The sequence below is a fragment of the Pelophylax lessonae genome, assembly GCF_965119305.1.
Source record: "Pelophylax lessonae genome assembly, chromosome: 9".
In the NCBI taxonomy this organism is placed as follows: Eukaryota; Metazoa; Chordata; class Amphibia; order Anura; family Ranidae; genus Pelophylax; species Pelophylax lessonae.
In genome coordinates this window covers 140,793,264-140,937,442 of record NC_138776.1, presented here as the reverse complement: position 1 = coordinate 140,937,442, position 144,179 = coordinate 140,793,264, and the positions used below count along the sequence as shown (strand labels likewise).

At 42.9% G+C, this 144,179-nt stretch overlaps 2 protein-coding genes and 1 pseudogene across 3 annotated transcripts in view; all 3 read right to left on the bottom strand.

The window, feature by feature from the left end:
• Nucleotides 1-1,268, bottom strand: part of LOC309563697 (beta-microseminoprotein-like) — a 40,702-nt pseudogene extending 39,434 nt beyond the window's left edge. Inside the window, exon 1 of the transcript XR_014226216.1 lies at nucleotides 1,212-1,268. The product of XR_014226216.1 is annotated as a beta-microseminoprotein-like (transcript). The remainder of the gene's footprint in view (nucleotides 1-1,211) is intronic.
• A 67,271-nt stretch (nucleotides 1,269-68,539) lies between these two features.
• LOC309564280 (uncharacterized protein) lies at nucleotides 68,540-101,215 on the bottom strand (the record flags this gene model as incomplete). The annotated part of the gene is made up of 4 exons (XM_082268901.1): nucleotides 68,540-69,170; nucleotides 74,224-74,329; nucleotides 76,223-76,331; nucleotides 100,919-101,215. The coding sequence occupies 4 exons, from the start codon at nucleotides 101,213-101,215 to the stop codon at nucleotides 68,540-68,542; spliced, it is 1,143 nt and encodes a 380-aa protein (XP_082125027.1).
• A 996-nt stretch (nucleotides 101,216-102,211) lies between these two features.
• LOC309564514 (beta-microseminoprotein-like) lies at nucleotides 102,212-117,335 on the bottom strand. The gene is made up of 4 exons (XM_082269146.1): nucleotides 117,226-117,335; nucleotides 111,460-111,565; nucleotides 109,701-109,800; nucleotides 102,212-102,634 (listed from the first exon to the last, which is right to left on the bottom strand). Exons 1-4 carry the CDS (start codon nucleotides 117,256-117,258, stop codon nucleotides 102,505-102,507), a joined length of 369 nt encoding a protein of 122 aa, XP_082125272.1. The 5' UTR covers nucleotides 117,259-117,335; the 3' UTR covers nucleotides 102,212-102,504.
• Nucleotides 117,336-144,179: the final 26,844 nt, after the last annotated feature.

The window sequence follows — 144,179 nt, the reverse complement described above, 5'->3', positions numbered from 1 at the left end:
CACTGTTTTTCGCTTCTTCCATGGATAATTAAATGTTAGGGGCAGAAAGCTCCATGGGTCACCTTTCCCTCCTTTGCGAGGCAAACCAATTATTCCTTTAGGTTGGTCACTTAGGGCAGAGTTTTTTTTCTTACTAAGGAGGAAGAAACTTTGTGTTCCAAAATTGTGCCTATCTTTTAAATCTTTTTGGACCAAATCAAAATGTACTCTATGTAATTTAAAAGTATAATCATTCCATCCCTACTCATGAACCTAAATTACCATTAATAAAGAGTTCTACTAATGCTGTGATATTTCCTCAAATAGGTTAGGGAATGGTCAAGACACCACTGTGTTTTTTTTCTGCCCCATCAAGGTGATTTCCCATCACCTCCAGTCTTGCATATTCAGGCATAGGAAGTAAGAAGAGATCCCCCTAAACCAAGGGGATATCCCCTTTTAGAAAGTTGTCACCAGAACAGGTATCCCAATTTTCAATTTCCCCTCGCCATGTGTTCCGGCGACAGCTCAAAAAATCTGATCTTCCGTCACTTTCTGTATCAGAGACAGTGGTCATCAAGGCCATTAATTAGGGTGAACCTCTGCAGCAGAGATATATAGTAGTAAAAATTACACAGAGTTTCTAACCTGTCCACATTATATCCAAAATGAAAAAAAAAAATTTGGGCTTTGCATGCATTTTAATTAGCTCCATAAAATACATCTTGTGTTGAAATGTAAAGATTAGGGGCCCAATTCCAATTTTGAACTTTACCCAAATGCTTGTGGTTTTTATGCATTTCTAACGCTTTAAATATTTGTTGTTTTGTATTGTTTAGGCTTTTGAGCAAACATGCTGCCAAAGTACAAATGGGTCCTTAATCAGGTTTAAAAGGTTTTGAAAGTCCAGGAGAGTCTTCTTTGTCCTAAGTCCGCATATATTTTAATGTATCTATCTATCTATCTATCTATCTATCTATCTATCTATCTATCTATCTATCTATCTATCTATCTATCTATCTATCTATCTATCTATCTATCTATCTATCTATCTATCTATCTATCTCTCTATCTCTCTATCTCTATATATATATATATTATATACCGCTATATATTAATGCTGGTCATTTCAAAACGTGTACCTTTTTTATAAAATGGCCAAACACTTCAAAACCCTCAATTATAACATGTGATACTGCCTTTTATAATATCAGATACTAAATTAGACTTACCATTGTTGGTGTTGTCTCTATTGGTCAATGGCTAGTGCAGAAAAGATGTGCTTTCATTATTTATATACTGGCCAAGGGCCATGTGACTCTAAAGGCTATAATAATAATACATTACTAATGCCTCCGTACTATTCATTGGATGATTGTCTCTGCCAGAATTGTGAATTATATATGGATAGTCCTAACAAAACACTGAAATGGGCTGTAGCACAGTTAGTTGTTGTTATCTCTCAGGAATTGGCACGCAAATAATGTGCAAATATTCAGAAACCTGGGACATGAGTAGTTTGCATAGTATGATTGTATTAGGAATAGTATTATCCTTGTATCCTTGTCTCAAACACATTATCCTTGAAATAATATTAGCACCATGGTTGCAAGGAAGTGACCTTTGAATTTTTTGGCAATGGAGGAGAATCATAGCTACCCAGAGATTAAACTGGAATAGTAATAGTAACTGTGACAAACAGCCCCAGAAGTCGAGGGTTTGTTTGTCATATATCTGCTGCCAAAGCTATGGTGGCTTGGTGAGTAAGGGGCAAGTGAGTCGGTTGTCATCATATTGGATCCATAGTGTTTGTGTCCTGAAGTCTGTTCAGGAAGAGTGTTTGTGGGTTCCCTGGCCACCTCTGTAGCCTGAGATTTCACCAGAAAGTAATATTTTCATTTTAATGCCTATTATTCAGTTTAACCACTTGCCGACCGGTCACGATCACTCCCGCTCTTCCCCGATCATCGGGGATCGAGTGTGGAGATCCGCCCGCTTGTGTAAACAAAGCGGGCGGATCTCCTAAGTGACAAACAGTGACAGATTGCAGGATTCAGCATAGCTGAACCTGCAATCTGTGCCTGTGTCACACAGTCCCCTCCCCCCACACACGTTAGTAAGCACCAGGCATACATTAACCCCTTCCTCTCAAATAAAGTTAACCCCTTTCCTGCCAGTGTCATTTTTACAGTAACAGTGCATATTTATGGCACTGATTACTGTAGTAATGTTGCTGGTACCCCCAAAAGTGTCAAAAATGTCAGTCAAGGGTCCGATCTGTCCTCTGCAATGTTTCAGTCCCACAAAAAAAATCGCAGATCGCCGCCATTACTAGTTAAAAAAAAAAAACTATAAAAATGACATAAATTTCCCGTAGTTAGTAGCTGCGATAACTTTTGTGCAAACCAATCAAAACACGCTTATTGTGATTTTTTTAGAACTGTGTGATGATCCCTAAGAGCCTATTGTATTAGGTATAGCCAACGTCCCTAAATAGATACTGTGAACAAAGGTTTGGTGCCTCAGGCCAAGGGGGTGGGACTTTATGGGCTCAATCAAACAATATAATGAAAATAAAATGAATATTTGTAATTTATTGGAGCAAAATCCATAAATAATACAATACAATACTTGATTGTGTGTGTGGGTTATAGACCCATTGGTGATCGTGAGATAGGATAGAAAAAAAAAAGTGACAAGGTGATTGGTGACAAAAGATATAGCTCTCTGTCTGTTCTTGCTTGTGTGTACAGCATGGGAGCTGTTGAGAGAGAATATCTGAAGTTTCCTACGCGTTTCGGAATTTACAATACGTTGCCTTTGTCAAGGAAAAATTGTCCACCATATCTGGAAAATATAGTAGATAATTGTCAAAAGATACAGTATGCAAGAAATGGACATTTCTCCATTGTTGCATAGGAGAGTAAATAAACACATACTTGTGACATATATGTCTGCTCCGGGAATCTTGCGCCAGATCTCCCAAGTATATCACACAGGATTTGAGAAAGATGCTGCCTCTGTGGTATATAGGGTGAGATTTGGTAAGTTTTGTTGGGATGGAATATGTGTATCAAAAGAGATGGCTTCCAAGAGACTTACATGAAGGTGAGGGTAAAGGTTTGACTGATGGGGAACAAATCCCTTGTTGGTTCTGGTCTCCCTGAAAGATTGGTGAATGAGGTAGGTGAGTTTTATATCAAGGACACACCTGATGAAGTTGGAAAAGTCTCTTTAATAAGGCATAATAGATATGTATATATAGTGCTGGTATTTCTTACAGTGGTTGTAATGTTATTTATACACCAGTAGGGGGTGGTTCCGGTCTCTGTTCCAGTTTTGCACTGATGGTGATGAGAATTAACAAGTGAGCCCAAGGTAAAAGGCATTTTTATCACTTGAAGAAAATGTAAAGACCAACAATGCATAAAAGCAGCATTGTTGACTTAATAAACTCACTGTTGGTGGTAAGGTAGTTGGAAATGTGTCCAGATGTAGCGGGTCCCGGGCGTCCGTCACGTTCCCTCTGCTGGAGGGAAGTGGCGCTCTGTTTCAAATCCCCGGCTATTTATACCCACTCGCGCATGCGCAATAGCGCATCGGAGTATCACGTAGCGAACCCGACTTCCGGGTAAGCGTGTCAGCGTCGCGTGCGTCAGACTGAGCTGCGCGCGCACCCTGCATGTGAGGATTGAAGGGAGAAGGATGTTCCGTAGCCGCCGACACAGATTTAGAAAGAGATGTATGTCCCCTGCATTGGGGTCATACCGGGGGATGCGATCCTCCGGTTCTCTGTCAACCCCCGGAGATGTGTAACTCCGGGGTCACCTGTGTTGGGCGTGCTTGGGAGAGCAGACATGGGGGTTCCAGAGCATTATTGACATAGTTTGTTACAATCACAATACAATAATGGAAAATAAAAAATTATGGGATAACCATCTCTTTTGATACACATATTCCATCCCAACAAAACTTACCAAATCTCCCCTATATACCACAGAGGCAGCATCTTTCTCAAATCCTGTGTGATATACTTGGGAGATCTGACGCAAGGTTCCCGGAGCAGACATATATGTCACAAGTATGTGTATATTTACTCTCCTATGCAACAATGGAGAAATGTCCATTTCTTGCATACTGTATCTTTTGACAATTATCTACTATATTTTCCAGATATGGTGGACAATTTTTCCTTGACAAAGGCAACGTATTGTAAATGCCGAAACGCGTAGGAAACTTCAGATATTCTCTCTCAACAGTTCCCATGCTGTACACACAAACAGACAGAGAGCTATATCTTTTGTCACCAATCACCTTGTCACTTTTTTTTTTCTATCCTATCTCACGATCACCTATGGGTCTATAACCCACACACACAATCAAGTATTGTATTGTATTATTTATGGATTTTGCTCCAATAAATTACAAATATTCATTTTATTTTCATTATATTGTTTGATTGAGCCCATAAAGTCCCACCCCCTTGGCCTGAGGCACCAAACCTTTGTTCATTGTGATTTTTTTTACCAAAAATATGCAGCAGAAAACAAATTGGCCTAAAATGTTAAAAAATTTTGATTTTTAAATTTTTTTTGGGGAAATTTCATATAAAAAAATGTGAAAAATATTGTTGTTTTTTCAAAATTGTCGATCTTTTTTTGTTTATAGCGCAAAAAGTAAAAATCCCACAGGGGATCAAATACCACCAAAAGAAAGCTCTATTTGTGGGAAAAAAAGGACATAAATTTAATTTGTGTACAGCATCGCATGACCGCGCAATTGTCCGTTAAAGTAACGCAGTGCCGAATCGCAAAATATGGCCTGGTCAGGAATGGGGTAAAATCTTCCGGTCTTAAAGCGGTTACAAATACGCTCATTGACAATTTTTTTGTCAAAGACATGTAGCTAAATACATTTTGGCCTAAATATATGACAAAAATTGAATATATTGGATATTTTTTAACTGTCAAAGTAGAAAAATATTGTTATTTTTTCAAAATTGTCACATTTTTTATTTATATCGCAAAAAATGAAAATCGCACAGGTGATCAAATACCACCAAAAGAAAGCTCTGTTTGTGGGGAAAAAAAGGACGTAAATTTAGTTTGTGTACGGCATTGCATAACCGTGCAATTGTCAGTTAAAGTCGCACAGTGCCGAATCGCAAAAAGTGGCCTGGACGTAGGACAGCACAATCCTCCGGTGGTAAAGTGGTTAAAAAGCCAGTCCACTCAAAACAGGTTTTCGTAATTTTGGTAGAAGTCACAAAAGAAACCAGCATTTGCAGTGAAATAATCTATGAACAGCCTGCTCTATAATAAAATAGGACCCAGCGAGTAAACTGTTCTGTAAATTAAAAAGGGAAGATAGGCTATATACAGTAAAGGGTACAGATCCATAGTTAACATAGCGAAAAAAAGAAACAGAACCTTTTGGAGCTACTGGTACCAGAGAGGGACGGCAAGACAATTTTATATAAAAGAGTAAATATTTATTACAAAATATAGTTAAAAAACAATCCGGAAACCATGAAAAAAGTGCTGAAAATTAGTTTAAATGCAAAGGATTTATGTATTATTGGGATGAACTTTTCTATATAAAATCACTTACATTTGCCAATATAAATTCTTTAATTAAATATTTAAAAAAAAAAAAATGGCTTACAATGAACTTGTGCTGTAGAGGCTTTATTATATGGAGCCAATGAATAATATTAGCAGGAAAAGTGAGTGTGTAACAGAATAAAAAGTTTTTACAGGCTCCTCGAGGAATATAGAAAGCTTGTATTGATTAAGCTATCAACATCCACCCATAGCAAAAATGTTGCTTTTGGATGGTATCGTCATTTAATGTGAAAGGCTGTGTCTATATTTAGTGAAGTATGCTGTGCCAAGTTGCTTAACCATACACACATAACCTCACGGGAGAGAAAACATAGAATGTATTCCTCAGGCAAAAACATGCCAACAGCGACTCCAACAGTCTCTGGATAATTTTTTTTCAATAGAAAGGTTGTTACAAACCTTTGTTACAAATCATGTAAGTATGTACGGTAATTACAAAATATTCAAAACACATCATAAAAGACCGCTCCCACTGGCTGTACACTCCAAATCCATGGCTCTCAGCAGCTCTCAGCATGGTGTCAATCATATATGAAGCATGAGGAAAGAACCATGGTGCAATCGCTAATAAAACGTATTTATTTCCATTTAACTCACATTTTAGAAGTAAAAAACAGGCATTTCACAATACAATCCTCAGCATACACAGCTCCACCCAGTTCCTGCATGATTACGCCACTGAACACCTCACAAAAAAAAAAAAACACGGGTCCTCCCCAATCCATAACAGGCCCTTTGGGTTTGGTGTGGATTTGAAGGTGAAAGCCGAAATGTAAAAAAAAAAAGGTGGGGTTTCCCCCCAAATCAATACCAGACCCTCATCCGAGCATGCAGCCTGGCAGTCCAGGAAAGGGGGGACGAACTAGTGACCCCCCCTGAGCCATACCAGGCCACATGCCTTCAACATGGGGGGGGGTGCACTGGGGCAGGGTGTGGCCCAGTTGATGACATTATAATGGGGCAAATGAGTAATAAAGGTGTGAATCCGCGCTAAAAAAATGTATAAAAAGCAGCTAGCAAAAACAGTGTAAAATATACATACACAAAAGTGACAACAATAAAAAGAAAAATGCAGTGCTAAGATAAACAAACAAAAAGAAACAATTTCCAAAATAAACAAATTGAAGCAATGCCTCTTGTGATATAGTTCATAAATTAATATGACGGCATTAGATTAGTGTAATCCAGTAAAAGAGTAGATGTCACGATAAAAAAGATGATCTCTCCACCACCATAAATAAGTGAAATTCAAACTCCCCAGAGCCAAATGCTGTCTAGATTATAGGACAGCAAGCGAGTGTTATGCGACCAGTTTCGAGATCTTATGGGACATCATTGTAGTCAGCAAATTCCAGCCACATAGAAAACCTCCAATGCGTAGAATGACTCAGCACATCATGGAAGGGTTAAATTATATAAAAAAAATAGGAGAGGCTCATGGTGCAGTATGAAGTAAAAATCTATTTAATAAAAATATACAATAAAATATTCAGTAACACTGATACAAAAACAGTGTATATAGAATATAATATCAAAAACAATGATAAAAAAGAACTCACATTTAAAATGAATACTATATAAATACTATATAAATGATCAAATACCACCAAAAGAAAGCTCTGTTTGTGGGAAAAAAAAGGACGTCAAATCCATTTGGGTGAAGCATCGCACCACCGCGCAATTGTCCGTTAAAGTCACGCAGTGCCAAATCGCAAAATACCCCCTGGTCAGGAAGGGGGTAAAATCTTCCGGGGCTTAAGTGGTTAAATAGTGTATGCAGTATATTAGTAGCATTTTTTAGTGAATTGTAAAGATACTTTTGAAAAATGCTTAGCAGTATTTTACCACATTTTTTTAAATGGTAAATACTGCTTAGTGAATGGAGCCTGGTAATACAAGAACCTAAAGAGCAAGAAAGGGAAATGGAAAGGGAAAATGGAAATACGAAGGTATGGGACAGGGACCAGCCTGGAAAGGGAAAGAAAAGTACAGAGAATCAATGAAAAGGGAAGGATAAGAAGTCAGGAGTGCTGGTTTTGTTGGAATGAGGCCTCCTTGGGTGTTTAAGAACACGTGGACATCACCTCCTGGAAAGGATATCTCTGTATCTTGGGAACATGTAAACTTTATCTAGTAAAACCACATTTGTCTAAATATTACCTCACAGTGTTTTAAGAAGGCCATCAGGTTTTCCAGGTATTTGATTTAATTTAATTTAGAAAATCATAAACTGGGAGGCAGGGGAAATTACATTTTTTTTTAACTTGCATTAACAGTTTTAGCGAGGGAGCCCATTCAAAAAGCAGACTTTGCATATAGTAGCCATGCGAAAATCTAAAATGCATGACTTTGTTTAATAATCTTACATTGCTGATGTTTGTATCTAAACCTACATACACACTATATTGTCAAAAGTATTGGGACACCTGCCTTTACACGCACATGATATTTAATGGCATTCCAGTCTTAGTCTACAGGGAGTGCAGAATTATTAGGCAAATGAGTATTTTTGAGGATTAATTTTATTATTGAACAACAACCATGTTCTCAATGAACCCAAAAAACTCATTAATATCAAAGCTGACTATTTTTGGAAGTAGTTTTTAGTTTGTTTTTAGTTTTAGCAATTTTAGGGGGATATCTGTGTGTGCAGGTGACTATTACTGTGCATAATTATTAGGCAACTTAACAAAAATCAAATATACAGTATACCCATTTCAATTATTTATTTTTACCAGTGAAACCAATATAACATCTCAACATTCACAAATATACATTTCTGACATTCAAAAACAAAACAAAAACAAATCAGTGACCAATATAGCCACCTTTCTTTGCAAGGACACTCAAAAGCCTGCCATCCATGGATTCTGTCAGTGTTTTGATCTGTTCACCATCAACATTGCGTGCAGCAGCAACCACAGCCTCCCAGACACTGTTCAGAGAGGTGTACTGTTTTCCCTCCTTGTAAATCTAACATTTGATGATGGACCACAGGTTCTCAATGGGGTTCAGATCAGGTGAACAAGGAGGCCATGTCATTAGCTTTTCTTCTTTTATACCCTTTCTTGCCAGCCACGCTGTGGAGTACTTGGACGCGTGTGATGGAGCATTGTCCTGCATGAAAATCATGTTTTTCTTTGAATGATGCAGACTTTTTCCTGTACCACTGCTTGAAGAAGGTGTCTTCCAGAAACTGGCAGTAGGACTGGGAGTTGAGCTTGACTCCATCCTCAACCCGAAAAGGCCCCACAAGCTCATCCTTGATGATACCAGCCCAAACCAGTACTCGACCTCCACCTTGCTGGCGTCTGAGTCGGACTGGAGCTCTCTGCCCTTTACCTATCCAGTCACGGGCCCATCCATCTGGCCCATCAAGACTCACTCTCATTTCATCAGTCCATAAAACCTTTGAAAAATAAGTCTTGAGATATTTCTTGGCCCAGTCTTGACATTTCAGCTTGTGTGTCTTGTTCAGTGGTGGTCGTCTTTCAGCCTTTCTTACCTTGGCCATGTCTCTGAGTATTGCACACCTTGTGCTTTTGGGCACTCCAGTGATGTTGCAGCTCTGAAATATGGCCAAACTGGTGGCAAGTGGCATCTTGGCAGCTGCACGCTTGACTTTTCTCAGTTCATGGGCTGTTATTTTGCGCCTTGGTTTTTCCACACGCTTCTTGCGACCCTGTTGACTATTTTGAATGAAATGCTTGATTGTTCGATGATCACGCTTCAGAAGCTTTGCAATTTTAAGAGTGCTGCATCCCTCTGCAAGATATCTCACTATTTTTGACTTTTCTGAGCCTGTCAAGTTCTTCTTTTGACCCATTTTTCCCAAGGAAAGGAAGTTGCCTAATAATTATGCACACATGATATAGGGTGTTGATGTCATTAGACCACACCCCTTCTCATTACAGAGATGCACATCACCTAATATGCTTAATTGGTAGTAGGCTTTCGAGCCTATACAGCTTGGAGTAAGACAACATGCATAAAGAGGATGATGTGGTCAAAATACTAATTTGCCTAATAATTCTGCACTCCCTGTATAGGGTTCAATATTGAGTTGGCCCACCCTTTGCAGCTATAACAGCTTTAACTGTTCTGGGAAGGCTGTCCACAAGGTTTAGGAGTGTGTCTATGGGAATGTTTGACCATTCTTCCAGAAGCGCATTTGTGAGGTCAGGCACTGATGGGATGCAGTCTCCGCTCTAATTCATCTCAAAGGTGTTCTGTTGGGTTTAGGTCAGGACTCTGTGCAGGCAAGTCAAGTTCCTCCACCCCAAACTCGCTCATCCATGCTTTTATGGACCTTTCTTTGTGCACTGGTGCGCAATCATGTTTGAACAAGAAGGAGCCATCCCCAAACTGTTCCCACAAAGTTGGGAGCATGAAATTGTCTAAAATGTCTTGGTATGCTGCTGCCTTAAGAGTTCCCTTCACTGGAACTAAGGGGCAAAGCCCAACCCCTGAAAAACAACCCCACACCATACACCCCCCCCCCACACCAAATGATTTGGACCAGTGCATAAAGCAAAGTCCACAAATGAGCTTCTGGAAGAGTGGTCAAACATTCCCATAGACACATTTCTAAACCTTGTGGACAACCTTCCCAGAAGCGTTGAAGCTGTTATAGCTGCAAAGGGTGGGCTAACTCAATGTTGAACCCTACGGACTAAGACTGGGATGCCATTAAATTTCATGAGTGTTTAAAGGCAGGCGTCCCAAAACTTTTGACAATATTGTGTATTTTAAAGTCCTTGAACACTGGATCAAAAGGAGAAATACATTTTTTGAAAATACTTGGAAGAGTAATATTTATACAAAATAGGTTACTCATTAAACTAACTGCACATTTTGCAATTTTGTCCATGTCTGCTTTCTATTAAAAAATGTATTCAAGTTATTTTAAAAAACAAGCTACCAAATAAATGCCCTATATACAGGTGCATCTCAGAAAATTAGAATATCATACAAATGGTAATTTATTTCTGTATTTCAATTAAAAATTGAAACTCATATATTTTATATAGATGGGTTACACACAAAGTGATAGATTTCAAGCATTCTTTTGGTTTTGATGATTATGGCTGAAAACCCAAACTTCAGTATCTCAGAAAATTAGAATAATACATAAGACCAATAGCAAAAAAAATATTTTTTAAAACAGAAATGTTGGCTTACTGAAAAGTACAGTATCTCACAAAAGTGAGTACACTCCTCACATTTTTGTACATATTTTATTATATCTTTTCATGTGACAACACTGAAGAAATGACACTTTGCTACAATGTAAAGTAGTGAGTGTACAGCTTGTATAACAGTGTGAATTTTCTGTCTCCTCAAAATAACTCAACACACAGCCAACCCTGTATCTTGGCTAGGCCAACAAGACCCAGGCCTAGGGCGGCACTTTGCAGGGGGGCGACAAAAAGCCGCCCCCACATGGAAAAAACAGCCTCCTCCCGGCTCCTGCATGAAAAGAGAGCCTACCGCTTGCGCTATACTTTTAGTACACTTTTACACTTTTTACACTTTTAGTGTAGCGTCGGTCTTATGAGCTGGGTAGCAGGGCCTAGGAGGCAAATCAGTCTGGCCTGACGTTTGGACAGACCGGTGACCGCACTTAATATAAGTGGCGGCCGCCAATACTAGTAAGTGTGACACTGGCAGCAGGTCTTAGCAGCCTAATGCTGCGCCTACCTTCCACTGCGGCATGCCAGGCTTTTTTAGTCTTCTGGATGAGAAGTAAAGCTGGAACATATACTTTTTTTGATCATGGTTTTTGCAACCTGCTGATTTGTCATAGTTTTTTTTTTTCTATAGGACCATCTTAATGACAGTTAATCCTGTTTTATTTAGCAAAATGTATTGTAATTAAACATACACAGGTAAAAGATCTTTCAGTCTGTGTGTTGACATATTTTGGGGTCATTTTTGGCCTGACTGAGTTCTAATGCTTTGACTATTAAACTGGTTTGTGTCACATGTCACATGACCACCTTCAAATGGAACTGTAGTTGGGCAGGTCCCCATCGCCAGTGTTCCTCCTGCGATAAGTGGTGCTTACAGCCAAGAGTGGTATCTGTGTTGTCAGATCAGCATATGTCCAATAATCCACAAATATGGATTTAGCCCAACCCTATCTGCTGGCCCAATGTGATGTCATTTAGGGTTTTTTTAGCAGGTGAATATGAGCACTTCCACCACTGGAAGCGCTTTTGTTATCACTCAGCACTGACATTTGTTCTGACATCAGTTTGAGATGTTTCAGTGATCATTCAGAATTCATTGACAGGTGCACTTGACCTCCTTCTGACCTGTATTTACCTGTGCTTAATGCAGATTTTGCATTCCAATAGACTTGCATAGGTATGGAAAAAATACTTGAAGCAAGCAAAAGACTCTCAATACAGCTTAGGGTCCATTCACACCAGCCACTGCGTTGGTGAAGCCTAAAGAGAAAGGGGTGTGGTTTGCAGATGACAGGGGGGTCTTAAACAGGAAGGGGTGTGGCCTTGGTAGGGAGGGATGGGTCATATTTAAATTAGAGGGTGCACGCATTTAGTCAGGCCTAGGGCAGCACAAAACCTAAATACACCACTAGACACAGCCATTAATGTCTAAACCGCTGGCAACAAAAGTGAGTACATCCCTCTCTCATACTGGTCACTGGAAGTACAACATGGCACCTCATGGCAAAGAACTCCCTGAGGATCTGAAAAAAATAATTATTGCTCTACATAAAGATGGCCTAGGCTATAAGAAGATTGCAAAGACCCTGAAACTGAGCTGCAGCATGAAGGCCAAAACCATACAGCGGTTTACCAGGACAGGTTCCACTCAGAACAGGCCTCGCCATGGTCAACCAAAGAAGTTGAGTGTACATGCTCAGAGTCATATCCAGAGGTCGTCTTTGGGAAATAGAGTATGAGTGCTGCAAGCAATGCTGCAGAGGTTGAAGGGGTGGGGGGGGGTCAGCCTGTCAGTGCTCAGACCATACGCCGCACACTTCATCAAATTAGTCTGCATAGCTGTGGTTCCAGAAGGAAGCCTCTTCTAAAGATGATGCACAAGAAAGCCCGCAAACAGTTTACTGAAGACAAGCAGTCTAAGGACAGGGGTTACTGGAACTATGTCCTGTGGTCTGATGAGATCAAGATAAACTTATTTGGTTCAGATGATGTCAAGCATGTGTGTCGGCAACCAGGTGAGGAGTACAAAGACAAGTGTGTCCTGCCTACAGTCAAGCATGGTGGTGGGAGTGTCATGGTCTGGGGCTGCATGAGTGCTGCCGGCAATGGGCAGCTACAGTTCATTGAGGGAATCCTTAATTCCAACATGTACTGTGACATACTGAAGCAGAGCATGATCCCCTCAGTTCGAAGACTGGGCTGCAGGGCAGTATTCCAACATGACACCTCCAAGACGACCACTACCTTGCTAAAGAAGTTGAGGGTAAAGGTGATGGACTGGCCAAGCATGTCTCCAGACCCAAACCCTATTGAGCATCTGTGGGGCATCCTCAAATGGAGGGTGGAGGAGTGTAAGGTCTCTAACATCCACCAGCTCCATGATGTCCTCATGGAGGAGCTGAAGAGGACTCCAGTGGCAACCTGTGAAGCTTTGGTGAACTTCATGCCCAGGAGGGTTAAGACAGTGCTGGAAAATATCGGTGGCCACACAAAATATTGACACATTGGGCCCAATTTAGACATTTTCACTTAGGGGTGTACTCACTTTTGTTGCCAGTGGTTTAGACATGAATGGCTGTGTGTTGAGTTATTTTGAGGGGACAGCAAATTTACACTGTTATACAAACTGTACACTCACTACATTGTAGCAAAGTGTAATTTCTTCAGTGTTGTCACATGAAAAGATATAATACAATATTTACAAAAATGTGAGGGGTGTACTCACTTTTCTGAGATACTGTATGTCCATGTACAGTATAGTATGCACTGAATACTTGGTTGGGGCTCCTTTTGCACGAATTACTGCATCAATGCGGCGTGGCATTGAGGTGATCAGCCTGTGGCACTGCTGAGGTGTTATGGAAGCCCACGTGGCTTTGATTATGGCCTTCAGCTGGTCTGCATTATTTGGTTTGGATTCTCTCATTTTTCTCTTGACAATACCCCACAGATTCTCGATGAGGTTTAGGTGAGTTTGCTGGCCAATCAAGCACAGTGATACCATGATCAATAAACAAGGTATTGGCACTTTTGGCAGTGTGGGCAAGTGCCAAGTCCTTCTGGAAAATGAAATCACCATCTCCGTAAAGCTGGTCAGCAGAGGGAAGCATGATGTGTTCTGGAATTTCCTGGTGGAGGGCTGTGCTGACTTTCGACTTGATAAAACACAGTGGACCAAACACCAGCAGATGACATGGCTCCCCAAATCATCACTGACTGTGGAAAATTTTGCATTTCATTTAGAAATCAAGGTCCCAGAGTTTGGAGGAAAAATGGAAGGCACTGAATCCAAGTTGCATGAGGTCCAGTGTGAAGTTTTCTCAGTCAGTTTAGTTTCATGAGATGCACCTGTATGATGGAAAAAGGTGTGAAAATCATTTTGATATACAGTACAAGGCAGAATAAGAGTTGTTGAGTAAACCGCTGCATAGCAATACTTCAAAATTTGGTCTGGAAGGTTTTTAAAGTTTTTCTAAACTCAGGACCCTGCATTAACTCTATCTGGTCTCCCACAATACACAGAACATAGAAATGCAATAGTTTTAGTAAATATAAAGTGAAAAATACCTTTTGTAAACAGCAGTTAGAGCAGTCTTGTGACTTCCATCAGTGTCTGGTTAAAGCAAGTAGGAGGAGTTTTCATTCTCCTCTGACTGTCCTATGAGGCCTCTGTCTGGACAGTGCTGATTGGCCCTGTGCTGATCACATGCACTCTCCCAAAAAAAAAAAATAACTCTCTAGCATTACATACCAAACTGAGCATGTGCAGCTTGCTACCCAAGGCTCTGTTCTATCATGAGATGTATGAGGACTGTGGATGAAGGGGAGGATCAGAGAAGTCAGGATAAAACAGCCTTTTTACACAATGTAGAGGATTAACCCCTTAGGTTCCACGGTGAATATAACAAGCATTCTTTACTGCATATACAGACTAATTTTAATGTGGTGGGTTTAGTAACACTTTAATTACCCCTTGACCTCAAAGGGTTAGCATTGCAACTGTGAGTCAAATATGTTTTTAATCCGGTAGTTTATAACTCCTCATCCTCAGAGTATGCCTCTTCTGTATTTGCTTTGTTTTAATAAATATAAAACTAGACCAAATTGTTGGTTCAGTATGTATTACAGTGGGGATCGAATGTTTGGGCACCCCATGTAAACATTTGTATTAATGTGCATAAAGAAGCCAAGGAAAGATGGAAAAATCTCCAAAAGGCATCAAATTACAGATTAGACATTCTTATAATATGTCAACAAATGTTAGATTTTATTTCCATCATTTACACTTTCAGAATAACAGAAAACAAGAAAATGGCATCTGAAAAAGTTTGGGCATCCTGCAGAGTTAATATCTTGTACTGCCCCCTTTGGCAAGTATCACAGCTTGTAAACGCTTTTTGTAGCCAGCCAAGAGTCTTTCAATTCTTGTTTGAGGTATCTTTGCTCATTCTTCCTTACAAAAGTCTTCCAGTTTTTTGAGATTTCTGGGCTGTCTGTTACGCACTGGTCTATCCATAGATTTTCAATTTTGTTGAGGTCAGGAGATTGTCAAGGCCATGGCAAAACCTTCAGTTTATGCCTCTTGATGTAATCACCCGTGGATTTTGAGGTGTGTTTAGGATCATTATCCATTTGTAGAAGCCATCCTCTCTTTAACTTCAGCTTTTTCACAGATGGCATCAAGTTACCATCCAAAATTTGCTGAAATTTTATTGAATCCATTTTTCCTTCTACTCGTGAGATGTTCCCTGTGCCACTGGCTGCAATACAACCCCAAAGCATGATTGATTCACCCCCATGCTTAACAGTGGGACAGAGGTTCTTTTCATTAAATTCTGTGCCCCTTCTTCTCCAAATGTACCTTTGCTCATTCCGGCCAAAAAGTTCAATTTTAACCTCATCGGTCCACAGAACTTGTTTCCAAAATGCATCAGGCTTGTCTATATGTTCATTTGCAAAGTTCAAACGCTGATTTTTGTGGTGAGGACGTAGAAGAGGTTTTCTTCTGATGACTCTCCCATGAAGACCATACTGTATTTGTACAAGTATCTCTTTATAGTGGAATAGTGTACCACAACTCCAGTGTCTGCCAGATCGTTCTGGAGGGAGCGTGCAGTGAAACGTGGGTTTTGAATTGTTTTTTCACAATCCTGCGAGCTGTTCTGTCTGATATTTTTCTTGGTCTTCCAGATCTTGCTTTAACTTCCACTGTTCCTGATTATTGCCATTTCTTAATTACATTCCGAACAGAGGATATTGACATCTGAAAACGCTTTTCTATCTTCTTATAGCCTTCTCCAGCTTTGTGAGCGTCAACTATTTTCAGTTTCAGTTTTCTAGACAACTGCTTAGAAGATCCCATGGTGCTGATTGTTGGGGCAAGGTCAGATGAGTCTGGACATTTAAAACCTTTGAGATTGACATCACCTGGTCTTCCCAGATGATGATTGAGAACAATCCATGACACTGGCAGGTCTCAGCCTTGCAAAGGGGGCAGTGCATGCTATAAATTCTGCAGGGTGCCCATTTTTTTGTTTTCTGTAATTTTGAAAGTGTCAATGATAGAAATAAAATCTAACTTTTGTTGACATATTATAAGAATGTCTAATCTATAATTTGATGCCTTTTGGAGATTTTTCCATCTTTCCTTGACTTCTTTATGCACATTAATACAAATTTTTACCTGGGGTGCCCAAACTTTCAATCCCCACTGTATATCTGTCTGAAATGTATCTTCAAGGGCAAAAATTTCAAAATGACCTACGTATATGTCTACCACGCCAGTCTGGTTTGGGCTTGGCAAACATTCTCATTAATTTGGCTTAGTCCTTAATTATTTTACGTCTAGTGCAAACTGAAGATTTCCCAAGTGCCAAATATATTCCTTGCATTACATGTTTCTCAATAGCAAATTCCAGCTTTAAGCTAATGTTTTTGTTAACTTTGACTGATTTGAGAACATTTTAAATGATTGAAACAATTGTCTCTGTTTTATTTGTAACTGGTATATAAAAAAGAGGGCATTCATGCATGGTAAAACCCAAGTAAATCATGTTTATATTTGGTATTTAGTACTAAGTCTGTCATCAAGCTTTATGATAGTTGAGCTAAATCAGAATGACTGTTGCAGTTCAATTACTTTTTTTAAATACTTTGTCATTGGTGACATTTGTATTAGAATGAGAAAACATCACAAAGCGGTGTAGAAAATCTCTGGGATTATGTGTTACAGACAAGTGTTTTCAGCCATGTCGTTTACAGAACATCCATACAGAATACTTTTTTTCCGCTGAGTATGTGTACAGGGATTCTACTACACGTAAGACGCGACCCACTGATTTTAACTGTAACTTATTAACTCCTTCCTCACCACTGCTACACTGTGTACACTGTGCTCTACACATAGAGCACACACAGTATCTTACAAAAGTGAGTACACCCCCTCACATTTTTGTAAATATTTTATTATATCTTTTCATGTGACAACACTGAAGAAATTACACTTTTCTACAGTGTAAAGTAGTGAGTGTACAGCTTGTATAACAATGTAAATTTGCTGTCCCCTCGAAATAACTCAACACACAGCCATTATTGTCTAAACCACTGGCAAAAAAAGTGAGTACAGCCCTAAGTGAAAACGTCCAAATTGGGCCCAAGTTTCAACATTTTGTGTGGCCACCATTATTTTCCAGCACTGCCTTAACCCTTTTGGGCATGGAATTCACCAGAGCTTCACAGGTTACCTCTTCCACTCCTCCATGATGACATCATGGAGCTGATGGATGTTAGAGACCTTGCGCTCCTCCACCTTCCTTTTGAAGATGCCCCACAGATGCTCAATAAGGTTTAGGTCTGGAGACATGCTTGGCCAGTCCATCACCTTTACCCTCAGCTTCTTTAGCAAGGCAGTGGTCATCTTGGAGGTGTGTTTGGGGTCGTTATTATGTTGGAATACTCCCCTGATGCCCAGTCTCCAAAGGGAGGGGCTCATGCTCTGCTTCAGTATGTCACAGTATATTTTGGCATTCATGGATCCCTCAATGAACTGTAGCTCCCCAATGCCGGCAGCACTCATGCAGCCCCAGACCATGACACTCCAACCACCATGCTTGACTGTAGGCAAGACACACTTGTCTTTGCACTCCTCACCTGGTTGCCGCCCCACACGCTTGACACCATCTGAACCAAATACGTTTATCTTGGTCTCATCAGACCAGAGGATATGGTTCCAGTAATCCATGTCCTTAGTCTGCTTGTCTTCAGCAAACCGTTTGCGGGCTTTCTTGTGCATCATCTTTAGAAGAGGCTTCCTTCTGGGACGACAGCCATGCAGACCAATTTGATGCAGTGTGCAGCATATGGTCTGAGCACTGACAGGCTGGCCCCACCCCTTTAACCTCTGCAGCAATGCTGGCAGCACTCATGCATCTATTTCCCAAAGACAAGCTCTGGATATGATGCTGAGCACGTGTATTTAACTTCTTTTGTCAACCATGGAGAGGCCTGTTCTGAGTGGAACCTGTCCTGTTAAACCGCTGTATGGTCTTGGCCACCATGCTGCAGCTCAGTTTCAGGGTCTTGGCAATCTTCCTATAGCCTAGGCCATCTTTATGTAGAGTAACAATTCTTTTTTTAGTTGTCAAAGATTTTTATTAGTTTCAAACATAAATGAACAGGAAAGCATCAAAACAACAATTCTTTTTTTCAGATCCTCAGAGAGTTCTTTGCCATGAGGTGCCATGTTCAAGTTTCAGTGACCAGTATGAGAGAGTGAGAGTGATAACACCAAATTTAACACACCTGCTCCCCATTCACATCTGAGACCTTGTAACACTAACGTGTCACATGACACCGGGGAGGGAAAATTACTAATTGGGCCCAATTTGGACATTTTCGCTTAGGGGTGTACTCACTTTTGTTGCCAGCAGTTTAGACATTATTGGCTGTGTGTTGAGTTATTTTGAGGGGGCAGCAAATTTACACTGTTATACAAGCTGTACACTCACTACTTTACATTGTAGCAAAGTGTCATTTCTTCAGTGTTGTCACATGAAAAGTTAGAATAAAGTATTTACAAAAATGTGAGGGGTGTACTCACTTTTGTGAGATACCGTGTGTGTATGTATGTATATATATATATATATATATATATATATATATATATTCATATATATATATATATACTGTATATAAACTAAAAAATAAGTAAATGCAAAGAATATCTCATAATACTTCTCACAAATAGATGCAGTAACTGCTAATATCAATACTAATAAGTAAAATGTAGAATGTACTGTGTAATCAGGGAATTCAGTATCGATTATGACGCAATTTTAAATGCCAAGTTAACATTTTTGTAGCACTGTAGAACAAATAGACACTGTACTGCTTTGACAGTTCTAAGCTATAGGAATCTTAGAATGTTTACTTTGAACTTTACCTGCATTAAAGTAGAGCTTGAAAATCCTTCCTCTGACATTAATGATTATCATATTCATATCCAAAAATAAACTAACTTGCCTAATGCCGTCCTCCCTGTTTACATCCTAATAAGCTTTGCCTTAATCTAGATAAAAACAGAAAAAGGAAACATTTATCATTTAGGCCCTTTTTCCCCAGAGTTAGTGTCCCCGAATCGGCCCTTTAATTCATTCATTTTGATTCAGTGTTTTCAATCATGAAGGCTTAGCATCACAAGTATGCATTACCAAAGATGGTCTGCATGCAAAAAAAGCCTGCTTATGGGCAGATTGTGGTGTGATGCAGTGGACGTCATGTCCTTCATGTTCCCTTCCTTGTTGGGAACCAATCAAGGGTCACATGACAGGCCTGCCCCAGGGTAGGTTCTTCTGGGCTATGGTAGGCACTTTAGATAGGGTCACTTGCCTTAGACAAGGGGGTACCTTTACTGGAACAGACAAGTGATCTCTAATAAACTCTCTCAAAGTTACCGTACACTACCATGACCATGATCAGTTTGCCCTTACTCTCTCCACCTGTCCAGGGTATCACCACTACCTCACTCCTAGTAACTATATGGGGTCCCGCTGTGCACTTAGCACGGACTCCCGATGCTATGTGAGACGGATCACTGCAGAAGGAGTTCCGACAAGAGGCTATCTCACCTGTCACATGTACACACTTATGACAGACTGCTGAAGAAACCTTCGTTACCCTTAGTAACCACTGTATCTCCACACTGTATAGACTCTTGTATCATTATCTTCATACCTCAATGTGTTTTTAGTGACCTAAACTGTAGCTATGTGTGCTGTTACTTCCATTACACCCCTTTAGTAAATACACCCCAGGCAAAGGCAAATTTTCAAATGCATTACTTGAATAAAAACATTGACATACACAGACAACTGTCCAATATAAAGTGCAGTCTTTTCCATAACATCCCTCACATCGGTCAGCGGAAACTCAATAGTCACCAGTTACTCCTCGCAGTATATCCCACAAATAGATCAGATGCCTTCAGAGGGGTTATTGAATATACCCAAAACGCTCATTTGAGTGTTAATGAAGGTGAGTGGCCATTACACCTAGTTGTGGATTTGTAGCTCACTAAATAATCGCACTGGTCGGTCACCGGAAGGGTCCTGTGTTACCCCACCACCATTGGACTGTTTTTCATTGCCATCTTTGGCGTCTTTGTTGCACTTGCCGCACTAGTTTTTTTGGGACTTTATTATCTTCTCTGCATTTTTATATTCTATATGAATTTTTAATATTTATGCTTGGCATCATACCTATTAGATTTTGAGCACTTCCATGCACTGTCACTTTGCTACATTTAGTAGTTTATTTTTCATTTAATCATTGTTTCTTGGTGCTGTTCAGCACACATCTATATATATATTTTTTTTTTCACTGGTCTATTATTCAATATATTTCACCGTCACCATATTTTTGAGTTATTACTCATCACTTCACCAGCTAATTAATTAACTTCCGTGGATCATCACTGTCACTGTCTCTGTGGATCACAATTTTTATATTGAATCTCTTCACCACAGTGATCACTTCAATTTCATTGTGAATATTATATGGTTATTTCTCTAGCACTTGAGCACTTCACATATTTTGTCTGCACTTTATATTTATCAGCTATTAGAAGATCTATTTTAATTATTTTATTGATTTTATTGATTTACATCGCTCACTGTGATTTTATAGTGGTTTTCACATTGTTTTATTTGTCACCACTGCCATTTATTTATTTTTTAGAGATTGTCTGGTTCACCGATTTTAGAATAATTTGCGCTGATTCCTTTTACCTAAGATTATTTATAGTATGTGGGGACACTACTGAATTGGCCGCAGATTTCTGGTGCTCCATTCTTCTCTCTATATTTCCGTTCTTCATCTTCTCATTTACCTACTGGTAGCGCATAGGTTCTCATTTTCTTACATTAACCACTACCTGCCTTTCATGCTTAGGAACACTCACCCCTCCCGACTGACCTCTGCCTATTAAGGCCTTGTATAATTTGTATACCTCCTGCCAGGAGCCAGTCCACTGCTTGTATCAGGGCTGAGGGCTCTTGAGAGCAGGGGTCGGCAAGGTGTCCGCTCACGGACACCGTTGTTCGTGACTGGGCCTTGCCGGGTCCGCCACGCTGTCCCGCTATCTGCAGCCATCCATCGCTCGTCATTATCATCAATCTCTCATCAGCGAGTGCTGCTTACTCGCAGTCGCCGGCGCCGCCCGCCCGCCGCTCCCTGACAGTCTCGCCTCCCGCCCAGCACCGCCCAGAATGCAAAGAAGGCCCGCCTGCCTGTCCTGCGTGGGCTGCGGGCTGCCAGTAACTATCGTGCTGCTGGCTGGGGGAGGGAGCGTTGAATTGGCGCGGCGGTGGGGACTTGTCCAGAGAGCTGTCCCTCTCACTCTGGAGGAGGGACTAGGGAGTGGTACTGTGACTGGCTGGCATGTGACCTGGAGACCGTCACCTCACCGCATGCTCACAGCAGAAGAGGAGCCGAGGAGAGAGTGCTGCACACACAGCGAGCACAGCAGTCGACTCGGGGAGCAGTGCCAGAGAGAGCTTGAGAGACTGAGGGGAGACAGTGACACTGACAGTGAGTGAACAAGGCACAAGTCTTTAAAGATTATACAGAAGTCTATGGGGACAGGGGGAGGGGGGCCAGCCCAGTAGGCCACCTCACCTCAGGAAGGGATGGGACCTGCCCTGGCCTCCTTTAAGGTTTTTTTGGGTGGGGGGGGCCTGGTCCCTGGAGGGGACTGACTGTCACTGGGGGGGGGGGGGGTTGATGGGGATCCATCCTGGCCCACCGCCCACCCTGTGGGGACTGACTGTCACTGGGGGGGATCCACCCTGGTTCCTGGCCCACCCTGGGGGGGGGGGGGTCTATGGGTTGGGACCAGTTACCAGGCCAGGGGTCCCCCCATATAGATCCCCCCTAGAGCAGGCCAGAACCACCAGGGTCCCCATATAGATCCCCTTAGAGCAGGCCAGGCCTGCTCTAAGGGGCATCTATAGGGAGGGGGACTATGGCCTGCTCCAAGGGGGATCTATTGGTAGGGGACCCTGGCCTGCTCTAAGGGGGAATGGGATCTATGGGGGGACCTGCCTGTGCTAAAGGGGGATATATGGGGTACCTGCCCTTGCCTGCACTAAAGGGGGATCTACGGGAGATCTGCCCTGGCCTGCACTAAAGGGGGATCTATGGGGGGACCTCCCCTGTCCTTCACTAAAGGGGATATACGGGAGACCTGCCCTTTCCTGCTCTAAAGGGGGCTCTATGGCAGGAGACCTGCACTAAAGGGGGCTCTATGGCAGGAGACCTGCACTAAAGGGGGGGGGGATCTATGGGGGACCTGGCCTGCACTAAAGGGGGATCTATGGGGGGGACCTGCCCTGACCTGCTCTAAAGGGGGATCTAGGGAGACCTGCCCTGGCCTGCACTGAAGGGGAATCTATGGGGGACCTGGCATGCTCTAAAGGGGGAATCTATGGGGGACCTGCCCTGGCCTGTTCTAAAGGGGGTTATTTCGGCTAAATATATGTATATATTCTTTGCAGGGAGGACTTGGAGTACCTGGTGGTGCAGGAAAACCTGGTAGCGGCTGCACGGGGAATATTGGTGAACAAAAGGTAAGACTAAAGGGACACCTATATGGTAGGGGGACCCTGGCCTGATCTAAGGGGGTTATTTTGGCTAAATATATGTATATATTCTTTGCAGGGAGGACTTGGAGTACCTGGTGGTGCAGGAAAACCTGGTAGCGGCTGCACGGGGAATATTGGTAAACAGGTAAGACTAAAGGGGGATCTATGTATGGGATCCTAGCCTGTTCTAAAGCGGGTTAGTTTGGCTAAATATATGTATATATTCTTTGCAGGGAGGATTTGGAGTACCTGGTGGTGCAGGAAAACCTGGTAGCGGCTGCACGGGGAATATTGGTGAACAGGTAAGACTAAAGGGGGATCTATGTATGGGATCCTAGCCTGTTATAAAGGGGGTTATTTTGGCTAAATATATGTATATATTCTTTGCAGGGAGGACTTGGAGTACCTGGTGGTGCAGGAAAACCTGGTAGCGGCTGCACGGGGAATATTGGTGAACAGGTAAGACTAAAGGGGGATCTATGTATGGGATCCTAGCCTGTTATAAAGGGGTTTAGTTTGGCTAAATATATGTATATATTCTTTGCAGGGAGAGCTTGGAGTACCTGGTGGTACAGGAAAACCTGGTAGCAGCTGCACGGGGAATATTGGTGAACAAAAGGTAAGACTAAAGGGGGATCTATATGGTAGGGGGACCCTGGCCTGCTCTAAGGGGGAATGGGATCTATGGGGGACCTGCCTGCGCTAAAGGGGGGGATCTATGGGGGACCTGGCCTGGCCTGCTCTAAGGGGATCTATGGGGGACCTGGCCTGGCCTGCACTAAAGGGGGATCTATGGGGGACCTGCCCTGGCCTGCACTAAAGGGGGAATCTATGGGGGACCTGCCCTGGCCTGCACTGAAGGGGGATCTATGGGGGACCTGGCCTGCTCTAAAGGGGGTCATGTTGGCTAAATATATATTGTTTGCAGGGAGAGCCTGGAGTACCTGGTGGTGCAGGAAAACGGAAGAGAATCTTCCTCTATGACAGCCTGGTGCTGGTGTCTGTGTGAAGAAGACTGCTGCCTAGACCTAGAGCCTACTTTTACCTGCAACAAACCTTACCTAACCAAGTAAGTAACTAACCATCCATGATGATCAGAAGTTTCATTTAATTTAGATGACAGTCTTTATAATTTGTAAAACTAAAGCAAACATTTTTATAATTTGTAGGACTGCGTCTTGCTCTCGCACATCTAGTTTGACCGCCTTAACAATTTTGTTAATTGATAATGGCATCGAAAAATGTCAAAAAGAGAACATTCAACCCTGCTTGGGAAGTTGAATATTTAGTGTTTGAAAGATCAACAGATTGTCTCATGGAATGTGCGAGATGTGGACAAGTAATGAAACAACTAAAGTCAACAGTAGCTCGTGATCATGCTGAAAAATGGTGCCGAAACATGTCTAAAACGTCAAATATGACCACTTTACAAAAACAAAAATTTGTTCAGGAATCAAAAACAAAGCGAGTCACAGAGGTAAAAAATCTGTCAAATTTTTTTAAAAGAGATGCCAAAGAGGAGCAGAATGACATCAATCTGGCCTTTTGTTTGGCTAAAGCCAAATTACCATTTACTGCTGGTGTTATTTTTAAAGAAATTGCAGTAAAAATTGATCCAAAATCCATACCATTTCAACACCTACACTGTAGTGCCAGAACTGTAGCAAGAAACACTGAACACATAGGCGACTATATGTTCAGTGAGACAATTAAAGTAGTAAAAAAGGCCCCTTTCATTAATTTGATGTGTGATGAAAGCACTGACCATAGCGATAAAAGTCAACTGATTATTTACCACCGCTATGTAGACACTGATAAATCTGAAATTTGTTCTGATTTTTTAAGCTTAATTGAGATATCAGAACGTTGTAATGCTGAAAACCTAGCTACGGCCATCATAGATTGCTTGGAAAAAGAGCAATATCCTACCCAAAAAATTGTTGGCTTTACATCAGATGGTGCATCTGTAATGCTAGCAAAACGTGAAAGTGTGTCAAAGAAGCTGAAGGATCACTTTGGAGATTTATTTGTGCAACATTGTATGACTCATCGACAAGCATTAATGGCTAGAGATGCTGAAAGCGTTATTCCTGACTTTGTTGAGGATACCATAAAAGCAACCTTAAAACACTTCTCAGGTGCTGCAAGAAAAAAGGAGTTCAGACAAATCTGCGAGTTAAATGAAGAAGACTACACAAATTTAATAACCTACAAAAAAATTCGTTGGTTAAGCTTAGCAGCATGTGTTGAAAGATTTGTGAGTTTACGTGACTCTCTAGTTCAGTATTTTGAGAGAGAATCATTTGAGAATGGGCCAGCAAGTTACAAAAGTAGCTGTCAAAATATTTGTGAAATGTTACAGTCACCAAAATTTATCCTTTACTTACATTTTTTAAATTGGGTATTACCTCTTCTGGCATCCATGAATATATCATTACAGAAAGAGAACTCTGACCTTTACAGTGCATACTGCTGTTTGGAAAAATATTGCAAAGTTATTCTAAAACCTTTTAAAAAAAGATCTTCTCTTGAGTCTGCAGAGGAATATTTCATCTCTCCTTGAGACCTGTGTATTCCTAGTGACGAAATCAATAAAATGTTTTTAGAGTGTGAAGAACAGCAATATCTGTCCAAAAATGAAATTCTTCAAGTTAAAAATACATTTATTGAATATGCCAAAACACTTGAAAAGGCTTTTAAATCAAGGTTTCCAGAAAGTGATTTGGTCAAATGTATGCTGTTCTTAAACCCCTGCAACGTTAAACCACCTCTTTGTGACATGAAAAGAATTTTTGACAAATTTTCAAACCACATTAATTCTAAAGAGATCGAAAAGGAGTACACTATATACTGTGAAGATGATGCTGTCAAAACCCTGTTCACCTCTGACCATTGTTCCAGTAACATTGTTAAATTATGGAGTACTTTATTCAAATCAAGTGATGGTGAATACACTGAACTGTCCAAACTGTCTATTCTGTTGTTAACACTGAGCCCTGACACATGCTGCTGTGAGAGAGGCTTCAGCCATATGAATGCTATCAAAACCTCTACAAGAAATCGCCTTGAGAACTGTCGTGTTGACGCATGTTTGCGTATTGCTACATCATCCACGTCTACAAAGGACTTTGATGCTGCTGCTGCGACTCAATACAACCGAAAAATATAAGGTAAGAATTTTGAAAATATTTTAAACCGTTTATAACAATATATCACAAGCAGTAAATGTTATTTTAAACGTATTTGTAATTGTAGAACTAGGCCAGAGAGTAAACAGAATGTTTGTTTGTTTTTTGATGGTTTTAATTTGAGATGTACCTTGGTGTCCTTCACTAAGGTCTGTACTTTGGAAAATGTCCGCCACGGCCTTGGTCCGTGCCTATCCCTGCTTGAGAGTACCGAGGCAGGAGGCTGTTATGTTTTCAGAACACTATGTACAGTTGCCTGCTGGCCTCTCCCACTGGCCATGATCTGCCTGCTTTGCATAGAGAAACACCAAGATAAATAAGTTAGATAATTAAACTTTTATATTTTAGAATCTAAATAATAACAGAAATATGGCAACTTACAGCAATGGTACCACATACCTTTTCAGACAGAAGAGAGCATTGGAAAGCAAATTGTGTTTATTCACAATTTGCTTTCCAATAGTAATATAATATGCACCTACAGACCACAGATTGCCACTTCCTTTGGAGGGTCTATGGTATTACTTTGTCACACTGGGCTTACAAATGTCCCTGCAGGTATCAATGGGAGACTAGTCCAGGAAGCTGACAGCAAAGATACCCTGTATGTGGAAACCTTCTCTTTTCCTTTGTCAGAAACCTTTTGTTGCAAGTGCTCATTTTTGTGTGCATGTGCAGGGACGTGTACGCACAACAGTGCACATGTGCATGCACAGATATGCCCACAGATCCTTAAATCCGAGGTCTGCCTAGTCTCATTGCTAGATTATCTTCAGCTTGGATCCTTGTGTTCTGTACTCCTAAAAACCTACTGCTCTTGGTACTGACCTGGCTAAGTCTGACACTTCATTTTCCCCTCGTCTACTATTGATTCTTGTTACTAGCCCTGGCCTGGAAGTTTGACTAAGATTCTGCCTGCTGCCTTTGTACCTACCTTGCAGCTAGCACTTTGCCGACCCTTGCCTGTCTCTGACCTGGATCCTGATTGTGATTCTGTAACTACCTGCCTGGCTGTTACCGAAATTGGCATGTGTCCTGCTCCAAGTTTAAGTTCTTTGCAACCTCACTCCCAGTGACAATAAGACGAACCTGTCATTTTCACAGCATGGGCCTCTGTAGCAAACAGCTTGAGCACTTTAACCTAGAACCATTTTCTCTTTCTTTTTTATGTACCTCCAGTCTAGGTGCATAGGTTCCCTATACCTTGATATCTGTTCTGTGGTATGGGTACTAGGGAATAGGTAGTATCACCAACTCCCTTACTACCAGGGTTACCATCTCCAATGCCAGGCACTAACTTCCCAATACTACAAGCAAAAAGAACAAAGAAAGGGCGCACCGACCTAGCGCATTATCCTCAATAAAAGGCTTTATTTATGTAACATTAAAAAATGGCTACTCACAGACGTAGATAAACATAAGGCGTGTCAAGCTGATTTGCTCAATTGTCCGTGTTTAGTCCATATAATCGTCCATGACCGATGAGATGACTCATTATATGGACGATTATATGGACTAAACACGGACAATTGAGCAAATCAGCTTGACACGCCTTATGTTTATCTACGTCTGTGAGTAGCCATTTTTTAATGTTACATAAATAAAGCCTTTTATTGAGGATAATGCGCTAGGTCGGTGCGCCCTTTCTTTGTTCTTTTTGCTTGTAGTACCGGTGGACGACCCCAGTCCGTTAAGGGCAGCAAGACAGTAGCCATCTGAGAAGCCATTTGTCAGTCCCGTGAGGAGTGTGGTTGAGGGGCTTGGATACCAAGCGCAGGAGAAGGGTGGTTTCACCTTATTGTTTTTTGGAGCTACTAACTTCCCAATGGCTGGCTCCTATAGCACTCCCCTCATTTCACTCTCCTTGGTTACTCCTGGCATTGACCATCACATCTTCTGATTGTGGCCTTCACCATGCATTAACCTTTAGCTCTGTCCATCCCCCAGTATACGTCCTATTCTGTCCTATTCTTTTGTATACACCTTGCATGCACCCCTTTGTAAAAACTTCAGACCAGGTCTTTTGTAGCTCTGAGAACATTTACTTGGATTTATTGCAGATACAGAATTATTATGACCCTGATTGACTCTGATTAGTTCACCCTAACTCAGGCTGCCCAGTTCATACCTCTAAACCAGAAGTGCTGCCTCTATAAGGTCCATCTTCCATGTCCAGCACCCTGACTGGGTACCCCAATAGGGAAGTCACATGCTCCTGGCAGAGTTACATCTTGCAGCATCCCTTCCTGACTGTTCCCATGAGGAGGGCTCTGAGCCCCCATAGGCTGTCTCCCCTTGTATTTATAGCTCCCCACAAGGGGGCAGTGCCATAAACACCTGGGAGCCAGGAAAAATAAACCCCCTCCTAGCTCTTGGGCAGCCTGCTAACTCACTTGCACAAAACACAGTGGAATAGACACTCATATAAGAGCAGCAGGTTTACCAATACATATTTCACATTCCCTTAAACAGAACAGTAAAAATAAAGTCCTTTTTTTTTTTTACACCACACACCTGTAAACACCTACTTACAGGGTGCTTAGACAGGAATTGTGCAAGAGGCCACCCTCAACATCTCGGGCTCCACAGTCAGGTACTTGACACCCTCTTTGATAGGTACCTCTTCTTATTACTACTCCCTATCCAGCTGTGGCTCTGTCCCTATCTTACTCCAACTCTGCAGGCACACTGAATGATGCAAAATTTATGGAAATTTATTTATGAAATTCTGAGTAAAGATGGCTGCCCAAATCCTGTGGTTTTTTTTGGTATCTAACAGGATTGCTGTCCTTCCAAAGATGAATTCCTGGAGCTCACAGCAGGGGACATTTACTCCTCGTTGGTCTCCTGCCAGTCTGAAGAAATGGCACAGTGCCACCTTCAGGTTGGTGGATATACTGCAGCCCACACTTGCCTACTGGCCTTCCCACTGGACCAAGACTGGCTTACGTGTAGGGGGAACTATAAAACTAACTAGTACCTTGATTCATCAAGCTTGAAAGCTGTCTGCTTATACTGAAGTTTTGAAAGAGAGACAGAACTATAATACATTTGAATTGTGTTTAATATGTGTGTGGTAACGCATTAACGCATTACCACATAGCATCAATAGCAGGCACCTTGAAATCCTTACCAGATTCCTGCTTGCTACCTCTAACCCAGCCTGCCCCAGGTAGTTGTGTCCCCTCACTTGTGCTTTTTGGGTACAGTAACAGAGGTTGTGGCAAATTTACACAAGAGTTTACCCCTTTGAAGAGCAATCTGCAGTGCATCAATTTTCAGAGACCATTTGAAAGGAGTAGTTCTGAGGAAGGATGCTGTGATGATTTTATAAAGCTATGTACAGCACCCTGCCAGCCCTTTCCCTCACCCATGATCTGCCTGCATTGTACAGAGAAGCATAGATTTCCGGTGATAAAATTATTGGATTCAAAATAAAATATATAAAAATAAATAAAAAGGTTTTGGTAAAAATGTTATAAGCGTGTGATGAGGTGCAAAAGGAATAATCACAAAAATACAAAATATGAGCAGATTAACCCCTTAGCGACTAAGGTTAAAACAAATGTTAATGCCTGAACACAATTTTTACATGTGTTAGTAAAACTGTACATATCATCAAAATTACTTTGTCTAATCAGGTGGATTATACCTTTTGTCCTATTTCGGGACAAATTGGGCTTTCTTTTGTTGGTAAATGTTAGCAGATATCTCCTGATTTTATTTTTTTCATTATCAAAGGAAAGCTGGCCAAGAATAGTAAAGAAAAATAATAATAATAAAAAAAATGTTTTTACCCATAGTATGGCCCAGAAACAATGGTGTGCATTTTTCTTTTTTTTATCCTATCTACAACACAATGACACTGACACAAATGTAAAAAAAATGCTTTTGAAAAAATTTTAATCTTTGATCCAAACGCTAACCTTGGCATTGACCAAGATCAAACCTTGATCTAGCATTTTTTTTTCTTTCTTTTTTTTTCTTTTTACACACTTTTGTTTATTTACATCTTCACATCCAACTGATTACCGTGACAGCCAATCAGAGGATCACAGTGATTAGGTGACCTGGAAGCGGGAGTCCCAGGCTCCGATTGTTAGTTTGAGACCTGGGACTCCCGGTGACAGCCCGATCCTTGTGCTGGAAGCACGCTGTGCAGAGCGCTCCCAGCACAAAGACAGGTACACTAGCCGCATATTCTGTGAGGCTGCATATTTAAGTACGGTCAACAGGAAGGGTTAAACTTTATCTTTAATATGCATGGATTATAAATAGTTCTGTTGGTAAAATAAAGTGTATGTCCAAGTGTATCTCCCTCCTAGGTAGGTGCTAGGGAAAAGCATCAAGTGGTTCCTTCTGCTTATCAGGGGAACCAGATTTGTTAATTTTGCCTGTCACATGGTTCCAGGTGTGATTTACTGGGTGTGGGGGAGTGTCCCCCACTGTGTCCAATGAGGGTGCTTGTTGGACAGTGGAGGAAACCCAACCAGTAGCACATCAGGGTTTATAGCTGTCTCAGTGGGTGGGCATTGCTGCAATGCATCCTGGGATTGGCAATAAATCCGGAGGGAGCATGTGACAGGGCGTCTTTTGGTGGGAGCAAAGTACCAGGAGGAGGTGGACGGCTGTCTCTCCTCCAGCAGGTGTAAGGAGGGTGGTTCAGGCGGTCGGCCTAGTGAACCAGGTGTGGAGCTGAGCTGCAGAAGGATCCAGAGTACTGACAAGTGGAGCTGCTGGCAGAGTCTTGTGGGAAAACAGTATCATGAGTACCAGGGGATTTGCCTAGGGGTCTGCCACAGAGAGGGGACCACTCCAGAGAAATCAGGGGATCAAGGAGCTAGCTCACACATGAAGTTTATCAGTAAAGGAGGTGCCGTGTAGTTGACCAGACGATTAGGAACAAAGTGGGTGCCAGGAAGGGCCCTGAAGTTGTTCAGCAGTACAGAACAAATTACCTCAGAAAGCTCACTAACTTATACTTCACAGCAAAGGGCAAAGTGAAGCATCTGCCTAGCCGTTACTAGCGTTACTCAGCATTTTCAAGTCGTCCAAGCCAATTGTGCATAGTTGTATAAAGTTGGAGTACCCCACTCATTCCCTTCTCCTATCCAAGTTCCAAATAAAAACACAAAAACCAAAGCTACTGGACTGTTTCCTGACTGAGCTAAAACACTTGGGAAAATGTCAAGGGTCTGCCAGAGAGAGGGGACCACTCCAGAGAAATAAGGGGATCAAGGAGCTAGCTCACACATGAAGTTTATCAGTAAAGGAGGTGCCGTGTAGTTGACCCTGAAGATTAGGAACAAAGGGGGTGCCAGGAAGGGCCCTGAAGTTGTTTAGCAGTACAGTACAAATTACCTCAGAAAGCTCACTCAATTATACTTCACAGCAAAGGGCAAAATGAAGCAGCGGCCTAGCCGTGACTAGCGTTACTCATCGTTACTCAGCATTTTCAAGTCATCCCAGCCAATTGTGCATAGTTGTATAAAGTTGGAGTATCCCACTCATTCCCTTCTCCTATCCAAGTTCCAAATAAAAACACAAAAACCAAAGCTACTGGACTGTTTCCTGACTGAGCTAAAACACTTGGGAAAATGTCAAACTGTCATGTTGTTGCTAATGGTAACCCAGGGGAACCCGTAATCAACAGCTCCCAAGGGAGTAGTACTACACAAGTATTACTCAAATGTAAGCAAAAAAATCCTACTTTACCAATAGAGGATGTTAACATTTGTTTTTTAGGGATCATTGTTCATGCCATGAGAAACAGCTTGTATTACTCACTGAGATGTCTTTATCAAGCATGTAAAATTCTTGCAGTTGCAGCAGCAGCTGCTGGTAGGTCAGTTCCTATTGTAGTAGGCACACCCTCATAATTGCGTGGTCATGTGACGCTGTATCCAATAAAATTGATGTCCTTTTTTTCCCACAAATATAGCTTTCTTTTGGTGGTATTTGATCACCTCTGCGATTTTTATTTTTTGTGCTATAAACAAAAAAAAAGCGACAATTCTGAACAAAAACAATCTTTTTTTACTTTCTGCTATATAACATCCCCAATAAAAAACACTGTTACTGTACTAATGACACTGGCAGGGAAGGGGTTAACACCAGGGGCAATCAAAGAGTTAAATGTGTCCCTAGAGGGTGCTTTCTAACTGTGGGGGGATGTATTTACTGAATGAACACTGGGGCCTGTGTTCCTAAATAGGAGGAACACAGGAACCTTGTGTTCATAACTGACATAACAGCGGTCTGCCGTATTTACAACAGCAAACTGCCGTTGTTTCTCCACGGTGAGGGATCGCAGGTGCCCGGCGGTAATCGCGGCTACCGGGCCCACAAATTGGCTTCCCCTATGGCGAATGGATGCGCACCCCCCCCCCCGCTAGCGGTCCCGCAAAGTGATGTACAGGTATGTCGTTTCACAGGACAGAGCCGATCTGCTGCAGTATATGTATGGCGGCTGGTCGACAAGTGGTTAAAGGATAATTAGGAAAAATTACAGTGAGATCACTTTCGTGGGTAGGATGGATAAAAAGGATCAAAATTATAATCATACCAAAAGTTCTATATAAATTCCAAATGCTCCGGATCCAGGTGCCATAGAGCTATTTTAATGCACTAAAAAAGATGATATCAGGGTTTATATGGCAATATAAAAAAACAAGAATACGATCTGCAATTTTAGGTAAGGGGAAAAAATGGGGAGGACTGGCAACTCCTGACTTTAAAAGATTACACCGCATTTTTAACACGAGTCACAGATTGGATATATGATTTGCAAGAAAAAAAGATGGGTAAAAATAGAAAACACGTTAAGTAATACAAAGTTGAATAAGATACTATGGATACCACACTAATACTGGCACCTATCGAAGGATACTAGCTCACTGACAAAGCATGTTTTAAAGGTTTGGGATTTAATGCACAGAAATAGGAAATGGGAGTTTAATTCACCATTAATACTGTTATCAGGAACAAATTATTTTCCACCAGGGAATGAGTTATTATTTGATGTATGCATAAAGGATAAACATGCACAATTAAGAGATGTAATGGAAAAGGGAGAATATGCACATTTCAGGAATTGAAACACAAAGGGGATTTACTGGCGATAGATGAAATAAGATATCATCAATTAAGACACTTTATGAAGACATTACCTCAGCCAATAAGGTCAGGAGAAAAACGTATTGCCATTTGAAAAATACTTTACAGGTATTGCCGAGACACTTTTCAGGTCGGTTCTTCTCGACTAATCACACCAAGCCCGTCCTAAACAGTGCTATCTTGGGACTGGATGGGTGGGGACCTCCACGTGTTCTATTTGCTGTCTGTATGATCTTGACACCCAAGGGGTCTACAGAGTCAATCAGTTCACCTGATGAGTTTCCACACTTGTTTTATTGATTGCAAAATTGTTTTGTCCATGTGTGTACATCTTCACCAATAAAGTTATTTTGTTTGCACCGTAATCCCAGTGAGCCCCTTATTGCAACCATTCCCGGGGGGATCTCCCCATCCCTCCACCTCCAACCCATTTTTGTCTATGTCTTTCAGGTTGCGCAGGGTTCCCGGTCCTACTTGACCGTGTGGTACGTGTTCAATTTGATTCTCGCCGACCAATTTAGTCTGGCTTGAGAACACCTCCTCGGCCACTCAGTCTTTTATGTCTTTTTTGCATTGCCGAGACACTGCCTATCCCAGATTTATAAGATTCCTACTAGGATGGCGGAACCAGTAACTCCGTCTTCCCTGGGAAAATGGGAGGCAGAGATCGGCACAAACTGGAGCGAGCAAGAGAAGGAGAAAATACTGAAATTAGCAGATGGGACAGCAATAGATTTAAGACGATCAAAATGAATTATAAATGGTTGGCTAGATGGTATATAACCCCTGACAAAGCTCATAAATACCAAATAGGGAAGTCTCCGCTTTGTTGGAGAGGATGTGGGAAATTGAAAGAATCCTAAGAATCTGGGATGGATGGATGGATAGACTTTAAACACTCATGGAAATATACTAAGTAAAGAGGTATCTAAGCCTGAGTAGGAAGAGTTTCCATGGGGCAGGGGGATGGTGGGAGGGTAAATGGGGTTTTGTATACTTTATAAGCAGGAATCTGACGGAATACATTGTAATTTGCACATTGAAAAATGTAATAAAATGTAAATAAAAAAAATAAATAAATAAACACTTCTTCTCCAAGGAGAATAAGTTTAATGTCTGTACTTGTTACTCATAACAGAGAAAGAATCAATAGCCATGTAAAGTACAACAGTCAAATTAACCCCTATCCTAGGGTGTATCATGAAATCAGTGGGCACGTGTGCAAGATCAAAAGTGGGCCCTAGACATCGAAAATCAAAATGCAGCACGGGGATTGCTCTAAATATTGGGTGTGGCTTAAAAGGGGTATGGTTAAATAGAGTCTGATGTGACTTACATAGTGCAGAATGTGGTAATGTTAAATAGGGAATGTATACTGCGGAGTGTATGGCGGGGGTGGTATGTGCAGGAGAGGGTTGGGGAGTGTATGACAGTGGGTAGTATGTGCAGGAGAGGGGTGCAGAGTGTATGGCGGTGGGTGGTATGTGCAAAAGAGGAGTGCTGAGTGTATGCGGTGGGTAGTATGTGTAGGAGAGGTGTGCAGGGTGTATGGTAGTGGGTTGTATGTGCAGGAGAGGAGTGTGGAGTGTACGACAGTAGGTAGTAAGTGCAGGGAGAGGAGTGCAGTGGGTAGTATGTGCAGGGAGAGGAGTTCAGAGTGTATGGCGGCAGGTAGTATATGCAGGAGAGGAGTGTGGAGGAGTGTGGAGTGTATGTCAGTGGGTGCCATGTGCAGGGAGAGAAGTGCGGAGTGTATGGCGGTGGGTAGTGTGTGCAGGAGAGGAGTGTCTTAATCCTGGCGCTCTAAGCCAGCTGCCTAAGCAGCCTTATGCTGCCATTGGCCCTGTACATATGTGCACATATGTGCACATATGTATGAGTATGTGTATGTATTTATGGGCATGTGTGTGCATGTATATATATGTATGTATGTGTGTATATATGCATGTGTATATGTTTGTGTGAATGTGTGTATCAGTGTGTGTGTATGTATGCGTGACCCCCGATAAAGGTGTGATGTGTCCAGGTATATCGGGCTTTAGGAGCCAGTCCTGGCACATGGAAAATTAGTTGTGTGCGGTTGAGTGATGGACAGAGCGGTTATGTGACCCTGTGCAGATTGTAATGTGTGCAGACAGACAGATCCTCTCCATCATCAGACTAACCTGATCCCCAGACTTCTCGTGCAGACAGATCCTCCCGCATCCCTGGACTCCTCATACATATGTCACCTCCAGCACCCTGAGCAGCCTCTGCACTGCTGGGGTAAAAACACGGGACACGTGGGGGCTGCCCATGCCAGTCAACTCGGCAGCCTGTGGCTCATTGATCCCTGGGTCAACCTGGGGGCAGAAAAACAGGTGGGGGGCAGCATCACAGGAGGTGGGCAGAGGGACAGGAGGGGGCAGTGCTACAGGATGGGGGCAGCAATAAAATAGGGGGGCAACGTTACAGGAGGGGTGGCAGCATCACAGGAGGGGGCAGTGTCACAGGAGGGGGGAAGGGAGAGGTGGGGGGCAGCCACACAAGAGATGGGCAGGAGGGAGGTAGTGCTACAGGAGGGGGGTAGCAGGACAGAAGTGGGGCAACATTACAGGAGGGGGCAGTGTCATAGGAGGAGGACAGTGTCACAAGACGGGGGCAGTAGGACAGGAGGGGGGCAGCATTACAGGAAGTGGGCAGAGGCACAGGAGGGGGACAGCGTCACAGGACGGTGCAGTGGGAGGGGAGGGGGAAATCATTACAGGAAGGGGGCAGCGGGACAGGAGGGGGTCAGCATGACAGGAGGGGGGCAGCGTGACAGGAGGAAAGAAGCAAGACAGGAGGGGGGCAGTGTTACAGGAAGGGAGCAGCATGACAGGAGGGGGGCAGGGGGACAGGAGAGCGGCAGCAGGACAGGAGGGGTCAGTGTTACAGGAGGTGGTTAGAGGGACAAGAGGGGGGCAGTGTTACAGGAGGCACAGATAATGTAGATGTTCGCCAGCACACCAAAGATCATGAATTTCATCCAAATAGTTTTATTAAAGAAAGATCACATAACAAAACAGTGTAGTGCAACATTTTGGAGCCACGCAGGACCCCAGCACATGTCTGACAAAGGGGTCCTGCGTGGCTCCGAAACATTGCACTACACTATTTTGTTATGTGATCTTTCTTTAATAAAAACTTGGATGAAATTGATGATCCTTGGTGTTATCATGTTATCACGTTATCATGTTGGAATACTGCCCTGAGGCCCAGTCTCCAAATGGAGGGGATCATACTCTACTTCAGTATGTTACAGTACATGTTGGCATTCATGGTTTCCTCAATGAACTGTAGCTCCCCAGTGCCAGTGCCACTCATGCAGCCCCAGATCAGACCAATTTGATGCAGTGTGCGGCGTATGGTCTGAGCACTGACAGGCTGACCCCCCACCCCTTCAACCTCTGCAGCAATGCTGGCAGCACTCATACCTCTATTTCCCAAAGACAACCTCTGGATATGACGCTAAGCACATGCACTCAATTTCTTTGGTCGACCATGGCAAAGCCTGTTCTGAGTGGAACCTGTCCTGTTAAACCGCTGTATGGTCTCGGCCACCGTGCTGCAGCTCAATTTCAGGGTCTTGGCAATCTTCTTATAGCCTAGGCCATCTTTATGTAGAGCAACAATTCTTTTTTTCAGATCCTCAGAGAGTTCTTTGCCATGAGGTGCCATGTTGAACTTCCAGTGACCAGTATAAGAAAATGAGAGCAATAACACCAAATTTAACACACCTGCTCCCCATTTACACCAGGGGCGAATCCAACGGGGCAATTGCTCCCCCTGAGAAAATATTACTGACTCCCCTGCTCTTGGATGACGGGTAAGCAAGCCCAGATTGCGGGATCCTGACCCGCCATCCCCGAACATCAGTGTGAAGAATGGAGCCGCATTAGAGGAAGCGGAGCCGATGCTTCCTGTATAACGCCTACTCCTGTCACAGGCAGAGTGATCTCAAATGTACCCCGCCTCCGCTTGTGACAGGAGCCATACAGGAAGCATCGGCTCTGCTCTCTACCGCAGCCAAATGCTTCCTCCAGCATGGCTCCTGTCAAACTGATGCTCAGGAACCAGCCAGCAATACCCACCAACGGTACCTGCCAGCAGTACCCGCCAGGAGTACCCACCAACAGTACCCACCAGCAGTACCATCCAGCAGTACCAGCCAGCAGTACCCTCCAACAGTACCCACCAACAATACCCGTCAGCAGTACCCGCCAGCAGTACCCACCAGCAGTACCAGCCATCAGTACCCACCAGCAGTACCAGCCAGCAGTACTCACCAACAGTACCAGCCAGCAGTACCCACCAAAAGTACCTGCCAGCAGTACCCACCAGCAGTATCCACCAGCCAGCAGTACCCACTAACCCGCCAGCAGTACCTGCCAGCAGTACCCACTAACCCGCCAGCAGTACCTGCCAGCAGTACCCACCAGCACCAGCCAGCAGTACCCACCAGCAGTACCCACCAGCAGTGCCAGCCAGCAGTACCCACCAGCACCTGCCAGCAGTACCCACCAGCACCAGCCAGCAGTACCCGCTAGCAGTACCGACCACCAGTACCAGCCAGCAGTATCCACCAGCACCAGCCAGCAGTACCAGCCAGAAGAACCCACCAGCAGTACCAGGCAGCAGAACCCACCAGCAGTACCAGCCAGCAGTACCCGCCAGCACCAGCCAGCAGTACCCACCAGCAGTACCCACAGCAGTACCTGCCAACAGTACCAGCCAGCAGTAACCACCAGCAGTACCCACCAGCACCAGCCAGCAGTACCCACCAACAGTACCCATCAGCAGTACCTGCCAGCAGTTCCCACCAGCAGTACCAGCCAGCAGTACCCACCAGCAGTACCAGCCAGCAGTACCAGCCAGCAGTACTCACCAACAGTACCAGCCAGCAGTACTCACCAGCAGTAGCCTCCAAAATTACCTGCCAGCAGTACCCACCAGGAGTGCCCACCAGCCAGAAGTACCCACCAGCAGTACCAGTCAGCAGTACCCACCAAACCGCCAGCAGTACCTACCAGCACCAGCCAGCAGTACCCACCAGCAGTACCAGCCAGCAGTACCCACCAGCACCAGCCAGCAGTACCCACCAGCAGTACCCACCAGCAGTACTAGCCAGCAGTACCCACCAGCACCAGCCAGCAGTACCCACCAGCAGTACCCGCCAGCAGTACCCACCAGCACCAGCCAGCAGTACTTACAGTAGTACCAGCCAGCAGAATCCACCAGCAGTACCCGTTAGCAGTACCGGCCACCAGTACCAGCCAGCAGTACCCACCAGCACCAGCCAGTACCAGTCAGCAGTACCCACCAACCCGCGAGCAGTACCTACCAGCATCAGCCAGCAGTACCCACCAGCAGTACCAGCCAGTAGTACCCACCAGCACCAGCCAGCAGTACCCACCAGCAGTACCCACCAGCAGTACCCGCCAGCAGTACCAGCCAGCAGTACCCACCAGCACCAGCCAGCAGTACCCACCAGCAGTACCCGCCAGCAGTACCAGCCAGCAGTACCCACCAGCCCCAGCCAGCAGTACCCACCAGCAGTACCAGCCAGCAGTACCCACCAGCATCAGCCAGCAGTACCAGCCAGCAGAATCCAACAGCAGTACCCGCTAGCAGTACCGGCTACCAGTACCAGCCAGCAGTACCAACCAGCACCAGCCAGCAGTACTCACCAGCAGTACCAGCCAGAAGAACCCACCAGCAGTACCAGCCAGCAGTACCCACCAGCAGTTCCAGCCAGAAGAACCCACCAGCAGTACCAGCCAGCAGTACCAGCCAGCAGTACCCACCAGCACCAGCCAGCAGTACCCGCCAGCAGAACCCACCAGCAGTACCAGCCAGCAGAACTCACCAGCAGTACCAGCCAGCAGTACCCACTAACACCACCCAGCAGTACCAGCCAGCAGGACCCAACAGCAGTACCCACCAACAGTACCCGCCAGCAGTTCCCACCAGCAGTACCAGCCAGCAGTACCCACCAGCAGTACTCACCAACAGTACCAGCCAGCAGTACTCGCCAGCAGTAACCTCCAAAAGTACCTGCCAGCAGTACCCACCAGCAGTACCAGCCAGCAGTACCCACCAACCCACCAGCAGTACCTACCAGCACCAGCCAGTAGTACCCACCAGCAGTACCAGCCAGCAGTACCCATCAACAGTACCAGCCAGCAGTACCCACCAGCACCAGGCAACAGTACACACCAGCAGTACCAGCCAGCAGTACCCACCAGCACCAGCCAGCAGTACTCACAGCAGTACCAGCCAGCAGAATACACCAGCAGTACCCGCTAGCAGTACCGGCCACCAGTACCAGCCAGCAGTACCCACCAGCACCTGCCAGCAGTACCCACCAGCAGTATCAGCCAGCGGTACCAGCCAGCAGTACCCACCAGCAGTACCAGCCAGAAGAACCCACCAGCAGTACCAGCCAGCAGAACCCACCAGCAGTACCAGCCAGCAGTACCCACCAGCAGTACCAGGCAGCAGAACCCACCACTAGTACCAGCCAGCAGTACCTGCCAGCACCAGCCAGCAGTACCCACCAGCAGTACCCACAGCAGTACCTGCCAACAGTACCAGCCAGCAGTAACCACCAGCAGTACCCACCAGCACCAGCCAGCAGTACCCACCAGCAGTACCAGCCAGCAGTACCCACCAACAGTACCCATTAGCAGTACCTGCCAGCAGTTCCCACCAGCAGTACCAGCCAGCAGCACCCACCAGCAGTACCCACCAGCAGCACCAGCCAGCAGTACTCAACAACAGTACCAGCCAGCAGTACTCGCCAGCAGTAACCTCCAAAAGTACCTGCTAGCAGTACCCACCAGGAGTGCTCACCAGCCAGAAGTACCCACCAGCAGTACCAGCCAGAAGTACCCACCAGCAGTACCAGTCAGCAGTACCTACCAGCACCAGCCAGCAGTACCCACCAGCAGTACCAGCCAGCAGTACCCACCAGCACCATCCAGCAGTACTCACAGCAGTACCAGCCAGCAGAATCCACCAGCAGTACCCGCTAGCAGTACCGGCCACCAGTACCAGCCAGCCGTACACACCAGCACCAGCCAGCAGTACTCACCAGCAGTACCAGCCAGAAGAACCCACCAGCAGTACCAGCCAGCAGTACCCACCAGCAGTTCAAGCCAGAAGAACCCACCAGCAGTACCGGCCAGCAGTACCCACCAGCACCAGCCAGCAGTACCCGCCAGCAGAACCCACCAGCAGTACTAGCCAGCAGAACTCACCAGCAGTACCAGCCAGCAGTACCCACCAGCACCAGCCAGCAGTACCAGCCCGCAGGACCCACCAGCAGTACCAGCCAGCAGTACCCACCAGCAGTACTCACCAACAGTGCCAGCCAGCAGTACCAGCCAGCAGTACCCACCAGCAGTACCAGCCAGCAGTACCCACCAGCAGGACCCACCAGCAGTACCAGCCAGCAGTACCAGCCAGCAGTACCCACCAACCCACCAGCAGTACCTACCAGCACCAGCCAGCAGTACCCACCAGCAGTACCAGCCAGCAGTACCCACCAGCAGTACCTGCCTGCAATACCAACCAGCAGTACCCACCAGCACCAGGCAACAGTACCCACCAGCAGTACCAGCCAGCAGTACCCACCAGCCAGCAGTACTCACAGCAGTACCAGCCAGCAGAATCATCCAGCAGTACCTGCTAGCAGTACCGGCCACCAGTACCAGCCAGCAGTACCCACCAGCACCTGCCAGCAGTAACCACCAGCAGTATCAGCCAGCAGTACCCACCAGCACCAGCCAGCAGTACCAGCCAGAAGAACCCATCAGCAGTACAAGCCAGCAGAACCCACCAGCAGTACCAGCCAGCAGAACCCACCAGCAGTACCAGTCAGCAGTACCCATCAGCAGTACCAACCAACAGTACCCATCAGCAGTACCAGCCAGCAGTACCCACCAGCCCTGTAGGACAGCAAGCAGCAGCCAGCGATACCTGCAGGAATCCTGAGGAAGAAGTGAAGATTGAGGTCATTTGAGGTGCAGGTAAACGACAGTGCATCTGTGTGAAAGCAGCCTTAGGCCCCATTCACACAATCGGTCTAATTGGGTCTGCCTGTCTGTTTTTCAGGTGGACCCAATTGGGCCCTCCATTCTATAGAGCAGCAGATGTACACAGACTTGTGTCCGTTTACACCCGCCTATCTCCAATCCAATCCACTTAAAAAAACAGAAGGGGATCTGTCCCCTTCTGTCTAGGCGGATCAGATCAGGGGCCCATAGAGTAGATAGTGCTTAGTTCGTGTCTGCTCTGCATATGCTGAGTGGACACGCACATGTCATCCGCCCACTCCGCTCAATGTGGCCCACGACCGGTTACCAAGGCGCTAAAGGGGCCCTCTTTCCTCAAAAGTTTGGGCACCCCTGCTGTAGGGGCATGAGTCCTGGATTGAGAGAGGCGCTGTAGCAGCCTTACCCCTTAGCTTTGCTGTTATACAAGCTGTACACTCACTACTTTACATTGTAGCAAAGTGTAATTTCTTCAGCGTTGTCACATGAAAAGATACTGTACAATAAAATATTTTCAAAAATGTGAGGGGTGTACTCACTTTTGCGAGATACTGTAAGTATTTCATAATGTCATAATGAGCTAGTATGCAATGCATGCTAGTTCATTATGCCTTTGTCTTTCCGTTTTTGTTTTCCATTTTTTTTTAATGAGGTTTACAACCTCTTTAAGATGCTACTTCTGGATGAACTGTTGAACTGTTGTTGCTCACACCCCACTTGGGGGGACCTTTCTATCCATTAGACTACCTTACTCTCCATCTTGATGTTGAGATTTCTTGTAAAATCCCCCCGATTCTAACAATGTTTATTATGAGGTTTTCACTACTCTGAAGGGACAGAATTATGCTAAATGCTTGCAATGTAGATTTATATTGCTCTGCTGAGCTCTCTACATGACAGCTGTCCCATCATGAATAGAAGACAAGCTATATATCACTTGTTTTGTGTGCTATCAATAGACCCTATTGTGTGCTGATTTTATTATAACAACGTTGAACAGGTTGAACTGGATGGACCTTCAACCTAAACTACTATGTATCTATTTAACTATGGGCCTGATTTAATATACCTCCGGCATTGATTTTGTTCTATTTTAACTCCATGGCGACTAGGCGAAGGCGCCAATGCAATTCACTATACCTCCATCAGAAACTTTATGATCAATGTGAAATTCAAGATCAAGATCAAATAACGTCAGGGCGAGAGTTAAAAACAGTCCAGCTAAAAGCAGGACTGTTTTGTTCAAAATCCCAATATAGGGCAGGAAAAAAATAAAAAATTATTGGGAAAGATGTGTTATATGATCTTGAGATAAACTGCTTTTAAACTGTGTGAAAAAGTTAAGTATAAAAAAAGATTTCAAGAAAAGTGTAAAACTCAAAAATAGCTTCCGGAGTCTATGTGCCAGATAGCCCATGTGCGCATGCTCCATACCAAAAAGTAGGCAAAAAATAACGTTTTAGAAAACGTTAGCGGGAGGTATAGTGGATTGCGCTAGCGCGAATGGCTAATACTGCGGTAAAACGGCGTTAATCAGGTGCTAATGAGAGAAATGCACATATCTATATATGTCTATATATATATATATATATATATAAAAATAGCAAAATATATATATATATATATATATATATATATATATATATATATATATATATATATCTATATATATATATCTATATATATATAAAGATGCAAAATATTATATGTATATACAGTGGGTACGGAAAGTATTCAGACCCCCTTAAATTTTTCACTCTTTGTTATATTGCAGCCATTTGCTAAAATCATTTAAGTTCATTCTTCTTCCTCATGAATGTACACATAGCACCCCATACTGACAGAAAAACACAGAATTGTTGACATTGTTGCAGATTTATTAAAAAAGAAAAACTGAAATATCACATGGTCCTAAGTATTCAGACCCTTTGCTCAGTATTTAGTAGAAGCCCCCTTTTGATCTAATACAGCCAGGAGTATTTTTGGGAAAGATGCAACAAGTCTTTCACACCTGGATTTGGGGATCCTCTGCCATTCCTCCTTGCAGATCCTCTCCAGTTCTGTCAGGTTGGATGGTAAACGTTGGTGGACAGCCATTTTTAGGTCTCTCCAGAGATGCTCAATTGGGTTTAAGTCAGGGCTCTGGCTGGGCCATTCAAGAACAGTCACGGAGTTGTTGTGAAGCCACTGTGTTGTTTTGCTTAGGATCATTGTCTTTTTGGAAGGTAAACCTTCGGCCCAGTCTGAGGTCCAGAGCACTCTGGAGAAGGTTTTTGTCCAGGATATCCCTGTACTTGGCCGCATTCATCTTTCCCTCGATTGCAACCAGTCGTCCTGTCCCTGCAGCTGAAAAACACCCCCACAGCATGATGCTGCCACCGCCATGCTTCACTGTTGGGACTGTATTGGACAGGTGATGAGCAGTGCCTGGTTTTCTCCACACATACCGCTTAGAATTAACGCCAAAAAGTTATATTTTGGTCTCATCAGACCAGAGAATCTTATTTCTCACCATCTTGGAGTCCTTCAGGTGTTTTTTAGCAAACTCCATGCGGGCTTTCATGTGTCTTACACTGAAGAGAGGCTTCCGTCGGGCCACTCTGCCATAAAGCCCCGACTGGTGGAGGGCTGCAGTGATGGTTGACTTTCTACAACTTTCTCCCATCTCCTGACTGCATCTCTGGAGCTCAGCCACAGTGATCTTTGGGTTCTTCTTTACCTCTCTCACCAAGGCTCTTCTCCCCCGATAGCTCAGTTTGGCCGGACGGCCAGCTCTAGGAAGGGTTCTGGTCGTCCCAAAAGTCTTCCATTTGAGGATTATGGAGGCCACTGTGCTCTTAGGAACCTTAAGTGCAGCAGAAATCTTTTTGTAACCTTGGCCAGATCTGTGCCTTGCCACAATTCTGTCTCTGAGCTCTTCAGGCAGTTCCTTTGACCTCATGATTCTCATTTGCTCTGACATGCATTGTGATCTGGAAGGTCTTATATAGACAGGTGTGTGGCTTTCCTAATCAAGTCCAATCAGTATAATCAAACACAGCTGGACTCAAATGAAGGTGTAGAATCATCTCAAGGATGATCAGAAGAAATGGAAAGCACCTGAGTTAAATATATGAGTGTCACAGCAAAGGGTCTGAATACTTAGGACCATGTGATATTTCAGTTTTTCTTTTTTAATAAATCTGCAACAATGTCAACAATTCTGTGTTTTTCTGTCAGTATGGGGTGCTGTGTGTACATTCATGAGGAAGAAGAATGAACTTAAATGATTTTAGCAAATGGCTGCAATATAACAAAGAGTGAGAAATTTAAGGGGGTCTGAATACTTTCCGTACCCACTGTATATATATATATATATATATATTTTTTTAATTGTTTTGCCTATGTTACGTAGTTACATAGTTAGTGAGGTTGAAAAAAGACATCCGTCCATCCAGTTCAACCTATGATGTGTGTGTGTTTGCTGTTAACCGTACATTATATACCCCTCTATGTTGTGGTCTTTAAGGTGCCCATCTAACAGTTTTTTAAAACTATCGATGCTCCCTGCTGATACGACTGCTTGTGGAAAAGAATTCCACATCCTTACTGCTCTTACAGTGAAGAACCCCCTACGTATTTTAAGGTTAAACCGCCTTTCCTCTAGTTTTAGTGAGTGGCCACGTGTCTTATAGTATTCCCTTTTTCTGAATAGTTTGTTCCTTATGCTAGGGTCGCCAGTACAGTATTTGTACATTGATATCATATCCCCCCTCAATCGTCTCTTCTCGAGAGAGAATAAGTCCAGTGCTTGTAGTCTTTCCTCATAGCCGATGCCCTCCATTCCCCTAATTATTTTTGTTGCCCTTCTCTGGACTCTCTCCAGTTCCAGCACATCCTTCCTGAGGACTGGTGCCCAAAACTGGACAGCATACTCCAGATTAGGGATGATCGAACGGTTCGGGTCGACCATCGGTTCGACCCGAACATTGGATGTTCGATATTCGGCCGAATACCGAACTTTTTGCGGCAAAAGTTCGGTATTCGGCCACCAGAACCGCCCAAAATGCACTGGGACAGGAACTGGGCTTTAAAAGCCCGTGATTGGCCCAGAAACGTCTGCAAAAGCCAATGAGGGGGCAGGAGTCTCCTAGGAACGTGATTGGAGTGACTACGGGGACCAGAGGCCAATCAGGAGTGAATACGCCCCACACTATATAAGATGGCCCCGCCTAACCCCTAGCACAGTTATCCAGAGCCTGTTGAAGAGAGTTGAAGCAGTTCTGTCTGACTCCTGCTTGCTACACTACATTTCCTACATATCGAGTGGTTCTAAAGCTCCATATAGCAGAATTGTATTTAGCTTACAGCCAGTGTAGTTAGATACAGCGATTGTGCTGGTTCTTAGAGTTAAAAAAAAAAAAAAAAAAACTTAAGGGACAGTGTCAGTCTTCTGCTGTATGGAGCTTTCTATTTAGTGGAAAGGGATATCTAGTGTAGTTAGGGAACTTTGTACTACATTAGTTAGATTTGAAAATTTAGTTTCTGTAGGGAAAGTGTGAGGGTTCTGTTTAGTGAGCACGTGGCACAGTGCTGCTGTATCACAGCAGGTATACGTGCTTGCTAGGCAGCAAAATACAGTGACAACTTAACGCCTGTTGTTCAAAGCGTTAGGTGCACTGTACAAAAGCCTTTGCAACTGTGCGTGACACGCAACTGCTGTGCTGTATCCAGCGACAACTGTGGGTCGCATAGCAGTGTGCGTTTTTCACCGCACACAGTTGCCAACGCATCAGTGACAACCTAACGCCTGTTGTTCAAAGCGTTAGGTCCACTGTGCAAAAGGCTTTGCTACTGTGCGTGAACCGCAACTGCTGTGCTGTATCCAGCGACAACTGTGGGTCGCATAGCAGTGTGCGTTTTTCACCGCACACAGTTGCCAACGCATCAGTGACAACTTAACGCCTGTTGTTCAAAGCGTTAGGTGCACTGTACAAAAGCCTTTGCAACTGTGCGTGACACGCAACTGCTGTGCTGTATCCAGCGACAACTGTGGGTCGCATAGCAGTGTGCGTTTTTCACCGCACACAGTTGCCAACGCATCAGTGACAACCTAACGCCTGTTGTTCAAAGCGTTAGGTCCACTGTGCAAAAGGCTTTGCTACTGTGCGTGAACCGCAACTGCTGTGCTGTATCCAGCGACAACTGTGGGTCGCATAGCAGTGTGCGTTTTTCACCGCACACAGTTGCCAACGCATCAGTGACAACTTAACGCCTGTTGTTCAAAGCGTTAGGTGCACTGTACAAAAGCCTTTGCAACTGTGCGTGACACGCAACTGCTGTGCTGTATCCAGCGACAACTGTGGGTCGCATAGCAGTGTGCGTTTTTCACCGCACACAGTTGCCAACGCATCAGTGACAACCTAACGCCTGTTGTTCAAAGCGTTAGGTCCACTGTGCAAAAGGCTTTGCTACTGTGCGTGAACCGCAACTGCTGTGCTGTATCCAGCGACAACTGTGGGTCGCATAGCAGTGTGCGTTTTTCACCGCACACAGTTGCCAACGCATCAGTGACAACTTAACGCCTGTTGTTCAAAGCGTTAGGTGCACTGTACAAAAGCCTTTGCAACTGTGCGTGACACGCAACTGCTGTGCTGTATCCAGCGACAACTGTGGGTCGCATAGCAGTGTGCGTTTTTCACCGCACACAGTTGCCAACGCATCAGTGACAACCTAACGCCTGTTGTTCAAAGCGTTAGGTCCACTGTGCAAAAGGCTTTGCTACTGTGCGTGAACCGCAACTGCTGTGCTGTATCCAGCGACAACTGTGGGTCGCATAGCAGTGTGCGTTTTTCACCGCACACAGTTGCCAACGCATCATTGAGAAATATGCCTGGTAGACCAAGAAAAGGCATACGTGGCCCTGTTGCGGAAAGGGGCACAGCTTCTAGGGTGTCTAGAGGCAGGGGTGGACGTGGTGGTCAGTCCTCAGCCAGGCCACCATTTGGATTGTTCTCCGGCAGTGGCCAAGCTATACGTCCACAGTATGTACAGGAGGTGGTGGACTATATGAACAAACCCTCATCATCGGCATCATCTGCAACTACAGTGACCCAGGCAGAGAAAAGTGGTCAGTCTTCTGCAGTTGTCAGAACAAATACAGATGAGTCCATGTCCACCTCATGTCCTCCCTTAGACCCAATTTCAGACATGGCAGAGGAGTCAGCTGAGCTGTTTGACCACAGTGTCGGCCATCTACTCCAGCCTGATGCTCAGTCCTTTATGGAGTCTGATGTTGGGTCTGAGTTTGAGGAGGAGGCAGAGCAAACAAGAGGGGAGAGCAGACGGCCCGCTCCATCTAAGGCCGCACCTGTTGTCTCCCAGGCCAGGCCTGATGCTCAGTCTTTGATAGAATCAGATGTTGGGTCTGAGGTTGAGGAGGAGGCAGAGCAAACAAGAGGGGAGAGCAGACGGCCCGCTCCATCTAAGGCCGCACCTGTTGTCTCCCAGGCCAGGCCTGATGCTCAGTCTTTGATGGAGTCAGATGTTGGGTCTGAGGTTGAGGAGGAGGCAGAGCAAGCAAGAGGGGAGAGCAGACGGCCTACTCCATCTAAGGCCGCACCTGTTGTCTCCCGGGCCACTATACACACCTCATCTTGCTGGGCCTTTTTTGAGACATCCCATGCAGATAAAACAGTTGCGATCTGCAAGATTTGTAAGAAGGGTATAAAACGTGGCAAAAATGTCAACCACCTGGGTACAAGCTGCCTAAACAGGCATTTGACAACCCACCACTCGGCCCGTTGGCAGGAGCATTTAAAGAACCCACAAAAGGGCCAAAGATTGGTCGGTCGGCCTCCTAGTTCTCCTCGCGCTCCTCCTCATGCTCCATCTGCTCCACCTGCTCCACCTGCACATCAGTCTGTTCCTGGCCCTGCTATAGTCACTCGTCACCTGTTGGCAGCCTCCACTGGCAGGGATGATGATATAGCAGGCAGTGTCGCATCTACCTCCAGCACACCACCAGCTGTATCATCTAGACGCCAAATTTCGATTCCACACATGCTGGAACGAAAAAAAATGTATACTCCCCGCCACCCACATGCCCAGCGTCTAAACAGTAGTTTGGCTAAACTACTGGCTCTGCAACTATTACCATTTAACCTGGTAGAGTCTGCTCCCTTCCGTGACTTCGCAAAATGTGCAGTTCCACAGTGGCAGGTGCCAAGTCGGCATTACTTTTCCCGTAAGGCCCTGCCATCCCTATACCAACATGTGGAAGGCAATGTAGTGTCATCCCTGGCCAAGTCAGTCAGCCGTAAGATACACTTGACGGCTGACACTTGGTCAAGCAAACATGGGCAGGGACGGTACATTTCTATCACTGCTCACTGGGTGACACTGCTTGCCAGTGGAAGGGATTGTAGCCAGGGCTCGGTGCTGCAGCCAGTGTTGCCCCCACGTCTGCAAACAGCTGGTGGTGTCGCTGATCCGGGTAGATCGATCACTTCTACCCCCTCCTGCTCCTCCTCCTCTACCTCCTCCATGCCCTCCTCTGCAGAATGGTCCTTTGAATATGATGAGATACCACGTAAACGTTCAAAGGGCTATTCTATGTCTCAGGCCAAAAGGTGTCACGCAGTGCTGCAGCTTGTGTGTCTAGGGGACAGGCAGCACACTGCCCCTCAGATTCTTGGGGCTCTGCAGGCACAGGCCCAGAGGTGGTTGACACCACGCCAGCTGCAGCCAGGGATGGTGGTTACTGATAATGGGTCAAACCTCCTGGCCGCCCTTCGTCAGGGAAAGTTAACCCATGTGCCATGCCTGGCGCATGTCCTGAATCTCGTGGTACAGCGGTTTTTGAACTCGTACCCGGGAATGCAGGATGTGCTAAGGATGGCAAGAAGGGTGTGCAGTCACTTCAGGCGGTCGTACAGTGCCACTGCACGTTTGGCCGAAGTGCAGCGCGAGTTTCACCTGCCGGTACACCGCCTCATCTGTGACATGCCCACCCGCTGGAACTCCACCTTGGCTATGCTGCAGCGCCTGTACACGCAGCAGAGGGCCCTCAATGAATACCTATGCGAGTACGGCACCAGCACTGGCTCTGCGCGCCTGGGCTTCTTTTCACCACGGCAGTGGCTTTTGATTAAGGATGCATGCGCTGTCCTCTCGCCATTTGAGGAGGCCACAAGGATGGTCAGCCGGGACAGCGCATGCATCAGTGACACCCTACCGGTACTGTTTTTGTTGGAGCACACTCTGCGTGGCAATATGGACAGGGCACTGGAGGCAGAGCAGCAGGAGGAAGAGGAGGACTTCCTTGCCTCTCAAGGCCCCCTTTATCCTGAGAATCCTGACCCCATTATGCCTAGCTCCCAGAGGCCCGAGCAGGATCCAGGGGTGGAAGAGGAGGAGGAGGACGATTCTGCGGGAACTTTTGCAGGGTTTGAGGAGGAGGAGGAGGAAGACATGCGGCAATCTGCAAGGCCTAGTTTGACTCCCTCGGGACACTTTGGAGTAGTACGTGGCTGGGAGGAGGAGGAGCCCGTTGAAGATAATGTCGTTATGAGTGACCCCGAGGAGTCAGCTTCTCAGGCCTTCGCTAATTTGCGACGCATGGGAAACATCATGCTCCAGAGCCTGCGAAAGGACCCCAGAATCAAGGCCATTAAAGAGACTAACCACTATTGGTTGGCCACCCTACTTGACCCCCGGTACAAGTGTAAAGTCTCGGAGCTTTTCCCATCCACCCATAGAGTCCACAGGATCAAATCCCTTGAGGACAGTCTCAAGAGGAATCTGGTGAACATGTTCCCCGACTCCCGTAGGGTGCAGGGGCGGGGACAACCTACCATGGATTCTACTGGTGGTCACGAGAGGAGCGTTGGAGAAGGCGTGCGGTTGACGGATGCCTTTCGGTCTTTTTTTAGTCCTCACCGCCCAGGCCTCTCAGCTGCCACATCGCATCGACACCGTCTGCATCACATGGTGGACGATTACGTGAGGGCACAAAGTGACACAGAGGGCTTTTCATGTGACGAATCCGATCCACTGGCATACTGGGTCTTAAGATTAGACCACTGGCCAGAACTGGCCCAGTATGCCATGGAGTTGTTGGCCTGCCCTGCTTCCAGTGTCCTATCGGAACGGGCATTCAGCGCAGCAGGAGGATTCGTCACAGACCATCGAACTAGACTCTCCACCGACTCAGTCGACCGTTTGACATTCATTAAGATGAATCAGTCGTGGATATCAAGCTTTGATGCACCTGATGCAGACCTTGTAGACTAGGCTATCGTTGTGATGTGGCAGTTGAGCCTCAGTTTAAGCCTGGACCATGGTGCCACCCTCAAACCCTCCTCTCATTCTCTTTACGTTCACAGAACCTCATTTTGGTTATGACAAAAACGACAATGTTTGCGCACCTGTTCCACAGGTGCACACCTTTACAATTTTTGGGCCTCCTTCAACGCCAGCTCTTTGGGGTTAAGGTGGGGAGGCTATGCTAAAACAAAAACGACAATGTTTGCGCACCTGTTCCACAGGTGCACACCTTTACAATTTTTGGGCCTCCTTCAACACCAGCTCTTTGGGGTTAAGGTGGGGAGGCTATGCTAAAACAAAAACTACAATGTTTGCGCACCTGTTCCACAGGTGCACACCTTTACAATTTTTGGGCCTCCTTCAACGCCAGCTCTTTGGGGTTAAGGTGGGGAGGCTATGCTAAAACAAAAACGACAATGTTTGCGCACCTGTTCCACAGGTGCACACCTTTACAATTTTTGGGCCTCCTTCAACACCAGCTCTTTGGGGTTAAGGTGGGGAGGCTATGCTAAACAAAAACTACCATGTTTGCGAACCTGTTCCACAGGTGCACACCTTTACAATTTTTGGGCCTCCTTCAACACCAGCTCTTTGGGGTTAAGGTGGGGAGGCTATGCTAAAACAAAAACGACAATGTTTGCGCACCTGTTCCACAGGTGCACACCTTTACAATTTTTGGGCCTCCTTCAACACCAGCTCTTTGGGGTTAAGGTGGGGAGGCTATGCTAAAACAAAAACTACAATGTTTGCGCACCTGTTCCACAGGTGCACACCTTTACAATTTTTGGGCCTCCTTCAACGCCAGCTCTTTGGGGTTAAGGTGGGGAGGCTATGCTAAAACAAAAACTACAATGTTTGCGCACCTGTTCCACAGGTGCACACCTTTACAATTTTTGGGCCTCCTTCAACACCAGCTCTTTGGGGTTAAGGTGGGGAGGCTATGCTAAACAAAAACTACCATGTTTGCGAACCTGTTCCACAGGTGCACACCTTTACAATTTTTGGGCCTCCTTCAAAGCCAGCTCTTTGGGGTTATGGTGGGGAGGCTCCGCCAACACCAAAACTACCATGTTTGCGCACCTGTTCCACAGGTGCACACCTTCATAATTTTTACGCCTTCTTCAACACCAGCTCTTTGGGCTTACAGTGGTATGGCTCCGCCAACACCCAAACAACAATTTTTGCGCACCTGTCACACAGATGCATATCATTGTAATTTTTTTCCTTACAAAGGCAATTATTGCTTTCATTACCAGCACTTTCATAGGGATATGGTGTCAAGGCATCGTCCGCACCACCAAATGCCCAATTTTTAAGCATCCTTTACTTCTATTCAAAGTCAAGAGACAACAGTATTCATCCAAAACATCTCTAATCTTGTTCACTCTGCACTACATTGTGGCCCCTACCCCTAACCCTCAATGTATCCGTGCATATATGTCTGTTTCTTGTGAGATTTCAAGTTAAAGTGCACCAAACACCATTTTACATGAAATAAAGTGCAATTACATACATCTTTGGACTTCTTGAAACATTTGGTAATAAAAGCCCCATTGTGGAAATACACCCGTTAATTATATGCACATTTAAAGAGACAGCACCTTTTTCCAAAAAAACCTCTAATCTTGTTCCCAGTGCACTGCATTATGTCCCCATCATACACATTGGCTGAGCCGTTGATTAGGAGCAAAAGAAAGGTGCGGTTAAGCAAAAAAGTCATTTTTGAAGGTTTGGTATGCTGTAATTCTGGTTCTGGACATGCTACAGAGCTGAAACTTCACAGGTACACCTTTTAGACCCCCCAGACACTAAATCCAAAGAAATCTCTTTTTTTTTTTTTTTTTTAATTTTTTCAATAATTGGCTATCTATCAAAAACGACAATTTTTAAGAACTTTTTTTTGTGTGATTAATAGTCCCTGGGGCATGACCCAGAACCCTAGGCACTTTTTAGGGGCATTTATTGGGTTTTAGGGCTTAAAAATGGTGTTTTTTGATTACAGAAGTTCGGGTCCCATTGATTTCAATGGGGTTCTGAAATCCGAACCGAACTTTCGTGAAGTTCGGGTGTTCTGGTCGAACCGAACTTTTCAAAAGTTCGATCATCCCTACTCCAGATGTGGCCGGACCAGAGTCTTGTAGAGAGGGAGAATAATCTCTTTATTTCTGGAGTGAATCCCATTTTTTATGCATCCTAGTATTCTATTGGCTTTGCTTGCAGCGGCTTGGCATTGCATGCCACTGCCAAGCCTGTTGTCTACCAGTACCCCCAGGTCCTTTTCCATCCTAGACTCACCCAGAAGTTCCCCCCCCCCCTAGTGAGTAGCTTGCTTTCTGGTTTCTGGCATCCAAGTGCATTACTTTACATTTTTCAACATTAAACCTCATCTGCCATGTAGTTGCCCACCCCATTATTTTGTTCAGGTCCGCTTGTAAGGTTTCCACATCCTGCATAGAAGATATTGGCATGCTTAGTTTAGTATCATCCGCAAATACTGAGATTGTACTAGATATCCCCTCCTCTAGATCATTTATGAATAAATTAAACAGGATTGGTCCCAGGACAGAACCCTGGGGGACCCCACTTTCCACACCGCCCAATCCGAGTACTCCCCATTAATCACCACCCTCTGGACTCTCCCCTTGAGCCAGTTCTCTATCCAGGTACTCACCTTATGGTTCACACCTACCTTCCTTAGTTTGAACAGTAAGCGTTTGTGGGGAACGGTGTCAAAGGCCTTTGCAAAGTCCAGATACACCACATCCACAAGCTTACCTTTATCTAGGTGGCAGCTCACTTCCTCATAGAAGGTTAATAGATGTAATGTTCTGGTACCCTTATTCCACTTTCCACTTCAGTGTATGCGTCCCAGCATTCTCTTCTGGTAGGTGCGCATACACCTTTAAGACCGATGCTGTCATCACTGAGCGCCGCAGAGCGGCTATTTCAACCGCCGGCGTTCTCACTCACATGTTCGTTCAACCTGCCTTGAAGCTCATATGCTTACAAGCGTACCTCGCTGTCGGAACCTCGCTGCTGATCCCTGTATCCCGCTACCGGATCACTCGCTCATACCGAACCTCTCTACTACTGCTTGCTATTAGTGATAAGTACCCCGCAGGGGAATCCTCCATAACCTTCCTAATAAGCTTACACTATCTACCTCTGCATATTAAGGACTGTAACTATCATCTGCACTGTTGTTTTAGATTGCTAGCTCTTGAGCCTACTAACATCTATCCTTGCACTGGGTTAGTCTCTCCTGTATGTCATCTGCTGTCCTACCACCTACTACCATACATGATTGCTAACCTATCTGCATCCTACCTGTTACCATCTATACTCTCATGAACATTTCTCTCAAGTGCTGTTCACCTATTTGTCACTGTTCATACCTGTCTCTTCAACTCATCACCACTATACTGCTATATACATCTATCACTCCAGGAACATCTTATTGATTGTGTATATTTGTATGCTGAATCAGACAGACCACAGTGATGAGTCTTGGGAGTTGGAATTGGTATTTTAACGTATCTCTACATGACTACTGAGTGGAGTTTTTCTGCAGCTGCAAATCCATCTTGTTTCAGAAAATGCAGGAGCGTTACAGATTGAACGAATCTAAAATGGATTCAGCAGATTTACCCACTCAAGTGACACAATTAAAACAACAAGTGACTGCGTTAATACACGCTCTTACTGAATTAAAAGAAGACAATCAGGCTCTGAAGCAACAGGTAACCCGTCTATCACAACTTGCCGCTGCTCAGCCCCCTGAACCCAAAATAAATCCTCCTCTAGTGTTTACAGGTGATCGCAAAAAATTTTGTGAATTCAAAAACGCCTGTCAGTTACTTTTCTTGCTAAGACCTCGTACCTACCTTACTGATCATATCAAAGTCTGTACTATTATTTCATACCTAACGGGTGATCCACGGGCCTGGGCAGACTCTCTTTTTGAGAAAAATGATCAGCTTCTCAACTCTTATGCTTTATTCCTAGCGGAACTCGCTAGTCTATATGATGACCCCAATAGGCAGAGTACTGCCGATATTCAATTGAGGTCCTTGAAACAAGGTAGGAGACCTGTAGAAGACTTTGTAGCAGAGTTCAAAAGATGGACCCTTGATTCAGGGTGGAATGATACATCTCTGAGAACTCAATTTAGACTCGGCCTATCAGAAGCTGTTAAAGACGAGCTCGCCCGAGCGGATTTACCGGACACCCTGGATGCTTTGATACAACTCAGTATCAACATAGACAGGAGGCTGCGAGAAAGAAAGGCTGAAAAAATGGGAATGGCATTGTCCAGTCCTTCTCGGATTTCGGCCGTTGACCCTACTCCTATGGAGGTAGGAACCATACGCCCACCTTTATCAACTGCTGAAAGAGCCAGGAGACGATCCAGTAATCTTTGCTTGTACTGCGCATCCCCGGATCACATGATAAGCGTCTGTCCCCTTGTCCGCAAAAAAGAGGGTGAGTGTTCACATGTCCTCCTAGGGGGATTGACAACTTCATTTACTAACCCTTATCTTTTTGTTCGTTTGAAATTGCAGTGGGACCAGACTAGGATTACCACTAAGGCCATGATCGACACAGGATCTTGCGGAAATTATATCGATATACGTTTTGCTACCTTAAATAAAGTACCTATTGTTTCAAAACCTAAGCCTGTCTCTGTGAGTCTTATTAACGGTATTCCGTTATCTTCTGGCCCAATCACTAATCAGACACAAGCACTCCTAGTCACCACTAACGAGTCTCATACGGAGACCACTACCTTCGACCTATTGTCTTCGCCCCACTTTCCCATTGTTTTGGGACTTCCCTGGTTACACACACATCAACCAACCATAGATTGGAAGAAACGGACCCTAACCTTCCTCTCTTACTATTGCGAGAGTACGTGTAACCTCCCGTCTTATGGAAAGATCCTGTCTGTGGTGTCAGATGAGATTGCACCACTATGCTATCAGGATCTGTCCAAAGTTTTTCTTGAGAAAAATGCTCAAATACTGCCTCCCCATAGGGATTATGATTGCACTATTGATCTACTCCCTAATTCTAAATTGCTTTTTGGTCATGTTTATCCTCTTTCGCAGGATGAACTTTCCCATCTCAAGGAATACTTGGATGAGAATTTGACAAAAGGTTTTATTAGACCTTCCACTTCTTCCACAGCTGCAGGACTTGTTTTTGTCCGCAATAAAGACTCAAGTCTCAGGCCTATTATCGACTATAGGCAATTGAACGCCATTACAGTAAAAGATCGTTATCCTTTGCCGCTTATCCCTGAACTCATTGAACAAGTGCGTGGAGCTACCTACTTTTCAAAATTGGACCTGAAAGGGGCATACAATCTAATCCGAATCCGTGATGGAGATGAGTGGAAGACAGCATTCAGAACCAGATACGGATTGTTCGAATATCTTGTAATGCCATTTGGGCTATGTAACGCTCCTGCAGCCTTCCAACGATTCATAAACGATATCCTTAGAGACTTACTTGATGTCTGTGTTGTGGTATATCTGGACGATATACTTATTTATTCACGATCCTTGTCTGAACATATAAAACATGTAAGACTTGTGTTATCAAGATTACTCACACACAATCTATACATGAAACTAAAAAAATCCTTATTTCATAAAGAAGAAGTATTATTCCTAGGATACATCATATCCAAAACAGGAATCAAGATGGATATGAGTAAGATATCCTGTATTCAGGATTGGCCTATACCAACCACCCGCAAAGCACTACAGCGATTCCTTGGATTTTCAAACTTCTATAGGAAGTTCATCAAGAACTTCTCTGCTATTGTGAGACCTCTCACACAACTCACAAGTATTAAGAAACCATTTAAATGGTCAGATGAAGCAAATGAAGCTTTTCGCTTGTTAAAAACAAGCTTTACCTCTGCTCCCATACTACGCCATCCAGACCCATCCCTCCAATACATTCTGGAAGTAGATGCGTCAAATATGGCAGTAGGAGCAGTACTCTCCCAACGACCGACGAATACTTCACCACTCCATCCAGTCGCCTTCTTCTCTAAATCTCTAAGCAGCCCAGAGGTGAATTACCCAGTGGGTGAAAAGGAACTGCTTGCTATAAAACTGGCTCTGGAGAATTGGCGACATCTACTTGAAGGCACCCGATTACCAATACTCATATATACAGACCATAAAAATCTTCAATATCTTCAGACTAACAAAACCCTCTCCCACCGGCAGGTACGATGGTCACTATTCTTCCTAAGATTTAACTTCCTAGTGACCTACACACCTGCAGACAAGAATAAAAAAGCGGATGCACTATCACGATTAACTGAAGATAATTGCTCCGAAATCCCTTCCGTTCCTATAATACCCTACAAGCGTATTATTGGGGTTGTCCGTTCCTTGAAGGAAGAGATTCTGCACAGTATAGGTTTGGATTCACCTCCACCACAACTAACTGCTGATGCAGAAGGCTTCCTCTACTACAACGACAAACTCTACATACCCCCTACTATGCGCACCAAGATCTTGGAATTGTCACATGATGTGCCTATGGCAGGACATATGGGTATGACAAAGACCCTTAATTTGCTTACCAGGCAGTTTTGGTGGCCTGATATGAAGACATCTATACAAAAATTTGTCTCTTCATGCAACGTCTGTGCCAGGTCCAAAATTGACACTACAAAACCATCCGGTCTACTATGCAGTCTACCAATACCCCAGACTCCATGGGAAGTTGTGTCCTTGGACTTTATAGTAGAACTACCACCTTCCAAAGGATTTAATACCATTTTAGTGTCAGTGGACCATCTGACAAAGATGGCACATTTCGTTGCTATTCGCAGACTACCTTCGTCCAAACAAACAGCGGAACTACTGATGAAACATGTCTTTAAGTTACATGGTATTCCAAAAACTCTTTTGTCTGACCGTGGATCACAATTCATCTCCAAGTTTTGGCAAGAACTATGCCACATACTACGAATTGAGCGAAAGCTCACTTCTCCCTACCATCCTCAGACCAACAGACAGACTGAAAGAGTCAACCAGTGCATCGAGCAATATTTACGTTGCTATACATCATACCTACAGGATGATTGGGTGGATCTCCTCCCTCTGGCAGAATTTGCCTACAACAACGCAACCCACAGTACGACCAAACAGAGTCCGTTCTACTTGAACTATGGGTTTCATCCCACTATTCTTCCACCACGCATCCTTCCATCAAGTAACCCAGTGTAACGCTCCTGCGTTTTACGTATGATGTGGATTTTCAGCTGCAGAAATATTCCACTTCAGTAGTCATGTAGAGAAACGCTGAGACACCAATCCCAACTCTCAATGACTCATCATGTGTGGATGATCTCAATTCAGCAAGTAAATACACACACTCAATAAGATGTTTCCTAGAGTGACTTATGTATATAGTAACACAGTGATGATAGGCTGAAGAGACAGGTTGGGTAGAGATGGTAGATGACAGACACTTGAAAGGAAATGTTCTTGAAAGTAAGATAGTAGCAGATGGGATGCAGATAGGTTTAGCAATCATGTATGGTAGCAGATGACAGAGTAGCAGGTGGACATACAAGAGAGATCAACCCAGTGCAAGAACAGGTGGTAGTAGGCTCAAGAGCTAGCAATCTTAGATAATGCAGATGTAGTAATAGTCCTTAGTATGCAGAGCTAGATAGTGTAAGCTTTATTATAAAGGTTATAGAGGTTTCCCCTGTGGGGTACTTATCACTAATAGCAATGTAGCAGAGGAGAGGTTCGGCAAGAGCGGATAATCCGGTAGCGGGATACAGGGATCAGCGCAGCGTGGTTCCGACAGCGAGGTATGCTTGCAAGCATGAGAGCTTCAAGACAGGTTAGCATCAAGGCACAAAGCAGTTTGAACGAACACATGTGAGTGAGAGCCGGCGATCTAAATAGCCATCCAGTCCGGTGCTCAGTGATGACAGCATCAGTCTTAAAGGTGTATGCGCACCTTACCAAAAGAGAATGGTGGGGCGCATACACTTATGAAAGAGTAATTAGGGTACCCAAAGGTACCAGAACATTACAGTACCCCCCCCTTAAGGCCGGCTCCTGAAGGCCTCTGGAGCTGGTTTGTCTGGGTACTTCGCATGAAAATTGCGGATTAATCTAGAGGCATGTATGTCAGAGGTGTTTAGCCAGGTGTCGTCTTGGGGCCCATAGTTCTTCCATAGAACCAAGTACTGAAGTCTTCCTCTGTGGATACGAGAATCCAGAATCTCTTTTATCTCATATTCTTCTCCACCTTCAACTTGTACAGGGCTTCAGTAGCGACACATGGAAAATGGGATGTATTTTGAGGTCTATTGGCAATGTAAGCTGTACTGCAGCTTTTCCAATAAGTTTCTTGATTGGGAAAGGTCCCAAGAACAGAGGTCCAAGCTTTTTGCTAGGGATTTTCAGTCTTAAATTTTTTGTTGAGAGCCAAACGAGGTCCCCGATAGCGTACTGAGGAGAAGGTCTTCTGCGAAGATCATAGTACTTCTTTTGTTGACTATGAGCGTGTGCAATGGTAGTATTAAGCAAACCCAGAGATTCCTTTATTTGGGTAAGATAGTCTGAAGCTACTGGGTTATTTGAAGGAAGGATGCGTGGTGGAAGAATAGAGGGATGAAACCCATAGTTCAAGTAGAACGGACTCTGCTTGGTCGTACTGTGGGTTGCGTTGTTGTAGGCAAATTCTGCCAGAGGGAGAAGATCCACCCAATCATCCTGTTGGTAAGAAGTGTAACAACGTAAATATTGCTCGATGCATTGGTTGACCCTTTCAGTCTGTCCGTTGGTCTGCGGATGGTAAGGAGAAGTGAGCTTCCGCTCGATCCGTAGTATGTGACATAGTTCTTGCCAGAACTTGGAAATAAATTGTGATCCACGGTCAGACAGAAGAGTTTTTGGGATACCATGTAACTTAAAGACATGTTTCATCAGGAGTTCTGCCGTTTGTTTGGACGAAGGTAGTCTGCGAATAGCAATGAAATGTGCCATTTTTGTCAGATGGTCCACTGACACTAAGATGGTATTAAATCCTTTGGAAGGAGGCAATTCCACTATAAAGTCCAAGGACACAACTTCCCATGGAGTTTGGGGTATTGGTAGACTGCATAGTAGACCGGATGGTCTCGTAGTGTCAATTTTGGACCTGGCACAGACATTGCATGAAGAGACGAATTTTTGTATAGATGTTTTCATGTCAGGCCACCAGAATTGCCTGGTAATCAGATTAAGAGTCTTTGTCATACCCATATGTCCTGCCATAAGCACATCATGCGATAATTCCAAGATCTTGGTGCGTATGGTAGGTGGTATGTAAAGTTTGTCGTTGTAGTAGAGGAAGCCTTCTGCATCAGTATTTAGTTGTGGTGGGGGTGAATCCAAACTTATACCATGCAAAACCTCTTCCTTCAAGGAACGGACAACTCCAATAATGCGTTTGTGAGGTATTATAGGAACGGAAGGGATTTCGAAGTAGTTTTCTTCAGTTAGTCGTGATAGTGCATCCGCCTTTTTGTTCTTATCTGCAGGTGTGTAGGTCACTAGGAAGTTAAACCTTAGAAAGAATAGTGACCATCGTACCTGTCGGTGCGAGAGAGTTTTGTTAGTCTGAAGATATTGGAGATTTTTATGGTCCGTGTATATAAGTATTGGTAAATGGGTGCCTTCGAGTAAATGTCGCCAATTCCCCAGAGCCAATTTTATAGCAAGCAGTTCCTTTTCACCCACGGGGTAATTTATCTCTGGACTGCTTAGGGATTTAGAAAAAAAGGCGACTGGATGAAGTGGTGAAGTGTGAGTTGGTCGTTGGGAGAGTATTGTTCCTACTGCCATGTTTGACGCATCTACTTCCAGAATGTATTGGAGGGATGGGTCTGGATGGCGTAGTATGGGAGCAGAAGTAAACCTTGTCTTTAACAGGTGAAAAGCTTTATTTGCTTCATCTGACCATTTGAATGTTTTTTTAATGCTAATGAGCTGTGTGAGGGGTCTCACAATGGCAGAGAAGTTTCTAATGAACTTCCTGTAGAAATTCGAAAATCCAAGGAATCGCTGTAGCGCCTTGCGTGTGGTTGGTGTAGGCCAATCCTGAATGCAGGATATCTTACTCATGTCCATCTCGATTCCTGTTTTGGATATGATGTAGCCTAGAAAGAGTACCTCTTCTTTATGAAACAAGCATTTTTTCAGTTTCACATAAAGGTTGTGTGCAAGCAATCTCGATAATACTAGTCTTACATGTCTTATGTGTTCAGACAGGGATCGTGAATATATAAGTATATCGTCCAGATATACCACAACACAGACATCTAGTAAGTCTCTGAAAATATCATTTATAAATCGTTGAAAAACTGCAGGGGCGTTGCATAGCCCGAATGGCATTACAAGATATTCGAACAATCCGTATCTGGTTCTGAATGCAGTCTTCCACTCGTGTCCATCACGGATTCGGATGAGATTGTATGCTCCTTTCAGGTCCAATTTTGAAAAATAGGTAGCTCCACGCACCTGCTCAATGAGCTCAGGGATAAGCGGTAGAGGATAGCGATCTTTTATTGTAATAGCATTCAATTGCCTATAGTCGATGATAGGCCTGAGACTTGAGTCCTTATTGCGGACAAAAAAGAGTCCTGCTGCTGTGGAAGAAGTGGAAGGTCTAATAAAACCTTTTTCCAAATTCTCATCCAAATAGTCTTTGAGATGGGAAAGTTCATCCTGTGAAAGAGGATAAACATGACCGAACGGCAATTTGCTATTTGGGAGTAGATCAATGCTACAATCATAGTCTCGATGGGGAGGTAGTGCTTGAGCATTTTTCTCAAGAAAAACCTCAGAGAGATCCTGATAACATAGTGGTGCAATCTCATCTGTCACCACAGACAGGATCTTCCCGAAAGACGGGAGGTTACACGTACCCTCGCAATAGCAAGAGAGGAAGGTCAGGGTCCTTTCCTTCCAATCTATGGTTGGTTGATGTGTGTGCAACCAGGGAAGTCCCAAAACAATGGGAAAGTGGGGTGAAGGTATTAGATCGAAGGTAGTGGTCTTCATATGAGACCCGTTAGTAGTGACTAGGAGTGCCTGTGTCTGATCAGTGATCGGACGAGAGGATAAAGGAACACCGTTAATAAGACTCACTGAGACAGGTTTAAGTTTAGAAATAATAGGAACTTTATTTAAAGCAGCAAAACGTATGTCAATATAATTTCCACAAGATCCTGTGTCAATCATGGCCTTAGTAGTAATCCTGTTCTGGTCCCACTGTAATGTTAAGCAAACAGAAAGGTAAGGGTTAGTGATTGAAGTTGTCAATCCCCCTAGGAGGACATGTGAACACTCACCCTTCTTTTTGTAGACTAGGGGACAGACGTTTATCTTGTGATCCGGGGATGCACAGTACAAGCAGAGATTACCAGATCGTCTTCTGGCTCTTTCCATAGTTGATAGAGGTGGGCGTATGGTTCCTACCTCCATAGGAACGGGGTCAACGGCCGAAATCCGAGAAGAACTGCATAATGGCATTCCCATTTTCTCAGCCTTTCTTTCTCGTAGTCTTCTATCTATGGTGATACTGAGTTGTATCAATGCATCCAGGGTTTTTGGCAGATCCGCTCGGGCGAGCTCGTCTTTAACGGCCTCTGATAGGCCAAGCCTAAATTGGGATTTCAGAGATGCATCATTCCATTCTGAATCAAGGGTCCATCTCTTGAATTCTGCGACAAAGTCTTCTACAGGTCTTCCACCTTGTTTCAAGGATCTTAATTGAAGATCGGCAGTACTCTGCCTATTGGGATCATCATATAGGCTAGTGAGTTCTGCTAGGAACAAGGCATAGGAGTTGAGAAGCTGGTCGCTTTTCTCAAAAAGAGAGTCTGCCCAGGCCCGAGGATCGCCTGTTAGGTAAGAAATAATAGTACAAACCTTAATGTGATCAGGAAGGTAGGTACGGGGTTTTAGCAAGAAAAGTAACTCACATGCGTTTTTAAATTTGCGAAATTTTTTGCGATTGCCTGTAAATACCAATGGAGGATTTATTTTGGGTTCAGGGGACTGAGCAGTGGTAAGTTGTGTCAGTCTAATTACCTGCTGCGACAGAGCCTGATTGTCTTCTTTTAATTCAGCAAGTGCGTGTATTAACGCAGGTACTTGCTGTTTTAATTGTGTCATCTGAGTGGTTATTTCTGCTGAATCCATTTGTGGTTCGTTCAATCTGTAACGCTCCTGCGTTTTACGTATGATGTGGATTTTCAGCTGCAGAAATATTCCACTTCAGTAGTCATGTAGAGAAACGCTGAGACACCAATCCCAACTCTCAATGACTCATCATGTGTGGATGATCTCAATTCAGCAAGTAAATACACACACTCAATAAGATGTTTCCTAGAGTGACTTATGTATATAGTAACACAGTGATGATAGGCTGAAGAGACAGGTTGGGTAGAGATGGTAGATGACAGACACTTGAAAGGAAATGTTCTTGAAAGTAAGATAGTAGCAGATGGGATGCAGATAGGTTTAGCAATCATGTATGGTAGCAGATGACAGAGTAGCAGGTGGACATACAAGAGAGATCAACCCAGTACAAGAACAGGTGGTAGTAGGCTCAAGAGATAGCAATCTTAGATAATGCAGATGTAGTAATAGTCCTTAGTATGCAGAGCTAGATAGTGTAAGCTTTAGTATAAAGGTTATAGAGGTTTCCCCTGTGGGGTACTTATCACTAATAGCAATGTAGCAGAGGAGAGGTTCGGCAAGAGCGGATGATCCGGTAGCGGGATACAGGGATCAGCGCAGCGTGGTTCCGACAGCAAGGTATGCTTGCAAGCATGAGAGCTTCAAGACAGGTTAGCATCAAGGCACAAAGCAGTTTGAACGAACACATGTGAGTGAGAGCCGGCGATCTAAATAGCCATCCAGTCCGGCGCTCAGTGATGACAGCATCAGTCTTAAAGGTGTATGCGCACATTACCAAAAGAGAATGGTGGGGCGCATACACTTATGAAAGAGTAATTAGGGTACCCAAAGGTACCAGAACATTACACCCAGTAGCCTCAGACTACCTTACCCAAATAAAAGACTCTCTGGGTTTACTTAATACTACCATCTCACACGCTCATAGTCAACAAAAAAAGTACTATGACCTTCGTAGAAGACCTTCTCCTCAGTATGCTATTGGGGACCTCGTTTGGCTATCAACAAAAAACTTAAGATTAAAGATCCCTAGCAAAAAGCTTGGGCCTCTATTCTTGGGACCCTTCCCAATCAGGAAACTTATTGGAAAAGCTGCAGTACAGCTCACATTACCAACAGACCTCAAGATACATCCCATCTTCCATGTGTCGCTACTGAAGCCCCATGTTCCTGACCAAGGAATAAGGCCTACCATCCCACCTCCACCTCCTGTACAAGTTGAAGGCGGAGAAGAATATGAGATAAAGGAGATTCTGGATTCTCGTTTCCACAGAAGAAGACTCCAATATCTAGTACGATGGAAGAACTATGGGCCCCAAGACGACACCTGGCTGGATACCTCTGATATACATGCCCCTAGGCTGATTCGCAATTTTCACGCGAAATACCCGGAAAAAACAGTTCTAGAGGCCTTCCGGAGCCGGCCTTAAGGGGGGGGGGGTACTGTAATGTTCTGGTACCCTTATTCCACTTTCCACTTCAGTGTATGCGTCCCACCATTCTCTTCTGGTAGGTGCGCATACACCTTTAAGACCGATGCTGTCATCACTGAGCGCCGCAGAGCGGCTATTTCAACCGCCGGCGTTCTCACTCACATGTTCGTTCAACCTGCCTTGAAGCTCATATGCTTACAAGCGTACCTCGCTGTCGGAACCTCGCTGCTGATCCCTGTATCCCGCTACCGGATCACTCGCTCATACCGAACCTCTCTACTACTGCTTGCTATTAGTGATAAGTACCCCGCAGGGGAATCCTCCATAACCTTCCTACTAAGCTTACACTATCTAGCTCTGCATATTAAGGACTGTAACTATAATCTGCACTGTTGTTTTAGATTGCTAGCTCTTGAGCCTACTAACATCTATCCTTGCACTGGGTTAGTCTCTCCTGTATGTCATCTGCTGTCCTACCACCTACTACCATACATGATTGCTAACCTATCTGCATCCTACCTGTTACCATCTATACTCTCATGAACATTTCTCTCAAGTGTTGTTCACCTATTTGTCACTGTTCATACCTGTCTCTTCAACTCATCACCACTATACTGCTATATACATCTATCACTCCAGGAACATCTTATTGAGTGTGTATATTTGTATGCTGAATCAGACAGACCACAGTGATGAGTTTTGGGAGTTGGAATTGGTATTTCAACGTATCTCTACATGACTACTGAGTGGAGTTTTTCTGCAGCTGCAAATCCATCTTGTTTCAGAAAACGCAGGAGCGTTACAATAGGTTGGTTTGGCAAGAACGATTTTTCATGAATCCATGCTGATTACTACTAATAATACCATTTTCATTACTAAAGTCTTGTATGTGGTCCCTTAACATCCCCTCCAAAATCTTGCAGACTACTGTTGTTAGGCTGACCGGCCTATAGTTACCCGGGATATATCTCGGACCTTTTTTAAATATTGGTACCAATTTTTTTCCAATCAGCTGGCACCATGCCCGTCTGTAAACTATCCTTAAAGATCAAGAATAATGGTCTGGCAATCACCTGGCTGAGCTCTTTAAGAACCCTCGGGTGCAAGCAATCCGGTCCCGGTGATTTATTTATGTTGAGTTTCTCTAGTTTAGTTCTAAGTCTATCTTCTGTTAGCCATGGCGGTACTTCCTGAGGTGTGTTGTTTAGTTTGGCCTTACAAGCTGGGTTAGTGTAGCCCCCCAATTCTTTTGTGAAGACTGAAGAGAAGAAATTATTTAACACTTCCGCCTTTTCTCTGTCCTCTGTGGCAATATTTCCTTTGTCATCTTTTATGGGGCCAATGTGTTCTGGCCTCGCTTTCTTACTGTTTATATACTTAAAGAATTTTTTTGGGGTTCTTTTTACTCTCTTCTGCTATATGTCTCTCGTGTTCTATTTTAGCTGCCTTGATTTGGTCTTTACATTTCTTATTACACTCTTTGTAATGCTTGAATGCTGCCAATGACCCCTCAGCCTTGTATTTTTTGAAGGCCTTTCCTTTAGCATTAATATGCATTTTTATGTTGGAGTTTAGCCACCCAGTGTTTAGTTTTGCTCTTTTAAATTTATTTCCCTTTGGAATGCACTGGCCAATACCTTTGTTTAGTATGCTCTTGAAGCACTCCCATTTTTCCTCCGTGTTCTTTGTTCCCAAGGTTCTATCCCATTTGATATTTTCTAGCAGCGAGCGCAGTTTTGGGAAATTGGCTCTTTTGAAATTCAGTGTTCTTATAATACCCTTGTGTTTCCTATTACTATGATTAATACTGAAACTAATTGACCTATGGTCACTGTTTCCTAAGTTGCCCCGTATTTCTATATCCGTAAGCAGGTCTGTATTGTTGGTAATCAGTAGGTCAAGTACCGCATTATTTCTTGTCGGTGCATTCACCATCTGACCCATGAAATTGTCCTGCAAAACATTTAGGAACTGCCGAGACTTGGCTAAATGCGCGGTTCCTTCTGCCCAGTCTATATCTGGATAATTAAAGTCCCCCATTATAATGACATTTCCCATCCTTGCTGCCAATCCTATCTGTAAAAGGAGGTCTGCCTCCCCCTCCTCCCTCTGGTTGGGGGACCTATAGCATACGCCCAATATTACCTTCCCCACAGTGCCTTCCCTTTGAAGTTCTACCCATAGGGATTCTACCTCGTCCATAGCTACATTATTAATACCATCCCTCATATTTACCTGTACACTGTTCTTAATATACAGACATACCCCTCCCCCTTTTTTACCTTCCAGTCATGAGAGCTGTCAAACCAAGTCTCTGTTATCCCCACAAAATCGAAGTCTTCCTCAAACATCAGTAGCTCCAGCTCTTACATCTTGTTGGCCAGGCTTCTGGCATTGGTATATAAACCTCTTAATTTTGACCGGTTGCATATATTCTCATGTTTTTAGGCTGCTCTTGAGATTTTTCCCCATACCCACCCTGGGTTTAGGAGCTGTGTATATATATATATATATATATATATATATATATATATATATATATATATATATGTATATATATTTATATGCATATGCAAAAAACAATATATTATTGTTACTTCCTATATCTAACCAACCCAAAAATGTATTAATTTCACACATAAACAATGTTTTATTTTTGGGGGGGAGCCATATTATTGTTGCTTGTCATATAGAACAACAGAGACAGCTGTAGGTAGTTCAGGGATTTGAACCCCCAAATACACTGTTGCAGGACAGATTTGCTAACCATTTAGCCACCTGGTGCTCAAGACATTTTTGAAAGCATATGTGATTGGGGTAGACTTGGATAGACTTCTTTCTTAGACAAACCAAAAATACTTAAACATCAATATATAGTTGTTCAAGAAAGAGTTCTGGTTTCATCTGCCCATGCTCAAACAGTTTGCAAATTTTCACATTTTTCTGTGTTTTGATATAGGAATATATTTTTTGGTTTTCTTGGAGTCTTCTTTTAGCAAAAAAAAAAAAAAAAAAAAAAAAAAAAAAACCTTGCAGTGATCAAATACCACCAAAAGAAAGCACTATTTGTGTGAAAAAAAATGTCATAAATTTGTGTTAGGTACAGGCTTGCATGATCGCGCAATTATCATTCAAAATGCAACAGCATAAAAAGCTGAAAATTGGCCTGGGCAGGAAGTGGTTAACTATTGAAACAAGGGTAACCATGCTCAGCTCAATGGTTTAGTGGTTAGTGCTCCTATCTATAAACACTGAGAGCATGAGTTCAAATCCCAAGTATGCCATCACCTCCTTAACTTTTAGACAGCTGTGAATAAATACTGAAACTTTGCAAATGCATAATTGCAACCTGCACATATGCATGTCTGTTTCTTGAACATACCATGACATGCAATTTTAGGTGATGTAGCCAATGTATTACTATGTGGCAAAAAAATAATAACACACAACATTGAACACACAGGGTGTTAGCATGGTTGGGGCTTGAACTCATGATCTAGCAATCTTTGTCTATGAGCATAGACCACTACACCAAACTGCTGAATACAATCAGACATGCCTGAAAGTTTCAGATGAATAAAGAATGAAGATTGATAATTAGACAGCTGTGTAATCTGCTATTAGTAAATCTAAAGGTTAAAACGCATAAGATACATAACTATACCTAAAAAATAACATAAACCATAATAGATGACATTGCTGTGTAATAGTGATTCAGAATAGACAAATTTCCTTTTATGAAAAACACAAACGGAATTTGGTTATCTCCAAACCCAAATTCACTAAAGCACCTAGTTGAAGGTTTAAATCCAGCAGCTTCACCTAATTAAAATTCTAATGAGTTTAGGTTGGAGTTAGTTTTGGAGAAGTGAGCAGCTCTACTCCAAACTCTTAGTGAATTAGGCTCTATGTAACGTTGTTATAGTGGTTATAGGTGGAGTGATGCAATGATTTTTATAAAGTTGTTATTTTGTATTGAGTCCAATAAAATGTGATACTTTTTTGATATTGCATTATTGTCTGGGGTCACATTATGCCAACATTCTTTGGGTTCTATACCCACTTTTTTTGGGGTGAAATATTTATACTCTAACTTTCTCACAGCATATGCTTGTGATAAAATTCAGAAGCCATAATAGCCATGACTAGTAAGCTGTAGCATGAAATAATATTTTTTTATTCAATTTCCACAGAGTAAACATAATCACATCATTATTAATTAAGAGGCTCATTAAAGTATATATTTTTTGTGTAAATTAACCTTGGTTCCGTATTTTGTTCTGAATAGCTGAGAGAAGATTTACTTTTGGAGGGCTGTCTTTGACTCTCTCTTTATACATACTCTTAGTTACTGTATGCTTTTCTTGAGAGTTAGTCTTAACATTCTGTTCTTGAACATGCTTTTCTTGAGAGTTACTCTTGACATTCTGTTCTTGAACATGCTTCTCTTGAGAGTTACTCTTGGCTTTCTGTTCTTGAACATGCTTCTCTTGAGAGTTATTCTTGGCTTTCTGTTCTTGAACATGCTTCTCTTGAGAGTTATTCTTGGCATTTTGTTCTTGAACATTCGTTTCTTGAGGCATACTCTTGGCATACTGTTTTTGAATAGGTTTTTCTTTGGAATTACTCTTGGAATGACCCTTAAGAAGAGTCTTCTTTAAATGCAAAAATTGAATAAAGTTTTTAATCCTCTTTAAACTCAACTCTTTACTCTTGCTTTTGTCTTCACTGTCAGTGCTGTCACTGCTGTCAGTGCTGTCACTGTTTTTTTCCTCTATCCTGAATGGGCAAGGAATGTTGGGATTCCTTTTCCTTACAACTTTGTGGGTGCAGTTCACCTTCGTGGCTACGCAGATCTTGGGGTTGAATCCTACTGCAATTGATTCACTGCAGAAATAAAGAAAATGTGTATTTTTTCTCAATAAATACATCTTTAAGTGCTGTTGTTATGCAAGTTTGTGCACAGCTGTTCAGAAACATGAGTTTATAAGGCTTTTAAAACAACCCCATGCCTAGACAATGGAAACACTTCCCAGCGGTAAATAATAGGAATACTAATACATTGAAAATAATAATGCTTTCACTTCCTAGTACCTATATGTACTAAAAGTGATTTCACTGTTACCAAGATTATACCAAAAGAGGGACAAGGTTTTAAGTAGTTTTAATAGTGTTTGGCATCTTAACCCCAGTGTTTGTGGTATTGGTGCATGGTTACATAGTTTCATAGTACGTAGGTTGAATAAAGACAATAGTCCATGCAGTTCAACCTGTGTAGGTGTACGTGTCATGGTCGATAATTATTTCCAATATCCCTGTATGTTGCTTTCTTTAGGATATACGTCCAAGAGTCTTTTAAAAATATCAATTCTCCCTGCTGACACCACCAATTGTGGAAGAGAATTCCACATCCTTATCACCCTGACAGTGAAAAACCCCTACATAGCTAAAGGTTAAACTGCCTCTCCTCCAATCTCATTGTGTGTAATCTTACACTCCCTGGGATTGAATATTTTTTTTCCTACGCGAGGTTCACCATTGAGGTATTTGTAAATTGCTATCATATCCCTTTCAAGTGTCTCTTTTTCAGTGAGAATAAAGTTAGTGCTTGTAGTCATTCCTCGTAATTGAGGTCCTCCAATCCCCTTATTCATTTAGTTTGCCCTTCTTTGGACTCTCTCTAGCTCCAGCACATCCCTTTTGAGGACTGGTGATTAGAACTGGACGAAATACTCCAGATGCGGCCTAACCAGTGGCAGGATTATAGTTTTATCTCTAGAGTACAGTATATCCCCCTTTTTATGCATGCTAATATTCTGCCGGCTTTGGTAGCTGCAGCATGAGATTGCATGCATTGCTCAGTCTGTCTTCTACTAGGATCTCCAGATCTTTCTACATCCTTGATTCCCCCAGAGGTTCTCCCCCTAGTAAGTGGTTTGTGTTTATGTGTTTAGCCCCCAAGTGCATTACCTTACATTTCTCCACATTAAACCTCATTTGCCATGTAGTTGCCCACCCCATTATTTTGTTCAGGTCTTTCTGTATAACTTCTATATCCTGATGTGAAGTTATTGCCCTGCTGATTTTTGTGTCGTCCACAAAAACTGAGATTGAGCTATGTATCCCATCCTCTATGTAATTTATGAATAAATTAAAGAGAATTGGACCCAACTTATTACTCCAGACCAGTCTGACCGAGTATATGTTACTTATCACCACCCTTTGGAACGTGCCCTTGCTACCAGTTTTCCATCCAAGAACAAACCTTATGGCCCATGCCTGCAGACCTCAGCTTGTAGATTAAGTGTTTATGGAGAACTGTATCGAATGCTTTTGAAAAATCCAGATACACCAAATCCACAGGCCTCCACCTATCTCGATGGCAGCTCACTTCCACATAGCATGTAAACAGATCGGTCTGCCAAGAACAACTCTTTGTAAACCCATGCTGATTACTACCATTGATGCTGTTTTCTTCAGCAAATTCTTGGATATAATAATAATAATTTACCTACTATTGTTGTTACGCTGACTGGCCTGTAGTTTCCAGGAATATGTCTCTGCCTTTTTTGAATATTGCTACCACATTGGCTTTTCCCCAGTCTGCTGGTACAATTCCTGTCAGTAGGCTGTCTGCAAAGATTAGGAATAATGCTCTAGCTATAATTGACTGACTTCTTTGAGGGCTCTTGGGTGTAAGCCATCTGGTCCTGGTGATTTATTTTGTGTTAAGCTTATCTAGACTTTCCTTGACTCTGACCATTGTTAGCCACAAGGGTACATCCTGTGATGTGTTATTAACAATCCTGTCATGTTCAGTATACCCCTCCCTTTCCTGTGTAAAAACTGAGGAGAAGAAAGCATTTAGTTCAGTTGCCTTCTCTGTGTCACCTGTAACCATCCTCCCATTATCATCTTTTATGTGGGCAATGTGCGCTGATCTCGCTCCCCCCTTTCCCTTTCCCATTCACAATGTCACTCCTCTACCACACTTACATAATTTTTGATATATATAGACACACTCCTCCCCCTCTTCTTCCTTCCCTGTCCTTCCGATACAAGGAATACCCCCGAATGTTTGCCAGCCAGTCATGTGAGCTGTCAAAACCAAGTTTCTGTTATTTCCACAAAGTCTATGTCCTCCTTGTGTAATAGCAGCAATGGTTTGTAGCTATCCTCTGGAGTTTTTCAGTTTCTCTGTGACATTCACTAAATTGGAAGCATGGACTGTGAATTGTATTAGTATTCTATTAGTACTTAATGAGCAACCTACTAAACATTCCTTTTTTGGTAATACATTTTTTCCTGATACTTTTTTACTCTACCTTCCTTCTTTCTGCTTCAACCCCTTGACTGCTTAAGATGTACACCAGGGGTGTCAAACTCAAATTCATCACAGGCCGAATCAGCATTATGTTTGCCCTCAAAGGGCCGTTTATATTTAACCACTTACCCACTAGGCATATTTTTGACAATTGGTGTTTACAAGCTAAAATCCGTTTTTTTTTTTTGCTAGAAAACTACTTAGAACCCCCAAACATTTATATATTTTTTTAGCAGAGACCCTAGAGAATAAAATGGAGATTGTTGCAATATTTTTTATCACACCGTATTTGCGCAGCAGTCTTCCAAACGCATTTTTTTTTGGAAAAAATTCACTTTTTTTTAATTAAAAAAATAAGAAAACAGTAAAGTTAGCCCAATTTTTTCCATAATGTGAAAGATAATGTTACGCCGAGTAAATAGATACCCAACATGTGACGCTTCAAAATTGCGCATGCTCACAGAATGGCGACAAACTTTGGTACTTAAAAATCGCCATAAGCGACACTTTAAAAATGTCTACAGGTTACCAGCTTAGAGTTACAGAGGGAGGTCTAGGGCTCAAATTATTGCTCTCACTCGAACGATCGGAGCGATACCTCACATGTGTGGTTTGAACACCGTTTACATATGTGGGCAGGGTTTTCGTATGCACGTGAGCTAACGGGGACAGGGCGCTTTAATTTTTTTTTTTTTTTTTACTATTTATTTTATTTATTATTTTTTATTTTTACACCGTTTAAAAAAAAAAAATGTATAATTTTTATTCCTATTACAAGGAATGTAAACATTCCTTGTAATAGAAATAGGCATGACAGGACCTCTTTTTTGTGAGATATGGGGTCAAAAAGTCCTCAGATCTCACAAGTACACTTAAAAATGAAAAAGAAAAAAAAAAAGGGGCCTTTAAACCAGTTGCTAGGCAACAACGTTTGCCGTCGCTCCGGTCCTCCAAGACCATAGAGTCGAGTGAGGGCAATCTTGCCCTCACTCGACATCCTGTCTGTCAGGATCCGGGACCGGATCGTCCTCCCCGCTGCCGGCGGGTCCGGTAAGCCAGGAAAAGTACCGGGACTCGGCGGGAGGGGGGCACCTCCTCCGCCGCCCCGGAAGGGTGATCCCGCGGTGAATCTACCACTGGGACCACCCGTATCGGAAAGCCGACCGCCCGCCGTTTAAAAAAATACCAGGGTTTTGGCAGCTATCTGCTGCCATAACACCGGTATTTAGCTTTAAACGGCTGACGTAAATAGTCGTTGGGTGGTCGGTAAGTGGTTATAAAAGGTTCAGAGCACCCCATCCCCCTTACATCAAATGTCAAGAGCATCTGCCCCCCCCCCCACCATCAGATGTCAAGAGTCCCTCACCTTCCCTTACATCACAGTGCACCCTCCTTACCTTGTGCTGCTGCAAGGAGGAAGCTGAGGACGGAGCTGAGAGGCAGAAAGTGCAGAGTCTGGAGGGGGACTAGAGGAGTGCTGGAGTCTACTAGATGCTAAGACCAGGGAAAGTGGAGAGGAGAGGGTGCTGTTTTCCACTCTATTGTGGACTGCTGAGATGGGGAGGGGGTAAGATACGAGCCTCCCTTTGGCTGCATGGAGAAGTGCAGGATCTAGTGGAGGAGCTCTACCATTCTCTCTTCTGCTGACTGCTGAGACAAGGTGAGGGCAACAATAAAGGAGTTGCTGCAGCTGCAGGAGAGGTGCAAGGGCCACATAAAATTGCCTGGAGGGCCTAATTCTGCCCCAGGGCCTTGTGTTTGACACATGTGATGTACACTATAAGTCATGTTTTTTTATTCTTCTAATTAGTCAATGATATGTAGCAAATACTATATTAATCAATGTATTAAAACAAGCTCATGGTTGTCCTGAACTTGTTTTAAGTGTAGGTGAGGGCTTCTCCTCTTTAAGTATAAGTTATTATGGTGGTTGTGCAGCCATTTGATCACTACATAGTATGAATACAGATGCTCCTCCTTCCACTGTTCTTTGCTCTCCATTCATGACAGCAATGAGACCACTGTCCTCTCCTAATGTTAGTCTCATTGCTGGCTGTTTAAAAGTCAAGGAGACAGATAGGAAGCATGTCCACCAGTCACCTTGTGGTTTGGAAGAAACCAGTTTTGAGTAAGCGCTGACTTTAGCGCGAAACGCGTTACCTTTTATGTTCCTGTCATACCTGTGATGTGATTTTAATACTTCAATAAAGTTACCAAGGAGTGCAGCAATATTCTGGATTTTTGCATGTCTCTGAATCTCACAGATGAGCAGCACCCTGGGTTCCTGTTCACAACATGTGAGAGTCGGCATTTCTTTGGTTAAACAATGTGCAAAATGCCTCCGAGCAGCCCTATTGCATGGATGCATTTTTTTTTGGCTTTACAAAATTACAGCATCTGCAGACTACAATGGAAGTGTCATTTTTAATAAAATTAAACCACAACATGTCCTATGTACCAGTTAGAAATATTTATTAATGTTGTAGTAATATTTCAGTTTTCCTTTATTATACAGATTTTTATCTTTGCTAAAAATCTGTCTTTTAGCACCATGTAAATACACAAATCATATTCCCATTAACCAGGACCACATTTATCAGTTATTTGGATCTTTACCTACTACAGCATTCTATTCCATTCTTGTAACAATGACAGTCTTCACAGGTCACTGGATTTACCCATTCAGAATCCAAACTATGAAAGCCATCATCCATCCAGCAGCCTAAAGAAAATGAAAGGTGTTTTTTTTTGTGCTCACTTTTAATTCAAGAAAAAAAAAATGTAACCCACTTTGCCTAAATGACATGAACACAGGCCAGGATGAATATTACAGTCTAAAAACAAAGGAGTAGTAAAGGAGCTCCATAATATTGTAATTATATTTATATTACATGACTATGGCAATGCACTTTCTTTCACAATGTTTAAAGGCAATGTATAATATTTGCAATGATTTTAGATAAGCATGTAAAAAATCTGCTTAATACAAATAATGCAATGATTTACGTTATATAAATCTTGTATTTATGGATAGTTTGTAATTATATAGGTACAAAGAAGCAGCCAAGGTTTGCTCACTACATACACAGGCTCTTCTCCCTGCTTTGCAGTGCTTTGCAGTGCTATACGGTGACTGTGCTTTACTGCTCTTTCTCACAATGCATGTCTAAGAATCAGCTACAACACTGAAAATAATAGACTTCCTGACTGGCAGATATCTTTCTCAAGGTTCACTCTCTCAATCAACATTGCCTATTTTTAATACGTATGCTGCTGGCATTAGTAAATAGATAGGAAAGTATATTTTATTTACTTGTTTTAAAAGGTTGTTTTTTTTTTTTTTTACATTTCTTCAGTTACTTCCTGGTTTTCAGGCCTACGAAAATGATGACATCCATTCCAGGAGTCTTCGGGAGGGGAGGAGGGGCTTTCTCAGCTAAGCACACCCTCCTGCCTGCTTGCTAGAGCTAAGTACATATGGATTCCAGGAAGAAAATGCTACCTAAATCATATGCCCTTACTCAAGATGGCCACAGCCAGAGATGCTAGGGAGTGTTTTTTTAAAGTAATTTTTCAGGAAAACAAAACATGAAGACATGAATAGATGGGGGAGTTTTTTGAATATTAAAAATGAATTAAATGGCATTGACTTGTGATGCTCAGATGCAGTGTAGTTCAACTTGAAGGAGATAGGCAGAGTGGTTTTTTGCTTACTTGAATTGCTAATCTACAAATGTCTACATTTAGTACAATAAAAGAAATATGGAAGATCAATCCTCATCCTGCCCCAAGCAATAAATACTTACTTTTCTTTTTCTCCATTCTTACTTTATTTAACGCCAGGATATACCTAATACTTCCACGTATAGTGGAACATGTAATTCACTAAATGTGACAGTGGGCCAATCAGACCTGTCACATGAGGAAGGAGGGTGGGGGTCCTTATTCCTGGTAAGCTATGACTCCAGCAATTCCTAATGTATGCAGGGCACTTTTTTGTCTTAACAGCAAAACAGAGTCCTGGGGGAGTGAAAGTAATCTATGTAATATGTGTCTGGAGGTTTGCATTAAAGTGAACTTGTTGCTTTGTCCTCAACTAATTAGGCCTTTTGCACATGATACTCCTGTTTGAGCATCTCCTTTTGGCCTCTTGCACACAATACTCCTGTTTGAGCATTTACTTTTTCCAGACCTTTTTTTTGGTATGTATTTGCGAGTATTTGCGAGTATTCATGCGTATTTGCGTGCGTTGAGGCTTAAATTACTGACCAAAAATGCAGATTTTTCTATTTTGTTCTTATTGAAGAATGCACAGTGCTTGTTTAGGCGCCTATGTGCACAAGCACATTACAATTAATGGTCTGTATTTTAGCTCAGAAAAAAAAAAAAAAAAAGCCATACTGAGCTTTTTCAAGCTGCGAGATGCTCAAACAGGAGTATCGTGTGCAAGAGGCCTTAGTTGAGAGTTATTCTATGAAAATGTCAACATTCATATCTAGTTGATTAACATATTTAACATAGATCTCTGCAACAGGGTGTAATGTAAAGCAAGGTCTGCTGATGCCTTTAATAAAGTGAAAGAGAGTCCTTGGTTACAGTATAGATTGTACCTTACCTAGTCGACGTTTTACTCCTTTAGGCAGGATATTCTTATTCATTTTGCAAGCACTTTCAGATACTGATACAAAGAATCCAAATGTGACCACAAGGTACAGAAGCAATGCCTACAAAATAATTATAAGGGTTTGTTTAAGTTGGCTATTGAAAAAACTAAATGATCAACTTCAGTGTAGGTACCCTGTTGACATCCTTTCTTTCTCACTTAACAATTCATTTTTAGAATTTAGAACACATAAGGACTTACTCAACAAAGCAAAAAAAGCATAGTAGCCAACAGCAGCCAATCAGCATTCTTAGTTCATTTACATGGTAGAAGTAAACGGAATGCCGATTGGTTGCATTTTGCACTATTATCAGCATGGCACTACCTTGCTATTTATGACCAGTAGACAAAAAATATTCTTTGAACAGCACTTCTACAAATGAATGTATGTGAGAGTTGTTATTTATATAATGTGAAATGCAAAAAGGCAATAACATTTGTAGAAAAAGTGCAGCTTTGACTGGTGTCTTCAGTTTGATTTATTTCCTTACTTTCACGTCTTTGGAACTGATGCAGGATTACTGTTAGAGTGTAATATTATCAAAGTCTCTCTGGATAAAGCCAATATAATAAAATTATCCCCTGCCCCCCCCTCCCCCCCACTACACACAGAATCAGGCCCTGACCCCTACAACTTTGGCAAAGAGATGACACAAGAATTCTCAAAAAAATGTAACTGAGCTCTTGAGTGCCTGTGGCATAAGATGTAAGTCTCAAAAAGATTTCAACCAATATAAATCTGCCATCCAAAAATACAATTCCTGCCTCCACTCTGCCAAGCAGACCTATTTTATAACTCTCATTAACAAATTCTCATCCAGTCTTGGTCAACTATTACCTTCAACTAAACCTTCAACTATCTACTTCGTCCTCTACTGCCTCCACCCAATAACTCACTCACTGCTCAGAAGATCGCCAATCACTTAAAAAATAAGATTGATACAATTTGTGATGAGATCCCTGCTGCACAGATACCTCCCTCACTTAACACTCCATGTCCACAGGTACAACCATTACTTCCCTCATTAAATCCCACTACTATAGACAAAGTTGCTAAACTTTTTTCTTATGTCCACCCAACCACCTGCCCTCTTGACCCTGTTCCCTACTCCTGGACCTCTCTGCTGCCTTTGACCCAGTGGACCACCCCCTCCTCCTCAAAAACCTCCACTTTTTTAGTCTCCATGAAGGTACTCTTCACTGGTTCCTATCCTACCTTTTCAACTGTGCCTTCAGCATCACTGCAATTTTACTTCCTCCTCTTCTCTTCCTTTCTCCATCAGGGTCCACCAAGGTTCTGGTCTTGGACCTCTCCTATTTTCAATCTACACCTCCCTGGGCCAGTCTCCCATGGCTTCCAATGCATTTCTTTGCTGATGACACCCAAATCTATCTCTCTACCTCCCAGCTCAACACTAATTCCATCACTAATTTGTTAACAGACATATTAGTCTGGATGTCACACCACTTCCTCAAACTAAATTCATCCAAAACCAAGCTCATAATATTTCCTCCTCCACAGCCTCTTTCCCCGGCTTCTCTGCCAAGATTGATGACACAATTATCAACCAGTCCCCGCATGCCAAGGTGATCGGTATTATCCCGGACTTTAAACTATCCTTTTCGGCTCATCTTCCAATTATTGTCCAAAGCTTGCCGCCGCAACCCACGCAACATCTCCAAAATATGCCCCTTCCTAACCAATGACACCACAAAGCTTCTAATTCACTCCTTAGTCATCTCTTGCCTCGACTACAGCAACTCCCTCCTCATTGATCTACCTTTACATAGGCTATCCCCCTTCAGTTCATCATGAATGCTGCTGCGAATCTCATTGACCTTAGCAACCATTCAGTGTCTGCTACTCCTCTCTGCCAATCCCCCCCCACTGGCTTCCTCTCAACCAATGAATTAATGTCAAAATACTAACAACTTACAAAGCCACCCACAATTCGGCCCCCAGCTACATCACTAACCCATTCTCAAAATAGCAACCAAATCATTCTCTTCATTCCTCCCAAGACCTCCTGCTCTCTAGATCCCTTGTCACCTCTTTCCATGTTTGCCTCCACGACTTCCTCTGCGCCTCTCCCATCCTATGGAATTCCCTACCCCAATCTGACTATCTGCTACTCAGTCTACATGCAAACAATCCCTAAAAACCTTTCTATTCAGGAAGGCTTATCATGTCCCCTCCTAACAGTTGTACTTTTATTTTTTCCATCAGCTCATCCCCCACAATTTTTTCCTTTTGTATCTCTTGACCCTCCCTCTTAAATTGTAAGTTCTAATGAGCAGGGCCCTCTGATTTCTCCTGTATTATATTGAATTGTAACTGTACTGTCTGCCCTCATGCTTTAAAGCACTGTGCAAACTCTTGATGCTATATAAATCCTGTATATTAATAATAAAAATACCCCGTAAAGGCCAGGAAGAGTAGAGCAGTCCAATTTACACAAGTGGATTGTGGTAATGTATATGTGTTTAATGACTGGTATCTTGCAATTAAGGTGCATTGCGTTACACAGTCAACTAATTTTGAATAGGCTGCCAAAGCTCTGCAATGCCTTTCAGATCAAACATGTACCAAATTGCACAGACTGTTCACAGTAAGTGTGCTGTGTTAGGTGCATTGGGGAGGTACTTAAAAAAAGCATTGCAGTGCAGCTTAAAGTGTACGTGAACAGTTATAATTTCGCTTCTTTTTTGTCTGCTAAATTGTATCATTGAAAGCTTTTTGTTATATCTGTTTATTTAGTGGAAAAATACCTGTTGTTTTTGCAAAAATCTTGTGAGCTGATAACTTCCTGGGTTCCCTGCCTCTGCATAAGGAGGGGTTATATATAAATCCTTGGGAATGTTGTTAATTCTTGCATTTAGATTAAAATGGTGTAAATGTTAATCTCTTTCAATGCAAATGGGAGGGGCTGAAACCTAATGTTTAACCTGCAGGTATTGGAACACCTCGGAGGTAGGTAAGTAATAGTCTTCACGAGTTTTGGAATAACTTGATTATAAAATCAAGCTAAGCTGGCCATAATAGATTTTTGAATGAACATTTGTACTAACATTCGCACTAAGATTCTCATCAGTACATTTGATTACATGAGGAATGTTGTTTGAACATACTTAAAAAAATGTTTGCTTTTGACATTTGATTTTGGGCTGAATGGACTTTCCCACCACATTCACTGTTAGCAATTGGTTAATTTGAGAAAAAATTTCCATCCTGCTCTTTCAAATTTTTCCGTCACCGTGTTAGAAAACAAAATGTCGATTTGACCTCACTTATGTTTATAAAAATCAAATGAATATTCCTAAATTGAAAATTTTAAAATGTAATTCTACTAGTGTACCAGCTTCATATTCACATTGATCTAGCGTTCAAAGGTTAAATCTACTTTCATGGAAAAAAAATAGATAAAAAAATTAATATAGCATATAAAATTGCCACACAAGCCATATTGTAATTGAATGTCATTTAAATTACCTTTTCTTTTTCAATCTGAGGCCACTGTTTTTTTTTTTTTTTTTTTAAAGTCCATGCAATATTGCAACCTTTTCTAAGCCTGTGCTAAGATACAAGTTAGATTTTAGACACCCTCTCCAAAAAAAAAATAATTTTTGATGAGATACTTCCAAAAGGTTAATCGTTGCTAATGGGAAGTAGACTCTGCAATTTTCTTCATTAGAACACTGAGTGTCGGTCAGCTGATTGATCATGAAAACTCCAATTCAGATTTACCCATTGAGGTATCCAAACAAACAGCTTTTTCTTCAGAGCAAAAACAGGTCGAAATCTTCCGTACAGTTTACTAAACTTGCAATGTACATTGATCACCCAGGGGAGTTGCTTTTTTATCAACAACAATGAAGTTACTCTTTAAAGGTGAGTCAGATCCTGGGGAAAATGAAGGATTACAGACAATGAATAGAAAGGGTAAAGTTGTCCCATATTTGGAGGGAGTGTTGGTTTTTGGATTATTGTTCTGGTGTTCTTTACTATATAAAAATACTGCTGGGAGGAATATAACCCAGTGAAAAAATTATGCTAGGAAGGAGTACCGATTGGACTCTGGGTGGTGTTGGAGAGGAATACATCTTTGACAATTCTGTAGATTTCTGGTCTTGTGGAGGAATACAGCCTGGACTGTGTATATGGTGATGGGGAGAAATACAGAATTGTGTATATTGTTTTCGGTTAATAGCTGGGGATGTAATGCTAAAGGAAACATATATTTTGCACTTGTGTACTTGTTTTTTTACTTGCTTTTTAAAAAACTGTATGACGTTTTTTTTTTTCTGATGGACCAATACTTTGTTAAGGCACTTAACTTATACAATTTAATGTACTTTAAACTAAGGTTCAAATGAGTACAATTCATACTCAAAGTGGACCTTCAGTCATTTTTTTTACCTTTCCATCTATTAAATCTTCTGCTCTTGTTGTTTTAACTTTAAATAGTAAAACGTTTTTTTCTACCAGTAAATACCTTATACAGCCCACTTCCTCTTTCTTGTCTTGCAATTAGCCTAGGCTAATAACATCATGCACATCTCTCTCTCTAACTCCCGTGAGGGGGGGGGGGGGGGTCGAACGGCAGAAGAGTAGAGGGATGAGTCACAGGAGAGCCAAGGAGAGCTGCAGTGCTAGAGGGGGCTGGATGAGAGTGGAGATAGAAGGAGACTGCAGAGATCAATGTGTAGTCAAGGAGAGAGGAGACATTTGCAGGCAAGCAGTGGTGTGAATGTCTGTCTGTATATATGTGTATGTGTGTTCGTCTGTATATATGTGCGTGTGTCTGTATATATGTGTTTGTGTGTCTGTGTGCCTCTGTGTGTGAGTGTTGTGTCTGTGTAAATCTAGGAAGTGAACAGGCAGCTTATTTTACGTTTCTTCTTTTAAAAAATTTAACCCTTTAAAAAAAAAATCTCTTTTTGCTCTATGTGTCTCATTGTGGTGATTTTACTTTTTGTCACAGAGACAGACAGGAAGTGAAGGGAGATTCAAGTTTGACATTGGTTACTAGACCAGGTGTCCTATTGAAAATTTGTTAGATTTCTCTTTTATTATGTCTTGGTAACAATAGCCACCATGAAAAACAAGGTCAATCTGCCTAATAGGGCAATGTTCTGTCCAAAATTAAAGAAAAAAGTTTTGGCTTTAGATAAACTTTAAAATAATTGTTTCAGTAAACTTTAAAATAAAATTAACAATACTATGGGGCTATATAACAAACAAACGTAAATTGTAATAAATCAAATACAATACAAATACAATATATCTAATTTGTCATGACTTATACAAACATATATTCTTTTAACAGATTATTGAACTTCCTGCTGTTGATATTCACTGGAAACGCACCCAGAGATAATCCCCCCCCCAAAAAAACTTTAAATCAGTTCTAACCCAATGCAGGCCTCTAACCGTCACCTAAAAACAATGTTACACAGTCATTTTTATTTCGACTTACCATTTTGAAATGTGTTCTGTTTCAAGTGCTGGATGGCATGTTTGAAGAACTTATTTATATAGTGATGTGAGAGGGAATACAATGTAAATAAACAACAGAAAGTAAATATTTAACACAAGAACACTTCAGTGAAAATGCTGTCAGCATTATAATCTCTTCCTATGAAGGATTTACTGGAATTAACAATACTTGACATATACTCTAATCTGTATCGTTGTAGAGTTAATGTCCAATGAAATCATAAAAGGAAAACTTGGACTTTTTAGGCGCTATAAAGACAGTATATATAGTCTTAAAATGTCATTTTCTTTAAATATAAACTTAAAAAGTTAATGTTAAATAAAATCCACATAAAAAATCATAGGCTATCTTTGTATTTGTGTTGGATATTAAACACCCTTCCATATTTCACACCTCCTCGGTTATTAAGTCAAGCTATCATATATGTTCACAGAACTGTTCCTTTGTATGCATCAAAATATGCCCCAATACTTGTTTCCTACAGTAAAAAGAGGACAGATTGACTCAATCAGGTTTATTTACTAAAGCTAGAGAGGGCAAAATTAGTCACAATTCTGCAGAGAAACCAATCAGCTTCTAACCTCAGCTTGTTTAATTTTTCTTTAGCAATAAAAGCTGGAAGCAAATTGGTTTCTCTGCAGAATTGTGACTAATTTTAATGTCTCTAGCTTCAGTAGATAAACCCCATTGTGTTTCACAGTCAATTAATGCTGAAATCTTAGCTGCACTATATTACCAAAAGTATTGGGACACCTGCCTTTACACGCACATGAACTTTAATTTTATTCCAGTCCATAGGGTTCAGTATTGAGTTGGCCCACCCTTTGCAACTATAATAGCTTCAACTCTTCTGGGAAGGCTGTCCAGGAGGTTTAGGAGTGTGTCTATGGGAATGTTTAACCATTCTTCCAGAAGCGTATTCGTGAGGTTAGGCACTGATGTTGGACGAGAAGGCTTGGCTCGCAGTCTTCACTCTAATTCATCCCAAAGAGATCATAACTCTTTGCAGGCCAGTCAAATTCCTCCACCACAACCTCGCTCATCCATGTCCTTATGGACCTTGTTTCTGCCCTGGTGGGCAGTCATATTGGAACAGGAAGGGGCCATCCCAAAACTGTTCCCACAAAAATTGAAATTGTCCAAAATGTCTTGGTATGCTGACGCCTTAAGAGTTCACTTCACTGGAACTAAGGGGCTAAGCCTAACCCGTGAAAAACAACCCCACACCATAATCCCCCCTCCACCAAATGATCTGGACCAGTGCACAAAGCAAGATGCATAAAAACATAGATGAGGGAGTTTGGGGTGGAGGAACTTGACTGGCCTGCACCTCAACCCGATAGAACACCTTTGGGATGTTCTGCCAGCCAGGGCTTCTCGCCCACATCAGTGCCTGACCTCACAAATTCACTTCTGGAAGAATGGTCAAACATTCCCATAGACACACCTAAAACTTGTAGACAGCCTTCCCAGAAGAGTTGAAGCTGTGGGCCAACTCAATACTGAACCCTACGGACTAAGACTGAGATGCCATTAAAGTTCATGTGTGTGTAAAGGCAGGCGTACCAATACTTTTGGTAGTATATGTGAAATGATGGGTTCACAAATCAAGATGCCAACAACCCTAAACCATTTGTAGGAAAAGAATTAGCCGCACATCCAGGGATTCCAATAGGTTTTAAAAAACCTTTATTTCCAAAAAGTTGCAAGTGATGACACCAAAGACACCAGCATGAAGTCCCGTAGACGCGTTTCACACATACATCTTGTCAGTGGCGGCTGGTGCTCAAAATTTTTTGGGGGGGGGGCGCAAAAAAAAAAATGTAATAGGTATTGCTTCACGTCAAAAAACGCAGTAAAAAATTGCGTGACTTTGAAGTCATGGTACAGGCATGGCACAGGTGATGGTATAGGCATGGCATAGGTGATGGTACAGGCATGGCACAGGTGATGGTACAGGAGATGGTATAGGCATGGCACAGATATGGTATAGGCATGTCACAGGTCATGGTACAGGAGATGGTATATGCCCCCACAGCATTGTCCCCCAATGATTGCAGAGCGCCACAGCATTGTCCCCCAATGATTGCAGAGCGCCACAGCATTGTCCCCCAATGATTGCAGAGCGCCACAGCATTGTCCCCCAATGATTGCAGAGCGCCACAGCATTGTCCCCCAATTATTGCAGAGTGCCAGCATTGTCCCCCAATGATTGCAGAGCGCCACAGCTTTGCGGCCTCTCCTCTTCTCTGAGCGGCGGTGACGGTGAGTGACTGACGCACGCACCGGCACCGCCCCCATTGCGACGTCAGCGATATCCTGGATGATGATTGGTCCAGGCTGTAGACTGGACCAATCACAGCCAGGATATCAGAAAGTGGGGGTGTCCAATCGCAAAGACTTGCGCCCAGGTTACCCCCCAGAAGGCAGCCAATCGGCGCCTCTTCTGGGACGTAACCCCACCCCCCTGGGACGTAACCACCAGTTCCTTCAGGCGAGGCCGGCGAACCCAATTTTTTTTTTTGTACAACTTTATTTGTTCGTTTTGTTTTTTTTTTTTTAGGGGTAGGGGGGGCGGCGCCCTGGCGCCCCCTATGCACGGGCCGCCACTGCTTAATCGTTGGTAACGATTAAGCACAAGATGTATGTGTGAAACGCGTCTACGAGACTTCATGCTGGTGTCTTTGGTGTCATCACTTGCAACTTTTTTGAAATAAAGGTATTTGAAACCTATTGGAATCCCTGGATGTGCGGCTAATTCTTTTCCTACAAGTGTTCCCACGGAGGCGGGCTGGGGCCAGCACTCTATTGGATATCCTATCTCCTGGCAATCATCACACACTATACACCTGGAGCAGCGTCTTTCCTTTCTTCAGTAACAACCCTAAACCAGATACAGTTTAGAGAATAGCAAAGTATGCGACTTGTTATTTAGGCATTATTTACCAGATGAACGAGAATTTTATTGCTGACACATCATAAATTAAAACAAACCTAAAATACATGGCTGACATATTGTTGCAATAAATCACCAAATATGTTTCCCAAGATCCCACTTTCCAATAATAAATCTACATTCACATAAAGTAAAAAAAAAATTTTGTCAGGGGCTGGAGAAATTACTAGAGTTTGGTAAAACACAATATCTTTTAGCCAAAGCATAAAAACAATCCTGGCTATAGAGTCCAAGAGTTTGCTTGAGTTACCACACAGGGAAGCAAGTGCCTTGTAAATCAGCCAAAAAGCAGCCACAGCATCCGTTCCAATATTTACCACATCAGTCTGGCATATCTGCAATGTGGTGATAGACAGGGCTGGCCCAAAACATTGTGCTGCCTGGGCCAAGAATGAAATGCTGCCCCACCCACCCCACCCCCAAAACAAATCATGCCCACAAAATGGCCCCCCACATCCATTATTTTATATAAATATAAAATTTAGAGACTATTATATATACTGTTATCTTCTTCCATAACTCACCACCAGACTGGTCCACCAAACACCCACTGACTGTCCTCAGTCCTCCTGTCACTCCTGTGTCTGCTGGGCCCACCACCTTAGAAGATCCAGCCTGCCCTTCGTGAGATGGAGTGCGCTGAGGTTTGACATCATTGTGCACACCACGATCACGTGAGGAACGTTCCCCGGAGGAGACACTCTGCCTCTTTATACTCATCAGTTTGCACTACAGGCGGCAGTATGAGATGGGGAAACTCCGCCCCCTAAGGCGACGCAAACTGATGACACACAAAGCTACTAGAAAAAAAAAAATAATGGGAGTCAATTTGCAGCCCCTCTCCAAGTGCTGCCTGGGTCCAATGGACCCAGCGGGACCCATGGTAGGGCCGGCCCTGGTGGTAGAGGTACTATACCTGGGATTGTTTTTATTCTTTGTCATTTGGCTGATAGTTATTTTGTTTCAACAAATGCTAGTCATGTCCCTGATGAAGATTTTGTCTCGAAACCCGTAGGATTGTTCTCACAAAGACAACGGCTTTACATGAATGTGGATATATTATTGGAATGTAGGATCTTGGGGCACATATTTGGCGATCAAATGTATCTATATGCCCGCTACGTTTGTTTTCATCATGGTGTGTCAACAATAAATATTTTATTTTCATATACAATTGTTTATGTGGTGAGCGATGCCTAAAAAGTCCCATACTTTGCTATTCTCTAAACTGAGTCAAATAATGCTACTTCATTAGAAATGTCTTTGGAAGTGAGATCACAATGTTTGTATGGGTACAATACAAAGATAAAATACAAAGATGTCCCATTATTTTATAAGGACAATTTAACCAAAGCTAGTCACAGTATTTTAATTATTATATATAAATAAAATTACTTTTTATAACTTTATATACTTTCCATGTCATGCCTCAAATGTCTAAGTCTTTCTTATTTTATAATTTCTAGCACTTCCTAATTGTATATGGGATTATTAAAGAATTACAGGTATGGCATTTTTCACATAGTTACATTGGTCTAGCTAAGGATCAGTTTAGCATATACCATACCTGTAGGATCTCTTTAGAAGCTGGAAATCACTGTAGCAGACACAGCTCCTACAGTGATCTCCACTAGCTTTCGGGTCCTTTGCCAAACCACTGCCTGTTGTTTTGGGAACACAGGAAGTCAGCTGTGGGCCAAGGGTACCATTCAGAGAGTGTTTTGCATTTACTCAATAAATGCAAAGCATTCTCTGATTGGACGAGGCGGAGAGCATGACTTCACCACCCTGCCTCTCCACCTCATCAGACAATGCTTTGCATTCATTGAGAAAATGCATTGCATTCATTCTCTGACTGGGCCGCAGGGCAGTATTCCAACATGATAACGACCCCAAACACACCTCCAAGACAACCACTGCCTTGCCAAAGAAGCTGAGGTAAAGGTGCTGGACTGGCCAAACATGTCTCCAGACCTAAACCTTATTGAGCATCTGTGGGGAATTCTCAAATGGAATGTGGAGATGTGCAAGGTCTCTAACATCCACCAGCTCTGTGACGTTGTCATGGAGGAGTGGAAGAGAACTCCAGTGACAACCTGTGAAGCTCTGGTGAACTCCATGCCCAAGAGGGTTAAGGCAGTGCTGCAAAATAATGGTGGCCACACAAAATATTGACACCTTGGGCCCGGTTTGGACATCTTCACTTAGGGGTGTACTCACTTTTGTTGCCAGCAGTTTAGACATTAATGGCTGTGTGTTGAGTTATTTTGAGGGGACAGAAAATTTACACTGTTATACAAGCTGTACACTCACTACTTTAAATTGTAGCAAAGTGTAATTTCTTCAGTGTTGTCACATGAAAAGATATAATAAAATATTTACAAAAATTTGAGGGGTGTGCTCAATTTTGTGAGTTACTGTACATCTATTTGTGTTTGTGATCTGGGGTGCACACCCTAATGCAATAGGCTGCACACACCAATGCTGGCCACAGTTGTTCTTTAGGAAGAACCTGTAAACTGTAACTTTAGCAATAGTCTCACTTTACAACAGGTACCCTGTTTTGTTGCTGTAATTACTGTAGCCATAAGAAGGTACCTTATCTGTGAGCCTCCTTTTCCATTGTGCCACCATCAACACTGACTATAGAAACTATATTCTCAAAGTGTGGGTGGCCGTTTAAACTAACCTATTAAATGGTATTAATTCCCAAGGAGCCTTTTATTTTGATATTGTACTTCCATATCATGTGTCCTGCCTGCTGCACACTCATACATCCTAGATCTAATAAAAAGAATACTGCACTATTAATCTAGAACTCAAAAGCTGCTAGCACCACAATTGACAAAACTTTGTGTATTATAAACATGACAAGTGCCTAACTCTGTTGATATAAATAAAAAATGTAAATAAATATATACATAGTCCAAATGAAAGGACATTAACAAAAATCGAAATGCAAATTCTATTTAAAGTGCAGTGTATATAAGTGCAAAAAATTGTGTTAACTGTTAAAGTTCAGGTATATAGGTGAAAAAGTCCAATCAATAAATCCCAATAGTGTTTATTGAAATCACTGTGGATAGCAGCCACGAGTGTCCATATGACAGTCACCCCAATGTGATTACCCACCACAAAGGGGGTAAATACGCTTACCAGAGACCGTGGACTCAGATACCAGTGGTACTGGGACATATAAGATTATATAAATATACATCTCCAAAGCGATGATCCATGGGACATCTCCAGGATTCTCATACCATAATGCTATGGAGGAGGCACTACTCTCTAGGTTACATCTGTTGGAGATACAACAACTTTAAGCTTAGTCTATTGCAGTTCATAAATAGGACACTAGATGTCGCTAATGCTTCGTGATATGCTATGCATTCTCTATGATGTGTTGTCATTTCCTGTACACTGCACTGTACTTGTTGGTTATCTCTTCCTGTCTGTGTCCTTCTTATTACAATGAGGTGACATGTTTGATTCCTGTGTTATGTTCTAATAAAGAAGCCAGTTCCTGTTTACTCCACAATGTCTGATCTGAATGGACTCCGGTGCACCCAGTGATCGCACTCTGCAACAGGTTATGGGCCCAGGATCCGGATAAAGTCTTATGACCAGGTGCGGCCCAGGCAGAACAAAGCCTTGAACGGGAGAAAGTGTGACTGATGCGGAGATCGACATAAGGAAGCTTTCCAGTGACATCTCCAATAGACAAGTAAGACTGTTTATATATAAAGGAGGGAAAAATGTCTGGAAACTCAGAACTTAAACTCTCAGTGGCCAAGCTGAACAATGACAATTATCAGCTATGGAAGTTTAAAGTGGAAATGCTATTATCTAGAGATGACTTGTGGGAGGTTACCACCACAGAGAGCCCTGTAAGTGCTCCAACTAAATTATACATATGCAAAATTACATGAAATTTTGAATATTACTGACTGTTTTATCAACATTTGATTTATTTATTTATGTATAAACTATTTGCATGGTTTTTATGGTCATGTTTCTCTGTTGATAGAGCACTGTCAAGAACTACCCCTGAAGAAGAAGAAAATTGTATCTTCGAAACATGTCGGGTTTTAGGTTCTAGAACATGCATGGTTGTATACCCTGTATCTGATTGCTGCTTGTGTATTTTATTACCATTTATCACTATACATGTTATATTTAATAAACTTTATTTTTGAATATTAATCATTTAGAATTTTTGTGCCTAAAAAGTCCCAATTAGGGGAATCCCTCTCAATTTTTTATCTGTCATAGGGATGTGGCACTAAGAACACTGGTCCCCAGCATACTCCCAATATTTCAGTAATTTCCAGCTTCCAGGGCATTGGCCAGGTATGGTATAGACCTTTTAATTACTTAATTTTAGTAGTGGTTTTTCACCATTTCTTTAGTGTGCAGAATGATTGTTCATGGACAAACACCCCCTGATCAGGTTTGCACCAGAACTCTCGAACATCGCAAAAATTGGGGCCCAAGCCCCATTGAAGCCTATGGGACCTGAATAAGAAAAATCTAAAGTCTCCATTTTCAAGGCTTATACTGTATGCCAGTTTCTGGCCATAAAAAGGGTATGGGGGCCTGGATACTGCCCTGCGGGACATGTATCAATGCAAAGATAGTTTTTATAGAAGCAGTGATTTTAATGATGCTTATTGTGAAACAATAAATATGAAAAATTGCTATAAATATCGCCTGGGGGTCCCCTTAGTCTGGCTGTAAAGTGGCACATCTGTACCATGTATAAAACCTGCTGCAGCAAAACAGACATTTATAAAGAACACAAATTACATTTAAATTGCTGGCAATACAATACCATTGCTGGCAATACAAAAATGTTTGGGTCTGGTATAGATTTTAAGGGGAACCCCATGCCAAAATTAAAAAAAAAAAATGGTGTGCCCCCCCCCCCACAATTGGCAATTCAGGCTGGCAGCCCCCCCCCCTCCTGAGCAATACCACGGCACTTGTCCTCAACATGAGGGGTGCTTTGGAGCAGGGGGGCTGTCACAGGGATTTTCTGTTGCCAGTAGAGTTCTGCTTAATGGGGACTGCATATTCTAGACTGCATGTGACATACCCCTGACCCCTGCACTATTTATACTATATTGTACAATATATGCTGTCTTGTGACTTCTATCAACATCTAGTTAAAGCTTTTAGGAGATTTCATTCTCCCCTGATTATCCTGCAGGACCCCTGACCCTCTGTCTAGATACTAAACTGAGCATGTACAGCTTGTCCACAAGGCTCTGTTCTATCAGGAGATGGTTTGGGGACTGAGGATTGCAGAGGATTAACCCCTTAGGTTCCACAGTGAGTATAAAAAGCATGCGTTACTGCATATACAGACTGATTTTACTTTTGTGGGTTTGGTAACACTTTAATTAAATTCTTTTTCTAGGTAGGTTGTATGCAGAAAAGCATATGTAATGGTAGAGTATCATATTTTACAAATTAATGTGCTCAGTTTTTAATTATTGTGCTACAAGCTTTTGCTCATTGTGTGCTGTGGTGCGCTATGTGCACCACAGGTCAAAATCTTCCTGGAAGGGGCCTCAGTGCATTACTTTGTCCAAGGTCCCATAATGCTGTTAAGGTGGCACTGCTAACGAGAGGCTCCTGGTAACTTTATTGGGCCACCAGTAAGTCTCCTACCACTCTGAATGTCTCTGAGCTCAGTGCTCCTCTGCGTTGCGTCATAAAGATGGCTGCGCTGTGTTACTTTTTCGGATTAGTGTAAATATAATACTAGTAGTTGGTGTTTAGTGACTTTAAGTAGTTATATTTTCTGGTGTTTATTATATTAGCTAGAATCTGCAAAATCCTTGCTACATTTTTCCTGTGTAGAAATGTATGAAACTGTCAAAATAAACACAACCTCCTAAATTCTAAAATAGTTATTGCCAGCATATAATAAAAATGAATATGAATCACTGGGGATCCAAAATTACCTCTGTCATGTTATTATATAATCCAGTGTTTCTCAACCAGGGAAGTGCCCAGGAGTTCCGCGGCAATCTACCCATCAATCACAGACAGCTGAGGGGTAGATCAGGTCACAGCTAGCACATGCAGAGTAGCGCTGGAAGCGGCTGGATTAAGTCCTCTCTCATAGCTCTCTGCTCCAGGCCGGTCTGCCCTGCCATGTCCCCCATGTCCTGCTGTGTGCCTGTGATGTGCCCTGCCATGTGCCCCATGCCCCGCCATATGCCTGTGATGTGCTCTGCCGTGTGCCCCATGCCCTGCTGTGAACCTGTGATGAGCCCTGCTGTGTGCCCCGTAATATGCCCCATGCCCTGCTATGAGCCCCATAATGTGCCATACTGTGTGCTCCCTGATGTTCCCCATGCTCTGTAATGCGCCCTGTGTCCTACTGTGTACCCCTAATGTGTCCTGTGTCCTTCTGTGTAACCCCTAATGTGCCCCATGTCCTGCTTTGTGCTCCTTGATGTGCCTCATGTTCTGCAGTGTGCCCATGCCTTGCTGTGTGCCCCATGCCCTGATGGGAGCCTGTGATGTGCCCCATGTCCTGCTGTGTGTCCCTTAATGTGCCCTATGCCCTGCTATGAGCCTAGTAATGTGCCCTGTGTCCAGCTGTGTGTCTCTTAATGTGCCCAATGCCCTGCTATGAATCCCGTAATGTGCCCGGTTTCCTGCTGTGAGCCCCGTAATGTGCCCTGTGTCCTGCTGTGAGCCCTATAATGTGCCCTGTGTCTTTCTGTGAGCCCCATAATGTGCCCTGTATCCTGCTGTGTGTCCCGTATTGTGCCCTGCTGTGCGCCCCATGATGTGCCCCATGTCCTGCTGTGTGCCCCTTAATGTCCTCCATGTTCTGCTGTGTGCCCCATGTCCTGGTGTGTGTCCCTGAATGTACCCCATGTTCTGCAGTGTGCCCCATAATGTGCCCTATTTTCTGCTGTGTGACCCATGATGTTCCCCATTTTCTGTTGTGTGTCCCATGTTCTGCGGTTTCCCTTTATCATGTGTCCCATGTTCTGGTGTGTGCCTCATGTTCCGCTTTGTGCCCCATGATGTGCCCCATGTTCTGCTGTGAGCCCCATGATGTGCCAAATGCCCTGAGTACTGTATTGTTCCCTGTGCCCTGCTGTATACTCCTTGTGCCCCATGTTCTGCTGTGTGCCCTTCGATGTGCCCCATGTTCTGCTGTGTGCCCCATTTTCTGCTGTGTGCCCCTTGATGTGTCCTGTGTCCTGCTGTGTGCTCCCTTATGTGCCCCATGTTCTGCTGTGAGCCCCCTATCCTTCTGTGTGTCCCTTATTGTGCCTCATGCCCTGCTGTGAGCCCTGTAATGTGTCATGTGCCCTGCTGTGTGTCTTTTGATGTACCCCATGTTCTGCTGTTTGTCCCATGTTCTGCTGTGTGCCCCATGATGTGCCCCATTTTCTGCTGTGTACCCTATGATGTGTCCCATTTTCTGCTGTGTGTCCCATGATGTTCCCCATTTTCTGCTGTGTGCCCCATGATGTTCCCCATTTTCTGCTGTGTGTCCCATGTTCTGCTGTGTGCCCTTATTATGTGCACCATGTTCTGCTGTGAGCCCTGTAATGTTCCCTGTCCCTGTGCCTTGCTGTATGCTCCGTGTGCCCCATGTTCTGCTGTATGCCTCATGATGTGCTCTATAATCTGAGCCCTTCGATGGGCCCCATGTTCTGCTTTATACTCCTTGATGTGCCCCATGTCCTGCTGTGTGTCCTTTAATGTGCCCCATGCCCTGCTATGAGCCCTGTAATGTGCCATGTGCCCTGCTGTGTTTCCCTTAATGTGCCCCATGTTCTGCTGTGTGCCCCATGTTCTGCTGTGTGCCCCATGTTCTGCTGTGTGCCCCATGACGTGCCTCATTTTTTGTTGTGTGCCCTATGATGTGCCCTATTTTCTTCTGCATGCCTCATGATGTTCCCCATTTTCTGCTGTGTGCCCTTATTATGTGCCTGATGTTCTGCTGCAAGCCCCATGGTGTGCCCAATGCCCTGCCATGAGTTCCATAATGTTCCCTGTGCCCTGCTGTATGCCCCTTGTGCCCCATGTTCTGCTGTTTGCTTCCTGATGTGCCTGTGTTCTGTTGTGCGCCCCATAATGTTCCCTGCTGCCCCCATGTAATGTGCCCTATTGTGCCCCATAATGTGCCCTGCTGCCCCTCCTGTATTGTGTCCTCCTGACCTCCTAAGCTCTGCCCTACTGCCCCCTGTACACTGCTTATCTCCAGTTAAACCTAGAATTGAGCATCTGTGCAGGAAAAAAAAAAAAAACAGTACAAGTTTCACATAAAATCGGTAAGTTTTAATATTTTTTTTCCAATATTTAATGCTATTTCCTAAAATAATAGTTGTTATATCACAGCTTGCTGATCACACCATTGTTCCGTCAGCTGTGGATCTGAACATTTTTTCAAGCGTTCTCCAAGATCTCAGAATTTTTGCCAGGGGTTCCCTGAAGGTAAAAACTTTCAGAGACACTGATATAATCTCTTCTTGCCCCAACACAACTCTTTACCTTTCTGTTGCTGCTGTTACAGGGACATGAACTGAGGTGACAGACAGAAATCAAAACTGGAGAGCAGTATTTACATTTCCTAAATCTTTACAAATCTACATCGAAAGCTTTGGCTGAAGTTGGACATGGATGGGATTATGTGATTGTGTTTTTCCCTACATGTAGCAGGTTTTCTCCCCATTTGAAGTTCCACTGTCTTAGCCTTTTTAAATTCTAAAATAGCTAGCAACACAAAAAGGTCAACAAATTAATAGTAAATATATATATATATATTTTTTTACATTTACAGGACTTTTTTTTGATATCCTTGTATTCATTTTATGAACAGCTCTTTTTGGTAGGAAAAGAAAGCCAAAGTTTTGAGAGCTTTTCAGTTGACCTAAATCAACTTCAGATCTTAATTGATATATGATAAAACTTACATTTTAGACAAGGCAGTATTTATAAATTATGTTGACCATAATGTTGGTGACCTTAAAGTACTGACCTTAAAGCAGTAGTAAACCGTCCCACAAAAAAAAAATAAAAAAACAAAACTGGGCCTCCTGCAGCGTTATGCCATAATGTGCTAGCATGCACTGTATACTAGCACAATATGACAGACTTACCTGTACACAGGGCCACCCCGTGCAGCGCTGTCATGGCTCCCTGGCTCTTTCATGTTTGCCCAGCCTTCCTTCCGGCTTTAGCTGTATGAATGGCCAAAGCCGCAATGACATCATGCGTGGGAGCCCCACAGGTATACTATCCCTTCAGAGTCCATGCGCCAGTGAAGTCAACGGCTGCATCCCACGTGAATATCTCCTAAACAGTGCAAGTTTAGGAGATATTCACTGTACCTACTGGTAAGCTTTATTATAGGCTTACCTGTAGGTACAATTTAACCACTTTACCTCTGCTCACATTGCTGCTACTGCAGCAATGTGGCTCGTTCCCGTCCAGCTACGTAGACCTATGTCGCTGGACTCCTCCCCCTGTAGGCGGCGCTCGCGCACCGCTGGAGGCGCGCTCCCGCTGTTTTCAGTCACAGCGGGAGTCGGGCCAGGGGAGGAGCAGCTGCGATTGCCGCCACTCTTCCCCGATTGTCGGGGAATCGAGTGAGGAGATCCGCCCGCCTGTGTAAACAGAGCGGGCGGATATCCTAAGTGACAGAGAGTGACAGATCGGAGTGTTCAGCATAGCTGAACATCCGATTTGTCCTTCTGTCACATAGTCACCTCCCCCCCCACACGTCAGTAAGCACCAGGCATACATTAACCCCTCCCTCTCCAATAAAATTAACCCCTTCCCTGCCAGTGTCATTTTTACAGTAACAGTGCATATTTATAGCACTGATTACTGCAGTAATGTCACTGGTACCCCCAAAAGTGTCAAAAATGTCAGTCAAGGGTCCGATCTGTCCACCGCAAAAATCGCAGATCGCCGCCATTACGCGTTTAAAAAAAACACAAAAAATGACAGAAATCTTTCCCGTAGTTAGTAAACGCAATAACTTTTGCGTAAATCAATCAAAATACGCTTATCGTGATTTTTTTTACCAAACATAGGTATCAGAAAACGAATTGGCCAAAAATGTTAAAAAAATTTGATTTTTAAATTTTTTTGGGGGGAATTTCATATAAAAAATTTTTAAAAATATTGTTATTTTTTCAAAATAAACACTCTTTTTTTGTTTATAGCGCAAAAAGTAAAAATCACACAGGTGATCAAATACCCCCCCAAAAAAGTTCTGTTTGTGGGAAAAAAAGGACGTAAATTTTGTTTGGGTACGGCATCGCACGACCGCGCAATTGTTAGTTAAAGTCGCACAGCGCCGAATCGCAAAAAGTGGCCTGGACGTAAGACAGCAAAATCCTCTGGTGGTAAAGTGGTTAAAAAGCTGTCTTTAAAAGACAGACAGTGACTGACCCTGATGTTTGTAATTCTTTCAGTTTAGCAACAACAGAAAAGCTAGGAAATAAGTTTCCTATTCAAAAAAAAAGCTAATTTTTTGCCAGGGCAAAGCAACAGGTCCACTTTTTTGCCAGTCTCTACAGTTGTACATGTTTATCTTTCATGTTAGCTGGACATGTTTGCTCCCACACTGTTCAGTTTGTCTGTCCAGACAGAAAAAATGAATCCTTCTGTAAGTTTCAGGTTGTGCTTGACCATAGCTGCTTAAACAATCAATTGGAAAGCACCAGTGCTGTCAAATGAAACACATTTACCTGTCTTCCCATTCCCAGAAGAACTGTTCCTTTTCTTCACTACCAGCAGCCAAAGCAGCAGGAAATAGTAAGGAAGGTGAGTATGTTCTGCTGTTGGGGCCACCTTTAAAGGGACTCTGTTGCCAGACTATTAATTTCATCAATAATCTTCTCATAAGATTATAGGCTCATTTAATGTAAATTGTGCAATTTTTTTTACCTGTAAAAGCCTACCTTGTATAGACATCCAAAAACTGGACCAGCACAAAGAGTAATTGACAATACCAGAAAAAACAAGGGATATGACGTGCAATGGGACTGCTAGGAAATGTATTCTTCCTGAAGGTTCAGATGCTCATTGCATGCGAGTAAAAAATAATTTAAGCAGTGCAAGTAAGCATTGAAAATACTTGTTTTTTTCTGTGATTTTACCTTTATTTTTTTTATTTGGTGACAGGGTATATTTAAAATAATGTTTGGTTGGAGCTTGTTACACATTGGTGATTTAAACTATTTCACAAATGTGAGTACACCCCTCACACTTTTGTAAATATTTTATTATGTCTTTTCATGTGACAACTGAAGAAATAACAATTTGCTACAATGTAAAGTAGTGAATGTACAGCTTGTATAACAGTGTAAATTTGCTGTCCCCTCAAAATAACTCAACATATAGCCATTAATGTCTAAAGCGCTGGCAACAAAAGTAAGTACACCTCTAAGTGACAATGTTCAAATTGGGCCCAAAGTGTCAATATTTTGTGTGGCCACCATTATTTTCCAGCACTGCCTTAACCCTCTTGGGCATGAAGTTCACCAGAGCTTCACAGGTTGCCACTGGAGCCCTCTTCAGCTCCTCCATGATGACATCATGGAGCTGGTGGATGTTAGAGACCTTGTGCTTCTCCACCTTCCGTTTGAGGATGCCTCACAGATGCTCAATAGGGATTAGGTCTGGAGACACGATTGGCCAGTTCATCACCTTTACCCTCAGCTTCTTTAGCAAGGCAGTGGTCGTCTTGGAGGTGTGTTTGGGGTAGCTATCATGTTGGAATACTGCCCTGCGGCCCACTTTCCCAAGTCCCAAGGGAGGGGATCATACTCTGCTTCAGTATGTCACAGTACATGTTGACATTCATGGTTCCCTCAATAAACTGTAGCTCCCCAGTGCTGGCAGCATTGATGCAGCCCCAGGCCATGACATTTCCACCACCATGCTTAACTGTAGGCAAGACACACTTGTCTTTGTACTCCTCACCTGGTTGCCGTCACACAAGCTTGACACCATCTGAACCTAATAAGTTTATCTTGGTCTCATCAGACCACAGGATATGGTTCCAGTAATCATTGTCCTTATGCCTCGTGCACACGTTCAGATAATTGGACGAAAATAATCGCTTTCAACTTGATCGCACGATAATCTGATTGTTAGTACACAGCTTTCGACAGCCGATCACGACAGTTCATCCAACAAAATCCGAAGGGACAAACAGGAAAACTTCTAGCCTAGCGAACGACAATCATTTAATCAGTACAAATTTGATAAATTATATTACACTTAGTGCACTTTAGATGAGCGCGGCTCTGTACACCTCAATAGGTGTATTTATACCGTTTAATCAGTACAGTGTGCATCCTTTAAAAATTGATTGACAAAGACTGCGCATGATCAGAAACACTAAAATAGCACGGAAAAAGCCTGGCTGCCATTGCTTTTGTTTTGCACCATCTAATACGTAGCTAAGCAACCAGGAAGCTTTTCCAGAATCGTACGAAAAAAATCCTACGTTTATATGCATTGTTGAATTCAATATTAGTATCATGCAACAAAATGCGAACGATTAGTCGTCCGATTATCTGAACATGTGTACGAGGCATTAGTCTGCTTGTCTTCAGCAAACTGTTTGCGGGCTTTCTTGTGCATCTTTAGAAGAGGCTTCCTTCTGAGACAACAGCCATGCAGACTAATTTGATGCAGTGTGTGGTGTATGGCCTGAGCACTGACAGGCCGACCCCCCCCCCGCCCCCTTCAATCTCTGCAGCAATGCTGGCAACACTCATACGTCTATTTCCCGAAGACAAGCTCTGGATATGACGCTGAGTACGTGCACTCAACTCCTTTGGTCGACCATTGCAAAGCCTGTTCTGAGTGTAACCTGTCCTGTTAAACCACTGTATGGTCTTGGCCCCCATGCTGCAGCAGCTGAGTTTCTTAGCAATCTTCTTATAGCCTAGGCCATCTCTATGTAGAGCAACAATTCTTTTTTTTTTCAGATCCTCAGAGAGTTCTTTGTCATGAGGTGCCATGTTTAACTTCCAGTGACCAGTATAAAAGAGTGAGAGCAATAACATCCAATTTAACACACCTGCTCCCCATTCACTTTTGTGAGATACTGTAGATGCTGCTGTCCGTTTGATTAAATTGAGGTTTCATTGTATTTTTTACTTCATTTTATACAGTTTTTTTGCAAGCGCACAAATATTATCTTGCGTTAGTATATTTAAAATGAACCTGCTTGCTTTAAAGCTCTATTGTACCTTCCACACAAAATTATACTCAGGGTGCTGAAATTACTGATCTTGCAAGGTTTTTTTTGCTGGAAATTCATCTCCAGTGGTGGTACAGTCAGGGGGGTGAACTGCAGGCTGCAGAAAAGAACCATTGCACTCTGCGTAATGCCTCGTACACACGTACCGATCGTCGGCCGACTGATCGGCCGTCTTTTGTCCAGGGCTGTCCTGTCCGCTGAAAAGTGCAAAAGACTGCACAAGAATTTTGTCCGCCGACTGCAGAAGTGATGTCATGTGATGGTTAACTTTCCCTGTGTTTTTTCTTCAATGAGCATGCCCAGTCTTGCAAATCTGCTGATTGTCGGACGAATTCTGTACTGACTGGCGAACAATCGGCCGTTCTGGTGTTGGCCAACAAAAATTCTAATGCCTGCACGACAGATTCTTTTCAGCCGAAAGTGCGCTGTCGGCTGTTGGAAGCATCATACTAACAAGAAACAAACAAAGATAAAATTCCCAGTTCAATTTGCCAACCAGTCTGCTTACCAACCAAATTGGCCTGTCTAACAGTTTGCGTCAATACAGGGGTTTAGTTAGCACACATTTGCAAACGCATGTGAAAGCTGCAGGGCCACGTCAAGGCTCCCTGTTACCTGCAGTCCTAACTCTAATGAATTTTAAAGAGTCTCCACAGTGGGAGCACATGCAAGCTAATGGATAGATAGGGGGCAGGTGAGCCTGGAGGTGGCCCATCCCTCCTGAAAGGTAATTGGGGGCATAATGGAAGCCCAGCTGATAGTATTACAGCAAAGGCACCCAGTATGTCCACTCACCAGTACACATATACAACAAAGAAAATGGCCTCTGCCCCCACCTATAACTGGCCTTCATAGCAAAGAACACATGGAAGGGCAACGCACATGAAACAAACAAAGATAAAATTCCCAGTTCAATTTGCCAACCAGTCTGCTTACCAACCAAATTGGCCTGTCTAACAGTTTGCGTCAATACAGGGGTTTAGTTAGCACACATTTGCAAACGCATGTGAAAGCTGCAGGGCCACGTCAAGGCTCCCTGTTACCTGCAGTCCTAACTCTAATGAATTTTAAAGAGTCTCCACAGTGGGAGCACATGCAAGCTAATGGATAGATAGGGGGCAGGTGAGCCTGGAGGTGGCCCATCCCTCCTGAAAGGTAATTGGGGGCATAATGGAAGCCCAGCTGATAGTATTACAGCAAAGGCACCCAGTATGTCCACTCACCAGTACACATATACAACAAAGAAAATGGCCTCTGCCCCCACCTATAACTGGCCTTCATAGCAAAGAACACATGGAAGGGCAACGCACATGAAACAAACAAAGATAAAATTCCCAGTTCCATTTGCCAACCAGTCTGCTTACCAACCAAATTGGCCTGTCTAACAGTTTGCGTCAATACAGGGGTTTAGTTAGCACACATTTGCAAACGCATGTGAAAGCTGCAGGGCCACGTCAAGGCTCCCTGTTACCTGCAGTCCTAACTCTAATGAATTTTAAAGAGTCTCCACAGTGGGAGCACATGCAAGCTAATGGATAGATAGGGGGCAGGTGAGCCTGGAGGTGGCCCATCCCTCCTGAAAGGTAATTGGGGGCATAATGGAAGCCCAGCTGATAGTATTACAGCAAAGGCACCCAGTATGTCCACTCACCAGTACACATATACAACAAAGAAAATGGCCTCTGCCCCCACCTATAACTGGCCTTCATAGCAAAGAACACATGGAAGGGCAACGCACATGAAACAAACAAAGATAAAATTCCCAGTTCAATTTGCCAACCAGTCTGCTTACCAACCAAATTGGCCTGTCTAACAGTTTGCGTCAATACAGGGGTTCATACTAACAAGCCTACAATCGGCCAATCGGTCGTCGGCCGAATCTTTACGGCCGACAATTGGTACGTGTGTACGGGGCTTTAGACTCCTAATGCCCTAAAGCTAAAGTGCTCTAATTAGCACGCTTGGCCTCTGTAGAAAGACCATTGCTCTCACACACATCTTGCAAGGCCACTGAAATGTATTTATTAGCCAATTAGCCAGTAGTAAGAATTTTTCAAGAGTAGTAGTTTAAGAATCCCACTTTTACATATCTATTTTTATGGCAGGTACAGCCTGGTGTTAAAGTAGTATTAAATCCTCAGCATCTTTTTTAGCTTTCATAATGAGCGCCAGCTTAAACAAGAATATAGGTATTGTGACGGTTCGCACCATCACTGACAGTGAAAAAACTATGTGACAGATAAATTGATGGTTTGGACTGCTTCAGTTGGTCAGACTTGTAACAGATGCATGTCATCAGCTCAAACACCTGTCTTCCATGGATTGTAAATCATGCTGATTTGCTCACCTATTGTTAACGGTGGGTTTTCCATATTTACACTATAATAATGTATATTATATCTTGTTTTACCTTTGGTGCCGGCAGTCTGGGCTTCCAGGCTGACTTAAGTACGCTGAGCTAATTAGCATGTGAATGATAATCTTGTCTAGATGGGATTAGCCATGAGTCAGCTGTACCTCGTTATCTCACCATTGTGTGATGCTTTATGTAAATATTCAGGTCATTGTTCATGTAGTGACTGTCATGCTTCTCAGGTATATAAAAGTCTGCTACTTGTTTTAATAAAAGAGTTAGTTGTTTCCAGTATACAAGCTAAGTGTCAGGCTAGTTTTGTATGACAGTGGCTGGGATTTCATATCTATGTTCATGACTGCAAGGAAGCCGTATACTGACGGAAGACCACAAGTACAGTGTGGGTCTGAGGTTCCGTCAAAGGTATGGATAAAGAACCTTCACGCTCAGTAAGTGATCAAATCAGCTGCTAAAAGTAATTTAAAAAACAGGGTTTAATAACACTAATAGCCACCTAGGATCGCTGATACCAAACCCAGGGTTCATTGGGTCACCAGGGGGGCCTGACAAGGTCTACCTTTGGCTCTCTCCTCCAGGTGCAGTCTGTCTCTAGTGCACTGCGTAGCACCTCCTGAGACTGGCAGCTGGCAGGGACTCTCTCACAGCTGAGCAGCTTCTCATTAGGATGACAGAGGTGGTGGGCGGGATGGGATGTGTGGTCAACTGCTCCCCGACACACAGACGAATTCTCTGGCTGATCCAGCAGCTGATTATAGGACAGGGTGGTGGAGTAGAGATAGCAGCCTGGGGAGTCTTTCACTTCCAGCACACAGGTAGGTGGTGAGGAGTTCTCCCCTACAAGAATTCTCTTCATCTTTGCTTCTTCTGGCCCCCTTCTCTGGCTGCTGCACTGCACAAACGGTCAGGGAAATGATCTCTGCCCTGCTACTATATACTGCTCACCGGCTGCCCTGCCACTACATACTGCTCACTGACTGCCCTATCACTAAATCCTGCTCACTGACTGCCCTGGCACTACATACTTCTCACTGACTGCCCTATCATTACAAATCGGGAGTTCGAAAGTACTGAGCTGAACCAAAGTGCCAAAGTTCTGAAGTCTGGTAAAATGGCAAAACAAGAGAGAGGGAGGGAAATTACAAGAATGATGACATTAATCTTCACTACATGCTGCTCACTGACTGCCCTATCACTACATACTACTCACTGACTGCCCTATCACTACATACTTCTCACTGACTGCCCTATCATTACATACTGCACATCAACTGCCCTATCACTACATAATGCTCACTGGCTGCCCTATCACTGCCTTCTTCGCACTAATTGCCCTGCCCCTACATACTGTTTACTGACTGTCCCACCCCTACATACTGTTCACTGACTGCCATATCTCTATATACTGCTCACTGACTGTCCTATCACTACATACTGCTCCCTATCCTGCCACTGCATAATGTTTACTTATTGCCAGTACACACAACTCACAGCCTGCTGTGCCCTGCATTTTTTACTACTACATACTGATCGCTGCATGCCGGTCACTGCCCTACTTTTTTCTACTACTAAATGCCACACACACTTACTGCTCACTGTCCTGCACTGCATACTGCACACTGCACTATACAGCTCTATGTACTGCGCTGCACTGACAGTACATAGCACACCGTAGTAAAGACAGTCCCACTGAGCAGGGGAGGGGGGCCCTGTCAGGTAGACTGTATGGGGCCCCATAATTTCCAATGATGGTCCTGCAACCACATCTCTTGTAATTTCTTAGCTCTAGAACATTCTCATTTCCTGTAGAAATAGGTTTGTGACGAAAACAGAGCTTAAAGGGACACAAACATTGTTGTTGCCATTACTTTATATGAATGTATTCACTACAGAAAATACAAGATGAAAATTTAAATGTAGCAGCATTAGAGATCATTTTAAAATATGTATTATTACAGTGTTATTTGTTGAAGAATACCATTGCACCTTTACAGTACTGCACATTGTTAAGAAGAACAAGAATGAAAATATATTATTTATCGTAAGGCAAGTGATTTTTGTCTGGAAATGCGGAATTCTAGTCTTGTAGCTAATATCTAGGTGTGCAATGTCTTCTGGTATATTGAAGCTCTGCATTCGGATCTTTCAACCTTTCATTGATTTGTACTCGCATGAAATGGATGGGTCATCTTTTCGGATCACTTTGTAGGTACATGATTCCTCATCAAACATCAACTTACATGCCTCTTTGTCAAAACCAGCTGGCATAGGAGCGCTGTCAAAGAAGAGAAGAGAAATGTTACTCAACAACAATGTATAAACAATAAGTTTGATTTACTAAAGGAGTAGAGAGTGCTCTTTTTGGAAAGTACATTTTTAAAGTGAAGAGTGGATGATCACTTTACTTATTGAATGAAATGGAATGGTGTTCACTTTAAATATCCAACAAGGAAAACCAAAAAGAAACAGGAGTTTTGCTTGCACTTGATTGGATGATCAAAGCAAATACAGCTTCACCCTATTCACTAAATGCTAAACCTTATTCAGCTAAATGAACATTCTCAACTCCTATTGCTACTTCAGCTCTAGAAGATTTACCCCCTTCATAACCAGACCATTTTTTGCTATTCAGCACTGCGCTACTTAACTACTGATTCGTGGTCATGCAACGCTGTACCCAAACAAAATTTATATAATTGTTTTCACATAAATAGAGCGTTCTTTTAGTGGTATTTGATAACTACTGTTTTTTTTTTTAATCATTTGCAATATAAAAGAAAAAAAGACCAAACATTTTGAAAAAAAAAAAAAAAACACAATTTTTTCTACTATAAAACATATCCAATAAAAAATTTTAAAAATCAAATTTCTTCATAAATTTTGGGCCAATATGTATTCTGTTACACGTCTTTGATAAAAAAAAATCCCAATAATCCCAATAAGTGTATATTGATTAGCTTGCATGAAAGTTATAGCGCCTTCAAACTATGATATATATATATATACTGGAATTGTTTTATTTATACTACTATTGGGGGCGATTAATGACTTATAGTGCAGGAATGTGTCATGTACAATATAGTATATGTAGTGCAGGAATCTGTGATGTACAAAAGTTAAATAGAGAGCAGTAGTTTTGTCTGTGCAGCCACTGCTTCCCAATTGACATAAATGGGACTGCCTGTACAGGGATGCATGGAACACCTTTGCATCCCCTTGCAGGTAAACAAGGTGTACGCTGTAGTATGCCCCATGTAATTGAGGCCTTCCTATGTTTTCTTTTTTTACAATGTTATTTTCTTTTTTTTTGAGGGGGGGGGGGGTTGGTGAAACATCAGGGGTACTGATTGCTCACTGTGGAATAGGTAAGTCACTTTTCTCAAGAGCTTTTTTTAATTCCTATTTTAGAGACAAGCTATACAAGGTATGCATATAAAAGACATTTAGGGACATAAATGAAACGTGCAAATAGAGATGGCCTTGCGGTCCGCGGCAAACTTTGCTAGTTCGCTGTTCGCCGATCATGCGAACATATGGCAATGTTCGCGACCGCCATATTATTTTACATTGTGAAGAACTTTGACCCATGACACATCCATCAAGTGGTACAGGACAGCCAATTGAGACATTTCAGCACATGGACATACCCCCTACCTTATAAATAGACCTGATTTGGCTGCCATTTTACATTCTGCCTTTCGTCAGTGTAGGGAGAGGTTGCTGTGTGGAGCCGGGACAGACTGTTAGTGACACAAATCGCTAGCTAATAGGTCCACAAAAATCCTTTTAAGGACTGGTATGGGTGTACTATTGTTTGGTGTGCAGTATTTTAGGGGTGTAATACACTTATAATATACTTTCTAATATTGTCAGTGTAGGGAGACGTTGCTGTGTGGAGCAGGGACAGACTGTTAGTGACACAAATTGCTAGCTAGGTCCACAAAAGTCCTTTTAAGGACTGGTATAGGTGTACTATTGTTTGGTGTGCAGTATATAGGGGTGTAATACACTTATAATATACTTTTTAATATAGAAAGCATAGTGTATTTGGGTACTGCAGAAATTTTGCCTGTTTCGCTGCGTTAACTCGGCTAACGCAGCTGCGTTAACACGGCTAACGCAGTGACAAAAGTTACTCGGAATTTTTTTTTATAACTGGTGTGATAGACCAGTGGCCCCCCAAAATGACAGATTGAAGCGGGGTGTTATATACCTTCTTCCACATATACTGCGCTTCTCTAGAGACTTTTGTCACAGGGTCATTTAAAAAATGATAGACAGAGGAAGAGGCAGGCCCTTCCGCAGGGGTGGTAGGGGTAGGGCAGGAGCACCAGGCCGGAGCCAAAGTGGGAAGTTGCAGAAAGTGCGTTCTATTACGTCAAAGGACCCACCAGACTTGGTTGAGTGGCTCACTTAGCCTTCCTCTTCTGCACCCTCCTCATCCTCTCTATCTGCACCCTCTCCACTCTCTGCTGTGTGCACCCCCAAAGACACATACATACATATATAGACATACACACACACAGTTTTTATACACTATATTACCAAAAGTATTGGGACGCCTGCCTTTACACGCACATAAACTTTAATGACATCCCAGTCTTAGTCAATATTGAGTTGGCCAACCCTTTGCAGCTAAAACAGCTTCAATTCTTTTGGGAAGGCTGTCTAAATGGTTTAGGAGTGTGTCTATGGGAATGTTTGACCATTCTTCCAGAAGCGCATTTGTGAGGTCAGGCACTGATATGGACGAGAAGGCCTGGCTCGCAGTCTCTTCTCTAATTCATCCCAAAGGTGTTCTATTGGATTAAGGTCAGGATTCTGTGCAGGCCAGTCAAGTTCCTCCACCCCAAACTCAGTCGTCCATTTCTTTATGGACCTTGCTACATGCACTGGTGTGCAGTCATGTTAGAACAGAAGGGGCCATCCCCAAACATGTTACCACAAAGTGGGGAGCATGAAATTGTACAGAAGGTGTTGGTATGCTGATGCCCTAAGAGTCCTCTTCACTCGAACTAGGGGGTCAAGCCCAAACCCTTAAAAATAACCCCACACCATAATCCCCCCCTCCACCAAATGATTTGGACCAGTCCACAAATCAAGGTCAATAAAGACATGGATTAGCGAGTTTGGGGTGGAGGAACTTAAATGGCCTGCACAGAGTCCTGACCTAAACCCAATAGAACACCTTTGGGATGAATTAGAGCGGAGACTGCGAGCCAGGCCTTCTCGTTTACATCAGTGCCTGACCTCACAAATGCACTTCTGAAAGAACGGTCAAACATTCCCATAGACACACTCCTAAACCTTGTGGACAGCCTTCCCAGAAGAGTTGAAGCGGTTATAGCTGCAAAGGGTGGGCCAACTCAATATTGACCCCTATGGACTAAGACTGGGATGCCATTAAAGTTCATGTGCATGTAAAGGCAGTTCCCTGAGCTTTATAACAGAGACACAATTTTAGTATGAAACTAAAATGAAACTGTCATCTACAGTAGCAATACAATAAACAGTTTTTTTTAACTATCACTAGTTGAGAAAAGAATATTTTTTATTTTATAGACAATAAAATATTTTTCATAGCAGAATACCACAAAAAAAAAAATCCAAAGTCTATTAAATTAAAATGATATTTCTATTACTTTTGTATTGCAATACCACAAATAATGAAATAGCTATTGCTGAATAAGTAGGATCCTAGCAAAAATGTTAAAATAATCAGCTCTAGTGCATAAATGCTAGGAAGGTGCCAGAGCTAAAGTAGTTAACCACCTACCGCAAATTGACGTAGCTCTATGTCGGCTCGGAGAAGTGGTTGTCCACCTGGGAGACCCGAGCAACCACCCGGCATGTCCCCTGGCTGGTTGGAGTCCCGATCTAAGCCAAATTCGGCTTTGATCGGGTCTCCGATGTAGTAACACGGAAGTGGCGTGATAACATCAAGACAAGCTTACTCGACGGCTAAAGGCGCCAAATTTAAAAAAACTGTCAGTATTCAAAAATGCAGATTTCGGCACTTTGAATACATTGAAGTGCAGTGGAGGGGTCTGGGGTCTTTTAGACCCCCGATCCCTCCGTAAAGAGTACCTGTCACTGCCTATTACTGTCACAAGGGATGTTTACATTGCTTGTGACAGCAATAAAAGTGATCAGATTTTTTTTTTAAAAAACTGTGCTAAAATTAAAAAATTAAATAAAATAAGTTGGAAAAAAAATGTAAAGTGCCCCCGTTGCCGTGAGCTCGTGCACGAAAGAAAACGCATATGGAAGTCGCGCCCGCAAATGAAAGCCCTGTTCAAACCACACATGTGAGGTTAAACTGGTAACCATTAAAAAAATTTTAAAGCGTCGCCTATGGAGATTTTTATTGACTGTAGTTTTTTGCCATTCTGCCGGTGTATGCAATTTTAAACTGTAACATTTTAGGTATCTATTTACTCAGCATGACATCATCTTTCACAATATACAAAAAAAAATGGGCTAACTTTACTGTTTAGTTTTTTTTTTAATGCAGTGAAATTTATATTTTCCAAAAAAATGGTGTTTGAAAGACGGCTGCGCAAATACCGTGTGACAAAAAAATATTGCAACGACTGCCATTTTATTCTCCAGATTTTTTCTAAAAAAAATATATATAATGTTTCGGGGTTCCAAGTACTTTTCTAGCTAAAAATACAGATTTTAACTTGTAAACAACATGTGTCAGAAATGGGCTTGGTCCAGAAGTGGTTAAAATAAGCAATGGAACAGAATTACTACAACAAATGAACCAAAGCAAGGATACGTTGTTCTGGTGAATTGACGTCATAGGCCTGTTTGTGTGTACAGATGTCCATGCACATAACAATTCTAATCCCTGAACCTATCCAGCACTGATATTTAAAAGTTCAGCCTTTTTTTGCTATGCTGTCATAGAAAAATAAAATCAGTGAGTATCGACTGGAATTTATTCCAAGCTCCAGTTTATTGACTCTTCTATGCTGGCTAAGTCTTATACTTCTTCCCATGAGCAAATATGGGTTACAGTACTCCATGTACAGTTTACTGAGGCTATGTCAGGTCAAAACCTTTTTATAGTTGTGTATGGAATGTGGAAGGATTAGGAATCCTGTTGGGTTTTTACTGCTATCTTGTAAGTGGTAGCTAATATAGTAGAAACTGCAGATTCCCAGAAAACACAGGAGACATACCACCCCACCAACCTTTGATATAGTTTGAAGCAGTTATCTTTGTTAACCTGTTAAGTTGTAATAGAACTTTCATACAAGCAAAGTTCCAACTTTCCACTTAATCCGAAGCATTCATTAGGGCAGTGTTTCTCAACCTTTTTCCAGTCAAGGCACCCTTTAAACATTATGGACAGTCTCAAGGCACCCTTTAAAAAAATTCTGACAGTCTCGAGGCACCCCATTCTAAAATTATTCTAGTCATTTTACATAACGCAGCAACAACCACACAAGTAGGACACCAAACATTAGAGGTGATGTATTCTTCCAAAACAAATACACTTTTGAAAACTGGTACTGACTAGTATTCCAATGTTTCTCTTCTCCGTCGTTTTTATCCATCACTCAGCTGATGTGACCCCAACGCTGATGGAGAGAGGCAGGGGAGGGTAAAGCAAGAATGCTATGCAGGTGACTGACATCCTCCTTATTAACGGATGATGCCAGGTCATTACGTCGCTGACAGCTAGAAGGTTGTATAGGTGCACAATGAAAACCTGTGTCTTTGTGTAATTAAAAAATTTTTAGGCAAATTTTAAGGAATTTTGCCAAGGCACCCCTGAAGAAACCTCAAGGCACACCAGTGTGCCTGGGCACCCTGGTTGAAAAAGGTTGCATTAGGGTAATTCAATTTTAACAGTAGAAGTATAGTAAGACTTACTGCTAATTGGCTATTGTTGATTAATGCACAAGAATACTGTCAACCTGCCAAACAACTGAACACTCAACGTAGTGAATGATTTATCTACTTCTTTAGCAGACTACCATAGCAGCCCAAGCAGTAGCTCTAGGGCCAGGGCCAGGGGTTGGGGGTCCCGAATGGGGTTTACTTTCCCTTTACCAAATCAGCAGACAGCAGGTCTGAACAGTAAGTGGGGTTGGAAGGGGGGTGTTTAACAATTTTATTTCCCACTGCCCCCTGCAAGTTCTGCCCCCCCTACTTTCTCTACAGCCTCATAAAATGTAGTACCCCCAGCCCCAGCAAACTGCTTTCCAGCCCCTCTCAAGAGACTCCTTCTCTAGCCCTCTGCCAGCCACAGCTGGATATTTACTCCTACTGACCACTGATGAGACATTTTCTTCCCACCACTGATGAGGTTTTTTTTCCTCCTACTTACCACTGATGTTGAGGCATTTTTTCTTTCTACTGACCATGGATGTGACATTTTTTCCTCCTACTGATCACCGACACCAGGACATCATTTTCTCCTTCTTACTACCCAAATCCTTCTCATACACAAAAACACATATATCAACACAAGTCCATATATAACCAAGTGTCCATCAAATCAACTTGTGTAGGTTAAATTTAAATAAATTTAAAAAAAATAGAACCCCCCCCAAAAAAAAAAACTTAATAAAATGATTACAGTTCTTCCCCTCTTCAAACTTTAAATCATCAAATGCGCTCCCTCATTCAGTGCCACACTCACCAAGTGTTGTTGAACCCAACAAATAAATCCTAGAATGCTTTAGATTGGAGAAATCCTGGGCTTGCTGTTTCCTCAGCTTACTCCATCAGGTATATAGGATTAAAGAAAACTCTGTCTCGTTTAAATTTTCTCCTAGTGACCACTGACATCAGGAAATCATTTTCTCTTACTCCTCACTGAGCATAGGACATACTTTAATCTTATTGACCACTGTCAGCAAGGCATTTTTCCTCCTGACCACTAATGTGGGGGCAGTTTTTCTTCTTCCCACTGACAGGCTTTTTTCTCACCAACTGACCATTCACAAGGGGCATTTTTCCAACTACTTACTATTGCCTTTTTGCCTTACCCCTTGTTTCAAGAATATGAACTCTGACTGCTGGTTTCTGCACCATGAATCCATGCTGATAGGAGGCCTATTAAATATTTAACTATAGAGCCCTGGGATTTCTAATTACACCCCTGTTCTGTAGCATTGAACTTCAATTGGAGAACCCTAAATTATGAATTATACTTTTTTACCATTTGTTACCAATTTAATCTTTTTTAAATTAATTACTATGTTTATTTTTTGGCAGGTTTGGCAAGATGTTTAAGAATAAGGAACTCCTTTTCAGTTGTGAGTCTATGCAACAATAAGTAAAACTATTATCATTTCTTATTCATACATTAGGCATCATACCTGCTGCAACAGGACAGCCCATTCTCTGAACAAATACAATCTTCACATTTGACAGTCCACTCGGTATTCACTTTATGAAATGCACCCTTGTGTATACACCCTAGAAGAAGAAATATAATGGATTTAGTTTAATTTTCCAGCATGGATGAGTTAGGGGATTGGGGCAAAGGGTAAAGGATGGGGAGAATTTTTCCTAGAAAGGAGCGTTAAATAATAGAATTGCAGCAACCCATCTTGATGCTTAGATAAGCACCCGTTCACACACAGAGGTTGATATACTAAAACTGGAGAGTGCAAATTGGGTGCAGCTCTGCAAAAAAAAATCAATCAGCTTTGAGTTTTTTTTTTGTCAAAGCTTAATTAAACAAGCTGAAGTTAGAAGCTGATTGGCTACCAAGCACAGCTGCACCAGATTTTGCACATTCCGGTTTTGGTAAATCAACCCCATAGCGTGGTGACCTGCCTTTGACCGCACTGGATGAACACAGGTCACTGCTAGGAAACAGTTGTTGTTTTTTTTATATGTTCTCTTTAGGCCCCTTTCACACTGTCTGCTCCGTTGGACTCAGTTTTTCTCAGCGGGGAATTGATCCACCAATCCCCCGCTGAGCAGGCGGGTGGCAGCTCTGTCTTCACAGAGGTTCACAGGTCCCCGCTGTCCTCTATGGGCGAATCAGATGGGAACGGACCACTTGTCCATTCTCATCCAATCCGCCAGATGGATGGAAAATAGGGTTTCCATCCGTCCAGATTTGACGGATCGGATGTCAGTGGACATGTCTCCGCTGACATCCGCTGCCCCATAGAGATGCATGGGGCATCCGTTCAGATCCGTCTAAAAATCTGACAGGCGGATCTGAACGGTCTGCATGTGTGAAAGGGGCCTGACACTGCAACACACCCCAGTGGTGCAGTGTAGTGAGCTGCAATAAATTGTAGACATGCTGAATCGCATGTCAGTGTACAGCAGTGCTATGAGCATGCTGCTGTACAGAGACATGAATGGAGTATCACTTTTGTGCACTTCAAATAAAGTTGGTACAAAAAAAAGGGATCTGTTTGACTCGCTGAAGCACACATCACATTGCCCAGTACCAACAGCTCACCGCAGCAAGAACGGACGGGTGCTGCCCACTAAACCACTGCAGTTTAGTGTGCAGCACAGTGTCCAGGCAGTATGAGCCAGCCCTACAAATGCATCAGAAAATTTAAGAACTGCTTATCCAAGTCCTTACTAATGAAAGCTGCCATTGGCCTTACACTATTAAAGGGCTGTACATATGAGCATATAAGGGAAAAATACTACTTGTGTCTCACTCAAAGGGCCTGATTTATCAAAGCATCAGCTAAGGTTAAATATGGTGATGTGACATGTACCCGGGCCTCCTTTACTATAGAGGGAAGTGGTGTTGAAGCTGAACCTCAGGCAGATATAAAAACACAATTTATTGCAGGTGGCCACCAGTACAACTAGAAGATAAACCATTTGGGCATATTGGAAATGATATCAGGCTCATGCACACTGCAGCTAAAAAAAAAAAGCTTCTTTTACAGGCATTTGCGATTTTATTTCTCTGCCTCCAATGATGTATGCTGGGACTTGTGCACAAGCATGACAAAACTGCGACCTTTCCTGTACAAATAATGTGGGAAATGGTGGCATTTACTTCTACAGAGAAAGCAATTTATTGTGAATGGTTGTGCCAGTAAAACCCAGTAGAGTTACAGGGTTAAAAAATTTGAATTTTCTGGTACTTACCTTTAGTTCTTGTTTTAAAGTCTATGTTTAATCTACCATATGAACAGACAGCACTGGACAGTGCCACTGAGACTGCGAGCACAAACAATACTGTCATAGGGATCCTCTGCAAAAGATGAATAAATACGATCATAAACATCAATGATTTTTCCTTTCAGTACAGGGAGGAAGAACATGACATGCATACTATCACACACAGAGGAAGAAAACTTGTATACATTATTTATTATAGTAAACAGCAATGTGCTAGGTAGACTGAGGTTGACATTTATAAAAGTCCTTGTTTGTAGCTCCTTGTCTTTGATTGATTCGAATATTAATTAAACAGCGCAAAGGTCCGCGGAGTTTTGTGACAGGGGAGCTCTTCTCCACATGATTATTTAATAAGCAAGTTAGGCAACAACTAAAATTATGAGTAAGCCAAAGGGAGGAGGTGTTCACATCCTGTAATGCACCTGGGGTCCTTTTATTACCTTTGATATGGAAATGGGGACACGTACTTTTATGACAACTGTACAGGAGGACATTTCCTTGTTACTTTTGAAAGATTTCCTTACACATAGGGGTATATGTGTAAAGATATTGCATAGCCATTCACCCAGTTAAATGGCATGTATGTTTGTTCTGTGTGAATGGGGCAAAACACAAATGGTAATTTTTGATTTTAAATAGAAAATACCACATTTGGCCACTAGATGGAGCTAAGGATTATAGGAAATTTCTATGTATCGAATGCAGTATTTTCTATTTAACCACTTAAGCCCTGGAAGATTCTACCCCCTTCCTGACCAGGGCCTATTTTGCGATTCGGCACTGCGTGACTTTAACGGACAATTCCGCAGTCGTGCAACGCTGTACCTAAACGAATTTGACGTCCTTTTTTTCCCACTAACAGAGCTTTCTTTTGGTGGTATTTGATCACCTGTGCGATTTTTTGATCATGCGCTATAAACAAAAAAAGAGCATCAATTTTGCAAAAATAACAATATTTTTCACATTTTTTTTATATGAAATTCTCGGCAAAAAAATGTAAAAATCTAAATTTTTTAACATTTTCGGTCAATTTTTTATGCTACATATGTTTGGTAAAAAAAAAAAAATCGCAAAAAGCGTATTTTGATTGGTTTGCGCAAAAGTTATCGAGTTTACTAACAAAGGGAAAGATTTTTGTCATTTTTGTTTTTAACGCGTAATGGCGGCGATCTGCGATTTTTTTTTGCGGTACTGCGACATTGCGGCAGACAGATCGGACCCTTGACTGACATTTGTGACACTTTTGGGGTTACCAGTGACATTACTACAGTAATCAGTGCTATAAATATGCACTGTTACTGTAAAATTACACTGGCAGCGAAGGGGTTAACTTTTTTGAGAGGGAGGGGCTGTGTGTGTCCCTAGGGGCGTGATTCTAACTGTGATTGGCTGTGGCTTGAGGTGTAGGAACAGTGATCAACGGTCCTACATAGTAGAACCGTATGATCACTATTCCTACACAGGGGCGAATGACAAGCGGCTTGTTTCCATTAGCCGCCTGCCTTTCTCCCTCTCCACTGACGATCGCGAGTCACACACGCGGTGGGTCCGTGACCGCGCGGGAGCGCGCCTCCGGTGGCGCGCTCTCGCTCCCGAGACCCTCACAGGCTGGCGACGTAGTACTATGTCGCTTTGCCTGTGAGGGGCTGACCGCCGCATTAAATAGTCGTGCGGCGGTCGGCAAGTGGTTAAAAACAACCATTTTCAATTGAAATGCAAAGGATATAGCCTAAAAATTTTTTTTTTTTTCTCCCATTCACATACAACGAACGTACATGCACTTTCACTAGGCAAATGGCTACTCAAGTTCTTTATAAACAAACTCCTCACTGTTGTGTCTCTGGGGGGAATTCTCCTTAATAGGAATGGAAGCAACAAAAAAAAAATGACAAGGTTCTAATCCATCCCACATCTATATAAAAAAGCCAATAGATATACTTCAAGTATGAATAGATCAATATAATACAATAATATATAAATAAATCGAAACATATAAACATACGTACAGTATCTCACAAAAGTGAGTACACCCATCACATTTTTGTAAATATTTTATTATATCTTTTCATGTGACAACTCTGAAGAAATGACACTTTGCTACAATGTAAAGTAGTGAGTGTACAGCTTGTAGAACATTTTATTATTAATAGCCATTTTCCCTCCCCAGTGACATGTGACTCGTTAGTGTTTCAAGTGTTAAAAGCACAATACACTTTAGGGGGTGAAACTCTGGGGGAATCAAAAATGGAGAAAGATCTGGGGGTCTTAGTAGAGGATAGACTAGGCAATAGTATGCAATGTAAAGCTGCAGCTGCCAAAGCCGGCAGAATATTAGCATGCATAAGGAAGGGGATGTATTCCAGAGATAAAACTATAATCCTACCACTTTATAAAACACTGGTCCGACCACATCTGGAGTATTCTGTCCAGTTTTGGTCGCCAGTCCTCAGAAGGGATGTGTTGGAGCTGGAGAGAGTCCAGAGAAGGGCAACTAAACTGATTAGGGCATTGGAGGACCTTAATTATGAAGAGCGCTTACAAGTGCTTGATTTATTCTCCCTGGAGAGGAGACGCCTGAAAGGGGACATGATAGTGATTTATAAATACCTCAACGGTGATCCCAACATAGAAAAACAATAAAATAAACAATAAAAACAAATAAAAAAACTATTCAGTCACAAGGAATGCATGAGGACACGAGGCCATACAATGCGAATAGAGGAGAAGCATTTTAACCTCAGGCTACGCAGTGGGTTCTTTACAGTAAGGGCTACTAGACTGTGGAATTCTCTACCACAAATGGTAGTAACTGCGGGGAGTATGGCTATTTTAAAAAGACTCTTGGATGTACACCTCAAGGATCCAAACATTCAGGGGTATGGGAAATGATTATGGCCACACACACCTACACAGGTTGAACTGGATGGACTATTGTCTTTATTCAACCTAACCTACTATGTAACTGTGTAAGATCTCAGGTGTGAATGGGGAGCAGGTGTGTTAGATTTGGTTTTATCGCTCTCACTCTCTCATACTGGTCACTGGAATTTCAACATGGCACCTCATGGCAAAGAACTCTATGGGGATCTGAAAAAAGAATTGCTGCTCCGCATAAAGATGGCCTAGGCTATAAGAAGATTGCCAAGACCCTGAAACTGATCTGCAGCATGGTGGCCAAGACCATGCAGAGGTTTAACAGGACAGGTTCCACTCAGAACAGGCCTCCCCGTTTTCTCTCTCTCTCTCTCTCTCGTCCACCACCACTCACTGATATACTAACTCACTGCTTTTAATTTAACCAGTTCTGGACTGGAAGATTTTCCCCCTTCCTAACCAGGTTATTTTTTGCGATTCGGCGCTGCTTTATTTTAACTGACAATTGCCCGGTCATGCGATGCTGTACCCAAACAAAAATTGATGTCCTTTTTCCCACAAATAGAACTTTCTTTTGGTGGTATTTGACCCCCTGTCAGATTTTTATTTTTTTGCGCTATAAGCAAAAAAGGAGCGACAATTCTGAAAATCAACAACAATATTTTTCACTTTCTGCTTCCACTGTGATTGGCCCTTTACCCCGATCTCTAATCAGCTAAGTCCTAAGGACACTGCAGGGGGAACGCGGGCAGCGTGATAAACAGGAGGACGTCCATGAATGCCCCCCTGGCAAACTAAGCCTGTGTTGTAGCCATCTTTCGGCTATAGCACGGGCGTGAGGGGTTTAATTTTTTAGGAAAACAGGCCTCTAGGCCAGGAATTTGTGAGTACTGTGAAGAGGTTGGGCCTCGGCCTTGAGTATCTGTTGCACAATATGGTGGAGTCTAATAGACAGGTATGTGCATATTCCATCTAGAGAAGAAGCAGGGAGGGACCTGGGCCAGGTTGCTGGGAACCACTGTTAAATCCAGATCCCTTACTCACAGAAAGTACTTAGGTAAGTAAGTCTATGACCTTGAGTGTTCTGTTTCATCATTCTAAAGAGTAAATTCTATAAAATACATACACAGTTTTACAAAAAGGTTCTGAAAGCCATATCATCTCAATGCTTGGTATTTTTTTTAATATACTCTTATAATACAAATTTTGTACCAGTTCCTGGTCACCTGACAACTGTGAAGACCTTTGATTGGTTATCACAGTGATCAGTCAGTTTCTGAAAAGAAAAAAGAAAATTGTGTACTATTGCTTCTGAGCCCTACTATGGGTACAAACAACAAATACCATACACATGTGAGGTATTTCTACAATCGCCAGGAGCAGGAGAATTTATTTTGGGTTGTTCTTTGGTGGCAAGTTACAGCAATAGCAAGAAATACACAGCTAAATTTAAAAAATAATATATATTTTTTTTTTACTATTTTGGGCCAGTTTTCCTTGCTAATAAAAAACAAATCAGGAAATATTCATTACCATTTACCAACAAAAGAAAGCCCAATTTGTCCTGAAAAAAAACCACAGTATAATTCACCTGGATACACAAAGTAGTTGCAATGATATGTAAAGTTTTACTAACACATGTCAAAGTTGCAAACTTGTGTTCAGGCATTACCATTTATTTTCCTTCTGTTACTAAGGGGATCATTAAATGTTTTAATAAGTAAAAATGTATTTATTTAATTATTAGGCGTGTGTATATATAAAATAATACACACGCATGTGTGTTTGAGCTTTGGGGTGCACATAGGGTTGCCACCTCATCCATTTAAACCAGGACACACATTAATTACACAGGAACCTTGGCTGCTTAAAGTGGTAATTAAACTCACTTAGTGCCTTATGTGCATTATATTAGCCTCAGAACCTGTTTAATTAATAATTGTCCTGGTTTAAATCGATGAGGTGGCAACCCTAGGTGCACACCCCAAAGCAATAGGCTGCATCCTATGACTGGGATGAATCATTCACTTACACTATTGTATGTAAATTTGTCACTGGAGCCTGCAATATGTGGAAAGGAGCCAAGAGCTGCTCCTGCTTTTAAATAAAATGCAAAATATTAAAATAAATTATTTCATATTTTTTCTGACTAAAATAAAAATGTATTTTAAACTGATATTTTTTAGTCCTGACCATTATGGAATACGTATGTACAGGGCTGCCATTTATTCAATTTAAAGTCTAAACCAAATGTAATGTCAAAATTTGCCTTTAGCCTTTACCTTCAGCTATGTAGTACAAAGGCCTGCCTAATTGGATACAATTGAAAGTGATGTTTAGTTTTGACCTCATATTATATGTTTTTTGGTAAATCTAACAGAAAATTGAACACGTATTGCCAGCCTTGGGGTTGATTTACTGAAACTGAAGAGAGCAAAATCAGGTGCAGCTCTGCATAGAAATCAATCAGCTTCCAGGTTTTTATTGTCAAAGCTTAATTGAACAAGCTGAAGTTAGAAGCTGATTAGCTATCATGCACAGCTGCACCAGATTTTGCATTGGTGCAGCTGATTTTTTACAATTTTTAATTTTAATAAATCAACCCCAGTGCTTTCCTGCATTTTCACCCAGTCACATCTGCCCCCTGTGAAGACCACATTGTACAAGTATGGTCCACTGTTGTCCAAATTGGTGTGCTGGTATTAAGCAATGATGTGCAGCTCCCGCTGGAGCAAGATGGCAAAGGATTAGCAGTACTGAGATGCAAAAAAAGTGAAAATCATTATTAAAAAAAAAAATGATTGATTAAAAACAAAATGTCATTCAGTTTAGATCTACTTCAAAAACCATTAGACTCACCATTTTTGCACAACTGTTCTTGCAGGGGCCCATCTCTGATCATTCACACTTTACCATTTATATAGTATGAATGATGGTGAGAAATTGTTTGCCACACCAGTGAGTGTACAGAGAGGATTAAGGAATATACATGACGTTGTGATTGTCAGATAAATAGAGAAGGACATGTATTGACAAAGTGGTGTTTGGGTGCCAGTGTCAATTTGTAACATACTTGGGAACATTTGTGTGCCTGTGGTTTGCAATAAAATAATATAGTTGTGCAATCAGAGAAATAACAAGGCTTAAATCCTTGAACAGGTGTGTCCATTGTGCTCCCACCAGTACTAATGTTTGAAAATGTGGTCTGCAGTGGAGCCCAAGTTTAATCTGACTTTAAGTCTTTGTTTTTCGACTAACCAAAACCAGAACAAATGTTTTTTCTTCACACACAGACCTATAGCAACAACCAAGATCATCACCACTTGGTGCTCCAAACTAGGACTTGAAGCAACAACTAGACCCCCCCACAAAAATCTATAAGGAGTGCGTGTATGCATTCACCATAATTGATTCATATAAATGGACAAAAAGCAGGCTGCAAATATCTATATTTAGTAGTAATACAAAAATGCAATGCAACTGAAAACAACAAATCATAGCAAGGTGTACAAAGAGTCTTTTGACCACATGGACACAGTAACACATGGAGGAGCACTGACTGCAGAGGCAGCAAATCACACAAGCATGAAGGATGGCAACCAGGGTACACAAAAAGTTTGATTTACTAAAGGCAAAAGGCTGTTTACTTTGCAAGGGAAGTTACTTTTTGCAAGGGAATTTTCCCTAGAGCTTAGTGAATGAGGTAAAGCTCTGCCGACTTTCATCAGCCCATCATGTGCAAACAAAAAAGTTGTTTTTTTAAATTTTCCTAGCATGTGATTGGGAATTCTTTGCAAAGAGAATCTTCATCATATTTACTAAGCTCTGTCTCAAACTGTCTTGCATAGTGCAACTTCCCTTGCAAACTGAACAGCATATCTGCCTTTAGTATATCAACCCCAAAATGTGTGCTAGGAACACAGATGCAGTCACACATGGAAAAGACAAATGGGGTTGATTTACTAAAGGCAAATCCACTGTGCACTGCAAGTGCATTTGGAAGTGCAGTCGCTGTAGATCGGAGAGGGACATGCAAGGAAAATCAAAAAGCATTAGTGCTTGCACATGATTGGATGATAGAAATTAGCAGAGCTTCCCCTCATTTCGGATCTTCTCCTCAGATCTACAGCGACTGCACTTCCACATGCATCTTGCAGTGCACTTGTAGTGCACAGTGGATTTGCCTTTAGTAAATCGACCCCAATATAAAGCCCCGTACACACGTACCGATTGTCAGCCGTAAATATTCGGCCGCTTGTTAGTATGATGCTTCCGACAGCGCATTTTCGGCCGAACAGAATCTGTCGTGCAGGCATTAAAATTTTTGTTGGCCAACACCAGAACGGCCGATTGTTCGCCAGTCAGTACAGAATTCGGCCAACAGACAGCAGATTAGCAAGACTGGGCATGCTCAGAAAAGAAAAAAGACAAGGAAAGTTAACCATCACATGACATCACTTCTGCAGTCGGCTGTTGTTGGCCGACAAAATTCGTGTGCAGTCTTTTGCAGTTTTCAACAGACACGACAGCCCTGGACAAAAGACGGCCGATCGTTCGGCCGACGATCGGTACGTGTGTACAAGGCTTTACAGTGGAAAGCTGCATACAGCCTAGTGCACTAAAGCTGTGCGACCTTAGCAGAATCATGGGCCCCTACTATGGAGATTGTGACCTGCAGCGCTATGCAGCAAACGGTGGGTGTGGCTAAATTATGCTACATACTAGGTGTGGTCTGATTTTTTACAATTTTGTAATTATTGTTTACAAATAATTTTATTATTAATTTTAATTTAAATTTTTTCACAACTCTGTTTGGGAGGGGGGTCTTTAGTAGAATATAAGGAGTCTAGACAGACCCCTGAAGTCTTGCTTTTGGGACAGAAAAAGGGACTGTGGAAACACATTCCTCAGTTCTTTTCTGCAGCTTCAGCTGCACTGCAGATGAATGAACAGGAGATAGAGGCTCCTGTTCATTCATAAACTGGAGCATAGCAAACACAGTTTACTATGCTTGATTTATGAATAAACACAGTAAGTGATTAATACCAAAAAGGAAGGGACTGGTAAATGACAGATTTATCAGCCCTTTCCCTGTTCTCCATCCTGTAGAGCTCACTGCTGCCAGTGGGAGAGGGGAGGACAGAACGGTTAGTGCTGCGAGGGGGGCACAAAGGGGGGACCAGGCAGCAGGGGAGGGGGGAATCTGATAGCAATTAGTATGGCGGGTAAGGGAAATAAGCTGGAATTGATGTTTTGTGTCTTATCTTGCAGCAGCTGAATGTCGGCAGGAGGGAGGCAGTGACCAGGGATGCTCGTGTGATTAGACCGCCTTCCATTGAAAAATATGTTACCCAAACATTTCATATTTCTAATGTCTGTCTGTTGTACCATGTACTTATGTTAAAAAGTATCCGTTCTCTTTGTATTGCTTCCTTTGTGTGAAATAACTGGTGATCCTGCCAGTCGCCCTGCTCTCCTATTAAAGTCCCGGTTTATAATATAACCCACAGGTAAATGACACAGGATCTGCACTGGATTTATATGCAATTCACACATGATTCAGTGGATCATTTTATACCTTTACAATCTGGTGCAGTCAAATCGCACTGTATTTGCGATGCGTTTGGGGTGTCGTTACCTTTGCATTGACATCCAAAGCAAATTGCAAACACAGTGTGATTGCAATGCAGTGCGGGAAATGAACAGAGATCACTGCGTTTCCTGCACCACATATGTGCAGAGTTGTATAAAGTATTCAAAACCCCTACTTGAGTAAAAGTACAAGTGCTCGATCAAAAAGTGACTTGAGTAGAAGTGGAAGTGCTCGATCAAAAAGTGACTTGAGTAGAAGTACTAAAGTATTCAACATTTTTTGTACTTAAGTATTGCAAGTAGTTTTTTAAAAAATTTTGCTACTCAAGTACTGAAAGTAAAAGTACCAGTAGTTTTGAAAAAAAAATTGCTACTCAAGTACTGAAAGTAAAAGTACAAGTACTGTAGTTATTAAAGAAAGAAGTCAAAAGTTTGAACATCATATTGTTTTTTATTATTTCAAATGCAGCTTTTATTTATACATACAGTAGCATTTATTTTCGTATGCGCTGATAATACACATGTTTTGAGCTTCATGAAACCTGCCATCTACTGTTCTGGCAGTGGTAATTTTTATAATAGTAACGAGTAATTATGCAGCACAAAAAAAAAAATATCGGAGTAGAAGTATTGAAATCATCTAAAAAATGTAGTGAAGTAAAAGTGGAAGTAGGAGAAAAAAATTCTACTCTAGAAAAGTACAGATACCGCCTTTCGGTACTTAAGTACAGTAGTGAAGTGGTTCTACTTAGTTACTATACATCTCTGCATATGTGTGAACCTTGTTTCAAACTGACCAAGCTACTCATGAGAGCACATCCATCTTAGCCTGGTCGGTTTTCTGGCTGTACTGAGAGAACAGCCAGCCTGTCCTCCAATGATTAGACATGTGCTGACCCCCACCCCCTGCTTTCGCTGGGAAGATCAGTGTACTACTGTTTCTCCACCACAACCTCTTCAAGCCCATTTTGCAGCTAGATGTCCGTGTTCGACGGGTTCGGCCAAACTTTAAAAAAAAGTCCGGGTCCGGGGTCCGTGTCCCGGACGTTTACCGAACTTTTCCCGGACACCGAACCCCATTAAAGTCAATGGGGACCCGAACTTTAAGGCACTAAAATGGCTCTAAAACACCAAAGGAAAGGGCTAGAGTGCTGCAAATGGCAGCAAAACGTAATTAAGAGTATGGCAAGTGCTCTGCATACAAATGTGGATAGGGAAATAACTTAAAACAACAAAAAAAAAAACAGAAAAATAAAACAATGTTCTTCTTCATCTCTGAAGGACGAGGCCCATATGGAGTAGGAGGGAGGTTGAGGTGGTGGTGGATGTGGCGGTGACATAGGTGTGCGCACAGGGTGTGCCGGGTGTGCCTGGGCACACCCTAATCACCTAGGGCACATAGCATTGCCAGTGAGGAGATGGGAAAGATCTCCCTCGGACCTGTTCTGCTCTATTTCTCTTTGCCAGCAGGGAGAGTAATGTATCGGGGCCATGTACCTGTAGGCAAACACATGCATGTGTATTTCAACTTTGGGGTGCACACCTTAATGCAATAGGCTGCGCACACCTATGGGCGGTGTAGGTGGAAGCGGCGGTGGAGGAGGACCAGGGCCGGATTAAGAGCATCATGGGCTTGGTGCTGAGGATTTTGAAGGGCCTTAAGGGCCGTGCCTTGGCATGCACCCAGAGGAGGAAGGGTGCAGCCATGCATGCCTAATTCAACATGGGATGCTGTCTCTGAAGCCCATAAACACATCCATGCATCGGCAACTGTCCCTCCTTGTCCGGCCTTCGCGCTGTGTGGGGAGGTTCTGAGGGTGCTGCCTGGGGAAGCGAGCATAGAAGCCAGACTTCTGTGTTTACAAGTGACAGAAGAGCGGTAACAGTGAATATGGCCAACCCGGGGCCTATATAAAAGGTAGGGGCCTGGAGCTGCAGCTCCAATAGCCCCTACGTTAATCTGGCCCTGAGGAGGAGGACGAGGTAGCCAACACTGCTTCTTTTCACAAATTTTAAATGAGGGTACACCCCAAAAGAGTGAGAAAGAGCAAAAATGGAACAATGGGTGGGTAAGGTCGGTATCCATTGCTATTCTGCATAAGGTACGGAAAAGTCCCGTGGGATCCATGCCTGGTTCATTTTAATGAACGTGAGCTTGTCCACATTGTCTCTGGACAGGCGGCTGCGCTTGTCTGTTATAACACCCCCAGCCGTGCTAAATACCCGTTCAGATAATACACTGGCTGCAGGGCACGCCAGCACCTCCAAGGTGTAAAGGGCAAGCTCAGGCCATGTGCCCAATTTGGAGACCCAGAAGTTGAAGGGGGCAGACCCGTCATTCACTACATGTAGGCGTGTGCACACATACTGCTCCACCATGTTGGTAAAATGCTGCCTCCTGCTAAGACGTTCCATCTGAGCTGCTGGTGCTGCTGTTTGTTGTGGCGTGCTGACAAAGCTTTTCCACATTTCGGCCATGCTAACCCTGCCTTCTGAGGTGCTGGCGGTGCCCTGGTTGCGTTGGCGACCTCCTCCTCCTCCTCTGCCTTGTGCTTCCACTGCAGCCCCGCTGTCAGATGGGAATGCCAGCAGCATGGCGTCTACCAGCGTGCGCTTGTACCCGCGCATCTTGCGATCGCGCTCCAGTGAGTGAATTAAGGACGGTACGTTGTCCTTGTAACGGGGATCCAGCAGCGTGGCCACCCAGTAATCAGCACAAGTTAGAATGTGGGCAACTCGGCGGTCGTTATGGAGACACTGCAGCATGTAATCGCTCATGTGTGCCAGGCTGCCCAGAGGCAACGAAAGGCTGTCCTCTGTGGGAGGTGTATCGTCCGTGTCCTCTGTATCCCCCCAGCCACGCACCAGTGATGGCCATGAGCTGGCCTGGGTGCCACCCTGCTGTGAACATGGTTCCATCTCCTCCTCCAGCTCCTCCTCATCCTCCAGAACTGTGCCCCTGCTGGACAATTGTGTCCCTGGCGTTTGTGTGTGCAGGAACCCACCCTCGGAGCCCCTTGCGAATGACTGCCCTGAAAGCCTTGGAAATGTTACCTCTTCATCCTCCTCCTCCTCATCCTGTGCCACATCCTCTTCCATCATCGCCCGAATTGTTTTTTCAAGGAGGCATAGAAGTGGGATAGTTAAGCTGAGAACGACGTCATTGCCACTGGCCATGTTGGTGGAGTACTCAAAACAGCGCAACAAGGCACACAGGTCTCGCATGGAGGCCCAGTTATTGGTGGTGAAGTGGTGCTGTTCCGCAGAGCGACTCACTCGTGCGTGCTGCAGCTGAAACTCCACTATGGCCTGCTGCTGCTCGCACAGTCTTTCCAGCATGTGCAAGGTGGAGTTCCACCTTGTGGGCACGTCACATATGAGGCGGTGAGCGGGAAGGCCGAAGTTACGCTGCAGCGCTGCCAGGCGAGCAACAGCAGGGTGAGAACGCCGAAAGTGCGCACAAACGGCCCGCACTTTCTGCAGCAGCTCTGACATATCGGGGTAGTTTTTAACCGCTTGCCGACTGCGCACAGTATATTTACTGCGGCAGTCGGCCCCGGCCAGGCAGAGTGACGTAGGTCTACGTCGCTCGCCTGTCACTCCTTCCAGAGCCAATAGCGGGCGGGCGCGCGCCCGCCGAGGCGCGCGCCCGCCTCGGCTCGTTCACGGAGGAGTGCGGGAGTGTGACTGGCGGACCCGATGTCCGCCGGTCACACTACGATCGCCGCTACAGCGGGAGAAAGACAGAGCGGCTTGTGTAAACAAGCCACCTGTCAGTTCTCCCTGTGTAAAAGTGAAGATCAAACAGTTCTACTATGTAGAACTGTTGATCTTTGTTTTTACACTAGTAGCCATGTCCCTACACAGTTAGAATCACGCCCCTAGGACACACTTAACCCCTCCCTGTCCAATACTGTTAACCCCTTCCCTGCCAGTGTCATTTTTGCAGTAACAGTGCATATATATAGCACTGATTACTGCAGTAATGTCACTGGTACCCCCAAAAGTGTCAAAAATGTCAGTCAAGGGTCCGATCTGTCCGCCGCAATGTCGCAGTACCGCAAAAAAAATCGCAGATCGCTGCCATTACTCGTTAAAAAAAAAAACACCAAAAATGACAAAAATCTTTCCCTTTGTTAGTAAACGCGATAACTTTTGCGCAAACCAATCAAAATATGCTTTTTGCGATTTTTTTTACCAAACATAGGTAGCGTAAAACAAATTGGCCGAAAATTTTAAAAAATTTTGATTTTTACATTTTTTTTTGGGGGAATTTCATATAAAAAAAAGTGAAAAATATTGTTGTTTTTGCAAAAATTACGCTCTTTTTTTGTTTATAGCGCGTGATCAAAAAATCGCACAGGTGATCAAATACCACCAAAAGAAAGCTCTGTTTGTGGGAAAAAAAGGACGTGAAATTCGTTTAGGTACAGCGTCGCACGACCGCGCGATTGTCCGTTAAAGTCACGCAGTAAAAAATCGCAAAATAACCCCTGGTCTTTTAGCAGGAAAATCCTCCGGTGGTAAAGTGGTTAAGGAACCTCTGCACCACCAAATTCAGCACATGCGCCAGGCAAGGGATGTGCGTCAAACCGGCTAGGCCCAGAGCTGCTATGAGATTTCGCCCAGGCCGGGCTTGAGGCTCGCTGGCAGCAACCACTCATTTGTCTGCTGTTCCATGCCCCTCCACAACTCCTGCGCGGTGTGTGGTTTGTCCCCCAAACAGGCAAGTTGTAAAACTGCCTGCTGTCGTTTACCCCTGGCCGTGCTGAAGTTGGTGGTGAAGGTGTTACGCTGTCCGGATGAGGAGGCGGTAGAGGATGAGGAAGCGGAGTAGGAGGAGTTAGGAACAGGAGGCAAACTGAAGCGCCCTGCAATCCTCGGTGGTGGAAGGACATGCGCCAAATTGCTATCCGCCTCAGGCCCATCCGCCACTGCATTTACCCAGTGTGCCGTTAGGGAGATATAACGCCCCTGACCGTGCTTACTGGTCCACGTATCGGTAGTTAGGTGGACCTTGGCACAGATGGCGTTGCGCAGTGCACACCTGATTTTTTCCCCCACTTGGTTGTGCAGGGAAGGGATGGCTTGCCTGGAAAAGTAGTGGCGGCTGGGCACGACGTACTGTGGGACAGCGTTTGGTTTTAAAAACTGTGCGTCTCCACCAGACGGAATGACAGCATTTCAAAGGCCAATAATTTTGAAATGCTGGCATTCAGGGCCAGGGATCGCGGGTGGGTAGGGGGGTACTTCCTCTTCCTCTCAAGTGTTTGGGAGATGGAAAGCTGAACGCTTCCACGGGACATTGTGGAGATGGTTGTTGGTGACCCAGGTGGTGGTGTTGCTGACAGATCGTCTGTTTGCGGGGTGGCAGGTGCCGGTATCACTACAGATGTGGCTGGAGCGGCCGAGACTGCAGCAGAAGAGGAAGCAGGATGAGCCAGAGACGTTTCTTGGTTTTGAAGGTGTGTACTCCACTGCAGCTCGTGCTTTGCACTTAGATGCCTGATCATGCAGGTTGTGCTCAGGTTGAGAAGGTTTATGCCTCGCTTCAAGCTCTGATTGCACAGGGTGCAAACCACTCGTGTCCTGTCATCAGCACATTTTCTAAAGAACTTCCACGCTGGAGAACTCCTTTGAGCTGACTTTGGTGCGCTCGTTCCCTTGCTGCGTTGGGCAGTAGCGGGCGTAGTGTCTAGGGCACGGCCGCTCCGCTTCTGCACCCTGCTCCCTCTTCTGCTGTGCTGGTGGCTCTGTGCAACCACCACCTCTTCCTCCAAACTACTCAGGTCACCTGCATGACGTTCATTCCATGTGGGGTCGAGGACCTCATCGTCCTCCACATTATCTTCCACCCAGTCTTCACCCCTGCCCTCCTTGTCGGTCTCCACAATGCTGAACGCCGCAGCAGTTGGCACCTGCGTTTCGTCATCATCGGAGACGTGCTGCGATGGTCCTTGCATGTACTCATCTTGAGAAATAAGTGGTTGGGCATCGCTGCACTCAATCTCTTCCACTTCTGGGGCAGGGCTAGGTGGATGGCCCTGGGAAACCCTGCTGACAGAGTCATCAAAAAGAAGAAGAGACTGCTGTATGGCTTGGGGCTCAGACTGCTTGCCTGATTTGCAAGGGGGTGAGGTGAAAGACGGTTGGACATCGGCTGCAGGTGCCAAATGTGACCTTTCTGCAGTAGACTGGGTGGGAGACAATGTGAAGGAACTGGAGGCACTGTCAGCAGCAAACCAATATACTATCGCCTCCACTTGTTCTGGCCTCATCACTTCTAGAGGCGTATGATGCCCTACCAAATACTGATGCAGGTTCTGTCGCCTACTCACACTTGAGGAAGGTGTTTCACTTGTGCGTGTAGCTGGCACAGATCGACCACGTCCTCTCCTTGCAACAGGAGCTCTACCAGCAGCACCACGACCCAGGCCACGGCCCTTATTTGACGGTCTCCTCATATTTCTGTAATTTAAGATCTTGCCCTAGAAAGGTTTTTATTGAATTGCGGAATAGGAAATATGATCCAAAAAAGTGTAGTATCTCACACGTACACAACCACACTAGGCCCCAATTACTATTGTTTCTACCCCTAAAAGGATGGATGAGGAGTAGGAGGAGTATGGAACAGACAGCACCCTCAAATCTTCAGAAGTATGAGATGAACCTCAAAAACTTGGAAAGGTGGATCTCACACGTACCGACACAGACTATCCCGCAATTCAATTGATCCTCAAAGGTTTTTATTGAATAGCGGAATAGGAAATATGATCCAAAAAAGTGTATGTATCTCACACGTACACAACCACACTAGGCCCCAATTACTATTGTTTCTACCCCTAAAAGGATGGATGAGGAGTAGGAGGAGTATGGAACAAACAGCACCCTCAAATCTTCAGAAGTATGAGATGAACCTCAAAAACTTGGAAAGGTGGATCTCACACGTACCGACACAGACTATCCCGCAATTCAATTGATCCTCAAAGGTTTTTATTGAATAGCGGAATAGGAAATATGATCCAAAAAAGTGTATGTATCTCACACGTACACAACCACACTAGGCCCCAATTACTATTGTTTCTACCCCTAAAAGGATGGATGAGGAGTAGGAGGAGTATGGAACAGACAGCACCCTCAAATCTTCAGAAGTATGAGATGAACCCCAAAAACTTGGAAAGGTGGATCTCACACGTACCGACACAGACTATCACGCAATTTAATTGATCCCCAAAGGTTTTAATTGAATAGCGGAATAGAAAATATGATCAAAAAGAAAGTGTATGTATCTCACACGTACACCACCCCACTAGGCCCCATTACTATTGTTTGTACCCCTAAAAGGATGGTTGAGCAGTAGGAGGAGGAGTATGGAACAGGCAGCACCCTCAAATCTTCAGAAGTATGAGATGAACCCCAAAAACTTGGAAAGGTGGATCTCACACGTACCGACACAGACTATCACGCAATTTAATTGATCCCCAAAGGTTTTAATTGAATAGCGGAATAGAAAATATGATCAAAAAGAAAGTGTATGTATCTCACACGTACACCACCACACTAGGCCCCAATTACTATTGTTTGTACCCCTAAAAGGATGGTTGAGGAGTAGGAGGAGGAGTATGGAACAGGCAGCACCCTCAAATCTTCAGAAGTATGAGATGAACCCCAAAAACTTGGAAAGGTGGATCTCACACGTACCGACACAGACTATCACGCAATTTAATTGATCCCCAAAGGTTTTAATTGAATAGCGGAATAGAAAATATGATCAAAAAGAAAGTGTATGTATCTCACACGTACACCACCACACTAGGCCCCAATTACTATTGTTTGTACCCCTAAAAGGATGGATGAGGAGTAGGAGGAGGAGTATGGAACAGGCAGCACCCTCAAATCTTCAGAAGTATGAGATGAACCCCAAAAACTTGGAAAGGTGGATCTCACACGTACCGACACAGACTATCACGCAATTTAATTGATCCCCAAAGGTTTTAATTGAATAGCGGAATAGAAAAAATGATCAAAAAGAAAGTGTATGTATCTCACACGTACACCACCACACTAGGCCCCAATTACTATTGTTTGTACCCCTAAAAGGATGGATGAGGAGTAGGAGGAGGAGTATGGAACAGGCAGCACCCTCAAATCTTCAGAAGTATGAGATGAACCCCAAAAACTTGGAAAGGTGGATCTCACACGTACCGACAGAGACTATCACGCAATTTAATTGATCCCCAAAGGTTTTAATTGAATAGCTGAATAGAAAATATGATCAAAAAGAAAGTGTATGTATCTCACACGTACACCACCACACTAGGCCCCAATTACTATTGTTTGTACCCCTAAAAGGATGGTTGAAGAGTAGGAGGAAGAGTATGGAACAGGCAGCACCCTCAAATCTTCAGAAGTATGAGATGAACCCCAAAAACTTGGAAAGGTGGATCTCACACGTACCGACACAGACTATCACGCAATTTAATTGATCCCCAAAGGTTTTAATTGAATAGCGGAATAGAAAATATGATCAAAAAGAAAGTGTATGTATCTCACACGTACACCACAACACTAGGCCCCAATTACTATTGTTTGTACCCCTAAAAGGATGGATGAGGAGTAGGAGGAGGAGTATGGAACAGGCAGCACCCTCAAATCTTCAGAAGTATGAGATGAACCCCAAAAACTTGGAAAGGTGGATCTCACACGTACCGACACAGACTATCACGCAATTTAATTGATCCCCAAAGGTTTTAATTGAATAGCGGAATAGAAAATATGATCAAAAAGAAAGTGTATGTATCTCACACGTACACCACCACACTAGGCCCCAATTACTATTGTTTGTACCCCTAAAAGGATGGTTGAGGAGGAGGAGTATGGAACAGGCAGCACCCTCAAATCTTCAGAAGTATGAGATGAACCCCAAAAACTTGGAAAGGTGGATCTCACACGTACCGACACAGACTATCACGCAATTTAATTGATCCCCAAAGGTTTTAATTGAATAGCGGAATAGAAAATATGATCAAAAAGAAAGTGTATGTATCTCACACGTACACCACCACACTAGGTCCCAATTACTATTGTTTGTACCCCTAAAAGGATGGTTGAGGAGTAGGAGGAGGAGTATGGAACAGGCAGCACCCTCAAATCTTCAGAAGTATGAGATGAACCCCAAAAACTTGGAAAGGTGGATCTCACACGTACCGACACAGACTATCACGCAATTTAATTGATCCCCAAAGGTTTTAATTGAATAGCGGAATAGAAAATATGATCAAAAAGAAAGTGTATGTATCTCACACGTACACCACCACACTAGGCCCCAATTACTATTGTTTGTACCCCTAAAAGGATGGTTGAGCAGTAGGAGGAGGAGTATGGAACAGCACCCTCAAATCTTCAGAAGTATGAGATGAACCCCAAAAACTTGGAAAGGTGGATCTCACACGTACCGACACAGACTATCACGCAATTTAATTGATCCCCAAAGGTTTTAATTGAATAGCTGAATAGAAAATATGATCAAAAAGAAAGTGTATGTATCTCACACGTACACCACCACACTAGGCCCCAATTACTATTGTTTGTACCCCTAAAAGGATGGTTGAGGAGTAGGAGGAGGAGTATGGAACAGGCAGCACCCTCAAATCTTCAGAAGTATGAGATTGTGTTCACTGTACCCCACAAAGATTGTGTTCACTGCACCCCACAAAGATTGTGTTCACTGTACCCCACAAAGATTGTGTTCACTGCACCCTAAAAGGATTTTGTTCACTGCACCCCAAAAAGGATGTTGTTCACTGCACCCCAAAAAGGATGTTGTTCACTGCACCCCAAAAAGATTGTGTTCACTGCACCCCACAAAGATTGTGTTCACTGCACCCCACAAAGGATTTTGTTCACTGCACCCCAAAAAGATTGTGTTCACTGCACCCCAAAAATGATTTTGTTCACTGCACCCCACAAAGATTGTGTTCACTGCACCCTAAAAGGATTTTGTTCACTGCACCCCAAAAAGATTGTGTTCACTGTACCCCCCAAAGATTGTGTTCACTGCACCCCACAAAGATTCTGTTCACTGTACCCCACAAAGATTGTGTTCACTGCACCCTAAAAGGATTTTGTTCACTGCACCCCAAAAAGGATGTTGTTCACTGCACCCCAAAAAGGATTTTGTTCACTGCACCCCAAAAAGGATGTTGTTCACTGCACCCCAAAAAGGATTTTGTTCACTGCACCCCACAAAGATTGTGTTCACTGCACCTCACAAAGGATTTGGTTCACTGCACCCCAAAAAGATTGTGTTCACTGCACCCCAAAAAGGATTTTGTTCAATGCACCCCACAAAGATTGTGTTCACTGCACCCTAAAAGGATTCTGTTCACTGCACCCCAAAAAGATTGTGTTCACTGTACCCCCCAAAGATTGTGTTCACTGCACCCCACAAAGATTCTGTTCACTGTACCCCACAAAGATTGTGTTCACTGCACCCCACAAAGGATTTTGTTCACTGCACCCCAAAAAGATTGTGTTCACTGCACCCCAAAAAGGATGTTGTTCACTGCACCCCAAAAAGGATGTTGTTCACTGCACCCCAAAAAGGATTTTGTTCACTGCACCCCACAAAGATTGTGTTTACTGCACCCTACAAAGGATTTTGTTCAGTGCACCCCAAAAAGATTGTGTTCACTGCACCCCAAAAAGGATTTTGTTCACTGCACCCTAAAACGATTTTGTTCACTGCACCCCAAAAAGATTGTGTTCACTGTACCCCCCCAAAGATTGTGTTCACTGCACCCCACAAAGATTCTGTTCACTGTACCCCACAAAGATTGTGTTCACTGCACCCCACAAAGGATTTTGTTCACTGCACCCCAAAAAGATTGTGTTCACTGCACCCCAAAAAGGATTTTGTTCACTGCACCCCAAAAAGGATGTTGTTCACTGCACCCCAAAAAGGATTTTGTTCACTGCACCCCACAAAGATTGTGTTCACTGCACCCCACAAAGGATTTTGTTCACTGCACCCCAAAAAGATTGTGTTCACTGCACCCCAAAAAGGATGTTGTTCACTGCACCCCAAAAAGATTGTGTTCACTGCACCCCACAAAGATTGTGTTCACTGCACCCCACAAAGGATTTTGTTCACTGCACCCCAAAAAGATTGTGTTCACTGCACCCCAAAAAGGATGTTGTTCACTGCACCCCAAAAAGGATGTTGTTCACTGCACCCCAAAAATATTGTGTTCACTGCACCCTAAAAGGATGTTGTTCACTGCACCCCACAAAGATTGTGTTCACTGCACCCTAAAAGGATGTTGTTCACTGCACCCCAAAAAGATTGTGTTCACTGCAGCCCAAAAAGATTGTGTTCACTGCAGCTCACACACAGAAAAATGGATGTGGATCACTGACACCTGCCTATCTTCTATCCCACACCACACAGCAATATCGATTGTAGTTTGTAGAACACAGTTTCCCTAAAATTCAGCAGCAGCCTCTCCCTAACAGGATTGAGAAGAGATCGTAGATCGGGACTAAGTGCAGACCCCACACAGCAATATCGATTGTAGTTTGTAGAACACTCTGACCCTAAAATTCAGCAGCAGCCTCTCCCTAACAGGATTGAGAAGAGATCGTAGATCAGGATTGAGTGCAGACCCCACCCCCCACACAGCAATATCGATTGTAGTTTGTAGAAGACACTGACCCTATAATTCAGCAGACTCTATCCCTAAAATGCCTACAACTCGCCCTGCCTAAACACTCCGACCTGTCCCTCAATTCTATCCGGACACCAATTCGTTTTCCCTGCCTGTCTTTCCCTAATCAGCAGCCAGCACGTATGTGTGCTCTGTCCCTGATCTAAGCAGCAGAATGAAGCCGCTGCGGCTGCCTGGAACTTATAAAAACTTGGTCACATGCTTCAGACGGCCAATCACAGCTACTGAGACATTTGCAGGCATGGCTGGGATGGCTTAAGGCACACCAGTTAAACGATTGTTGATTGGCTGTTGAAAGCCCGCCATGAAAAGAGCGCCAACGCATGCAAAACCCGGAAATAAAACGACCGAACACGGATTTTTACCCGAACATACAGTAAAGTGTCCGTGTCCGTGTTCGGTTACAAAAAATCCAATTATTCGGTACGAACACGAATAATACAGTCCGTGTTCGCTCAACACTAATCATAACTGATGGTATGAATCACCATTTTTTACTATGTGGCAGATAAAGATAAATAATAAAAATTGAACTGCAACATTGGTTTTTACCTTTGCTGTCTTTTGAGCTCTTGAAACAATCATCCATCATGATGAGCTGACAACACAATCCAGTGTAATGATTGTGTGTTTGTCTTCGCTGTAGTGGTACGTGTGACATTATGTAGGTGATATATTACAAATATAAACCTTAGGTAAGCAAGGCTCTATTTGTATTGGTGTAAAGAATTTGACTTCTCATAGTTTTGGGTATCGTCTGACCATACCTGCCATATGGCCTCCAGTCAGAGGTACACCGGATACACGTATGAGAGTTTTCCACACTGAAGTTTACAGTCATTGCACCAGGCCAATGCAGCGTCCCTGAGATGGATTTGATGGAATGAATTTCTAAAATGAATAAGGAAAAAATATATCAACTTTTCAAATTGTGAAAAACAACACAAAACCTTTACACTTACATCACATAAATGTTTCAACATAGTTAATAAAGAAGGTGGCTTTAACCACTTTACTCCAGGCCATTTCTGACATTTCTCTCATACATGTAAAAATCTGTGGTTTATTTATTTTTTTGCTAGAAAACTGCTTAGAAGTTAGAACCCCTAAATAGTATATGTATTTTTTTAAAGTAGAGACTCTAGGGAATAAAATGGTGTGTGTTGCATATTTTAATGTCACACGATATTTATGCAGCAGTTTTTCAAACGCAAATGTTTTTGAAAAAATACACTTTCATGAATTTTAATGCAAAAACCCATTAGAATACACAATTGTTTGTTAAAAATATAAAAGATGATGTTATGTCAATTAAATAGATATGAAACATGTCACATTCTAAAACTGCATTTTCCCGAAGAATGGTACCAAACTACAGTACCTATAAATCTCCACAGGCGACGCTTTAAAAGCCTTTACAGGTTACCAGTTTAGAGACGTTCTGTCACTAAAATGATTTCCCTCACTCAGACGTTAGTGGCAATTAGGGATGATCAAACGGTTCGGGTCGACCATCGGTTCGGCCCGAACATTGGGTGTTCGAGGTTCGGCCGAATTTAGAATTTTGCCCAAAAAGTTCGGAATTCGGCAACCAGAACCGCCCAAAATGCAATGCTTCAGGAAATGGGCTTTAAAAGCCCGTGATTGGACCAGAACCATTAGCAAAAGCCAATTGAGGGGGCAGGAGAATGCTAGGAATGTGATTGGAGTGACTAGGGGGTCCCTGGACCAATCATTAGTGAATACGCCCCCCAGTATATAAGATCGCCCCCACCATATTCCTAGCATTGTTATACTGGACATGGAAGAGAGTGGAAGCAGTTCTGTTAATTTTACTTTAAAAGTGTCATTTAGCTATTTTTAGTGTGAGGAAAGGGATATCTAGTGTCGTTAGAGTGCTCCTTTACACTTAAGTTAGCTTCAAAAATTTAGTTTCTGTAGGGAAAGTGTTAAGTGTAAGGGGACCGTAGTGTAGTGTAGGGTTAACTGGCAGTGACTGCTATGGCAGGGTGACAAAACCCTTCCATAGCAGGGTGACCGCTATAGAGAAATGATCATTTCTCTGAATTGCTTCGGCACACCCATATGGCTTCTCACCAGCCAAGCATTTTTTATGCTGCAGGGGCTGCCACTGCCAGTGCTTTTTTGAGGACATGTTTGATGTCAGACATGACATCTGAACATGTGTATAGGGGGTATATATACACATATATGTCTGAATATATACCCCTAGACATATATAGGTGTGATAGCAGAAATAAATGCTTGCGCTAATGAAATCATTTACAGTAATATATTTCTGCTACTATCACACCTATATATGTCTAGGGGTATATATTCAGACATATATGTGTATATATACCCCCTATACACATGTTCAGATGTTTTGCCTGCCTCAAAAGAACCCAAAAAAATGCCAAAAAAACGCTAGCATCAAAATAAAATGCCCAGGTGTGTTTTTGCTGGCATTTTTTGGGGGGTTTTGGAGGCAGGCAAAACATCTGAACTTGTGTATAGTGGTGTATATACACACATCCATATATTTATATACACACCTAGACATATATAGGTGTGATAGTAGCAGAAATATATGCTTGCGCTAATGAAATCATTTACAGTAATATATTTCTGCTACTATCACACCTATATATGTTTAGGTGTGTATATAAATATATGTATGTGTGTATATATACCACTATACACAAGTTCAGATGTTTTGTCTGCCTCAAAAGAACCCCAAAAAATGCCAAAAAAACGCTAGCGTCAAAAAAAGAATGCCCAGGTGTGTTTTTGCTGGCATTTTTTGGGGGGTTTTGGAGGCAGGCAAAACATCTGAACTTGTGCACGGTACCACTATACACAAGTTCAGATGTTTTTCCTGACTGCAAAGAACCCAAAAAAATGCCTGCTTTGAAACCGGCAAGGTGTGAAAACCGAGGAGAGAAGCTAACCCCCTGAGCTGAAAGTTTTCTAATACATACAATCCTTTTTTTTTCTGGTTCTGGACATGCTACAGAGCTGAAACTTCACAGGTACACCTTTTAGACCCCCCAGACACAAAATCACACAAAAAAAGTTCTTAAAAATTGTCATTTTTGATAAAAAAGCCAATTATTGAAAAAATTAAAAAAAAAAAAAAAAAAAAAGAGATTTTTTGATTTTTACTTTGGATTTAGTATCTGGTGGGTCTAAAAAGTGTACATGTGAAGTTTCAGCTCTGTAGCATGTCCAGAACCATAAAAAAAAAAGATTGTTTGTATTAGAAAACTTTCAGCTCAGGGGGTTGGCTTCGCTGCTGTAACACCTTGCCGGTTTAATGGAAGGCATTTTTTTGGGTTCTTTGCAGTCAGGAAAAACATCTGAACTTGTGTATAGTGGTACTGTGCACAAGTTCTGATGTTTTGCCTGCCTCCAAAAACCCCCAAAAAATGCCAGCAAAAACACACCTGGGCATTTTTTTTTTGACGCTAGCGTTTTTTTGGCATTTTTTGGGGTTCTTTTGAGGCAGGCAAAACATCTGAACTTGTGTATAGTGGTGTATATACACACATACATATATTTATATACACACCTAGACATATATAGGTGTGATAGTAGCAGAAATATATGCTTGCGCTAATGAAATCATTTACATAAAAAGTAGTTTTCCCTACAGAAACTACATTTTTGAAGCTAACTTAAGTGTAAAGGAGCACTCCAACTACACTAGATATCCCTTTCCTCACACTAATAAATAAAAATCAAAAAATCTTTTTTTTTTAAATTTTTCAATAATTGGCTTTTTTATCAAAAATTACAATTTTTAAGAACTTTTTTGTATGATTTTGTGTCTGGGGGTCTAAAAGGTGTACCTGTGAAGTTTCAGCTCTGTAGCATGTCCAGAACCAGAAAAAAAGATCATATAGTTGTTAAAGGAGGGTCCCACATCCCTGTTCTACTGAAAAATTATCTTTTTTTTTTCATGGTTCTGGACATGCTACAGAGCTGAAACTTCACATGTACACTTTATAGACCCCCCGGATACTAAATCCAAAATCAAAAAATCTCTCTTTTTTTTTTTTCAATAATTGGCTTTTTTTATCAAAAATGACAATTTTTAAGAATTTTTTTTGTGTGATTAATAGTTAATGGGGCATGACCCAGACCCCTAGGCACTTTTTAGGGGCATTTATTGGGTTTTAGGGCTTAAAAATTGTGTTTTTTGATTACCGAAGTTCGGGTCCCATTGATTTCAATGGGGTTCTGAAATCCGAACCGAACTTTTGGGAAATTCGGGTGTTCTGGTCGAACCGAACTTTTCAAAAGTTCGATCATCCCTAGCTGACAATACCTCACATGTGTGGTGCAATTGTTATTTATATACAGTATGCGTGTGAGTTGGCATTTGTCTGTGAGCATGGGAGAATGGGGGCACTTTTAAAATGTTTTAACATTCTTAGTATTATTTTTTATTTTTTTAAGAAATGTACAAATCTTTACAACATGAACAACGTCTCTTATGATAGCATGGGCCGTGACAGGTCCTCTTAATGGAAAGATCTGGGGTCTATTAGACCTCAGATCTCTCCTCTGCCCTCTAAAGCATCTGATCACACTGGTTTGATCAGATACTTGTCAAAGCCAGTAATGGTTTGTTTACATGAGCCCGAAACCTGGAAGTGACAAAATTCTCATTGCTTCCGTTTGCTAACGTCACATAGTGGGAGGAACAACATAGGTTCCTCTCACTGTTTCTCAGGAGCCTGATGGCACTGGTCACATCCTTTCCGGGCTCCCTGATCGCACGGGAGACCCTGGTTAAGACAGTGGTGGGAGTGGGGTGGGACCCCCTTCTGCTGCCTGTAAAAGTAATCCAGCGACTTCTTAGCCACTAGTTTTACATTGAAGAGAATCGCTAGCCCTAAAAAAGTGATATTCATTCCACCGACGAACCAGTGGCTGTAAAGTTGGGTGACCAAATAAGTACAAGGGACGTTTTGGAGGAGGACCAAGAGACTATAGGTAGCCGTGTAATAAGCATTCGATAATTATCATATTATTATACAGGAATTATAATGCAGTAGGGGCAGTGATTTACACTATAAAGAGACTTGAAAGGTAAGAGGCTGACAATAAAGGTAAAAGGTGACAATTGGCAGTTGTCACCCTAGGCTGCTCTATAAATAGAATTGGGCTGAACACACCCCTGTTCGGTTTGCACCAGAACACGTAAAAAGTTCGGACCCGAGGCACGAACACTATTAAAGTCTATGGGACCGGAGCTTGGAAAATCAAAAGTCCCCATTTTGAAGGCTTATTTGCAAGTTTTTAACCATAGTAAGGGTATAGGGGGCCAGGGTACTTCCCTGGGGGACATGGATCAATGCAAACATTTTTTTTTTTTTATCGTTTTTAGACGAGCAGTGATTTTAATGATGCTTAAAGTCAAACAATAAAAATGAAAAATTCCTTTAAAGCGGATTGTCACTGCATCTGAGCACCACAAACCAAAAACACCAGTTAATTCATTTTAATATTCAAAGCAAACTCCCTTATCCCATCAATGTCTCCATGCTTTATTTCGTTTTTTTCTGGCCATGCAATCTTGAGTATAAGGGCAAATGATTAATGTAGCATTTACTTCCTGGAGTCTATCTGCCCTTAGCTCAGGTGAATGTGCTTAGCTGAGAAAACCCCTCCTCCTCTTCTTCTCCCCTCTTGAAGACTCCTAGGAAGTATGACATCATTTGCCTAGTCAAGAAACCAGGAAGTAACTGAAGAAATGTAGAATAAAAGTTTAAAACCAGTGAATATAATACACTTTCCTATCCATTTACCAATGTTAGCAGCATGGGGAATCAAAATATCAATGTTATCAATGTTGATTGACAGAGTGAAGTTCCACTTTAAATACAGTGCCTGGGGGTCCCCTTAGTCTGCCTTTAAAGTGGCGCACCTGTGTCATGTATAGAACCTTCTGCAGCAAAACTGACATTTATCAAGAATAAAAAAATACAAATACTTTTGCTGACCCTTTGGGTCTTGTATTGATTTTAAGGGAAACCCCACGCCAAAATAAAAAAAAAAAACAGGTCAGTAAAGTCAAAGAAATGACGCTCTAGGTCTTCTCTTCTACGTTGTGAACAGAAACCCAAGGTGCTGCACAGCTCATCTGTTAAATTCAGAGACATGCAAAAATCCAGACTATGGCTGTACTCCTTGATAACTTTATTGGAGCATTAAAATCACACCGCAGGTATGACAGGAATATAAAAGGTAACGAACGCGTTTCGTGCTAAAGTCCGCACTTTCTCAAAACCAGGTTTTGAGTAAGGGCTAACTTTAGCGTGAAACGTGATACATTTTATGTTCCTGTCCTACCTGTGATGTGATTTTAATGCTTCAATAAAGTTACCAAGGAGTGCAGCAATATTCTGGATTTTTATATGTCTCTAAAAAAAAAAAAATGAGATGGGGTCCCCCCAAAATCCATACCTGGCCCTTAACCAAGCATGCAGCCTGGCAGCCCCTGGGGGGGGGGGGGTAACGAGTTAGCGCCTCTCCCCTCCTCCTCCTGGACCATACCAGGTCACATACCCTCAACATTGGGGGGGGGGGGTGCCTTGATGGGGATAAGGGCCTCTTCCTGACAACCCTGGGCGGTGGTTGCAGGGGACTAATCGGAATCTGGAAGCCCGTTGCCTTTTTTTTTATGTGGGAGTGAGGTTCCTCTTAAAATCCATACCAGACCCAAAGGGCCTCGCATGTATTGGGGTGGGGGGGGCCCACACAATTTGTTTTAACATTTTTTCTATTGCCGACAATGTTTTTTTTTTTCATTCAGCTGTCAGCAGGGATGCCTGTTGATAGCTGATGACCCATCTATTGTTAAGGATGCTGTGGTCAGCTTCCTGGCCTGCTCCTTAACAACTAGCTATTTACTGTGCCCTGATTGGGCAAAGCTTTGCTCAATCAGGGCTTAGAATGCACTGGGCAGCGTGCAGTGCATTGTGGGGCGCTTGGCGGGCGAACATCCAGTCAAGCGCCCTGCAAATTCAGGTTTTTGCTGAATGGACGAACAAGCAATGTTCGGGCAAAACTTTTGCTCACCCAACTCTATCTATCAACACCTCCCCACTTTTTATCTTCATTACGTAAAGAAGGTTGCTTTGTAACCCACAGAAGATAGCTAGGAAATTGTAACATTGTTTGAGAATTCAATTCAGAGCACAATTGAGTAGCTACAATGAGTTACAATAACACATGATTTTTAATGTGATCAACAGCCATTTTTGTATACTTGCACAGAATGTACTTAGCTTTAGGCTTCATGTACACTAGCAGCTCCTAAACTTGAGTTTTTTTTACCAAAGCTCCTAAACTCAACTTCATAAAAGGCTATGGGGTAGATTTACTAAAACTGGTGCACTCCGAATCTGGTGCAGCTGTACATGGTAGCCAATCAGCTTCTAACTTCAGCTTGTTTAATTAGGCTTTGCCAATAAAACCTGGAAGCTGATTGGTTTCTATGCAGAAGTGAGCCTGATTTGGCACTCTTCAGCTTTAGTAAAATAAACCCCAGAGTTGTATAAAGTACTCGAAACCCATACTTGAGTAAAAGTACAAGTGCTCGATCAAAAAGTGACTTGAGTAGAAGTGGAAGTGCTCGATCAAAAAGTGACTTGAGTAGAAGTACTAAAGTATTCAACATTTTTTGTACTTAAGTATTGCAAGTAGTTTTTTTTTTAAATTATGCTACTCAAGTACTGAAAGTAAAAGTACAAGTAGTTTTGAAAAAAAAATTGCTACTCAAGTACTGAAAGTAAAAGTACAAGTACTGTGCTATGTAGTTATTAAAGAAAGAAGTCAAAAGTTTGAACATCATATTGTTTTTTATTATTTCAAATGCAGCTTTTATTTATACATACAGTAGCTTTTATTTTCGTATGCGCTTATAATACACATGTTTTGAGCTTCATGAAACCTGCCATCTACTGTTCTGGCAGTGGTAATTTTTATAATTGTAATGAGTAACTATGCAGCACAAAAAAAAAATATCGGAGTAGAAGTATTGAAATCATTGAAAAAATGTAGTGAAGTAAAAGTGGAAGTAGGAGAAAAAAATTCTACTCCAGGAAAGTACAGATACCGCCTTTCGGTACTTTAGTACAGTGGTGAAGTAGTTCTACTTAGTTACTATACATCTCTGATAAACCCCTATGTATCAATTTACACTAAGGCCCCTTTCACACAGGCGGACAATTCAGATCCGCCTGTCCGTTTTTTTGGCGGATCTGAACGGTCACCCAATGCATGTCTATGGGGCATTGGATGTCAACGGTCACCCCATGCATGTCTATGGGGCATTGGACGTCAGCGGAGACATGTCCGCTGACATCCGATCCGGTCCGTCAAATCTGGATGGAAACCCTATTTTGAGAAGCCGTGGTGACGTCACTTCCGGTCTACGGCCGAGACCGGAAGCATCGGAGGATACCGCATCGGCGGTTCTGTGTTTGTTCCACACGCATCTACCCATTTTTAACTGTAAGTTTTCTGCATTTTTTATTAAATATTACCCTGATTTACTGCACCATGAGAGCTCCCTCTTGTTTTTCAATGAGCGATTGTCCCAGGAAATGATGGTATATCGAATTGAATGAGGACATCGATAAAAGGGAAAGGAATCTATTGGCTTATATTGCGGAGATCTATATACCCATACCTGTATACCTACAAGCCTTACATTTATTGGAGGATACCGTGAGGACCTGTATGGAGATTGATTGCACCTAGAAGCCTTCTATTTATTGGAGGATATCATGAGGACCTGTATGGTGATTGATTGCACCAAAACGCTCATTTGAGTGTTAATGGAGGTGAGCGGCCATTGCACGTAATGTTGGATGTTTTAGCTCGCATACCATCGCACCTGGCTGTCACCGGAATCATTTCTTCATATTCACTGGATTATATATGGACTTTTGTCACTTTCACTTGAATATATCAGCACCTGAATATTTTTTATACTACTTTTTACATGTTTTATGGAATTTTGTGATTTTATATTTATCAGTTGTTATCTATTTATCATCCTAAGCACTTTTATAACAGTGCTTATCACCATATTTTGCACCTTTTTTGCACACTGAATATAACCCCACTTAAACTAATCCAGCACAAGTTGCATCACCGTCACTGTTTCAGCAACTCTTAGGCCCCTTTCACACTACGTCAGTTGTCATCCGTTTTTCGTCAGTTGTTATCCGTTTTTCGTCAGTTGTTATCCGTCTTTCATCCGTTGTCATCCGTTTTTACATAGAGATGCATTGATGTCCGTTTTTCATCCGTCAACAGATGGATGAAAAACGGACGAACGGACAGCGTGTGTGAAAGGGGCCATACATTGTTGCTTATCATCAGTGTGCATTCATCTAGCACTTATCACTTTATTCATCGTTTGTCTTTTATGAGCTTTTTATTCACTATTTATTATTGATTTATGATTGGTCACTGATCACTTCATCTTTTATTTACTTCACCTATTATATCAATTGTTCCGTGAAATTCATTGTTTTGCTTTTATTGCTGCATCATCATCAGCTTTTTATCATCTGTCTTTTACCTACATATCCAGCTATATTTATATATTTTATATTTTTTGTGGTGTGGTCCGCCATTCCCAAGAAATTGAGCACTGATTCTCTCTGCGTTAAAATTAAAAAAGGGTGTTTTTCACAAAGTAAAAAAATGAAAGTAAAAATTAATGTTGCCCCAGTGGCGACGTTCATTAGAACGAAACGTTGAGTTAGTGGTAGCGTTGGCGTCTTATCGTCTGTAAGGACGCCAGATGCTTGTGTAACCTATTTGCTTATAATATCCTTCTTTCTTGTCTATACCAATACATAGCTTTTTATGGATGTCTGCACAATGAGTTGTTCCCTCCTTTTTCATGTGTGACACAACAAGCTGGAGTGTGGATTACTAGCACAGCTTGATGTTAATGAGATGTGGTTTATCCATCCATACTGACAGCCTGGATTTGCTAAGAAACTGTCATCCCATAGATGAGGTGTTCTTTGCTTGCATTGAAAAAGCTGCAAAATGGTTGTGTTAGATCTGCAAAGGTCGATCCATCCAATAAGAGGCAGATCCTCTTTTGTGTGCAGTGGAGCACGTGTATTTAACCACTCCTGGACCGGAAGGTTTTACCCCCTTAATGACCAGGCCATTTCTTTGCGATTTGGCACTGCATTAAATTAACAGACAGTTGCTTGCTCGTGCGACGCTGTACCCAAATAAAATGGATGTCCTTTTTTTCCCCACAAATAGAGATTTCTTTTGGTGGTTGTGATTTTTATTTTCTGCGCTATAAACAAAAAAAGAGTGACAATTCTGAAAAAAACAAACAAACAATATTTTTCACATTCTGCTATATAACATTCCCAATAATGTTAATTAACGTCACTAGCCTGGGAGGGTCTGGGGAGCGCCCGCGCGCCCGCGGAGGCGCGCTCCCACGCGGTCACGGACCCCCCCGCGCGTGTGACCAGCGGACCCGATGTCCGCCGGCCACTCGGCGATCGTCGGGGGAGAGGGAGAATGTCAGGCAGCTTGTGTAAACAAGCTGCCTGTCATTCTCCTCGCTGTAAAGACACTGATCACACGGATCTAGTATGTAGATCCGTTGATCAGTGTCCTTACAGCTAGAGCCACAGCCAATCACAGTAAGAATCACGCCCCTAGGGACACACACAGCCCCTCCCTCCCAAATAAAGTTAACCCCTTCACTGCCAGTGTATTTTTACAGTAACAGTGCATATGTATAGCACTGATTACTGTAGAAATGTCACTGGTAACCCCAAAAGTGTCAAAAATGTCAGTCAAGGGTCCGATCTGTCCGCCGCAATGTCGCAGTTCCGCAAAAAAAATCGCAGATCGCCGCCATTACGCGTTAAAAAAAAAACAACAAAAATGACAAAAATCTTTCCCTTTGTTAGTAAACGCGATAACTTTTGCGCAAACCAATCAAAATATGCTTTTTGCGATTTTTTTTACCAAACATAGGTAGGATAAAACAAATTGGCTACACTCTAACTCTAAACTGGTAACCGTTAAACAATTGGCCAAAATGTAAAAAATATTGCTATTTTTGCAAAATTGTCGCTCTTTTTTTGTTTATAGCGTGTGATCAAAAAATCGCACAGGTGATCAAATACCACCAAAAGAAAGCTCTGTTTGTGGGAAAAAAAGGACGTCAAATTCGTTTAGGTACAGCGTCGCAGGACCGCGCAATTGTCCGTTAAAGTCACGCAGTGCCGAATCGCAAAATACCCCCTGGTCTTTTAGCAGGAAAATCATCCGGGGCTTAAGTGGTTAAATACTGGTGAAAGAGTTATATATGTAATTTTTTATTTTGTCCATATAATGTAAATATTTGAATGTCCAAAGCCTGGCTACATTTAGACTTTAACCACTCTACAACCGCTCACAGTAATACTACTGCGGCAGAGTGGTTCGTTATCGTCCAGCCACGTAGTATTAACGTGATTGGACACTCCCCCTTCTGGGCGGCGCTTGCGCGCCGCCGGAGGCTCGCTCCCGCTGTTTTCATTCACAGCGGGAGTCGGGCCAGGGGAGGAGCAGCGGCGATCGCCGCTGCTCTTACCCGATCGTCGGGGATCGAGTCTGGAGATCCGCCTGCTGTGTGTAAACACAGCGGGCGGATCTCCATAGTGACAGGGAGTGACAGATCAGACTGTTCAGCATAGCTGGACACCCGATCTGTCCATGACTCACACAGTCACCTCCCCCCCTACACGTCAGTAAGCACCAGGCATACATTAACCCCTCCCTTTCCAATAAAATTAACCCCTTCCCTGCCAGTGTCATTTTTACAGTAACAGTGCATATTTATAGCACTGATTACTGCAGTAATGTCACTGGTACCCCCAAAAGTGTCAAAAATGTCAGTCAGGGGTCCGGTCTGTCTGCCGCAATGTCGCAGTCCCGCAAAAAAAATCGCAGATCGTCGCCATTACGCGTTAAAAAAAAAAACACCAAAAATGACAGAAATCTTTCCCTTTGTTAGTAAACGCAATAACTTTTGCGCAAACCAATCAAAATACGCTTATTGCGATTTTTTTTACCAAACATATGTAGCATAAAACAAATTGGCCAAAAATTTTTAAAAAAATTGGTTTTTACATCTTTTTTGGGGGGAATTTCATATAAAAAAATGTTAAAAATATTGTTATTTTTTCAAAATAAACGCTCTTTTTTTGTTTATAGCGCAAAAAGTAAAAATCGCACAGGTGATCAAATACCACCAAAAGAAAGCTCTGTTTGTGGGGAAAAAAGGACGTAAATTTCGTTTGGGTACGGCGTCGCACGACCGCGCAATTGTCAGTTGAAGTCGCACAGCGCCGAATCGCAAAAAGTGGCCTGGACGGAAGACAGCAAAATCCTCCGGTGGTAAAGTGGTTAAGAGGTTTAAGGGTCCTTTCACACGGGCGC

Bases quoted from the DNA above. Each gene is read 5' to 3' on its own strand.
- LOC309564514 (XM_082269146.1), bottom strand. From the start codon at position 117,258: ATGGGCCCCTGCAAGAACAGTTGTGCAAAAATG. The intron at 111,566-117,225 runs GTGAGTCTAATG...CATCTTTTGCAG, and splicing joins AGAACAGTTGTGCAAAAATG to AGGATCCCTATGACAGTATT. The intron at 102,635-109,700 runs GTATGATGCCTA...CTTCTTTGACAG, and splicing joins GGGCTGTCCTGTTGCAGCAG to CGCTCCTATGCCAGCTGGTT.